At 39.8% G+C, this 104681-nt stretch overlaps 2 protein-coding genes across 3 annotated transcripts; one reads left to right on the plus strand and one right to left on the minus strand.

Moving 5' to 3' along the window:
• Positions 1 to 25248: 25248 nt before the first annotated feature.
• On the plus strand, positions 25249 to 80222 carry RECK (reversion inducing cysteine rich protein with kazal motifs). Its single transcript, XM_084282468.1, has 21 exons — positions 25249 to 25376; positions 28150 to 28208; positions 34113 to 34187; positions 37082 to 37118; positions 42729 to 42814; positions 47447 to 47494; positions 55780 to 55813; positions 56727 to 56924; positions 59178 to 59445; positions 59993 to 60172; positions 61165 to 61377; positions 62454 to 62590; positions 64208 to 64348; positions 65224 to 65412; positions 66972 to 67094; positions 67605 to 67776; positions 69820 to 70012; positions 72130 to 72340; positions 73712 to 73785; positions 76672 to 76827; positions 79071 to 80222. The coding sequence occupies exons 1-21, from the start codon at positions 25289 to 25291 to the stop codon at positions 79284 to 79286; spliced, it is 2898 nt and encodes a 965-aa protein (XP_084138594.1). The 5' UTR covers positions 25249 to 25288; the 3' UTR covers positions 79287 to 80222.
• Positions 80223 to 86760: 6538 nt separating this feature from the next.
• Positions 86761 to 102056, minus strand: ADNP2 (ADNP homeobox 2). Of its 2 annotated transcripts, none has more exons than XM_084282466.1 (5): positions 101778 to 102056; positions 96668 to 96819; positions 95514 to 95633; positions 91650 to 91739; positions 86761 to 90185 (listed from the first exon to the last, which is right to left on the minus strand). In XM_084282466.1, exons 3-5 carry the CDS (start codon positions 95619 to 95621, stop codon positions 87183 to 87185), a joined length of 3201 nt encoding a protein of 1066 aa, XP_084138592.1. In that variant the 5' UTR covers positions 95622 to 95633; positions 96668 to 96819; positions 101778 to 102056; the 3' UTR covers positions 86761 to 87182. The 2 variants fall into 2 exon arrangements, with proteins under 2 accessions (XP_084138592.1, XP_084138593.1); XM_084282467.1 differs by lacking the exon at positions 101778 to 102056 and adding an exon at positions 96991 to 97240.
• Positions 102057 to 104681: the final 2625 nt, after the last annotated feature.

The raw sequence follows: 104681 nt of genomic DNA on the forward strand, positions 1-104681 counted from the left end.
GGGGCGGCGGCAGCAGCAGCAGCGGGGGCAGGGGCAGAGGAGCCCCTCCATCTACCGCTCCCGCAGCGTCTCGCCCCGGCGCAGGGCGCGCAGCCCCTCCACGGAGCGCAGACTTGAAAGAAGCTTCTCCTGGCACGCGGGGCAGGTCGGGCGCAGACTGCCACGCTCCCCGCAGGACGCCGACGTCGGGGACACATCCTGGCTGCACAGGGTGCGGCAGGAGGAGCCGGGACACGGGGACCATGCGGGCCGGCAGGCCGGGCCCCCCGCCTGAGCAGGCGGCCGGGCCTCACCTGGGGACGGGCTGGGGGTGGCAGCCACGATTCCCCCAGGAAGAATAAATTACCACTCTTCCACCCTGCAAAGCCTCTGCCTGCACTTCTTCCCGCATCGCTCAGCAGGAGGGGGGTTGGGGGGGGGAAGGGGGCTGGACACAGCCCTCCCCTGCTGTCCCCGCCATGAATTGGTTTGGGGATGTCTGCTCCTGATGGGGAATGGCTGTGGGTGGCGGGTCTGCGAGTGAGACTTGGGGGTGAGAAGTCATTTGGGGGATGGGAAGTCAACATGGGAATGGGAAGGTGTCGGGGACAGGAGCAGCCCAAAAGTTTAAATTGCTCGGTTGTTGTGTCGGCCTCACGTGATAAGAAGATTCAGCTCTATGCACAAAATCCAGGCTGAAGAAGGAACATGGTGCCCAGAGTAGAACTTACTTAAGTTAGCTGAGTTTTTCAAAGACTGAAAGTGCTGTAGCAGTTAAACAATGACTGAGTATGCGCAAAACAGAAAGGAGAGAAGTATGAGATGAAGAAGACGATGAGCCTTCATCAGAAAGCCCCAAAGTGCAACCACCAGAGGTTACCTGACCTGCAAGAGCAGGAGGGACGACATGATAATTAGTTCTGAGAAACCATTAGCATAAATCCTGCCTTTTCTTGTGAACTGCATAAATATGGATATCCCCGTACCATAAATAAGTACTCCTTGTCTTGCTTAGCTGTACGTGTTGGGTGGAATTATCCCCCACATACCCAGTGTTGTTCATAAAGAATACCTACTTCCTAATTCTCCAGAAGGAGTCTTGGAAAGTGACACCGCTTTTTGCGTTCCACCATTGATGAGGACACATCAAGAAACTGAGGAACAACTTTCCACCTGGGAAGGTGGAAATTGGCCAGGGACAGTGGGAATAGGCATGAGAAACCTAGGATTGTTTAGAGAAAATCAGGAGCACCGCAACCTCTTGGCTGTCTCAGGTGGAAGATAGAATTGAGCAGTACCTCACTTGTTACGTGGTGGCATCCTACGCCATCTTCTGTGTCAGTGGTGTTATAAGTTGCCCCCTTAATTAATTTTCAGAGAGCATTGCATTAATAATAGAAAGGAATTTATTGAGTAAGCAACAGCAAGCAAAACAGCACTGGGCGGCCGGGGAGTCTCGGCTCCGCCAGCGGCGCGCACCTCACCCCCGCCAGGCTCCCTTTTTATATCTTGGTAATTCCGGGATTACGCAGCACATCCTGGTATATTCTGCGACTGCGCGCACTGTTGCTAGGGGGTCGTCTCTGTCCCTCTGGTGGTCGTGAAGATGAAGGCCGTAGTCTTCCTCGGCGTTGTGGTTCAACTTCTTTTTTTATTTCGTCATGTTGGCCCAGCGTGAGACAGGAAGGCAGGATGTTGATACACTAGTTGAGCAACTTATCAGGAGATGGTTCCACGAGCTTTGCAGCAGGGTCTTTGAAGAAAAGAGGCAACTGAGATGCAGAAGGAGAGAAGGGGAGGGGGTTCTCTTTTTTGTTACATTAAGCAAAAGAATTTTCATAGTGTCTAGCCAAGTATGATACAGCTCCTTACTTCAGCAGGGAGCTTTTGCAACTCCCGCTCCTCAAACGGAACTCCTTGTTTTTATAATACAAAAGGCAATGAACAAGCATTTATTGTGTATTACAAGTGGTATAAAAGGGCCCTGATTTTTACCCAGAAGGAAGCTCCCAGAAGGGCTGGGGATGGAAGGGACCTCTGGAGGTCATCTGCTCCAACCCCCTGCTGAAGCAGGGCCACCTAGAGCTGTACGGCCGCTGGGCACTGCTGACAAGAGCCTGGCTCCGTCTTCTTTGCATTCTCCCTTTGGGGATGTCTAGACACTGCTACGATCCCGCCGAGCCTTCTCTCCTCCAGGATGAATGCACGGTGACGCACAATGCAATTGCTCGCTGCCCACTGAGTGATGATGCCCAGACAGACCCCACGCGGTGGCAGCCACACTCTGACCAACCTGCTCAGTCCCAGTCTTCAGCACGACCCCGTAGGGTATGGGACATGGCTCTGGCCAGTTTGGGCCAGCTGTCCTGGCTGCGTCCCCTCCCAGCTCCTGGTGCACCCGCAGCCTCCTGGCTGGCAGGGCGGTGTGGGCAGCTGGAACGGCTTTGGCGCTGCGACAACTAAAAGGTTGGTGTGTTGTCAGCATCACTCTCTTCTGAAATCCAGAACCCAGCTCCGTAGCAGCTACTGGGAAGACAACAAACTCTGTCCCAGCTGAAACCAGGACAGCCTCGTGCACCTCCCAGTGTTCTTCTACCATCTCCTCAAAAGCATCCCGGAGTGCACATTTTACAGAATCCCGCTTCTGACAACAACAAAGTTCATGCCGTGACCTTCCAAAGGGTTGAGCCCTTCAGGGATGCCCGCCTGCCTGCGGGTGTGGAGAGACGGCAAGTGGGAGTTGGTAGGGTGCTGCGATACACGGAGGCTTTCTTTGCTGAAAAGTTCTCGTTATCACACATGGCCACAAACCACCACTGGGCAATATTCTGTGATTCAAGGCAAGCTTGGAGGGAGGTGTCAGGCTAATTAAGAAAAGCCATCTTGGAAGAGACCAAACCCAGGAGTGGGCCCGAGGGTGGGCACCAAGGAGTCAAGAACAAAGCGTCACTGCAAAGACGTGAGGCTCCCATCAGAGTTCAGAGTCAGCCGGGAATCCCCAGCACAGGTTCACTGGATTTGGGATGTCATGTAGGCAAGAACAATTTGTGCAGCACAAGAAGTTCTGAGGGGGAGAGGCGCTCCATTTAGGGTCGACAAGGAGTCCTTTTTCTATTAAGAGAGACAGAAGAGAGCAGAGGACACCACCTCCTTAGAGCAGCCAAAAGCTGCTGCTAATTTCTGTGTTTCACCTGAGACGAGCGATAGACACCGATGCTTCCTAGTCTCTGGGAATGGCACCCTTCCCAGAGCCGTTCCTCCTTCTCAGACAGCCCATTGCTCTTGTAGTTCCCTGCTTTTGCCCTTGGTGGTGGCACCTGGAGACAGCCTCTGGTTCTTAGGCTGCACTTGCAGGAGGCCAGCAGCGCCTTCCAGGGATGCTGCAGGTTGCCAGGCCCGGTTCCGCAGCTGGCAGGCATTCTCTGCTGCCAGGCTTTTAGGAGACTTTTGCTGTCAGCCTTTTTTCCACTCGGGCTACGTCACCATGTGTCTGCTCCTGTTCCCAACACCTTCCCACTCCCATGTTGACTTCCCATCCCCCAAATGACTTCTCACCCCCAAGTCTCACTCGCGGACCCGCCACCCACAGCCATTCCCCATCAGGAGCAGACATCCCCAAACCAATTTGTATTGCGGGCAGCAGGAGAGGGCTGTGTTCAGCCCCCCCCTAACCCCCCCAGTAAAACCGATGCAGGAAGAAGTGCAGGCAGAGGCTTTGCAGGGTGGAAGAGTGGTAATTTATTCTTCCTGAGGGAATCGTGGCTGCCACCCCCAGCCCGTCCCCAGGTGAGGCCCGGCCGCCTGCTCAGGCGGGGGGCCCGGCCTGCCGGCCCGCATGGTCCCCGTGTCCCGGCTCCTCCTGCCGCACCCTGTGCAGCCAGGATGTGTCCCCGACGTCGGCGTCCTGCGGGGAGCGTGGCAGTCTGCGCCCGACCTGCCCCGCGTGCCAGGAGAAGCTTCTTTCAAGTCTGCGCTCCGTGGAGGGGCTGCGCGCCCTGCGCCGGGGCGAGACGCTGCGGGAGCGGTAGATGGAGGGGCTCCTCTGCCCCTGCCCCCGCTGCTGCTGCTGCCGCCGCCCCAGCCGCGCGTTCCGCTGGAATCTTCCGCGGGGTCTTCGGGCCAGGCGCACGACTGCTACGATGGGCCCGCGGCACATCGGGCAGGTGTTTCTTGCCTCCGCCCAGACGTGGATGCACTCCAGGCAAAAGGAGTGCCTGCAGGGGTCCACGCGAGCTGCGCTGGACAGCGGGCCCAGGCAGATGGGGCACATCTCGTCCCCGGGGGCCTCCTCGGGCTGCTCCTGCCGCCGGCTCATGGTTCCTGCAGCTTCCGCGACGTGGAACCGGTCGTCCTGTGGGGGAGGCTGCCCTGGTGCTGGGCGCTCAGCAGCAGCCCAGGGTCTTCAGCACCGCGATGTCTCCTGGGTCGCCGGCAGGACCTCAACACCTCGCGTGCCACCAGGAGGACTACTGCAGAGAGAAGCAGGAAGAAAACGTTGTATCAGCAAGCAGACGTTAGCTTTCTAGGTTCTACCAAGTTGTCTAGAGTGCTGTAGCTGTCAGCAGCCTGTGCATGGATTGCAAACACAGACTAGGCTTAGGCCAGATGAGGTACATGGATGTCTATAGGTGTGAGAGCATTACCGAAGGCCCTTGATGGCTCGCGTGCAACAACAATGGCTTCGCGTATGCCTATAGCACTAGCTCCGCCCGTCTCTCTCTCTTTCCAGCCGTGGAGACTCGAGCTCTCGCCTACCACCAGCCGGACTGGCCGCAGGCGCCCCGCGCAGGGCATTTATAGGCAGCCCCCTTCTGTGAGGCCAGAGGTGACATCAGCAGGGTCTGGGGTGCCCCTGAGGGCAGCACTGACAGAGGTCTCCTTAGAGTTGTGAGACTTGAGATGGCTGCTCCACACTGACAGGAGCCCAGCGGAGAGCGGTATCAGGCTAATTAAGAAAAGCCATCTTGGAAGAGGTAGAATCCAGGACTGGGCCAAGGAGTGGGCACTGAGGTATCAAGAATAAAGTGTCACTTGAAATACCTGAGACTCCCATCAAGTCAGTGCTGCCATCAGGGGTACCCTGAAACCTTTGTGATGTCACCTGTGGCCTCACAGAAGGGGGCTGCCTATAAATGCCCTGCACGGGGCGCCTGCGGCCAGTCCGGCTGGTGGTAGGCGAGAGCTCGAGTCTTCACGGCTGGAAGGAGAGAGAGAGGCGGAGCTAGTGCTATAGGCATACGCGAAGCCATTGTTGTTGCACGCAAGCCATCAAGGGCCTTCGGTAATGCTCTCACACCTATAGACATCCATGTACCTCATCTGGCCTAAGCCTAGTCTGTGTTTGCAATCCATGCACAGGCTGCTGACAGCTACAGCACTCTAGACAACTTGGTAGAACCTAGAAAGCTAACGTCTGCTTGCTGATACAACGTTTTCTTCCTGCTTCTCTCTGCAGTAGTCCTCCTGGTGGCACGCGAGGCGTTGAGGTCCTGCCGGCGACCCAGGAGACATCGCGGTGCTGAAGACCCTGGGCTGCTGCTGAGCGCCCAGCACCAGGGCAGCCTCCCCCACAGGACGACCGGTTCCACGTCGCGGAAGCTGCAGGAACCATGAGCCGGCGGCAGGAGCAGCCCGAGGAGGCCCCCGGGGACGAGATGTGCCCCATCTGCCTGGGCCCGCTGTCCAGCGCAGCTCGCGTGGACCCCTGCAGGCACTCCTTTTGCCTGGAGTGCATCCACGTCTGGGCGGAGGCAAGAAACACCTGCCCGATGTGCCGCGGGCCCATCGTAGCAGTCGTGCGCCTGGCCCGAAGACCCCGCGGAAGATTCCAGCGGAACGCGCGGCTGGGGCGGCGGCAGCAGCAGCAGCGGGGGCAGGGGCAGAGGAGCCCCTCCATCTACCGCTCCCGCAGCGTCTCGCCCCGGCGCAGGGCGCGCAGCCCCTCCACGGAGCGCAGACTTGAAAGAAGCTTCTCCTGGCACGCGGGGCAGGTCGGGCGCAGACTGCCACGCTCCCCGCAGGACGCCGACGTCGGGGACACATCCTGGCTGCACAGGGTGCGGCAGGAGGAGCCGGGACACGGGGACCATGCGGGCCGGCAGGCCGGGCCCCCCGCCTGAGCAGGCGGCCGGGCCTCACCTGGGGACGGGCTGGGGGTGGCAGCCACGATTCCCCCAGGAAGAATAAATTACCACTCTTCCACCCTGCAAAGCCTCTGCCTGCACTTCTTCCCGCATCGCTCAGCAGGAGGGGGGTTGGGGGGGGGGAAGGGGGCTGGACACAGCCCTCCCCTGCTGTCCCCGCCATGAATTGGTTTGGGGATGTCTGCTCCTGATGGGGAATGGCTGTGGGTGGCGGGTCTGCGAGTGAGACTTGGGGGTGAGAAGTCATTTGGGGGATGGGAAGTCAACATGGGAATGGGAAGGTGTCGGGGACAGGAGCAGCCCAAAAGTTTAAATTGCTCGGTTGTTGTGTCGGCCTCACGTGATAAGAAGATTCAGCTCTATGCACAAAATCCAGGCTGAAGAAGGAACATGGTGCCCAAAGTAGAACTTACTTAAGTTAGCTGAGTTTTTCAAAGACTGAAAGTGCTGTAGCAGTTAAACAATGACTGAGTATGCGCAAAACAGAAAGGAGAGAAGTATGAGATGAAGAAGACGATGAGCCTTCATCAGAAAGCCCCAAAGTGCAACCACCAGAGGTTACCTGACCTGCAAGAGCAGGAGGGACGACATGATAATTAGTTCTGAGAAACCATTAGCATAAATCCTGCCTTTTCTTGTGAACTGCATAAATATGGATATCCCCGTACCATAAATAAGTACTCCTTGTCTTGCTTAGCTGTACGTGTTGGGTGGAATTATCCCCCACATACCCAGTGTTGTTCATAAAGAATACCTACTTCCTAATTCTCCAGAAGGAGTCTTGGAAAGTGACACCGCTTTTTGCGTTCCACCATTGATGAGGACACATCAAGAAACTGAGGAACAACTTTCCACCTGGGAAGGTGGAAATTGGCCAGGGACAGTGGGAATAGGCATGAGAAACCTAGGATTGTTTAGAGAAAATCAGGAGCACCGCAACCTCTTGGCTGTCTCAGGTGGAAGATAGAATTGAGCAGTACCTCACTTGTTACGTGGTGGCATCCTACGCCATCTTCTGTGTCAGTGGTGTTATAAGTTGCCCCCTTAATTAATTTTCAGAGAGCATTGCATTAATAATAGAAAGGAATTTATTGAGTAAGCAACAGCAAGCAAAACAGCACTGGGCGGCCGGGGAGTCTCGGCTCCGCCAGCGGCGCGCACCTCACCCCCGCCAGGCTCCCTTTTTATATCTTGGTAATTCCGGGATTACGCAGCACATCCTGGTATATTCTGCGACTGCGCGCACTGTTGCTAGGGGGTCGTCTCTGTCCCTCTGGTGGTCGTGAAGATGAAGGCCGTAGTCTTCCTCGGCGTTGTGGTTCAACTTCTTTTTTTATTTCGTCATGTTGGCCCAGCGTGAGACAGGAAGGCAGGATGTTGATACACTAGTTGAGCAACTTATCAGGAGATGGTTCCACGAGCTTTGCAGCAGGGTCTTTGAAGAAAAGAGGCAACTGAGATGCAGAAGGAGAGAAGGGGAGGGGGTTCTCTTTTTTGTTACATTAAGCAAAAGAATTTTCATAGTGTCTAGCCAAGTATGATACAGCTCCTTACTTCAGCAGGGAGCTTTTGCAACTCCCGCTCCTCAAACGGAACTCCTTGTTTTTATAATACAAAAGGCAATGAACAAGCATTTATTGTGTATTACAAGTGGTATAAAAGGGCCCTGATTTTTACCCAGAAGGAAGCTCCCAGAAGGGCTGGGGATGGAAGGGACCTCTGGAGGTCATCTGCTCCAACCCCCTGCTGAAGCAGGGCCACCTAGAGCTGTACGGCCGCTGGGCACTGCTGACAAGAGCCTGGCTCCGTCTTCTTTGCATTCTCCCTTTGGGGATGTCTAGACACTGCTACGATCCCGCCGAGCCTTCTCTCCTCCAGGATGAATGCACGGTGACGCACAATGCAATTGCTCGCTGCCCACTGAGTGATGATGCCCAGACAGACCCCACGCGGTGGCAGCCACACTCTGACCAACCTGCTCAGTCCCAGTCTTCAGCACGACCCCGTAGGGTATGGGACATGGCTCTGGCCAGTTTGGGCCAGCTGTCCTGGCTGCGTCCCCTCCCAGCTCCTGGTGCACCCGCAGCCTCCTGGCTGGCAGGGCGGTGTGGGCAGCTGGAACGGCTTTGGCGCTGCGACAACTAAAAGGTTGGTGTGTTGTCAGCATCACTCTCTTCTGAAATCCAGAACCCAGCTCCGTAGCAGCTACTGGGAAGACAACAAACTCTGTCCCAGCTGAAACCAGGACAGCCTCGTGCACCTCCCAGTGTTCTTCTACCATCTCCTCAAAAGCATCCCGGAGTGCACATTTTACAGAATCCCGCTTCTGACAACAACAAAGTTCATGCCGTGACCTTCCAAAGGGTTGAGCCCTTCAGGGATGCCCGCCTGCCTGCGGGTGTGGAGAGACGGCAAGTGGGAGTTGGTAGGGTGCTGCGATACACGGAGGCTTTCTTTGCTGAAAAGTTCTCGTTATCACACATGGCCACAAACCACCACTGGGCAATATTCTGTGATTCAAGGCAAGCTTGGAGGGAGGTGTCAGGCTAATTAAGAAAAGCCATCTTGGAAGAGACCAAACCCAGGAGTGGGCCCGAGGGTGGGCACCAAGGAGTCAAGAACAAAGCGTCACTGCAAAGACGTGAGGCTCCCATCAGAGTTCAGAGTCAGCCGGGAATCCCCAGCACAGGTTCACTGGATTTGGGATGTCATGTAGGCAAGAACAATTTGTGCAGCACAAGAAGTTCTGAGGGGGAGAGGCGCTCCATTTAGGGTCGACAAGGAGTCCTTTTTCTATTAAGAGAGACAGAAGAGAGCAGAGGACACCACCTCCTTAGAGCAGCCAAAAGCTGCTGCTAATTTCTGTGTTTCACCTGAGACGAGCGATAGACACCGATGCTTCCTAGTCTCTGGGAATGGCACCCTTCCCAGAGCCGTTCCTCCTTCTCAGACAGCCCATTGCTCTTGTAGTTCCCTGCTTTTGCCCTTGGTGGTGGCACCTGGAGACAGCCTCTGGTTCTTAGGCTGCACTTGCAGGAGGCCAGCAGCGCCTTCCAGGGATGCTGCAGGTTGCCAGGCCCGGTTCCGCAGCTGGCAGGCATTCTCTGCTGCCAGGCTTTTAGGAGACTTTTGCTGTCAGCCTTTTTTCCACTCGGGCTACGTCACCATGTGTCTGCTCCTGTTCCCAACACCTTCCCACTCCCATGTTGACTTCCCATCCCCCAAATGACTTCTCACCCCCAAGTCTCACTCGCGGACCCGCCACCCACAGCCATTCCCCATCAGGAGCAGACATCCCCAAACCAATTTGTATTGCGGGCAGCAGGAGAGGGCTGTGTTCAGCCCCCCCCTAACCCCCCCAGTAAAACCGATGCAGGAAGAAGTGCAGGCAGAGGCTTTGCAGGGTGGAAGAGTGGTAATTTATTCTTCCTGAGGGAATCGTGGCTGCCACCCCCAGCCCGTCCCCAGGTGAGGCCCGGCCGCCTGCTCAGGCGGGGGGCCCGGCCTGCCGGCCCGCATGGTCCCCGTGTCCCGGCTCCTCCTGCCGCACCCTGTGCAGCCAGGATGTGTCCCCGACGTCGGCGTCCTGCGGGGAGCGTGGCAGTCTGCGCCCGACCTGCCCCGCGTGCCAGGAGAAGCTTCTTTCAAGTCTGCGCTCCGTGGAGGGGCTGCGCGCCCTGCGCCGGGGCGAGACGCTGCGGGAGCGGTAGATGGAGGGGCTCCTCTGCCCCTGCCCCCGCTGCTGCTGCTGCCGCCGCCCCAGCCGCGCGTTCCGCTGGAATCTTCCGCGGGGTCTTCGGGCCAGGCGCACGACTGCTACGATGGGCCCGCGGCACATCGGGCAGGTGTTTCTTGCCTCCGCCCAGACGTGGATGCACTCCAGGCAAAAGGAGTGCCTGCAGGGGTCCACGCGAGCTGCGCTGGACAGCGGGCCCAGGCAGATGGGGCACATCTCGTCCCCGGGGGCCTCCTCGGGCTGCTCCTGCCGCCGGCTCATGGTTCCTGCAGCTTCCGCGACGTGGAACCGGTCGTCCTGTGGGGGAGGCTGCCCTGGTGCTGGGCGCTCAGCAGCAGCCCAGGGTCTTCAGCACCGCGATGTCTCCTGGGTCGCCGGCAGGACCTCAACACCTCGCGTGCCACCAGGAGGACTACTGCAGAGAGAAGCAGGAAGAAAACGTTGTATCAGCAAGCAGACGTTAGCTTTCTAGGTTCTACCAAGTTGTCTAGAGTGCTGTAGCTGTCAGCAGCCTGTGCATGGATTGCAAACACAGACTAGGCTTAGGCCAGATGAGGTACATGGATGTCTATAGGTGTGAGAGCATTACCGAAGGCCCTTGATGGCTCGCATGCAACAACAATGGCTTCGCGTATGCCTATAGCACTAGCTCCGCCCGTCTCTCTCTCTTTCCAGCCGTGGAGACTCGAGCTCTCGCCTACCACCAGCCGGACTGGCCGCAGGCGCCCCGCGCAGGGCATTTATAGGCAGCCCCCTTCTGTGAGGCCAGAGGTGACATCAGCAGGGTCTGGGGTGCCCCTGAGGGCAGCACTGACAGAGGTCTCCTTAGAGTTGTGAGACTTGAGATGGCTGCTCCACACTGACAGGAGCCCAGCGGAGAGCGGTATCAGGCTAATTAAGAAAAGCCATCTTGGAAGAGGTAGAATCCAGGACTGGGCCAAGGAGTGGGCACTGAGGTATCAAGAATAAAGTGTCACTTGAAATACCTGAGACTCCCATCAAGTCAGTGCTGCCATCAGGGGTACCCTGAAACCTTTGTGATGTCACCTGTGGCCTCACAGAAGGGGGCTGCCTATAAATGCCCTGCACGGGGCGCCTGCGGCCAGTCCGGCTGGTGGTAGGCGAGAGCTCGAGTCTTCACGGCTGGAAGGAGAGAGAGAGGCGGAGCTAGTGCTATAGGCATACGCGAAGCCATTGTTGTTGCACGCAAGCCATCAAGGGCCTTCGGTAATGCTCTCACACCTATAGACATCCATGTACCTCATCTGGCCTAAGCCTAGTCTGTGTTTGCAATCCATGCACAGGCTGCTGACAGCTACAGCACTCTAGACAACTTGGTAGAACCTAGAAAGCTAACGTCTGCTTGCTGATACAACGTTTTCTTCCTGCTTCTCTCTGCAGTAGTCCTCCTGGTGGCACGCGAGGCGTTGAGGTCCTGCCGGCGACCCAGGAGACATCGCGGTGCTGAAGACCCTGGGCTGCTGCTGAGCGCCCAGCACCAGGGCAGCCTCCCCCACAGGACGACCGGTTCCACGTCGCGGAAGCTGCAGGAACCATGAGCCGGCGGCAGGAGCAGCCCGAGGAGGCCCCCGGGGACGAGATGTGCCCCATCTGCCTGGGCCCGCTGTCCAGCGCAGCTCGCGTGGACCCCTGCAGGCACTCCTTTTGCCTGGAGTGCATCCACGTCTGGGCGGAGGCAAGAAACACCTGCCCGATGTGCCGCGGGCCCATCGTAGCAGTCGTGCGCCTGGCCCGAAGACCCCGCGGAAGATTCCAGCGGAACGCGCGGCTGGGGCGGCGGCAGCAGCAGCAGCGGGGGCAGGGGCAGAGGAGCCCCTCCATCTACCGCTCCCGCAGCGTCTCGCCCCGGCGCAGGGCGCGCAGCCCCTCCACGGAGCGCAGACTTGAAAGAAGCTTCTCCTGGCACGCGGGGCAGGTCGGGCGCAGACTGCCACGCTCCCCGCAGGACGCCGACGTCGGGGACACATCCTGGCTGCACAGGGTGCGGCAGGAGGAGCCGGGACACGGGGACCATGCGGGCCGGCAGGCCGGGCCCCCCGCCTGAGCAGGCGGCCGGGCCTCACCTGGGGACGGGCTGGGGGTGGCAGCCACGATTCCCCCAGGAAGAATAAATTACCACTCTTCCACCCTGCAAAGCCTCTGCCTGCACTTCTTCCCGCATCGCTCAGCAGGAGGGGGGTTGGGGGGGGGGAAGGGGGCTGGACACAGCCCTCCCCTGCTGTCCCCGCCATGAATTGGTTTGGGGATGTCTGCTCCTGATGGGGAATGGCTGTGGGTGGCGGGTCTGCGAGTGAGACTTGGGGGTGAGAAGTCATTTGGGGGATGGGAAGTCAACATGGGAATGGGAAGGTGTCGGGGACAGGAGCAGCCCAAAAGTTTAAATTGCTCGGTTGTTGTGTCGGCCTCACGTGATAAGAAGATTCAGCTCTATGCACAAAATCCAGGCTGAAGAAGGAACATGGTGCCCAGAGTAGAACTTACTTAAGTTAGCTGAGTTTTTCAAAGACTGAAAGTGCTGTAGCAGTTAAACAATGACTGAGTATGCGCAAAACAGAAAGGAGAGAAGTATGAGATGAAGAAGACGATGAGCCTTCATCAGAAAGCCCCAAAGTGCAACCACCAGAGGTTACCTGACCTGCAAGAGCAGGAGGGACGACATGATAATTAGTTCTGAGAAACCATTAGCATAAATCCTGCCTTTTCTTGTGAACTGCATAAATATGGATATCCCCGTACCATAAATAAGTACTCCTTGTCTTGCTTAGCTGTACGTGTTGGGTGGAATTATCCCCCACATACCCAGTGTTGTTCATAAAGAATACCTACTTCCTAATTCTCCAGAAGGAGTCTTGGAAAGTGACACCGCTTTTTGCGTTCCACCATTGATGAGGACACATCAAGAAACTGAGGAACAACTTTCCACCTGGGAAGGTGGAAATTGGCCAGGGACAGTGGGAATAGGCATGAGAAACCTAGGATTGTTTAGAGAAAATCAGGAGCACCGCAACCTCTTGGCTGTCTCAGGTGGAAGATAGAATTGAGCAGTACCTCACTTGTTACGTGGTGGCATCCTACGCCATCTTCTGTGTCAGTGGTGTTATAAGTTGCCCCCTTAATTAATTTTCAGAGAGCATTGCATTAATAATAGAAAGGAATTTATTGAGTAAGCAACAGCAAGCAAAACAGCACTGGGCGGCCGGGGAGTCTCGGCTCCGCCAGCGGCGCGCACCTCACCCCCGCCAGGCTCCCTTTTTATATCTTGGTAATTCCGGGATTACGCAGCACATCCTGGTATATTCTGCGACTGCGCGCACTGTTGCTAGGGGGTCGTCTCTGTCCCTCTGGTGGTCGTGAAGATGAAGGCCGTAGTCTTCCTCGGCGTTGTGGTTCAACTTCTTTTTTTATTTCGTCATGTTGGCCCAGCGTGAGACAGGAAGGCAGGATGTTGATACACTAGTTGAGCAACTTATCAGGAGATGGTTCCACGAGCTTTGCAGCAGGGTCTTTGAAGAAAAGAGGCAACTGAGATGCAGAAGGAGAGAAGGGGAGGGGGTTCTCTTTTTTGTTACATTAAGCAAAAGAATTTTCATAGTGTCTAGCCAAGTATGATACAGCTCCTTACTTCAGCAGGGAGCTTTTGCAACTCCCGCTCCTCAAACGGAACTCCTTGTTTTTATAATACAAAAGGCAATGAACAAACATTTATTGTGTATTACAGTGCCCTACTCCTGAGATATAAAATAATGCTACTGAATGTCTTTAACTCAGCCAGGTATAAAAACCACAGTAGAGGCACCTGACAGGCACTATTTTTCAGCTCTTTTTACAATAGCAAGGGAACTTTTATTCAACAGTCTTATCCATCTACAGGCTTAATGATCTGCTTGTATAAATTCTCTCCCTATGTGATATTAAGGAACACCAGGAAGGGGGAGCATGTGCTGCGTCGCGCATCTCTGAAGGCCTGCATTCATTTATGCATTTTGACTGGCAAATGTTAAAATTAGAAATCTGGAAGATAAAACACACTAGGAATGCCTTTTTATCTATTTATGAGTGATTTCATATGAGATTCCAGATGGATAAATACTTTAAAAGTTACAAGTCAGCTTAAAAAGTGGCGAATTTTCAGGTTGGGTTTTGTTTTTGTGTTTTACATACATTCCTGCTTTTTTGTGGTTGTTTGTTTGTTTTTTTAACAGTATGGGGCAGTTGAAATAGCTTATTTCTAATAACCACTGCCTTGAAGTAATGAATATTTTACGTAGGTGCAGAGTAAATAAAGAGTTTATAAATGAACCATGTAGTTCCAAATACATATTGTGATTTTCTTTTTATGTAGTTTTGTTTAATAAGTAACTGATATACATTAATGTAACAGGAAATTATAATATAAAGTAGCTGTGGTCCTGGTAGAACATACAAATGGATACCAGGAAATGAAAAAATCAAAGGTTTTATTCAACATTCTTACTAGTTTTTTTTACCTATTGAGCTGTGATGTTTTAATTGGTATTAATGGTTTGAAATCTCACAGGTGTAAGCAGGTTTTGCAGGGGTACACTCTGCAGAATCCCTTTGCAGGGTCCTGGTGGAGCTCACTGGGAGCCTGTTGTGGCTGGGAGGGACCAACGCGGGGTGTAAGGGTGTGCTCATCCGTACGAATAAGCTTGAAAACAGCTGACCGAAGCTTTCTTAGAAAAAGTGTTTCACTCAGTTGTGAGAAAGGAGGGGGCTGGGTGTTGTTTAGGCACATCTTAGTATAGATTGCTGGCTTTTTACCCAGACAAGTATCTCCAGTACTGTATTCAAAACAGCACTGCAACAGTGACACACACTGAGAAATGAAGTCATCTTCCTTGAGCAAGGCTTCAGAGTCATCTGTCAAGCTAGAAATAATTATAAAAATTATAAAAAGCATTATTGCAAGGAACATAATGCAGCTATATTTTAAACTCTCAGTAAAGATTTGTCTGTGCAAGACTACAAAAATGATCTTATGCAATAAAAATTCAAAAGATTTGAAAATGATAAATTAAATCAAGGATAAGAAAGTGAAAAAGAAAGAAACCAAGCTGTTTTGCTAGCAGTTCTCGTGCCATCTGTGCATATGATGAGGCGCTAGACAGAATTTTGCTGATGCATCCTGTTTTGAAGGTGGTGGTGAAGATAATGCAAGATAATGCAAGCGTTGTCTGCACTGTTATTTTTGTTCTTTTATACAGTTCAATACAGGAATAGTTTGTTTTCAAATGGACTTTGGGGAAAAAAGAAAAAAAAGGTGACCCCAAGGCATAGACTGTGTAATCTAGGCAGCTAGAACACCAAGACAGTAAGAAAACACAGCTCCTCAGAACAGCGAAGAGGCATGAAATTATAACCACCTAAAGAAAACACACTTTCTAGGTAGGAGAAAAACCATGAGTCTTTTTATATATCAGCCATCTCCAGTATCGTAAAAGAACATAAAACAAACTGGAAAATACTGATGTAATAAATTATGTTTCTATTGTGAATGCAGGGGACAAGTTTTCCTGGATTATTTCATTCTGCAAAGGACATGTTGTTGATGGCTTAAGGAAGCCAGAAGAAGCAGTGAGCTTTGGCCTCCAAGGCTGTGATGATGGTGCTTCCTCACTTTCACAGAAAAGTAACTGATAGCTTTATCTTGTAGTAAGTACTACATGGCAGTCCTAACTTTTCTCTTGATGGTTGCAATCCATGTTTTAGTTTTCCACTGCATGCTCTGATTCACCATACAGTTACTCAGAGAAGGACCATTTTTAATACATATATTGCATAGCCATTGACAAGTAACACATCAGGAAATGTGAAGACCATATCTGAAAGCAGGACAGAGATTACAGTCAGGAAAATTCCAGCACTGATAATGTTTCCAGACTGCACCACAGTAACAGTGGCAAGCTTGTCACAAAGTCAGAGACAAGCTTGTCACCAAGTCTTCCTGTGGTCTATCAGCTTGCAAGTTTGGCTTAGAAGGTACAAAAAAAAAAAGGAATCTCAGTTTCATAATAGTCTAAACTAATCCTATGTTTGCAAAACAATGGAGTTATAGTCTTTATTGACTGAGAAGGTGTAGGTGTCTGATCAACAGCCTTATAATGTGTAATAACATTTCCTAATGCCATCTTTACCATGCTAGAGCCCACTGTTGACCGTCTTACCTCAAAGCAGTTTGCTTTTCGTAGATACTGTCTGGGGCGAGGAGCTTCTAATCTCCAGTGGCTGTACATTTCTCATTAGAAAATGTAGGTTTTCCAGTCATGCGTGTCTCTATGCATGTGCATTCATGTCACGCTGCAGCCATCCACAAAGCTACCCTTGGATCTCTTGGGAACAGGACCTTTTACCACCGAAAGTTCCATGGCTACTACTATTTGCGCTAGGTTTACAGCACAGTACTCTTGTATATTTCAAAGAGTCCAGGAATGATGACACATTGAGAAATGGAAGTTTGTTTATTTTTCAGAAACTGTTTTGTTCTACTCAGTCACCTAGGTTCAGCTGCAGGCATGCCTCATACTTCTTGCACATTTTTGCTCTTGCCTTCTTAATGTATTCAGGTTTGTGACTGAAGCTATCTTCAATACTTAACTATGGTGTTTCACTATAAGAGGAGAGTATCTGGATTCTTTCAATTTTCTACTGCTTCTAATTCCTGAATTTTGGGGAAATCCTGAATATACTTGCTTGATAATGCTTATTTCATTTATTCTTTTTTTTTCTTTTTTTTTTTTTTTTAACAAAACTAAACAATCTCTTGCATATTCAGGATTTTCCTGATTATTCTTGCATCTCAGGAAGTGACTCAACACTGCCATTTTTAGCACAGAATTCTAGTAAGTATGGGTCTTATATAACTGGTCAGTTTGTGACTGCTATCCTCTGTCCTGGCTGTGTCCCCTCAAAGCTTCTTGTGCACCCCCAGTCTCCGCACTGGCAGGGCAGCACGAGAAGTAGAAAAGTCCTTGACTCTTGTGTAAGCACTGGTCTGCAACAACTAAAAACACTGGAGTGTTATCACCACTATCTGCATTAAAAATCCAAAACACAGCCTCATATGAGCTCTACAAAGAAAATTAACTCTATTACAGCCGTGACAGCTTCATATGAGGATTGAGTGACTCCATGTCCTTTTAGTCTGAGTCTAGGTTTGACTATTGTATTGTGTGCTGCTTATTAAGAATTTGATCTGATTTGCAAGATTCCAGAAATCATCAAACCTCTCACACTCATCCAAAATAACATCAACCATGTTCTTGGCAAGTATTTGCCTAGAATACTTCTGAAAGTCTCCATTGGTGGGTATGCCACAACTTTCCTACGCAATACATTTAATTATTTCACCACCCTTATCTTTAGAAAGATTTTTTGATGTCCAAGCTGAATTTTCCTTGCTTCAGTTGTTGTGAAAGGTAAAAGATATGTTGCCAAAGCTTGTGAGAAAATGCATGTTGACTCTTGCCTGGTGCCTTGGTGGTACTCAAAAATAATATGTCAAATGACTCATTCTAGTTCTTTTTTAAAGAATCAAAACAAAGTTGACCAATACATAATTTCTTGTCTCTTTCCTTTGTCCTTAAAAATGAATCATTGAATTTTTCCTACCCCAACCTTTTGGTACATTCCCAAACCTTTACAACCTGTCAAAATAATAGCAACTCCTGACATTGCTTCAGCTATTAAAAATCCTGTAATGAGCAAATCACCTTGAACTAATTTGAAGGCAATCTAACACTAATCTGACCTGTTCTCACTTTCTATCACTAAAGGGTAGAATCAGCTAGCTTTAGATAATCTCAGTGTTTAATTAGCATAGATGAAATAATACGATGCTTCTTGTTAGAGCATTTCTGATTTACTGTAGCACTTCAGCCTTTCTACACAGTTGATTTGATATTAAAAAGATAATATTAATTAAATGTGATAATGTTAACTTCAAATCTGTATGAATTAAACTTCCATTTTGAAGTACATTTTATGTTAAATTTAGGCCTTGCAGTAACACATTCCCTGACAAACAACTCATCAGATGCTGGAAACAGTCCTGGAGTTGGCACAAAACAGTACCTGCCACTAGAACTTCTTGATGACTCAATTTTTGTTGTTGACTTTGTCTATAAGCATATCGGCATGTGGGCATTTGATCTTGTTTTATGAACAATAACAAAAAGAACATTCAAAATGTTAAATCCTAAAAGAAACAAAAGAAAAAGAAAACTTTTACATGGATTTTTTCTAGTTCTGTAAATAGAATTAGGTATCTTGTGTCAATTAATTTGTTTTTTGGTTTTTTTTTAGGGGCTAGTTAATATTAGAACTGTATTACTAGCATAAAATCTGTTCTGTAGCAACAATAAACATGCACACACACAAATTAACTTAGCCAGCTAGAAAATCAATATGCCAGAATGCTCTTTTCAGTTGCCTGCATTGCATTTGGAAACATGCCCTCAACGTTTTCTAGAGAGAAAAAAAAAAAAAAAAAAAAAGAGTTTGCTCTTAGCTGCATACCATCTTTTTAGGAGCAAGATGGAGCCATTAGGTATTTTGTAGAAAAGGTACTTTTAGAATTGCAAGTTGTTTAAAATGACATACTTTGCCAATGTGTAAGGTATTCAGAAGCTGCAGCATGACTTACTTGGATACATGACTGATGATAATATCATCCTCCAGGAAAAATTCAGGGAATGTAAGAGGAAGGGCAAGGAATGTAAAATTTCTGCAATACTGTAGTAGCTCTAAACACAGTCTCTTTTCAGCTGGTATTTTTTCCATTTGTTGTGTAGGTTTGTTTTTTTTCAGTTTAGACTTATTCCATCACCTTTCCTGGCACCGAGGTCAGGCTGACAGGCCTGTAGTTCCCCACATCCTCCTTATGACCCTTCTTAAAGATGGGCATCACATTAACAAGTCTCCAGTCATCTGGGACCTCTCCAATTGACCATGACTGCTGATAGATGATGGAAAGTGGCCCATCAATCACATCCACTAACTCTCTCAGCACCCTTGGGTGCTGAGGACAGTGAAGCCTAGGACAGTGAAAGATATAAGAAACTTTGAGAAGAATGACTCAAAATAGGACTCCCTTTCCCCTTGGAAAGGGACTAAAGCCCTATACTTCAGCACTGGTTTTCCATCTTCCCTCTGTCCATTCCTGTCATCCACAGAATGCATTAACTCGGTTTCGCAGCATGGGTGGAAAAGTACCCCATGGCTTTGTGCCTCTTCGGTAGCCTACAACATGTTGGTTAATTCACTTATACCCTGAAAGCTTGGGAGCTGCAGGGCTGAGGAAGTACTTGAACCCAGATACGTATTTTCTGCATCACTGCTTTATAATTACTATGCTACCGTGCAAAGTAAGAGTACACTAAGAGTACAGCTGTGAAATGGGAATATTGATAACTTAATACATGTTGGTGTCGTCATATCTGAACTCATTCCCATGGCGGATGTGATCTGAGACTCCCTCTCCATTTCTCAGATGAATATTTTCCTTTCCTAGTATAGAAATCAGAGTTCTCTAGTAATCTCATTCACTCCTAAGCTTAATATGTAAACTATGCATCTGTAATTTTATTACAGAAGTTACAGAATTAGAATAAAACTTTGTTTTGTTTTGCTATTTTATAAAGGTATTTTGAGAAATATTGGAGATTAATGCATACTAGAAAATTTCTACCCTAGCTTACTCAAGTGTTGTTACAAATGGGAATAGGCATTGGTCTGTAATTCTTACAATTATGCCATCTTGACAGAGTTTGCTAGCTAATGTATGGAACAGAAAGAATAAAATAATCTTCTTGTAACTAAATATTTTAACTAGTTCAACTAAAACTGATTTAAAATAGCATTACACAAACAGGCTGAAAATTTTTGTAATTTTATGCCTTCCCCTTTATTTTATTTTAATCTGCCACTCCGCGCTGAATTTTTCTGCTTGCAACTGGAAGCAACTGGATAATTGTCAATTAGCAGCATAAGTGATTTCATACCACCCATACCCATTTTTACAGGCTTACAGACTGTGTTAATACAGAAATGTATGTATAGCACTGAATTGTATAGCAGTGAATGGATTACATATGGTTCTTCAGAGATGACTAAATGAGAGTACTGCAGTTGCTAAAATATGGAGGAAATTGTATAATGCCCTATGGGTGCGTTAAAATATCACACTGTAGATGCAGGTTATGATGTGATTATACCACAGTTGCATAGTACAACAAAACATAAAAATAGCTCTTGGAAAATATTCCAGCAACAATTTGGTCCTCAAACACCATATGGAGAAGTAACTAATCCTGTATATGACTAGATGACTCAGTAGTATAAGCCACAGAAGAATTTCCATATGGCATCCAAAATGTTCTTCAACATCCTTTTCTGTCTCCAACCCATGATTATAATATGCTGGCATATGCACTGCTGATCCTGAAGACTGAGTCCAAAAGAAAAATGAATATTCATTTTATTTATATTCAAGGACATATCATTTAGCAAGTGGTAACACATCGGTCATTTGTCCTCTTGCACAGCAAGTCACGACCATAAAGATAGATTTCTGTTGACATGAGTATGGGCCTCACTACTGTACCAGATTTTATATTTAGAGACTTGAGTTTAGAGTCAGATTTAGACAATTAGAATGGTTGAAGGATTAGGTTGGACTGAACAGAATTCCATTTAAAAAATTTTTTTGACATTTTGAAGGGGTCAATTTTCTACTCCCTAAACTTTAGTTGTCCAGTATAGTTTCCCTAATTTCCAGTCTCTCAATTTTACTTTTTTTTATCAATGCCACAATGTTATTTGAAAAATCAAATTAAAATTCCATCCTATTAGAGAAGTCATTTATGTGTAGGTAGCTACATATAAACCATTGCTAGCAACCCTGACCTACATGCAGTAGTCCTGAAGGTACCAAATTGATATAGTTACATTAATACATTACTCCATTATACTCTTTATGGAGTGTACAAAGTGGTACAGAGAATAAAAAACATCTGACCACATAACATGAATGTAAATGTATCTTGGTGACATTTTTTAGGTATTATTTTTTGTATCACCTTCTTTAACATGGTAATCAGGCTTTAATGATGCAGTTTTTCTACATCAAAGAGGATGAATACTGTTGATGTCTTCATCAGTCCACAATCTGTTTTTTAAATTATCCATTTCATAAACTCTGTTATCAAGAAGTGCATTTTTCTTCCCCCAGCATTCTTATTTGTAGAAAAACAGGTATGTCTCTAACTCCATAACTGATTTCAAGGTTTTAAAATATAAACTGTCAGAAGACTTTAGTTTCAGATCACTTTCTCTGTTGAGAAGACTTCACGATATAAAGCAGACAGATTTTTGATGGTACCTTCTATGAACATCAAAACCGCCTTCTTTAATAAACATGAGATCTATTTCAAATTCCTTTTCAAAACTTTAGAGTAGTTTATTTCCTTATACGCATGGATTGAGATAATCTTATTTACGTCTTTATTACCATCAGAGTAAATTGTAATTAATTACATACTCCACACTTATTTTATAACTTTAAATTGTCTGTCCTTTCAAGAATATGCTTGATGTATTCAACATTATTTGTCTATAGCAAGACTTTGTGAACTCTGACATGCACCACATGCTTAACTTGCTTGAGATTAATTGCAGACATTTTATTTAGCATTAATGTACATCTTTTGGGGGTTTAATTTCAAATACGCAACTTTCTCAGTGTAACAGCACTTCATGTGCTGATAACAGTCACCAAACTTTGATTTGTATTTGTGTTTTACATTTTAATATAATTACTATGAAAGGGAATTAAAAAAAAAAAAAAAAAAGTAACTTGAAAATAAATTGAACATTCTTATCCATTATTTGGAAAGCCAACTATTAAATGCTGACTGAGAATTGGAAAAAAAAAAAAAAAGTAGCTAAGGTTTGCCTGAACAAAAAAGTTTAGGAGAACAAAATCTCTCTGGAAGAGTCTTTGTTATTGCAGTTTGTCCCTAGCCTGAAAAAAAAAAGAACAGACAACATCCTCATTTACCAGCTAGTGCATTGTTATGGATTGTTTTGGTTATGCTGGTCCCACAACTGGTAACAATGGCAGTTTGTGCATGGATACATCTGAGGTAGCTCTAAAGTCCTACCTAGTTCCAACAGAGAGATGGTACAGAACAAGTTTTAGTATAGGAAAGGCATTTAACAAGTGCTAAAACTCTGGCTCTGCACTATTGTGCAGGTATCTAGTTGTGGATACAGAGATTAGGCAAATTAATGCTAATTAGGATAAGTCTACAAAAATAAGCACCAATTCCAATTTTAAGGTTCAGATATCCTAAGAGTTACAGCAAAGCTTTTTTTTAAAAAAAAAAAATATTCATAGCTAAAATACAATGGTTTTAAAAATTATCAAGAGTAAAAATGCTACTGTCTTCTAGTAATGAGATTAAAAAGAGAAACAGAAGGAATCCAAGGTGAAAACGACCCTTCATCTGGTAAAGTACTGTCTTGAGAGGGGTGGCTCTGAAGTTCTTAAAAGATTGGGAAGCCAGTTTATGTATCTTCCCAAAGTAGATACGTTACATTAAAATATAGAACAGCATATTTCCAGTACAGAGAGTGCTTTGCTGTATTGATATATTATATGCCTTATTAACAATATGATCTCTCTCGGGATATAAGAAAAATGTGGCATCGTTTTACTTTTTGAGGTGATCTTGATCAGGTCAAATATTTTACAATAAAAATGTATGTTTTCGCCAGTAATTAAGATCATGACCGCATCAGAATCTTCACTTAATGCTGATGGAGGCTTCAACATAAAATTTGACATTCAAAGTTTTAATTTTTTCAGCAATTTTTTAGGATAACAAAACATGATTAAACACTGCACAGAGCAAAATAAAATGATCTAACCAAGATACTACAGAAAAAATAGCTGAATGAGTAGGGTTTGTCTTATCACTAGACTTAGAAAGTATGCAAGTATGCTGTCAGTATAATTCTAACAATCTGTTTTACACCAAGGCATTTATTTCAAGCCCCAAGATTCCACTTCTCACTGTTAGACATTGGGTAGGAATTATTTTGAAACGTGTTCTGTTTTAATAAGGTCCATATGCATCTTTTAACTGAAAAACAGTATTCTGCAGATTAATATCCAAGCTCCAAGGAACAAAAGTCCTTGCCTCCTGGAATAACTGGGTTAAACAATAGCCCGTTTTACGAAGTTGTGCTGCCATAACTGTAATCCTAATTTTTTAATCTTGTATTATTTCAAAGTTCAGTATGCTTCTTTAAAGTGAAGTAATACTTTCAGTGGTCTCAGTTACTCAGTCTTCTGGACCTGCAGATGTGTCTTGGTGTGAAAATCCAGAGCCTTTAAATTACCAGACATAGCAGCATGTCTTTCCTCGACCTGCTTGATTGTGGAATAGTTAATTATTATTGTTGAATGATAATTTTGCACTTAAATAGCATTGAGAGGAAACAGAATGCACAGCAATCCATGTTCAGCCACATCTGAAACTGACCCCAATAAAACTATTTAGCATAACTGGGGAAAAATCATCTAACTCGTTCAGACACCTTTGTAATTCAGTGAAACTAAACCAGCGTGCAATGGCCAGATTTTTTGGTTGGTTTGGTTGTTTGGTGTTGTTTTGTTTTGTTTTTCTTTTTTGTTTTTCTGTTTTTTTTCTGTTTTTGGATCTGCTGCCATCTAGTGGCCCCATCGTGAATTATAAATGCTGAAATACGCAGCTAAAAACTAGCAGAATATGCCTTAGGTTTGGCATACGGATTTACGGGGAAAAACCTACCTGTTTAACATACATGTAGGCCCACTTACACATAAACGTTAGAAAAAGAGTATTATTTTTTATAGTCAGATTATATTGGCCGCTTTTCAGTTTCTTGAATTAACATCTACAGCAACAACTTTAATTTAACTTCAAATTAAAATACAATTAAGTGTGGTTTTATTTCTTATGGCTTTGTTCCATCATGTAGTATGATTTAATTATTCTATACTAGTGTATAAGCAGATGGATAAGATACAAAACTTTTTCACTTCATTGTAGCGTTCTCCCCTATTACCTTTTTTCTTTTTTTTTTTTTTTTTTTTCCCTGGACCTTTTATGAATTTGATACTGGAACTAAAGAGCACTGAGTTACTACAGATTCTCCAGGCTGTAAAAAACACAGAGCCATTAATAGGTTGGTGACTGTTCAGACTGTCTTCAGAGGAAGGAGTTAATTGGGATGATAGGCTAGAAAAAGGATAAAAGCAGTTTGTGAGATGCTGTATTTTTCGGTGTTTTTAATTTTTTCCTGTACTGGCAGAGAATCTGATAACGGGATAGATAAGGTACTTAGCCAAAAAGTCTGAACTGTCAGAAGTCGGCCCATTTGCTTTGAAATGGTCAGTTTTCTCTGAGGCAAAAATAGTTTCCAGCTATGAAATGAGCAGTAGTTTAAATCTGCTTTCAATTCGTTGCATAAGAGATTTCTCTTGAATTCTAAAAAAAATTAAAAAAAATAATTAAAAAAAAAAATGGGGGGATGTGATCTCTGTAGAAAAGTAAATACAGTTGTAAAGTTAAGCCTCCAACTTGTCTCCATTTCGGACTGAATCTCAATGGGTTATGCTGCCTTCCTGCTGCCAGGAATGGGAGCTTCTCACAGCTGAGGTACACCGGACTTCAGGCTGCAGCACTTATTGATTAACAACACAGTCTGAAGGAAAGGATAAAAAGAAGAGGAGGGAAAAAATGCAGTCCAACCGAGCGTTTCAGGTTGTTTTGTGAAACCTATAGCTGTGCAAACACCGGCCTGAGTGCTTTTGGGTCAACTAGTTCAAGCAACGGCGCCCTAGGCTGCCAGTTTGTGGTGGGCTGTGAGCAGGATGTCCTCTCAGGTTTGTTTCTTCCCGTGTTGGGTGCCCTCTGTTTTGCGCTGTTCATTTCACTTCTCCCACCAGGTCACTGGATACCTGTGGTAACTTCAAGTCCATGTGGCTACACGGCATAGGCGTGCGGCGCTACACGGCAGGCTTACAACCACCGATTTTAAAATAACGGCTAGAAACGCAATCAATAACTCGAATATTAATAAACGCATTGATAACTCGGATATTAATAAACGCACTGATGACTCCACGGGGCACCAGGGAGCCGTGGCGTGAGGCGCCCTCAGCCGCCGCCCGCCGGAATGTCCGCGGCGGCCGGGCGGAGCGGGGCGGGGTGGGCCGGGCCGGGGGAGCCGCAGCCAATGGAGGCCGGCAGCGGCTGCGGGGGGAAGGGGGAGCCGGCGGCGTCAGAGCCGGGCGGGGGCTCGGTGGGGCTGCGGCGCTGCGGGGCGCGTTGGCGGCCGGGCCATGGAGGCGGCGGCCGCTGCTGCTGCCCCGTGGCCCTGGGCCCTGCTGTGCCTGGCGGCGGCACCGCTGCTCGCCCCCGGGGCGGCCGGTGAGTGGCGAGGCGCGGGGGGCGGGCGGGGAGGCGGCGCCGCGGGGACCCCGCTCGACAACATGGCGCAGGGGCGAGGCTGGCGGCGGGGCGGGCGCCGCGGGGTCGCCCCCGGGGTTGGGAGCACACGCATGTATAGTGGTGTATAAATCTATTTTAGTACATAGGTCGCGCTGGCCGTGCTGTCACGCGAGTGGAAAGTGTGAAAAATGTAATAGCGGAATGCTGAAAACCGCAATTGTGGAGGTGTTTGTGGGTGTACCCTATCGCTGCGCCATAGGTTTGATCTCTGCTTGTAGGGAAAAGGAAAGCTCTCCCTTGGTGGACCTGCTCGCATGGCTGAGGTAGCAGAGCTTATCAGAGAAGGAAGGGTATTCACGTGCACGGTAGTTGTACATTAATAAAATTTTGAATTTAAACCTGGAGATTTTTTAGTAAAACTGGGGAAACTTGGGATGAGACAGAAAACGGCTGACTGAGAGAGAGAAGTTTTAAGATACTTCAGAAGAGATTAACTAGAGGCAGAAGGGCAGAGCTCAGGAATTGTGTTTGGAATGAATATGGCTCGTACCTTGAATTTCTGGCTTAAGGACATCGCTTTTAGCCAGTTAAATTTGCTACTTATTTAAGATATCGTTGCTTGATTAGACAGCCAGCATGGCTTCACCGAGGGCGAATCATGCCGGGCCACTCTGGTGGCCTTCTGTGATGGAGTGACTGCATCAGTTGACAAGGGAACACCAACCAATGTCACCTGTCTGGACTTCTGTAAGGCCTTTGACACAGTCCAACACGACATCCTGGTCTCCAGATTGGAGGGATATGGATTTGATGGGTAGACCGTTCAGTGGATAAGAAATGGGCTTGAAAGTTGCAGAGAGTGGTGCTCAATGGCTCTACGTCCAGATGGAGGCTGTCCTGGGACCTGTACAGCTTAGTATCTTTATCAACAACATAGACAGTGAGATGGAGGGCACTCCCTTCAGATTTGCAGATGACACCAAGCTGAGTGGTGCGGTTGATACAACAGAAGGAAGAGATGGCATCCAAAGGGACCTGGACAAGCTAGAAAAGTGGGCCCTCGTGAACCTAATGAGGTTGATCAGGTCTAAGCGCAAGGTGCTGCATCTGGGTTGGGGCAATGCCGAACAAGAGTACAGACTGGGTGAAGAGCTCACTGAGAGCAGCCCTGCAGAGAAGGACTTGGGGGTTCTGGAGGATCAAAAGCTCGACACGAGCCAGCAGTGCTCGCTTGCAGCCCTGAAGGCCAACTGCATCCTGGGCTGCATCAACGCAGGGGTGGCCAGCAGGGGAGGGAGGTGATTGTCACCCTCTGCTCTGCCCTTGTGAGGCCCCACCTGGAGCGCTGCATCCAGGTCTGGGGGCCCCAGCACAAGAAGGATGTGGATCTGTTAGAGAGGGTCCAGGGGAGGGCCACAAAGATGATAAGAGGGCTGATGTACCTCCTCCATGAAGAAAGGCTGAGAAAGCTGGGGATGTTCAGCCTGAGGAAGACAAGACTGTGGACATTGCAGCTTTTCAATACTTAAAGGGGGATTATAAAAGAGGTGGAGAACATCTTTTTGCTCAGTCAGATAATGACAGGAAAAGGGGGAATGGCTTTAAACTAAGGGGGGAGATTTAGGTTAGAGGTTAGGAGGAAGTTCTTCACTCAGAGGGTAGTGAGGCACTGGCACAGGTTGCCTAGAGAAATTGTGGGTGCCCCATCCCTGGAAGTGTTCAAGACTGGGTTGGATGAGGCCCCAGGCAGCCTGGTCTGGTGGGAGGTGTCCCTGCCCATGGCAGGGGGGTTGGAACTGGATGATCTTTAAGGTCCCTTCCAACCCGTTCTATGTATACATGATTAGGGTTTGTATAAAAGGAATTAAATGATCATAAGGTTTAGTATACTAATATTTCATTGTGATGCTCTGTGGTGTAATTGATAAGACTTGAAACTCAGCAGTGGAAATGATCCAGAAGGACTAGCCTTAATGTCTGTTAATTCATAATGGGAGGGTTACCAGCCACTACAAGCTAATGGACAAAAGGTCAGAAAATACTAAATAATTGAATGTTGTCCAGGATACTCATGAACTCAAATTATAGTGGCACGTACAGTTGAATATATTCATTGGCACCTAAGCCAATGTGAATTCTCTTCATAGATTGGAAACTGAATTCTTAGTTCTTTAATGTAGCATTTACTCTCAAGATGAATTTACGTGATGAAAATTTTTTGAGATGTGTAGTGAAACAAGTCAACACGAACTGGATTGAGCAACCATTATTTCAGTTTTTAAGTACAGCTTTCATTAAAGTACATCTGGTTAGGTGTTCTGTGTTTTTTTTTTTTAAATCAATTTGCTGGATTTTTTTTTAATTATGAGCCTAACATATTTTCTCCATCACTTTCTTAATGTGCTTGCAATCCAGTTGTTGTATGTTTCTAACACCGAGACTTTGTAACAGGAACATGAAAGTGTAAATCAAAGCTTTTCACTTCAGTGAAACAGTAAGTGAAGTTTAAACATGGTGGAACCTGCTCATAAATGTCAACTTGGTAACAAAAATTTCTCATGGTTGTTTTTTTGTTTGTTTGCTTGGTTTGTTTTTGTTGGTTTGTTTGTTTTTTGAAAGAGAATTCCTCATATTATCTGTGGATCAGATACAGTGACCCGATAGGCCATCAGCTGGGTAATTCTGTTCAGAAGTGATTGTTAAGTGTTTCAAATCTTTTAAACGTCTTATTCCCTTCCCTACTTTTCCATAGGCTTGTCTTGCTGTTACCATGCAAAGGATAACCTAATGTGCCGTGATGTTTGTGAACAGGTAAGCTCATTTTAAAATTTATCTGAGATAAAATCATGCCTTTAGACAATTATGTAGCAAGATTAGTATTTTAAGTAAATGATCATCTATGTGTGAATCATGAAATGTAACATTATTGTTATTTAAATGAGAACATTAATGTTTAATACTGTAGTCCTCTTCCTTTTTGTCATGTGTTCTTCAGCAGGTTCTGTTGAAGTTGAGGAGACAGATACAAATTTGAGGTCAGGTTTTTGTCAAGAATGGATAAGCATGTTATGAAATGAGGGGGGTGTAGGTACTAAATTTCTGGATCATGTGGGTTTCCAAGTTTTGGAGAACTGAAAATGAAGAACAAAATGTTGATACTGTTCTTTCTTTTTCCTTGTTTTTCAGCTAACTATCTAAGATATTCATTATGATATATGGCTTTGTGAATCCACAAAAATCTATTCATACTCAGTTCGTATGGTAATAACAAAGAGCCATTTATGTTAAATCCAAGCTTGGGAAATATTTTTCCTCAACTTAATATCCAAAAGTATAAATATATGTTGTACAGCTTTGTGTGCATATGTGTATATATTTACATACACAGACATTTTATATAAATAAAGCATACATATACATAGGTTTTATATTAAAATTGTGCCCTTGCATTATAGCTGCCCCTCTTTCTCGATTGCATGTTTTGAGGCTATTCAAGCCCTGAACCTAATTATGGTTAAGATGCTATTTATTTGTGATTGTGTTAACAAAACTTCTAGGTTACATTGCTCTTCTTCCTTCCTGATATATTTATAGAGTAAAACCATCTAGGCCAAACAAGGGGGTCTTGTGTCTCTTTACATAAAATATACTCTCAAGTCCTGTAATTTTTCTTGCAGCCCTTCCGGAATAAATTTCTTTCCTTGAATACTGGTAAACAAAACTGTAGATGGTATCATAAGCAAAAGCCTATCACATGTTTAACACTCTTCTTACAGCTGTTTCCATTTGGCAGATTTAGCAGCTGCATTGAGAAAACATTTGGAATAATCTGTCCAATTCTTTCTTTTGTTCCACTGACTTGAAGTTCCCAGTTTATCACATGAATTCCTGTTAGCTCTTCAAAGAAAGGCCTTGAGCTTTTCACTGTCAAATTTCATCCTAATTATGCTATAACACTTCTAATTAGTATGTAGGGTTTTCTTTGTGGTTGTTAGTTTGTTTGTTTTATTGTTTTCTGAGTTATTCTGATCTTGGCTTATCCGGATGATATCTGTCTATGCAGATGATCACCATGTTCAGAGTCTTTGTAGTGAGACGCTTATAACAAGTCTAAGGCAGGGTCATCCCCTCGTTCCATAAAGAGGTGTCTTAGATCAGGTTGGTGGTATACTTACTGTGAACGACCTTTTGATATAGGCTAACAAACTAGCTGAAGGGGCGGTCTGCTATTTTCCTAATGTTTTTTGTGTTCTTTTAACTATTTTGTCTTTGTTGAATCCATCTTGGAATGTGTTATTTGGAACAGGTTGCCCAGAGAAGTTGCGGATGCCCCATCCCTGGAAGTGTTTAGGGACAGGTTGGATGGGACTTTGAGCAACCTGTTCTAGTGGGACGTGTCCCTGCCCACGTCTGGGACGTTGGAACTAGATGATCTTTAAGGTCCCTTCCAACCCAAACCATTCTGTGGTTTGATACTTACTTCCTTGTCTTAAACATAAAATTTGTGGGATGAAGGTTTATGTACATGGGGTGGTAACTCTGAAGGTAAAGAGTCGGCTGAGTGATTTGCCTTACTTCCATCTATCCAAAGCCCTTTTCTAAAATATTTTTATGGAGTTGTTGCATTTTGTGTGCCACTGCATGTACCGCCATGACATGATAATGTATTAAAAAAAAAAAAAAAAGCTTTCCTCTTGGACATGCTAGTTTGAGCCATAAAATACTGAAGTTGCTTGCCAGACAGGGTAGGGCAGGCCTGTATTCAGTATTTTTATTTTTAACTAATGCTTAGGAAATGCCAACAACTATAGGTGCAGTGACAGGAGTCTGGGAGTTAATACATTTCTTGCAGAGAGGTCCAGCTGGAGGTTTGGTTGTAATGCTTGAGACTGCGTATTGGTTACGTCCAGCAGTGCAATCTCTGGTACTGCGTGGACCAAATACTCAGGACATGTTGGAGGCCTTGACACAGGTGGAACTCTTGAGGAGGAATGTGGCCATGCAAGCCTTGGACTACAGGGAAAGTCTGGTGGCTTGCTTTGAGTCTACAGCACATAAAACTGTCGAAGTCATGCTCTGGTCCGCTTCCTGAACTGTCAGGTGAAGGAGCTGAGGATAAAAGCATTGCCTCAAAGTGGACAAATGTGAGTGCAACAAGCTCTTCATAGAGACCCTGCAAGAGCAATAGCCTGAATCATGCATTGCATGGAAAGAAAGATGGCCAGAAAGTATGCTTATTGGATACTGAAAGTTCATGACTACTGACAGGAAGAAGTCGCAGGAGGTTTGTTTTAAGGAAAAAAACTTCCAGATTTGTTTGGTCATTGGATGTTTGTTTGCATGGACACCAGTGATATTATTGAGAGAGGCCTCACATGGATAAAGGGCAACTACAGACACTTTCCTGCCTGCTAAGAAAAAAAGACTTGGGTAGGACTAAGGAATCCTGCTAAGTACTACTAGTTCAACTGCTCTGAGTGTCACAGCCTGAAAGGTTACCTTGCCTGTGGATGTGTAAGAGGTAATAGTGGGTTCACGGGATTCCGTAATACACAAGGACATGGAGACTACTTTATTTCCTAAATTTCATTACTTCATTACAGATTACTACAAATCACCAGTAGCAAGTATCCTTATGATTAATAAAGCAAGTATATATTAAGTTATTACAAACTTGTTGCCAGAAAGCATGTGTTTTATATTCAGTAGTAGCAGTAATTGTTAGTAGTAGCAAATACATCTTAATATTACAAGCTACTACAAACTTATCACTAGTAAAGTAGCAAATACGCATATAAGTATGTATATATATGGTATACTCTGTTATGTACACTGTTTTGTATTTTGTTACATGTACCGAGCATTTGTCAGATAAATCCCAAAAGTGGAGTCAATTGAAAATGGACACGTTTTGGTTCGGAAATGATCTGTGTCACTGAGTTTGGAGTCAGCCAGGTGTCTGCAGCAAATTTTTTTTATTAAAAATTCTTTAAAAATATAATTAAAAACTTAGTTTTAATATCCCTTTGTTTGGTGATTATTTGATTCAGTCTGTTGGATGCTGTGTCAAGGAATGAGTGGGCCTGTCTTTATTTAATTAACTTTTTTTTTCCTAAGCTTATTTCTGGGAAGTTTCGTGATGATACAGTCCCTGGCAGCATTCATCTATGTACCAGTCCAGAGGTTTTATCTTCTTTCAGGCGTAAAAGCAGTCCATCTCAGTCCTCAGGAAAACAAATAAATGTTTCAGGAGGCTGGCTTGGCTAAACAGTGAAGTCAAGACAGAGGTGCAATACAGAAAGGTAGCATACAAAATGTAGAAGTAGTGTGGAAGCAGGGAAAGGTTATAAAGGAAGAACTGAGAAACTTTGCCCAGGCACGTAAGGGCTATATTAGGAAAGATAAAGCTCAGTTGGAATTGAGATTTGCAAAAGATACCAAGTGATAGAAAAAGTCCTATCTCCTATGGCAGTAGTTAAAGGCTGAACAAAGTAAAATGTGACTTACTGAATGCAGTTTATTTAGGGCAATTTAGTGTCAGCAAACACAGGTAAGGCAGAAGTACTGAATGTCGTCTTTTCTGAGTTTGTCAATAAGATCTCAGAGGCCGCTATGCATACAGAGGGGATTCAAGGTGGAGAACTGCCAGGATTGAGTAAGGGTTGAATCAGGAATTGCTTGAGGGAAAATTTGGCCCATACAAGTCCGTGGGACAATCTGGATTACATCTGAGAGTGTCATGAGAGTTGGCTGGTGTCACAGCAAGGTTGTATACGCTATATCATATTTGAAAGGTTGCAGAACAGGAGATGACCCTGGTGACTGGAGAAAGGCAAACAATGTGCCCATCTTCTCCACTGCCCTCACTCCAGAAGGAAAAAAAAAATATGGAAGGAAAAAAAGGAAAAAGAAAAAGCCAAAGGACTGTTTGCAATTCAGGAAACTAGTAATCATGAGATCATAATCATAAGATCATAGACAGAGTTCTCCTGAAACGCATTTTTGGGCATGTGAAGGGTAAGTCATGCCTGTAAAACTTGCTTGCTATTGATAATAGCTGGATTTCTGGATGAGAGGAAAGAAGTGGATGTCATTTACAATGACTCAGGCTTTCAACACTTCCTCCCTCAGTATATTTCCATCCATTTTAGGATATGATGGCTTTGATGGTGAAAAGATAGTTGAGTTAAAAAATTGTTTCGATGATTGGGCTTAGATGATAGAAGATAAAATGGGTCATATTTTACCTGCAGGCCAATAAGAAGGCCAGTAAGACCAAAGGGGGTCTATGCTAGGACTTGTCCTATTTAACATCTTTATTAATGACCTGGAGGAAGCAACAGATTCACTCTTGTTGAGTTTTCAGGTGATACCAAACTGGGAAGAAGAACTGATAATCTCAAAGGCAGTACTACCTAATATCCAGAGTGACTTGGACTGATGGAAGGAATTGATCAGCAGGAACTATATGAAACTCAGCAAGGAAAAATGCTTGTGTTTCTTATCAACCCATCTCAGTAGCAGCTCCACCCTCCAGTGGAGTAGACAGTTCCCAGTTTAGGACTATCTGTGTACTTGCTGAGGATTCTTTCTGACACCGGGAAAGCTATTAAACAGTATTGGTGTAAATCCTGTTTTATTACCACTTGAAAGTGGTATAAAGAGTTCACTTAGGTGTTGAACAGCAGACTGCCAATCTTTGAGACCTACTGAGCAGATAGTTTGCCACCCACCTTATAGTTCACCTGTCTCATCCATGTTTCACTCATTTGGCTCTAAAAATACTATGGGAGACCACGCAAAAGTCTTGTTAATGTCAGAATAAACAACATACATTGTTCTCCACTTTCCACTTTTTTTTTTTTTTTTCCCACTGAATCAATCTTTTTGTTATAGGAAGCTCTCAGGCTAAATTTGCACTTGGTGTGCCTGTGCTGACTATTCTCAGACACCTTCTTGTTCTTCAGGTGCTCCGACATGGCTTTCAGGAGAATTTGTTCCATAGTCGTCTTGAGAGGTGGGGATAGGCTGAGCAGTCTGTAATTCCCTGGATTGTCCTTGCTTTTCTAATGGATACACCGTTTGCCTTTTTTCAATAATTGTGAGCCTTGTCCAATCACCACGATTGTTCAAAAATGATAGCAGGCTGCTTTGCAACTATAGTGGCCAGCTTTTCAGTATCTTCAGTTGCACGCCATCCAGTTCCATGAACTTCTAGATGATCTATTTGCTTAAGTGATGCTTAACTTGATCTTGCTTAACTATTCATTCCTCCTGTTAATTTTACTTTTCATATTCTGTAACAATTTATTTTTTTTCCTGGAAGGAGTTTAATTGTCTGAGGTCATATAATATTTAGCAGAAGATTAAGTAAATATATCATGTTTTGATACATGGGACATAAATTCTGTTTTTCACACTGCCTATTCAATAGAAACTTCTGGATTGAAGAGTTTGAGGACAAAATTCTCATTCACTTCCAAAAAATAAGTGTCATTCTTAAAATAAAAAATTTAAAAAAAAGTTCATTCATAAAAAGTGCAACATTTTTATGTTTGCAACAAGACTACAAATATATAAAAAAATCTTAACTTCATTGTTAACTGTTAGCAGAAGTTGTCAACAAGTAGACAGTAGTGAAACTAAAAAGGAAGAAGTCAGTTGAATAAAGTGTTCAATATGTGGTTACATCTTTCTATGTCTTGTTTCTAACAGATATTATCTTCTAAGAGTGATTCCCGTTTGAAACATTTACTGCAGCGAGCACCTGAGTATTGTCCAGAATCAATGGTAAGGCTTGGTAGTTTTAAATTAAAAACTAACAAAAGATTAATTTTATATTAACAAATTTTTGATTACACAAGCTAAATTTCAAATTAACTTGTAGAGTTATTTTCATTACTTTCCGAGTTTTGAGCTGGTATAGCCTGTATGTGTGTCTTCAGATGTTTTCTTCCTTGTTTTAAGGGCTAGAAATTTTCTTAAACTGCGGTTAGATCCTCAAGGTAGGATTTCTTTATAAAGTTTTCATATATTACACTACTTGGTGGGCATGTAAGCTGTGAAATCCAGTGAAAATCTGTTTTATAGTGTGAAAATTTGAGCTGGGTGACTGTCACTTGGAAATTGATAGCAGTGGCTTAAATTGGATCATGTGTTCCAGCTTGTGTAGGAGACAAAGCTGGCAGGTGGACTAACTCATGGAATACCCTTATAGCTGCTCTGAATGGTTTATGGGTGTTTCTGACAAGCTGAAGTAATGCTTTTGTTGAATAAGGAAGATTACAGTTTCCTAGAAGTTCTCTAATATATTCCAAAAAAAGAAATAAAAAAGAAAGTAATTTGTTTCCTATATTGGTGATTTGAGGATTAGACGAATGCTGTCATTTATATTCTTAATACTGGAATTGTTTATTCTTAATTCTTCCCACTTAGTAATTTAAAATATTTCAAAATGTTTGTTTTTGTTTGGAAGTAACAAAAATTACAAGAAAGAAATCAGACCTTTCTAAAAAAGAATAGATGGATAGATTATTGACTCTGAGAAAAATCCATCTAGCATATACCCAACCCAAATGGGCAATGTGTAGTAGTAAATCTGCGCGTAGCATTTTGCAGGCTACTTTGCAAGAACGTTTGCTTATAGATCCTTTCCTCCCGTGTGTCAAAAGTATTTTTTTAAAGGCTTGTTTTCTGTGGATCATCAGCTGTAAGGTCTTGGTAAGTTATAGGCAGACGATGGTATGAGTAAAATCTGTGGCAGGAAGGCATATCAAAGTAGTATATCGAATTTGTTTTGGTACTGTTTCTCTTTGTAGTTTATCCCCTGATAGGAAGAGTAGGATTTATCTGTTCAACCGATTTTTTGGAGACAGCACTGGAGAGTATCTGAAAGGAGGAAAATAATTGATACAATTTTTTTGAGCTCACAATAATCATCTCTATAACTGGCAAGTTTGCTGTTAAGTGTGTTATCTTAATATTGCTGCACTGATATTTTTTAACACTTTAAAAAACATTCAGATGTAAAATAGTTAACTATTGCATGAAGTTAAGTTTGCTGTTTTCAGATTCCACCTCACTCTTTTGAAAGGGTGTTGTGGTGACAATCCACAGAAGAGTGGATAGGTTGTGAATTTAATCGGTCTATTTTATAGAGCACTGACGTTGTTCTTTCAGTTAATACGATAGAAGGGGTTTTGCCTGGTATGAAATAGCGCACTGATTGCCAGAACAAGAGAAGAGCATCTTCTCATGAAATAAAGGAAATCAATTGAATCAATAGAGTGTAACTAGTAGAAGTGGCAGATCTTTACCTTTTTCTTTTGAGGTGACTTTGACTCTACTCTTAGGTGGGAAGCTCTCACAAATACAGAGGAGGACAGTTCTAGATGATTAGATACAGATCAATTTTAACTTTGGAAAGTCAGTAATTCCTGTGGTGACAGAGTCATTGCATGACAACAGAGCTTGCTGTTTCTATGGTTGAATTGAATTTTTCCTTTTCTCTTGAGGGACATGTTTAACGTTATTTCATTTAAAGCCCCTTAAGACCTGTCACTTGCCTTCTTAGACTGAATAATTTTCCTTTAATTCCATCTAATTAAGGTTCTCCAAGTGCTTGCTCAAAAAAAGTTGAATTCAGTTAGATTGTACTGAAATACATGTAATCCTTGAAGATTTGTTTGTACTCATGTCTTTTTTAACTGCAATATTAATAGCCGTGTTGTAAGACTCCAGTTACAGGACACTGACCATCTAACATAGCTTTTAGTTCTTTCAGCTTTCTAACACAGCACACCCACTGTAACATGTAGTTGTTTCTGACATGGGAACTAAAATTCTTACCTTAGATTGAATCCTTCCTCTGCTGCCTAAACCTCCATCTTCCAGGACATTTGTAAATTTATTAGAGAGATAACAGAACTACCTGTGGCAGACCAGCATCTGACCTGAGAGTTCTTTATACTAACCCCACTGTAAAAAAATACAAAAAATAAAAATAATCCACCGTAGTCATTGTTATGGCTGAGTAGTCTTTTGGTAATACCAGTAATGAGGGAAATAGTGCAAGAACTCTTTGGTAAGCTCTTTACCATCTGTTTTTTTTTCTGCCCTTTCCCCACCCCACAAAAAAAAAAAAAAATATATATATATATATATATATATTTACATAATTCTTATGCTTGCTACCATCAGCCACTTAGGTCATTTAGCAGGACCAGAAATGTTTTGGAGTGAGGGGAAACCCAGCAGATCCAACTTTCCCTGAAGCTGCCTATCTCTGGGGAACCTTAGAACTTTTGTCTTATTTTGTGTACGGCTTGATTTTGTTGTTTAAAATAAATGGTGGAAAGGAGTGATAGGGTAACAAGCTTCTCAACATGTCTTGGTCCAAGATAAATCTTTCTCTTTGTCTAAACAGTTGCTTCTTGGTTCTATAAATACTGGAATACTGGTGGAAAAAGTTGACTACCTAGCATAGGTGAGGTAAGCACAGTATGGTCTACACCTACAAAAATGCTCCTATTGATTAGATGTTCTGAACATGGCGGTCTTCTTGTCAAAGTAAATGATATATAGGCTGGAAGAACTCTTGAAACTGAAAATACTATTTTTTTTGTCTGTTAGAAACTCTTCTATTTTGTAGACTTACTTTTGCTTATTTGCATTTTACTTTTCAGGGAGAAGTGTGGGGTTGTATAAATTCTTCATTGCCAGGTAAGAAATACAAGTTTACCACTGGATTGTGTTGTTTTTTAACCAAATGTGTGTTTCAGTGTCTACCACCTGCACCCATAGATGTTATGACAATTTAACTTTCATTATGTTTCCATTATAAACTGTATTTTGGTTCTAGTTTCTTTATTCTACGCTGGATTACCTCTGTATCTTTTTCTTCTAACACTTCTTTTCTTTTCCTAGTTAGAAAACATTGAATATGTTTTGTATGATTAAATGTGTGTGTTTCTGTGATGCATCCAAGAAATATCAGAATTCCTTTCCTTTAAAGGCTTTCTATTATTTTTAGTTTCAATATACCTTAACCTGACTTACAATATCATGGATTGTTACAACTTTTTTTCTACATGATACTGCAGCTAGAATGAGTAATAGGGAGAAAAATTGAGAACTAGATAAACATAATTTAAGAAATGTGGAGGCAAAGAACAAGAACCAGAATGCTTGGTGCAGACAGATTTATAAGGTTAAAGCATAAGTTTTGAGACAGGACTGTTATGTTAAAAGGAGAGACCAAAACCAGATGAACTTGGTCTTAACTAGTATTCTTGTATCATGTGTGATCTCTAGAAGACTGAGTGAGATCAGCATGCTATGGGTTGAAGTGGCAGTGAGTAAAGAGGAGAATGTAACAATTTTACATCTACTCAGTTTTCTGCCAGCTGGAAGTTGGGTCCCTTCCAGCTCAGGATATTCTCTGATTCTGTGCTTCTATAAAACCTATTCTTCCCTGAAGCTTAATAGCCACATACAAATGAGTAGTAATGGATTTACTGTAACTGAGCAATGCACATTTCGATTTGAAATTTATGTTTGTGTAAGCAAGCAAAAAATCATTGGGAGTCTTTGTTAATGATCCACTCCCAAATTGACTTTCTGGGCTTTCTGAGTTAGTGTGAGACCTCTCAGTGTCTTTGTGGTGGGATTTTATTATCTTCTGATTTATGAAAGAAAGCTACTTCAATGGTGATGTAAATCTTTTTATAACATCTTCATAGGCAAACTGTTGAGGCATGTACTAGGTAAGTAGACAGTGGAGGTAGATTGAAAACTGGCTGAACTGCTGGGCTCAAAGATTTGTGATCAGTGGCACAAAGTCCAGTTGGAGGCCAGTACCCTTGGGGTCAGTGTTGGTTCTAGTCCTGTTATTAACATTACCGCTAATGGTGGGACAGAATGCACCCTCCATGTGTTTACAGATGATACAAAACTGGGAGGAGTGGTTGATAAGCCAGATATTTGTGCTGCCATTCAGGGCGATGTTGACAAACCAGAGAAAGCTGGCAAACAGGAACATCATGGGGAAAAAAAATGTGAAGTCCTGCAGCTGGGGAAGACCCCCATGCTCCACAGCATGCTGGGAGCTGAGCAGCTAGAAAGCAGCTTTGTAGAAAAGTGCCTGGGGATCGTGGTGGACAACAAGTAGAACATGCACCAGTGATCTGCTCTTGTAGCAAAGAAGACCAACAGCACCTGGGTTGCATTAGGAAGAGTGTTGCAAGCAGATCAAAGAAGGTGATTTCTTGTCCCCTTTTCAGTATTGATGAGACCACACTGGGAGCTCTGTGTCCACTTCTGGGCATCTTCATACAAGAAAGACAGGAATATACTGGAATAAGTCAATTAAAAAGCTCCTTCAAGGTGTCTGTATAAGATGATTAAAGGACTGGAACATTACTGGGATTGGAACATGGTATGAGGACAGGCTGAGAGCTGGGATTGTTTATCCTTGTTGAGAAGAGTAAGTTGAGGGCAGATCTTATCAATATGTAAAATTACTTGATCTAGGGTGTAAAGAAGATGGAAATCTACTCATCTTGCTGTTATCAGGATTCTCAGTGACAGGACAAGAGTCAGCGAGTATAGATTGAACAATGGTAACTTCTATCTAAACATAAGAAAAAACTTTGTAAGGAAGATGGAACAGTGGAAGAGGATGCCCAGAGAGATTGTGGAGTCTGCAGCTGTGGAGGTATCCAAAACCTTATTGGACATGGTCATGGCCAGTCTGCTCTTACTGAGCTTGCTATTAGCAGGGTAGTTGGACTAAGCAATCTTCAGAGATCCCTTCCAACCTCAATAATTCTGTGGCTTTCTCTCTGCTTTTTCTCCTGTTTGACTACTCTCAATACAGAAAATATGTCATGATAGAGCTTCCAGCACAGCCACAAACTGAGTTTTGACTGGATCATCATCTCTGATTATTTCATAATACAGCATCCACAATATGTTTTTACATACAGATGCATGCACATGCACGCTGATGATACAGCTATTTCAATGTTTCTGTTATCACACACGGTTGTGAAAAATTGACCAGATAAACAGATGACTTCAATAATTATTTTCTTTCTGTATGAAGTGCTTAGCTGTTTAGCTAGCAATGTAGATGATAACCTGTTTTACATGTGGGTTTAAATGGCATCTTGTCATACCATGGTATATAGAGAGTTTGGGATTCTGCCTTATAATATGCTGCTTGAGATACCCGTAGTGTATTCTTGTAGATTGTCTTTTCTCCTCTTCCCTTTCTTCCCTGCTTGATATTACTGATTTCTGTTAACACTTTGAAATAGTTTTATTTACCAGAAACTTCATCATGATAGTTACCTTAAAATGTTAATATTCTTACAGCTACCGCTTGAGCTACCATTCCTTTTCACAATTTTTTTCTGCATCCGTAAACTGATTGTGATAGTGGTTTATAAACTTTCTTGCATGGCTCATCCTCGCAAAACAGTACTGTTTAATTGTCCTCACCAATACTGTGCAATGAGCTTCAAAATACTTAAGATTAGATGTTAAGGAATTTAAATATTCTGTGAAACAACAAGAAGGTGAATACTAATCAGTGATTTAATGGAGAGTTTCTTTTTAAAAACCACAAGTCTGTCAATGTTTTCTTATTAAAACTAGTAGGCCTACAATATGTGAATTATTTTGGGGAACTTGTCTAGGTAATGAAAGGTTCTTTGCCACCATGCACACATTATATTACTGAAGAAGCTACTTACAAAGGGTGATTGAGAGGCTCCAGTTGAGAAGCTGGGGGGAGACCAGCCACCTATAATTCTAGATGGTAATAATATTCTGGTTTTAAGTTTTATCACTTTCTTTAAGCAGACTGTAGAAGACTTCATCAGAGAAATCAAAATTCTGACTTGGGCTTTCTTGTACACCTCTTGACACATGCAAATAAGCATACTTGTTCCTCAGTTTCTTCTTTTTCCATCTCTTTTGTTCTTCTTTTCTGTTTCTTGGGCACCACTGTGATCCTGTTTCTCATATTTTTGGAGTGTAGCTTGATTATTTCATCACAAAATGTGTATCAGAGATTGCATTCCAATTTGTCACTTTTGTGCAGCTTTCTTCCACTGTTTCTGACTTCAATACCCTTGTGGAGGCTACAATAAAACTGTACAGATGGATTTATCGTGTTTCACCTGGATATAGCTGGTTATTGGAACAGGTTTCTGGAAATCTTGTTCTCATTTTGATTGCACATATTTAACGTTTCTTAGTTTTCTTTTACCTTAAAAGAAACTTCAAAAAATAAACTTAAAAAGTCAATATTACTAATAAATATGCTATTGACTATTACAGTTTTCACCAAAAGGAGTTTATGTGTAGCTCCACTTACAAAAGTTGTGCAAAAACAAGTGCAACTTTTAGGCCTAAGATAGAACATAGTTAAGTACCTGTTTTGGCAATTACCTGTAGATGTGTAGTTAAATATATTTGTGTGACTTGGAATTAGTTTAAAACAGTTCATCAACTCAGAATTTTTTAGCTTTGTTTACAAGCTGTTGATGTATCTACAACAACAGTTTTTAAACACTTTCAGAATGATGCTCGATCTCTGAAAAACAAATTCCTTACCCTGCTTGTGGAAGTGGAAGGTGAGCTGAATTTGCGATTGTTGATGGCCTTCGCTGCTGCTTTCAACTAGGTTGAATTGGAAAGGTGAGCCAAGACTCTGAGCAGAGGTAAAGAGGATTTGGACAATCTTCAAAAAGATCATTGTGTTATTGGTCTACAGTGCTTCCAGAAGGTCTGGCCTATTCAGATGATACAGCACTACTTCAGGCTGACTGCAGGCACGCTGCACTTCAAACAGGCTTCATCCAAAAGTTGTTCTTCACCTCTGCCTCTCTGCACCTTCCACCTACTATATCAAGCATTAATGTTTTAATTTGCATTTTTAAAAAGTGATTGATATTTCAATTTGTTGGAAAATATGTTCATTTAGCTAAAGATTTTGCTGCTTCTTTATAAATTTTAATATTAATGTCTTTTCTTGATTTATTGGAATGTTATGAGACTGATACTGGTAAGGCAAAAGACAAATCCATTTCTATGCCAGCTGTGTTTGCAGAGCCAGCCAAGTGTTTTTTGTTCAAACCAATTTTGTTCACAATACTTTCCTACTGGTGATTGTTTTCCATTGCTTGCAATGATTTTTGATGACTTTTTCCCAATACTTTCTTAGCATTTAAATTTAAGCTCAATGGTTTATTATCTTTCTTTTCTTTTAAAGCTGGGCATCCCATTTTACTTTTCTAAGAAGGCATTTCTACTGGGCTTAAAAACTTTTTTTTTTTTTTTTTTAATTAAGCAACTGATTCTTTTACCTCCTACTTCTTACCTCCTACTTCCTATTTCTATCTAAAGGATACAATGTGTGTCATGTTATGTTTATTAATAAAATGATGAGTGATTTGTTTGAGCTAAATTATTTTTTAGTTGTTAAAGAAGTGTGACATTTGCCACAGGTTCCAGGTTGTTGCATAGCTTAAACCTTCAGTGTGATTATTTCTGTCATAAATGTTATGTGAGGAAATCAGTACAGAAATATGCTCTTTTTTATTATTATTATTTTATTTTTTAATATATTTATTATTATTATTATTTACGATATCTTTAACACATTTGTGAATATAGATTAGGGGGATGAAACAACTTACTGCAGAAGATCACTTTCCCATGTAACTTTGAGATAAGAAATGGGGAAAATGGAAGTAGCAAAATAGAAAAAGAGAGAAAGGAAGATGAGAAACATTTATTTAAGATAATTCTGGATATGGAAGTGTGTTATTGGGGTAGAGAAACTACAGAGGAAGCTGGAAGAAAAATCAAGAAAGATATTCTATGTTACGGAGCTTGATAGGAAACTATAGTGCTATTGAAGCCAGTAAAAGAATGTGTCTGAGACAATGTTGTTTTTAACATTTTTTTCCTATTGGTTTCTGTTGGCTTATACTTCATATTACATAAGTAAAATTACCGAACTGTGATATTTTCAGTGAGCATATAAAATGATTTGGACAAAACACCTTTAAATTCAGAGTATAGAAGGTACTTAATTGTCAAGTTCTACATTTATTAAGGCATGGATTTATTTTTCTTTTCTTGCTTGAAGTTGGTTTGTAATGACAATAAATTCGAATAAAATGTAATATGTAACTTGGCTTTTTAAACAAGAACATGAGTATCATATTTGAAAAATAACATACTCATGGGTAGGGAAGGGAAAATGATGGCACAGGATCTTTTACTACTGTAATATGTACTGTAATTTTATTTTTAAAGGAGTTCTGAAGAAGTCTGATGGTTGGGTTGGTTTAGGTTGCTGTGAGCTAGCTATTGCTGTGGAATGTCGGCAAGCATGTAAACAGGTAAGGCTTTCTAATTGTTTTTTCCATGGTTAATGTCAAATAACTCTGAATTCATCCTGATTGTGATCTTCAGGCATTTTTAATACCAAAATTAGATTATCACACAAACTTTTTTTAAAACTGCAAAACACAAGAAACTTCCCAGGAAGTACTACTGATGATAAATGTCAGCCACAGAGTTTCAAGAACCAAAAGAGAATTTACATGGTTAGAATCAGTTTGCAATAAAAAAGTAAAAACTGAAGTCTACTGTAGCTTCACAAAGGAGGCTTTGGCCATCCTGAAAATACTGAAAAACTTTTACTGGATGGGCAAACCAGGGTACAAAGAAAAGCCCGAACAAAGCAATAAATGTAGGGCGAAAATCTTAATGTAATTAAATGTGATTCCTGTTCCATAAGAGAACTGAAGTCAAATAGAGTCTGCCTGGTTTTTACAGATACGTGAGAAGCACGTGAGATTCTTGGGTGTCTTTGTACTCCAGTGGGATTTCATCAGGATTAGCAGATCTGACTGGCTCTCTATTAGTATAAAATACTAAACATTAGAACCTTGTAAACGTTACCAACTGTGATGCTGCTGTGTGGTGGTAAAATTAACATCTAAGATATGGGAGGTATGGCTGGGAAGTTTATCCTAACTAAAGGAACATTCCTTTTGACTAAAAGCACAGTCTGTGATTGTTTTGAACCACCGCCTCTGAGCTTAAATAATACTGTATGTGCTGTTCCTAGACCCCACCACTAGCCATCTCTCTAGTGCCAAACGTGTCAGTTAACAAGCTAATGAAGGAGTCGGTCTGTCTCTTGCCAGCATGGGTACTTGATTTTGTTGACATTCAGATGGTTGTCTGGAGTCCAACCATCCAAGGGTACTTGATCTTATAAACATAAGATTCAGGCTGGGTATCAGGAAAAAGTTCTTCACTCAAAAGGTGGTCAGGCACAGGGGCAGGCACCCCAGGGCAGGGGTCTCAGCACCGAGCTTGCCTGACTTCAAGATGCATTTGGATGATGCTCTCAGACACCTGATCTGGCAGATTTTTTTTTTATTTTTTTTTTTGGTGGACCCAGGGGACTTGACAATCCTTGTGGGACCCTTCCAGCTCAGATATTCTATGAAAACATAAATGATTGTTTGGGTAGACACCTGACTTTGTTAACATTAGAGTGTTTTTTCCTTACCTCTTAGTCAGTGCTCTGCAATCGCTTGGCAGAGAGCAAGGGAACAGAGGGGTAGATGCTGCCCAAACACTCTCTCACTATTAGGATACTTAATGAAGCTTCTGTCTGACCTGTCTTGTGTTAGTATTTTACTGTAAAAGTCAGTCAAAGAAACTCTCTAAGACTCAATTTGGAGTTTTAGAAAGCAGGCGTTCTTTAATTGCAGCACCGGACACACAGGGGACCACTTCACCTAGTGTGTGCACTGAATTATTCAAGCTACAGGGGTTACATACAATCAAAACATACATATTTATTATACATATTTATTAGATACCTGCTAAATGATCAATATATTCATACTATTTCCTGGAACTCATTAAAGCATGTAAAGGTCCCTGATGTGTGTGTGTTTCTACTGGTCTTTCAGGGGTTTCTGGTGGTTGTTGGTAGCCTTCCTCGCTGTTTGCTGGTTGAACTCAGTTTCTGCACATGCTCAAGCCATCTGGTTCTTTCTTATCTTATTATTTCAACTTAGACATGGATACTAAGAAAAGCCATTTACATGTCCAAGGACATGGGCATACCATGAGTTCCTCACCTGCTCTTTTCAGAAACATCCTCCAAGCCTGGGTTATCTTGCCCCTCTTCCCTGTACAGGGATACAATTCTGGTCTTACAGAAAAGGCTAACTAATTAGTGAGTAAGGTAGCATCAGAGATACAAAGTTTCTAAACTTCCATCTGTGTAACTAAACATAATAAAGGCTTGGCCTATCTGTTCATAAAACATTTTGCATTTGGTTCTATTATTCTACCAGGGAGAGACCCCTATTTCCTTCTGACTCAGTGCCAATTATGTACTTGAGTCATAGAATCATAGAATATCCCAAGTTGGAAGGGACCCATAAGGATCATCAAGTCCAACTCCTGCCACCACACAGGTCTACCCATAATTTTAGACCATGTGACTAAGTGCACAGTCCAAACACTTCTTAAATTCTGACAGGCTTGGTGCCATGAGTACTTCCCTGGGGAGCCTGTTCCAGTATGCGACAACCCTCTCAGTGAAGAACCTCTGCCTGATGCCTAGCCTAAATCTCCCCTGCTGCAGCTTGACTCCATTCCCTCAGGTCCTATCACTGGTCACTAAAGGGAATAGATCGGTGCCTGCCCCTCTGTTCCTTCTCGTGAGGAAGTTGTAGGACGCGATGAGGTCCCCCCTCGGCCTCCTCTTCTCCAGGCTGAACAGGCCCAGTGCCCTCAGCCACTCCTCGTACGTCTTCCCCTTTAGGCCCTTCACCATCTTCGTAGCCCTTCTCTGGACACTCTCCAACAGTTTCACATCCTCGTTGTACTGTGGTGCCCAGAACTGCACACAGTACTCGAGGTGAGCCCGGACCAGCGCAGAGTAGAGTGGGACAATCACCTCCCTCAACTGACTAGCAATGCTGTGCTTGATGCGCCTCAGGGTACAGTTGGCCCTCCTGGCTGCCTGGGCCCTCCATGGAGGCCGCCATTTCTTCAAATGTGTTCTGAACTTTGGGTGTAACACTGTTCTCGCCACGTCCTGACATGTCACTTGGCAAATGGAGCCAATCCACTCTAATTCTGGTTTGTAAACATCTGGTGTGTGATTGCTGTTGCTATGCTCTATTTTGTTGCTTTGTAGTAGTAATTTATTAACTACATCTACAGAGGTTCCAAAGCTACCTTTGCTTTGGTTATGATAAATGTAATTTCTTGATATATATATATACACATATATTTACAATCTGCATGAAAGTTCTTATTCTAAAATGATGCTAGTGGAAGGCAACATGCGACTTTTTCTAAGTTCTCTTTTTTTTATTGCAGTACTATATTTAGTGATGCAACATTGGAGTCACAGCCCCAAATAGATTTTTGTGCTTCTTTAAAGAGATTTTCATTTATCAAATGGAATAAAGTATGTTTAGTCAGTCTTTGGTGTTATCATATCGCTGTTTTGGTCGGGTGACGCTTTTAAGCATAACACATAAATTAGCAATTACCTTTTAAACAAAAATCTGGGAAGCATTTTCTGATTTTATATTTTTCAGCATATGCTTATGACTATATATGACTATAAATACATTTCAGAAACAAAAAGTGTGCAGCTATTTGTTGTCATTCTTATAACTCAGTTCTGCAGCGCAGATGTACTAAGATGCATTCACTATAGTATCTTGCACATTACCCATGTAATCTTAGTCTTGAACCAGCAGCCTACTGCAAGTTGTTGTCAAAATACAAAAAAGGCTACCTCCACCAAAGAGCGTCTAGTTAGTTTAACCTATTTGACAAGAGATGAGCAGTGAGTACACAAACAGTAGTGTGAAAAGAAGGCGAGGAGTAAATAAATGGAAAAATAGGGACAGAAATATAAATGTAGTTCAAAAAATATTTTCTTTCTTCTGGAAAGAATATGCGTATATCACTTCAAATGTGTTTGTTAGTAAAATTTTTAAATTTATTCTAACATTTTAGTCTTTTCCAGATCTGATTTAAAAAAAAAAAAAAAAACAACTTCCATTGTCCTTCCATTTCATGTCCTATGAAATTCTATTAATTTAATCTTATAATAATAATATATAATCTTATAATAAATTCTATTAATTTAATCTTATGATTGGTGTATCATTTCTCTTTATTCTCAAAAACAAATGCTGTATTGTTGATTGTAGACTATGCTGTCTCAGAATCTTGGCTGTATTTTGTACTTGAGTGGACTCTGGTTGATACGTTTCACATGGTTTTGATTAAAACTAAAAAAAAAAAAAATACTTTGGCAAAACAGTAAAGATAATAGAGAAATGCTTGAATGCTAATTTTGATTCTTGAAACTTGAGGGAGTTTTACAGGCATTTTGAAGAAGGTGCTATTATAAGTCCGAGGTCAGATTTTACCCTGGTATTTTGGAGGGGGAAATACCTCCAAAAAAAAAAAAAAAAAAAAGGAGCAGGAGTTACTCTACAGAAGAAACTGATGTGCACTTTGAAAGGAGAATTTCTGGAAATTGGTTTTACAACAAGAACTATAGGACTGCATGTTCTAGAGGGAGAAGGGAACAAGACAGATAAATGTTATTGAGCATGGAAAATGCTCACTTTTGTGAGCATTTGTGCTCAAGCTCTTCCATTTCCTAAATGTTTCAAATATTCCACCTTATCCTGTAAACATTTGATGAAAACTGACTTACTTTGTGTGTGCATCCAGTACCAACAAACTTGGTGCAGAAATAAGAAATTTGGGTCTTTAATTATATGTAGTATTGACAAAGTTGTGGTTTCTTAAAACTTTAAATGGATTCTTTAGGTTCTTAGAAAGGAACATTTAAATAGATCATGGATCCATGATTACCATAGTTAACATAAGGATAGAACAATAATTATTTTGCAACATGTTTTTATTATTTTCTGCCTGAAATGGGGAAATTTTCTGTTTTTCAGGCTTCTTCAAAGAATGATGTTTTAAAAGTCTGCAGAAAGGAATATGAGGTATGTATGTGTGTGTGCGTGCATATATCTTAATAAGTCATCTGTTTTATAAATTTCTGTGACAAGTATCCTGAGAAGAGGGAATTTCTAGTCTTCTCATGCAGTAACATATCTGTATATACTCACTTTCATTCAAATGTAAATTGCCTCTCTGCATTTTTTGTAAAAGTACAATCACTTTCTGTGAAAAGGGGCTTGCCTTTTTTTTAGACTTTCATATATCTTAATTTGATTGATAAAGATGCAGCTTTCAAAAGGGAGACCTAGATTCTAAAATAGTTTGTTAAAGAAGAGTTCTGATGAAAGTAGGCATTCATTGTCAGGGACATTTTGAGTTCTATAATGGGAGATTTGGCTTTAAAATGACCTTAAAGAAATAAACTCAGGATCCTTTAAGTAGTCTATCCCAATATATATAATTCAAAATGAATAATTTTTGTTAACATCAGTGAAACTACGAATACTAGCAGTTATTTCTAACAATTAATTTTAAGAGTAAAACAATAGGATATTTTCCGAATTCTGCCTTCATCTGTATTCTTTTTAACACATTTTGTAGAAAAGTTATTTTGCTAGGACGTTTTCACTTCCAATTGTTTCTTAATTAAAAGCCAGATTCCTCCTCCTCCTGCACATTCATCCATCTCCTTTCCTCCTGCCTACTGCCCTGAATTAGTTAGTCCTATGTAAATTCAGCTCTTAATAAACAGTCCAGGTTATCAAACAATTCTCTGTTTTCTTGATTTGGGCAGAAATATAGCAGGTTTCCTGTTTTCCAAGAAACAATAGATTCCCTGTTGTTTTTTTTCCCTCTCATATTTCATCTAAATCTACAGAGTATTTTCCTAGATTCTTCACTGTTGAAGTTAGCATAGTTTGTTCTCTTTAAAATGGATTTAAAGTAGTTCTGTCTTCTCTCATGCTGTGATATGCTATACTGTCAACATCTGTAAACTTCTCCTCTATTATGCTGGTCTGTTTCCTTCTTTTTTTTCTGGATTTCTGCATTGCTGTAGGAGGTTGGCCAATATGTGTTGAAGGAGAACGGGAAAGGAAAGGTAAGAGATTAAAGAACACCTACAAAATGGTGATAGTCATCTTATTTACTTTCCTAAGCCTTTTTCCAGTTTTTTATCTGGAATTTTGGAAAGTGGCATCTTGCTGTTATTGCACGGAAGACCTTAGCTCTTTCTACCTGTGCAACACTAAAAGAAGGAAAGGCAGAAAAAATTATGGAAGTACATATCAGTTTTGTGATTGGTGAAGAAGTGAAGAGAACTTTTTAAATGAGCACTAGGAGCAGTAGGTACCAATACTGTGTTACAGAGAGAAATGAAGTATGTGCAGTGGTAGATCTTCAGTTATTACATATTTTGTACAAAAATAGAACTTCCTATGTATCTAGGCTTATAGGTACACATGAAAAATAGTACTTGCTATGCTCTGAAGATACCTATTGCAAGTATAAAATTCAGGGAAGTTTCGCCGAAGGTATGAGATCTGAAAAGCTGCTTCTGGAAGGAACCTGCACTTTTTTTTTTTTTTTTTTGCATCCTAGCCATTTTTCATTTTTCCTCCTTTTTTTCTTTTTTTTTTTTTTTTTTTAGTTGATGTCTTGGTGAGTGTGGCCTGCTCCTTGTGTAGTCTTACGAGTAGCTTCTATATCTGTGACTAGTACCATACTTTGTATTCAGTTGGGTTGGTTGGGGAAAAAAATTAAGAACTGGGAAGGGATTGCCGAGTTAAAACACTACATGACAAATAAGATCAGAAACAGCTTGTGAATCATATAAATGCAATGTTATACATGTTACGTTGCCTTTTGCTTAAGAATCCATGTTTGAGTCACTTAACATGAGCATCCAGTTTGAGAATTAGTTTATTAATAATTAATTATTGAGTTATTGAATATAATACAGATATAACTTGTAAGTAAAAGCTAGCTGAATTAAGAAATATAAAGGTGTAAATCTCTTTTTGCAAACACTGTCATAGCTTGCTAACTTATACACTCACTTAAGCATTTCACAGAGAATTTACAAAATCTTCCTGCAGTAATTGACTGAACTGTCCATAGTACTTCTCCGTGGTCTTTAGAGATTAGGGAAGCAACTTTATGAGTTATACTTCAGCTTCCCACTAAGTTAGTGAGAACAAAGAATGTGGTAAGTCTTCAAGGGTAAGGCACAGTGTTCAGAGTAGTGGAGGGAAAAAAACACAAACCTCCAGATAGTTGTTGTTACAAAGTTAGAAGTTGCTAAACAGTGTCTCAGACTGTGCAATAACAGAATCACTTGAACGCCGATGTGCCAGCTTTTCACAAGATTAATTAAATACACTTTTTCTGCTAATCGTATTTTTCCGGATTAATTTTACTGTAAATGTTAATGTAGCTTGTGATTCTTGTTATTTGGAGATCTTACACATTTTAGAAATGGATCATGGTGTAATAATATGTTCATTTTCATCAGTGCATTGAGAATTTTAAGCAAGCCCTATTAAATGTCTTTTAATTTCAAGTAGCACTGCATACAGAATTTTTTTAAAAATAACACAATGTCCTTGAATATTTTTTGGATGTTATTAGACGTTATTTAGCTTCCTTTGAAAGATGTTATCCTGTTATTCTTTTTCCCATCTTCTGCTTCTTGGATACTCATTTTTGTCATGTTCCTTTTCTCTCTAGTTCTGTGCATCTCATCACCTTTATCTTTCACTACTTCTTCCAGCTTTCTACTATCTTGCTCTAAAAAGAAGGTAGGTAATAGTCAAAGAGAGAAGAAGAAAGAAGTGGAGGCTGTATGGATTGTATGTAGGATTTTCTGATTTTTCACCTTTTAAAAATTTTGTGTAAAGTTAAGGTTCATTTTTGAATACAACAAACAGTACACACTTGGAGGAGTAACAAAATAATTCATAATGCTTGAAATAAACTGTGATAAGTTTATTACTGAATTTAAAATCACATTTATTTCTATTGTGCATCGGAACAGGAGAGCTAAAATTTTTATTAGATTACAACTATGGGGTCTTTACACTGCATACTGAGTTCCCCGCTCTGCTTTAAGCACTTCAGTTCTTACTTTTCGTCTTAAATAAGGCATTACTCAAATGTTCTATGTTATTTCACTTATGTTCTTCAAGCCTTTTTTTTTTTTTTTTTTTTTTTTTTGGACACAGTGGTGAACACTTTTGATGTCCCTGGACTGTAAAAAGGTATTTTTGCTCTCACAGATTTGAGCAGTGTTTAGTTTAATTTGGCTTGTGGTTGTTCCAACAATTTCTAAATACAGAAACTTCAAGTGCACAGCCTGCAGCTTCAGTTGCTGCAGTAAGTATTCAGAAATTTATTAATTGTGCTACACTACTGGCAGGTTTAATCCTTCAGGATCATATGATCCTGCTTTATGCTGAAGTTTTAGTGAATTTTGGCTACTGATTAGCCCTTTTTAAAATATGCTGCGAGGTTTTTAACCCTTATATAATTGTAGGAATTACTCACAGACAATAGATTATAACTCAAGGTTCTGTTTAGAACATAGTTTGGTGAAAGGTTCCAAAATTGTTTTAATGAACCCCTAAAGCACACAGCTTGTTTGTGGCTTCTGGAAGTACTGCTTAGGAATTCTGGGCAGACTTTGACTCTGTATATCACACATTATATATAATAATATTGTGATCTTCTATTGCATTTTGTTTCTGTTCTGTACAGTTCAAAGGAAGTTGATTTTAAAAAAAATGATCTTGCCAAAAATGAAGTTCCAGTGATTAAGTTCTACCTTACTGTGCTAGTGTTTTCATTTTTTTTACTGTTTAACATAACTGAGGAAAATCTTAGCCTTAATTGTTAATTTTTTCAGGTTTAAAAAAAAAATCTAAACAGATGTCCAACATCATCTGAAACTTCAGCTGCGTCCACTAAACCTTAGTATGTTAGCTTCTGACTTTAACTTGTATTGATAACTTCTAAGTTTCAATGAAGTTGAGAAAAGACTAACAGAATTTAAAGTGCTTTGCTCTGTGAGAGTAGCAATGAGTTTCCTGCTATATTTGTAACTGAAAGTAATATTTATAAATTAAGATGTCCTTATTTGAATACAATCTGTATTCAGATACTTAATGTGGTTAGTTTGCCCAAAACAACAGTACTAAATGTATATTTCCACTGGAGTTAATAGAATACAGATTCCATTATAATTTTCAGGAAGAAAAATGATATTTGTTGGGGGGCGGACTGTCGCGGGAATTCTCTATATTTTCTTGTGCAAAAGAACAGCTTCGCTGTTATTTTTCATTCGAGAGGCAGCCATTTGGAAAAAATGTACATGTGATATGAAAGCATGCCTTATGATGCAAAAGACTTCTCTCTTTTTAGCAAAATGTTTTGCTCTATTTGTATTTGTGTGTTTTGGTTTTTGAGCCGTTACCTGCAGCTGATGAGCTCCAAAAAGAGCGAAACCAGTTAGGTCCTGCAGTACTGGCTATGGTGAGGAAGACTGGAAAGAGTTCTCTGCTAGATAAACTAAAATTGCCTTTTTCAATTTCCATAATGTGACTGTTTTCTTAAGGCATACACACTTGTGTTGGCTGAGTCTGCCTGTTAACTTTCCATTCCTTCTGCTTGTAGTCTCATTTGTTTTGATGACCGATTTCAGCAGTTGTGTGGTGTGTTTTTTTTTGTTTTTTTTAACAACCAACTGAAGTATCTTTAAGACTTCTCAGATGAAATCATTTTAAAAGTAGAATAAATAATTCTGCATTCGTTCTTTAAATTTCAATATTACCATCTTTGTTTGCTTGATATTTTATTCATGAATTGAAAATGGAGTTTTGGGTGTAGGGGGACTATACTGTTGGCTTTTTATCCTCATTTTCACAGATCTTGGTGACGTAGTTTTCCCTTTAAGACAAATATCCTTTTCTGCTCTTTTTGTTTCTTTCTTGTTTGTTTGTTTGACTTTACATATGTATTTGTTTTATCTTTTGCTCTTGATTTTCTGTGTCTGTCTTTTCTCACAGTTCACTGTTTCAAGAGATTTTGGTAGGCAATTCAAAAGGAAGCTTGAATGGGATGCTGATATCTTAAGTATGATTGCTATTCTATAAAAGAGATGGGGACTAACCCTGTATTCTGTAATGAAGTTACGGTTAGTAACTCAAGACAGACTGTGATGGTCTAAAGCTGTTATTAGCTTTATTTACAAACAGAGGACTATACATTAATTTTTCTAAGATTTTCTCATGTCTGTATATCTATGCTTCTTGCACATGTACCTGTATTTTTTGGGAAACTGAACAGTTGTCCAGAGCTACAAGAAGAGCAAATTCAGCATCTTAATTATCACTGTAACCTGTGGTGGCTACAGGTTACAGTTTCGTGATACAGTGAGTTGCTTCAACAAGCTGAAGTTCTTCTAGTCACACAAATACAGTTTTGTGTACCTTATTCTGGATCTGGCATCTTGCAGGTCCTTCTAAAAGATTATTTAAATTGCTAGCACAAGAGAAAAATGCTTTCTGCAGGGTTACTGAGAAAAATGAGGCCATGAAACGAAGAGTATAGTCAGAGCTGGTGTGAAGGCTTACACAAATTATACAACCAGAAGCATGGAGAGAGGAGTTGAAAACAAAACGGAAAAGGGAAGTAAGACAACCTCCTTCTAATTGCAGTATTAGTATTATTACAGTGATTCAGCAGTCAGTGGAATGGCAGTTTCCAAGTACAGAAGGAGGATTGATTACCTGGTATGGGGATCGTGTCTGTCTTACAGAAACAGAAAGGTTTTTAAAATAGGTAGAAGAGGATAATTTTGTCTCAACTTGAGCCCTTTTTCATAAGAGAAATGTTGGTACTCCATAATCTCAACATTTTTCTCTATTTTTGTCTGTGGTTATAAGCTGAGCAAAAAAGGGTCAGTGATCCTGTTATTCCAAACAGCTTTTTAATGACTTATTTAATAACATTCTACTTTTAATAATGTGACAAATCCTACCTGAGTTTATAGCAACTTTACATCATCATCCTACAGATTGTTAGTGCTAAATGACAGTATGTTCAGTACTTAGGCTGAAGTCCATCTGTCATGGTTATACCTTTCAGCAGCCTCTACCGTCCCTGTGCATTAATTCATACACAATTAGTGTTGCTTTCTGCCAGGCTGTTTTGTTCACCATGTTCCAGTGCTTGGTACAGGATGGGTGCAGAATCTAATTTCAGAAGCTTCTGAGGACAGTCAGTCGTGGATCAGACTGATGTGGTGTGTGGCAGCAGTTCCTATCTTGACAGTTTTTTTCTTCTTTAATACACCAAAGGTCCCAAAGAAGAAAGTACGGTGCTATAAAAATGACATGACCCTGCAGGCAGTATTATAAATCAGTTCTTTACAGAAGTAGGGTGATGATTTTGTGTACAAATAACCATAGAATGGTTTGAATTGGAATGCAACCATAAAGATAACCTAGTTCTAACCCCCCTGTGAAAGGAAACATGTTGTGTTTACGTGAGTTCCCAGCTCAGTGTAACCAAATACGAGCAAGCTGCTTCAAAGGAAGAACTCAGCATTCAGATGTTGCAGTTACTGGTTATGGTTAACTCATAAAAATGAGTTAGCCATGGGGAGATTTAGTTACTTTGATATTGACTTTGCTTTGCTCTGTTATCCTGCCTAGTAATCCTGCCTAGATTAAACTTCAGGGGAGAAAATAAGGATGCTGCCAAATCAGATTGACCCAAATGATCTGCAAAAACAATGCAAATAAAGAATTTGAACTGGGGGGGGGGGAGGGGAAAAAAAAAAAAAAAAGAGTCCTGCACTCTAAACTATCTCCAAGACAAAAAGAAAAATAGAAAATATGATTCTCAGTACATCTTCACTTTAAAAAATTTAATGTTTCCATCTGTTTGGAGCAATACAGATTTTCACAAAAATATCACAAAGATTATTGGGGATAACCCACTTCACAGCAATGTACTAAATATTAGTAACTAACAGAGATGAAAATTCTTGAGAATTTTCATGCCAGTTTCTCATAATAAAAATACTGTTCACTTTTCCTTTCTCATTTTAGACCTAGACTTTTTTCAGTATTAATCTGATGAACTCTTTGAATATTATGTTATACTTAAGTGTCTAACTTGTTTCAAAGTGAAGCAAAATATTTGCTACTTCTATAAGATGAAGTTCTACAATCTGTTCAGTTTGAGGCAACCATTTTGTTTTCAGACTTGAGCAAAGTTGTGTGTTTTTGCTAGCTGATGAGCTACCAAGCTGATGTTAGGTCTGCATTTTAGGTCTTTTCTTTAAAGGTTGTAGCACATCTTGGTTTAGTACAGCAAAACATCAGATTTTAATCCCACACTGTGTGAGGATCAATATTACAGTGTTTGTTTTATTGTCTAGATGATGTGTAAAATGCAAATGTATATAATATTGGTGATAGGGGAAACGAAGGTGATTGGGAACTTTATGAAGATACGGATTGCTTTTTGCCACTGTGTTAATGGGTTTGATCACTTGATAATCTTATTTCATGTTTGTACAAGTGTGGAGAGTGTTTCAAATTTCTTTTTATAATCATGTTATTTTAAAATATTTCATAACTGGTAGTTGAAATTTTAGAATTTCAGCCTCATGGCTTCATCTTTCCACTGAGTTCCAGAAAGTGTATAAGTGCTACCTGTTTTCTCGGGAAGAGTTCTGTTTTCAATGTGGGGAAGATGATGGTTGTTCTGGGCAGGAGTTCGATATGTAGTTTTTCAGTTTATTGTCCTGTGCATTATAGTCCTCTGAAACCAAGCGATTGGGTATATGTCTTCCCCTTTCTGTATTTTAACATTTTGTATAACTCCCAAGTGTACCATTTGGGTGCTGTAGTTTGTGTTTGGGTGTAGTTTGCGTGTTGATAGCATGCATTAGATTTTAATTGCTGTGTAGTTTTTTGAGATTTTCTGTTTGCATGTGTGCATGTGCAGAGCTCTTTTTTTCCACATAGATCCTTTAAAATTATCATACAAAAACATTTTGGTACATCTAGCATGTTTTCTCTAAGGTAATCTAGCAGAATCTTCCTATTGCTTGAATATATTTCAGTAAGAGTGTACACAGAACTTAGGTGACACCTGATCTTTTCATTCATTTAGTGTTTCTGTATAGTGTTATTTGTTTCAATTAAATTCTATTAGATGAACAAAAAATAAATGTTAGTTTTTGATAAGAAATGACTGGGCACCTAAATGTTTATTTGAAGTTTTCAGGCTTGTAATGCTATTTTTGTTTTGATTTCAGAATGCTCTCTTTAGTTGTATTAACAGAAATGAAAGTAAGTATGTAATGAATAGTTTCTTTTTTCTTTAAAATATTTAAAACTTCTGGAGGTGTACATATAACAATCACGTGGATTCAGTTCCATAGAACGGCTAGCCACATACATAATTATTTTTGCTCAAGTGATAAGAGGATTGGACTGTTTATATAATTGCTGTAAATTTTTGATTTATGTATCTGTATTTGTTTTTTCTGTTGTATTTTGAAGATTGCTTAGAAGATCGTTTCTCCTTCTGCTTTGTTCACTTGATGACTGTTTTATTCTGCTTTATTCACTTGATGATTGTTAAGTAACAAAATCAAGTTAGATATAGGTGAAATCTTGCACCATACAAGTGTCCTGTTGCCTGTCTATAGAAAATGAAATATCAGGGCATAAAGAATTCAGTGTCTCAGAATTAATTGCAGTAGTAGTATTTCTCAAGAACACTGTATTTAATAACACGGCAAAAATGTATGAATCACAGTGATTTAATCTTTTTTTTTTTTTTCTTGAAATGGATTTTGGGATACTGCTTTCATATTTATTTGTTTACCATTGGTATTTGTCTACTAATTCAATTATAAGACAAAACTAGTTACTTTAAATAAGAAGAAAACATCTGAAGATAAAATTCAGCTGGCTTGTTTGTGACTTGAACTTGAATCTGAGATGTATTTAGGGGCTTTTTTCTCTAGCTAAACCAGAAAAAGATGCTTTGGCTAGTTACAGATATTTCCACTCATTCTGTAAACAGATTATTTTAATGGAGTTTAGGAGAAATTGGTCTTTTATGTTTTTGTTTTGTTTTGTTGTTTTCTCCTCCAGTAATATCTTGAGCATCATTGTGTGGGTTACAGACATGCTCACTAATTTATTCATCTGTGTAGGAAACCATAGATTTTTGTTTGTTTGTTTGTTTCCCCAGTGGGGTCAGTCTGTTGCAGTTATGCAGGTCATCATACAAACTGTCGGGAGTATTGTCAAGCAATTTTTCGGACAGACTCATCTCCTGGTCCTTCACAAATAAAAGCAGTTGAAAATTATTGTGCAACTATTAGCCCTCAGCTAATACACTGTGTGAACAACTATACCCAGTCATATCCAATGAGAAATCCTACAGATAGTAAGTATAAAAATGTTTTCTTTTCTGAAAATTTTCTTTAAAAGTTTGAGGATTGTATATTTTTAATATAAATTGTTATATATTATATATTTATTATATAAACTGTATTGATACATTTCTGTGTAATGTAAATATATGAATTTATGCAATAACTTTTGTTTGTAGGTACATTACTAATTTTTCAATTTCTTTTTTTTTTTTTTTTTAATTCTACGTGTCGGTTCCATTCAGAGTTGATTCTGTTTGCATTTCAAAGAAGTGATGTTATTTGAAATAGAATAGAATATAAAATAGTTTCAGTTCAAAGGCACCTACAGAGATCATCAGACTACTGTGGGGCTGACCCAAAATTGAAGACCATCATTATTAGCATTCTCTAAATGCCTCTTCAACACAGACAGGCACAGGTCATCAAACATTTCTGTAGGAATCCTGTTCCAGTGTCAGTGTCTGGCTACTGTAAATAAGTTTTTCCTATTGTGTAGTCTGAACCTCTCAAGCTGCAGATTTGAGCCATTACCACAGATTTTGTCACTTGATACCAGGGAGAAAACATGAACACTTCCCTTTCTATTTCCCCTCCTCAGGAAGGTGTAGAGGGCAATCAGGTCATCCTTCAACCTACTTTTCTCCAAGCTTAAACCCAGTGTCCTCAGACGCTCTTCGTAGGACGTCTTTCAGCTCTTTTACCAGCTTTTTGCCCTTCTCTGGCCACTTTAATGTATCTTGATATCCTTTTATATTGTGGAGCTCAGAACTGCACACAGTATACAGGGTGAAGCTACACCAATGCTAAATACAGATCACCTGTTTTGACCAGCTGGCTGTTGGCAAGTTTTCAACAGCACCTCCCATTTTAGCATCACCAGCAAAAATTCAACTCCTGCGTCTATATGACTGATAGAAAGCGCTGAATAAAACTGGACCCAAGACTGAGCCTTGGGGAACACCAGTAGTGACTGGCTGCCAACCAGATATAGCCCCATTCAATCTGAGCTCTACCAGTTCATCACCCCATGTAGCATGAGCCTGTTGATTTTACAGTTGGACAACTCCTCCAGAAGGATACTGTGAGGGACAGTACCAAAAGCCCTACTAAAACTATTATCTACCATCTTACTTTTGTCTACTGTGTGAATGATCTTATCCTGGAAGAATATCAAGTTAGTGAGGCAGAACTTTCTGTTTGTGAACCCATGTTGACTGGGCCTGCTGATTCCATTATCCTTTAAGTACTTTTCAGTGACACACAGCATAATCTTCTCCATAACTTTTCCAGGTACTGAAGTTAAACAGGTCTATAATTTCCAGGATCTTTTCTCAAGCCCTTCTTGTAAACTGGGGTGATGTTGGCTAGTTTCCAGACAGCGGAGACTTCCTCAGAATCCCAAGATCTTTGGTAAATTGTTGACAGGGATCCAGCCATAACATTGGCTAACTTCCTTAGTACTACAGGATGAAACCCATTAGGCCCAGTGGACCTAAAAATATTCAACTGGTACAACTGGTTCCTTACAGTTTTGGTGTCCACAAATGGAAAGTTTATGCTCCTTCAGTTACAGTCCTCCAACTCAGAGGACTGGGCAACCCAAGGGCCTATCATTGATATTAAAGACTGAAGCAAAGAAGGCATTAAATGCCTTTGCTTTTTCATCATCCATATTTGTCAAGTGAGTATCTTCATCGAGTAATGGTTCAATGTTTTCCATAAACCTCCTCTTGCTATTAGCATACTTAAACAACCTTTTTTGTTATCTGAAATAACACTGGCCAATTTTAACTCTAGTTGAGCTTTGGTTGTTCGTGTTTTCTTCCTGCAAGTGTGAACTGCAGCTTTGTAACCTTCCTGTGTTGTCTGGCCTTGCTTAGAAAGATCATATTCTTTTTCTGCTCAAGTTCTGTGAGTTCCCTGTTCAGCTTGTCTAATGCCCCCCTTGCTTCACTTGCAATGCACTGGCATTGCCTTTTTAGATGGTGGTTCTTAAAAAGCGACCAGCTCTCATGGACCCCTAAGCCTTCAAAAGCAGGTTCCCAGGGGACCCTGCTAACTGACTCTGTGAGTGGCTTGAAGTTTGCTCTCTTAAAATCCAGGCTAACAACTCTGCTGACCGTTTTTTCTCATTTCACCAAAAACTTTATTATTAAAAAAAAAAAAATTCTCTGTAAATGTAACATTTTTTCTCTGAAGTTTATTATGTAGTGTATCCTGGTGGTTATATGCTTGAGAAATAACAGTTTTTAATTCTTCAACAGGTTTGTATTGCTGTGATAGAGCAGAAGACTATGCTTGTCAGACTGCTTGTAAAAGAATTCTAATGTCAATGAAAACAGAGCTTGAAATTGTTGATGGACTTATAGAAGGCTGCAAAACAATGCCTCTTCCTCAGGATCCACTTTGGCAATGTTTTCTTGAGAGTTCAAGATCTGTTCACCCAGGAGTCACTGTGCACCCTCCACCTTCAACAGGTCTTGATGGAGCTAAGCTCCATTGTTGTTCTAAAGCAAACTCTTCCACATGTAGGTCAGTATCTTTCTACCTTTCTTTCCAATTGTGAAAATGCTTCTGAAGTTGTTTCATGTCAGTCCCTTGCCCAAATCCTACTGTGTGAGTATGTGTGAAATGCGTTCTGTGAGTTCTGAGAAAGGAAACAGATTTAGGTAATTCGGTGGGTGTATCTGTAGTGGGAGTAGGTGTGATCTAAGTTGAAGGGTGAGATTAGTTGTTCATTGTTGTGTCAACATGATTTATTACATGTCATTAGTTCAGGATTTCTTTAAATTCTGGCAGCATATTTATGTTGGATATTACAGTTTTATATTCAGAAGTTTTTCAGTCTTACTAGTTTAAAGATTTGCTAGCATTCTTAAGCAAAACTGGAAAATTTAGAAAACAGTGGAAAGTAGCTGTTTACTTTGAGCACAGCATTTGGAAACTCCTGCAGACTTTGTGGGCACTAATACATTTCCACAGTGAGTGTAGACTGTTGAGATCTGAAAGAGACTCTGCTATAGCTGAGCAACAGCTACTTTTTTCATTTGATTTTTTTTTTCTTACATATTTTTTTCAGAGAGCTCTGCACTAAACTTTATAGCACAAGCTGGGGCAATTCACAGAGTTGGCAAGAATTTGATCGCTTTTGTGAGTATAATGCAGTTGAAGTTTCCATGCTCACCTGTTTAGCAGATGTACGTGAACCTTGCCAGCTGGGATGTAGAAATCTTACCTACTGCACCAATTTTAATAACAGGTAAGAGAGAGACACTGAGTGTTTTATAAAAGGAATTTCTGTGCTTTGATTAAAAATTTTTTTTTCAGTCTTGTTTTGAAATTGTATATAGCTGTCTTTCTGATATTTTTTCAGATAATTTAAAAAAGAAATCATTTTCCTATAGAATAAACTTTTGGAATTATAGTTAACAACCAACATTACAGAACTTATTAAAATAAAAGCTAACTCATGAACGTGTAAAATGTCATCATATGTTGCTAGTATATTCCTCTGTCTTCACATATTAATAAGTCATAATTGCTGCAATGTTATATATTATAAATAAGGTAAAAATACTTGTTGAATTTACATGTTACTTGCTAACATTTTCCTGAGAGGGTTCATATGTCTTCCTTTTTTTTTTTTTTTTGTTTTAGAGATGTTTCTGTTTTTCTTATACTCTGTGGAGGAAAATGCGTAATTTAGAAGTGTTGTCTGAATTTGTAATTGCAAGGTTACGAGCTATACAGTGTTTGAGTTTCAAAAGTACATTTAATATTTTATCAGCTAGCTTTTAGGGATCTCTGGATTTCTTTGACATACCTAACAGACATGCCACTGTATTCTCAATAGTAAAGTATATATGTGATAGATGCTGCCTGGGCAAAAATAAATGATAAATCAACTTGCATTCGTGATTCACCAAGAAACATTCATACAGATTTTCAGAATGTTCAAAATATTTGCTTTTAAGTCAACTTTCTTCAGGTATGAAAAGCTTAAATGATATTTGATCTAAGAGAGAGTTGAAAATGGTATTTCAGCCTTGAGCCTTAAAGAACTTACTTTCCTTAAAGATAAAATTGAAACTGATTTTGGTCATGCTTAACTGTGTTAGGGATTCATGTCTTTTTTGACAGAAAAGGGAAGCGATATCAAGGTTGTAGAATTCATATGGTGAAAGCTAAAATATGTGGAGTTTGTTTGTTTTCCTCTTAAATACATGCTATATTTTAACTTCTTCTTTTAAGACCAACAGAACTTTTTAGGAGCTGCAATACACAGTCAGACCAGGGAGCCATGAATGACATGAAGCTTTGGGAAAAAGGGAGTATTAAGATGCCATTTATAAATATTCCTGTTCTTGATATTAAAAAATGCCAACCAGAAATGTGGAAGGCGATTGCCTGCTCACTTCAAATTAAACCTTGCCACAGCAAATCTAGAGGAAGTATTATCTGCAAGTAAGTACCATGGAAAAAAGCAGTCGAGAGGTTCTGCTAAGGATTTTAATGAGAACTGAAAAGCTGCTGTTGGACTGTGTATGACTTATATTAGGCAGACATGGCAAAGCAAGCTGGGAAAGAACGTGAGCTTGCATAGTTGCTGTTGCTTGAATTTCCATCACTGTAAAGGGAAGATGCTTGCCTGCTAATGACATGGATATATGCGCTTCCATTGTGAAGTTGATTTTTTTTTTTTTTTGACTCTGTGTTGGCTATAAAACTCTCTCTTCTTTTTCGGCTTTTGGACCCATTGTTGCTTTTAACTGACAGAAGGCTCTGAAAATCATAAAGTTTGCTTTAAAGAAAAAATAAATTTTGAAATAAATGATCGGGTAGAAAACAGACCAATTAATTAGGTATGGGTAGAGAGATACACGTTTAATCTGTATTAAATGTTAAATCAAGGAAATGCTTGAAAGATACATGCATAAGAAGCCATAGAAACAAAAATCACCAAACCCAAAGTAAGTAAAGTTTAGTGTAAAAAATAGTTCCTGTCTTTGTATTGCAATTTTGTTCCTACCTCTGCTACTCTTTACATGCAGGGATATGTGTGTGATTTTTAAATACATACATATACGTGCATATATATATATATGCACGTATATGTATGTATTTATATATATATATAAATACATATATATATTTTTAAATATATATATATATTTAATTTATTTATTATAAATAAATAAATTAAATAAATAAATATTTATTTATTTTTATATAAATACATATATATATTTTTAAATACATACATATACGTGCATATATATATATATATGCACGTATATGTATGTATTTAAAAATCACACACATATCCAACCAGATATGTGTGTGATATATATATATATGTATATATATATTTATATATTTATATATATATATATATATATATATATATATATATATAATATCCATCTCTTTTGAGGCAGTAGAGGAAAGGTGTGGATTTGAGAAAGGGAAGAATATTAATATAAGACCTTTTTTTTTTTCAAGTGATGTTCATGAAGTTCTGTTTGTTTATTTATCTGAAGATCAGATTGCGTGGAAATACTGAAGAAATGTGGAGATCATAATAAGTTCCCTGAAGGCCACTCAGCTGAAAGTATTTGTGAGCTCTTATCTCCAACAGATGACTTGGAGAACTGTATCCCTTTGGATACATACCTGAGTAAGTATCAACATATGTAGGCGACAAAACTAGACCAAGATACATTGAACACTTACTGTTAGTTTTAATATTTTTGTTACTATTTTCAAATAAAACTGTATTAAATATGAAACATTATTTATTTAGTATATTAGAGAAAATTGTGTTGTTCAAATTGCCGTAGTTCATTGCATTTATTACTTCTTGTACTTCATACTTCATGTGGCAAGGTTTTTAGTAGCAGTGGAGGCTGCAGGGGCTACATGGGAGGAACTTACCGACTGCTCTGTGCCAGCCACAGCTGGCACAAAACAAAGTTTAAACTAAAAGAGGGGAGATTTAGGTTAGATGTTAGGAGGAAATTTTTCACTCAGAGGTTTTCTCTGGGCACAGGTTGCCCAGAGAAGCTGTGGTTGCTCCTTCCCTGGAGGTGTTCAAGACCAGGTTGGATGGGGCCATGGGCAACCCGGTCTAGTGGGTGGCAACTTTGCCTATGGCGAGGGAGTTGGAACTGGATGATCTTTAAGGTCCTGTCCAACCCAAGCCATTCTATGATCTCACCTGACAAAAAGGTACTGAGCAATAATAAAACCACCAGCACCATTTATTTACAGAAGAAAAAGTGGACAATGCTTGGGAGGACTGATATCAAATAAATATCACTTAAACCACAGCATAATTTTGAACATAAATTGTAGATGTACAATGTTATGCTTTTTTTTTCTGATATATAAACTGTGTTAATGTTCTTTAACTGTGCAATTAGAATAACCAAAAAATACATTAGCTACTGGGGTAATAGAACATGAGCTTAGTAGGCATGTTAGCCCTCAACATGGCATACAAATGTATTAGTAAAATTTTTTCTTAGTTCTAGATTTTATTAAATGCATCTTTTACATTCTTTTCCGAATCTGCTCTTCCCTTTTACTGATTCATATTACGTACTTATATCTGTAGGACTTAAACTTTTTTATTGTTACAGGGTCTATAAGTTTTAGACCTTCCAAATTGAATTTTGTTATTTCCTACTTAGAATCCCATGAACTTTGAAAATAATAAAATTTTGTTTAAAGCTTCAACTGAAAGTGTGCCTCAGCATATGTGTATTGTTCCCAGCGAGACAACTTATTAAAGCTTTGGGTGGTTCTTTCCATCTAGCTGCTTCATTTCCATGTTGTCTTTCTTTAATCTTGTAACAGGAGAATATTGCTACTGAGTTAAAGGGAAAACAGAACAAAACTCCATCAATGATACCAAAGTTGGTTAAACGTCAAGTCTACTCCAGACCTACAGTTTCTTGATTATTGACTGTAACACTTCTCTTGATTTGACTACTGGTCACTGTCAGATTGTATTTTTGTCGTGTATAAGAAACTCGTGGGAAAACAAGATGGGGAAATAAATTTTGTTTATGAAAAAACTCTTCGGTCAGTGTTTGCAGGACTGAGTACTAAACTTTTTAAGTAAGTTTACAAACTAACTTGTCGTGTCAAGTTTTTAAAAGTATAATTAAAAATAAAAAATATTTCACTGAGTTTTCAAAAATAGGATTTTACAGAACATAAGAAATGCCTTGCTTTCCTGAGAAATAAACCTCACTTAAATCATTATATATATTGTATATTCTGTTTTCAGGCCCAAGTTCCTTAGGAAACGTTGTAGAAGATGTTACGCATCCATGTAATCCAAATCCATGTGCAGCTAATCAGTTATGTGAAGTAAATAGAAAAGGATGTCAGTCTGGAGAATTGTGTCTTCCGTATCTGTGTGTACCAGGTAAGGGATTTGAATTTCTGTTTGCCTGAATATTGGTAATAAAAATGTTACTGAAATTTTGATGAAAGCTTTAGAATAAATTGCTGATATTCCCCAAAAACTATTATCAACATTATCTTGTCTTTTCAAAACCTGTAGCCTGCCTTGTAGCTCTTTTCGTTTATTCATATGTTCTTATTTTTATTGTTGACTGAAACGTGCTGTATTATTAGAAGGTATATTACGTATTTTACTTCAGAAGAAATAAATGTCCAGACGTAGTCTCTAAGCATCCTGCCTGCTATTTAAAATAACAACCATGAAGTACTGAAAACACAGTGCAGCTTGCTGCACCTGAGGGCACAATGGCATGTACTGAACTGTATTTCCACATCTTATTAGCCATATCTGCATAATTTTCCTTATTGGTGAAACAAATGGACACAATGTTCTTGAATTGCCTGCCTTGAAATTAATGAAAATTAGGATGTCAGTCTTGGGAGGACATTCTGAGAGCTCTGAGAGTGTGATCAAATGCAAGGAGATCAAGGATGCACATTTGCATTGGCAGCACTTCTGGTATTATATTAATGTTCAAGATACAGTTTCTTAGGTGTAGTTGTTCCAAATCCCTCTTCATAGGCCAGAACAACTTCTCAAACTCTGGTAGCTCACAAGTAACCAGTTCAGTAACTAAGTAAATTAACACCCAAACTTTCTATTATGAGCTCTTCACTGTTACTACAACCTCTTACTTCACTGGATTTGGAATGCCGAGGCTCAGGGCTTGAGAAGCAAGTGACATGGCATATAATTTTTATCTGCCTCTCCTTTTTTCAAGTGGCACTTGACGAAGTATTTACTAAATATGAACTTAAAGTTCTCTTTGTACCTAGGCTGCAAACTGGGAGAAGCCTCAGATTTTATTGTCCGTCAAGGTACGCTTATTCAGGTTCCATCGTCAGCTGGTGATGCTGGTTGTTACAAGATTTGTACCTGTGGACACAGTGGATTGCTAGAAAACTGCATGGAAATGCATTGTGTTGACCTCCAAAAATCATGCATTGTTGGAGGACAAAGAAAAAGTAAGTTTCAGAACAATTATTATATCTTTATACAGCTCCTGTTCTTTAAGCAATGAAATCTGGGGTGCATATGATGATCCAGAGAACATGAATGCAGAGTTTGTCAGAAAATACAAAAGTTAATGTCTGTATCCCTATAATACTTGCTTAATTCTTTTATATGCTGGACGGATGGATTATTTAAATCAATACCTAACAACATCTGTCTAAACTAATGAAAGTCCTGTGTAAAGCTTGTTCTTAGTATGCCATTTTTCAGCAAAAAGGTCGCTGACTTGGCTCACATGCTCTGTGTTTTATGGTATTTGATAATACCTAGCTTCTTTTCTGAGAGCAGAAGTTAACTTTGGAGAGCTCTGGGGACTGAGGAAGACAGGGACTGAGGAAGGCTCGAGGCGAGGCAGTAGGCAGCAGGGATGAAGCAAGAACAGTGAAACAACAGTATTTGTTCTAAACATGCTGTATTTCTGAGATTTAAGCATAGTGTAAGTCACTCAGTTGCAAAATCAGTGATATTTTATGTGTAAATCAACTGAAAAATATCTTGGAAACTTTTTTTGCAAACTGCTGACAAATTCCTTCTTTCTTGGGTGTTTCTGTGGTTTAAACAGCTTTTTGTGCTACAGAGGCTTTCCTCTTCCATCCCCATTTGGTCAGCTGCCATTTGTCTAGGAGTACGTCTTCCAGATTGCTCAATGCTGAGGATTTTACTTGTGCCCCTCTAGTATTTTACAAAAATTCTAATAATTCAACTGAACCTTCAGAATAGAGATTATAACAAAATGTCTTATTTTGTAGGGCACAGTTACTCCTATGCTTTCCTGAAGAGCTATGTATTTGCTAGTAGTCTTTAATAAGTGACCTCGTTATGGATAAACTGGCAGTCATTAATATGAGTGATTTTGTATAAGACATACAAGGCAGTGAAGGGCAGTCATACGAACAGTTCACAAAACCAAACTGGAATTTCTAAATTCAAGAAAAAATCCCTAAGTTTAGTGTTTGTTTCTCAGATTAAGGTGTTAGAAAGTTAGTGATTTAAAAGCTGCAGAAATCAGGCAGAGTGCTCTATCCTTAAAAAGCAGCTCTGGTGGTGTTAGTAGTTGCATTGTTAAAGGCTCCTTTCTGAAAGCCAGTGGGTCAGCACACACCGCTGTATTTGTGTATTCCTGTACTTAATGCTTCTACTGGGTTTCTGTTTGGCTTTGCTAGAACCTTTTTTGTTCCCTGCTTTGGACAAAGCTTAAACTTAAACTGTTTGCTGAGTCTGAAATTAAGGCTGTAATGGATTTTTGCAAAACAACAAAGACATAATGAATGACAAAAACAATGAAGCATTAGCACTTTCAACTTCTTGACAGAAAGTACACACCAAGGATAGAGGTATACACAAAAGATAGAAGTTGCAGTTGTAAAAGAAACTGAATAAGGGAAATTAAGGGAAAAATAATGAAAATGGTAGTATTTGTATAATACATCTGAGTATGTATTATGCAGAAGACCACATAGTCTTCTGATATATTTGTATTAATTGTACACATTTACTTATTTATTTTAAGGTCATGGAACATCCTTTAATATAGATTGTAATGTCTGTTCATGTTTTGCTGGAAACTTGATATGTTCTACTCGTCAGTGCCTAACTGAACATAGTTCAGAAGACGAACGTAGGAAGTTTACAGGTAACTTTCCAAACTACAGAAACTGTAGGGTTATTATTCTTAGAATGAAGTTTAGCTTCTAAATTCTTTCTACAGTATTCATGGAGATAATTTGTTATGAATATGTTCTTTTCTAATGTTCATCCTGCACTTAAGAAAAAATGCATGCCTTTGAAAAAAAAAAATCAGTACTGGAAAATTAAACCTCAGGTAGTCTGTGGAAATAAGTAGAGACAAGGTAATGCCACTGGGAATGAGAGACAAGGAGTTTGGGGGGAAGGGGAGGAAACACAGAAAATTGAGTAGAATCAGCAAGGAGGCAGGGCACAGACTTCCCTTCCTACTACCTATAAATGTGTATGTGCTACAGTATCTACAGTATTGCTTATTTACAGGAGGGAGGTACCAGTTTCAAGATCTGTTATATCTTCACATTTGCTGCGTGACTAAGATGGCTTAGTGACCTCTTGTTTATCTTGTCAGAGAAAATAAGTGTGCACCAAACTCCTCTTTTATGTGTTACTTTTTCAGGTTTACCATGTAACTGTGTAGATCAGTTTGTACCGGTATGCGGTCAAAATGGGCGCACCTATCCAAGTGCATGTATAGCTCGATGCGTTGGTCTCCAAGACAATCAATTTGAATTTGGATCATGTATTTCCAAGGATCCTTGTAACCCTAATCCTTGTAATAAAAATCAAAGGTAAAAGCAGAATGTTTTTAAGCTTCTCTTTGATATCTACTCATAAAGCAAATATGCTTTTTTCCATGGTGAATGAATTGTATAGTCCATTGTACTTTAGAATACTCCAATAAGAAGAACTATTTGAAGTAGCTACTTTTTATTTATCATAGTAATGGACTGTAATAACTGCCAATTTTTGGTTCTGTTTATGTAGCACTGTATCATTTAAGTTAATTATGCAGATCTCAGTTCTAGCAAAAAAAACAGAACTGATGTATAGTTTCAAAAACGGGAGAATAAAATTTTGTTGAAAAAGCAATAAATAATTGGACATTTTACTACTTTGTTTCATGCTTTTCTTCCAGAATTTGCCAAAAAACAAAATCACTTGAATTGAATATTTGGTTCAGGTTTACTTATTCCGTCAGTAATCTGTGCTTTTTATTTCTGAACCGGGAAAATATTTAGCACTCTGGAAGACTTAAGTTATTCTTACGTAATCATATTGGCATCTTGTTAAAGCCATGTCTGTGCAGTGAAACATTAAAACAAAACTTTGGTCTATACTACTAACACAAGAAAGTCAGACCTTTCTTACGGAAATCAATGTCTGCGGCTTTTAATGTTGGTCTCTGTTTTCAGTTTTCTTAGTGTTGTGTAATACTTCAGTCTCTTTGAATTTGTACATGTTCTGTTTGGAAAGAAAGCCACCATAAGAAGTTGTGTAATACTGTGCTTTCATGAAAACTAATTACAGTTTTTTTTTCCTGCCCATTTAAATGCCTTGATGCAGAAAACTTCAGAGAAAACAAAATAGTTTTGCAGCTGTAATTGTAGCTGAAGCATTGAAAACTATCAATCTTTAAGCTGCATTGTTGGTATATATTCTTTGACTTCTATATTTTTAATTTTGCAGGTATTGAAAGACTTTCCAGATTTACAGAATAATCGTTATGCTTAGAACCTCAACTTGTTGTTTCATTAAAGACTGTACATGATAGATTATTCTGGGTCAGTTTGACATTGTAGCATAAACTAAATGTGTAAAAGCTCATTTTAAAACTGAAGTGCTTAGAATATGTTTAAAATCTTACATTCCACTTCTATTTTTAAAGCATTTAAATCTCAGAATTTGAGTCTTTCCTCATATACATGTAAAATGAAAATGTGTAATGCATAATACAGCAACACTCAGATTAAGGACATATTTTACATGATTATTGTAATTTGTAGGAAAAAGGAGATAGTCAGAAAGTCATTTGACCTTTCATCAGTCTATTCTTCAAATTCTGTTGGCTGTCATCTCTTTAGTAGAGGGATGTCTTGCAGGACGTACGGCAAATGCTTTGGAGATAAGACCGTGGGAGGTACACGTTTAATATAAAAAGAAAAGTACTTCTGATGGTTTTTGATCTTCAGTTCTATGAATGCTTGAGAAGGGTGACAGGCCAAAAAGGAAACTATATTAGTACTGGATTTTTCTGTTTCTTTTAAGTCATTCCCAAGATCAGATGTGATATAATGCACTGAACCTACAAAGCTAAAATACAATTAGATATTTGTAATTGAATCCTAATAATCTTTTAAGTTGTGTTTTCATTACTCTCTCAAGAGAGGGTTGGGCTATACCTCTATAATGTAATCATTTTCATTTGCAATTCATTGCAAGTTTTGGTGTTTTATCTAGTTTTCCTTAAATACATGTTTTAAAAGTGAAGCTTGAGAGTAGGTAAGAAGTTTATTCAAGACTTTTTCAGAAATCCATACTCAGTAAAATACTTGGTAAAAGATTAATTTTTATGGAACCTAAAGTTGTGTTCACATACATTGACTAAATGTGGTGTGAACAAGTTCCAGGTTTGTAATGAACTTGTAATTGTCTAAATTGTCTAATCAGAATGTTTTGTTACATGCATTTCCTTCAGTTCTGCTGAACCAGTGCTCTATAAAGCACTGGAAAAGATTTCACTGTTGTTTTTTTCTGACTATTTTGAGAGGTTTTTTTGGTTGGTTGGTTGTTTTTTTTTTACAATGACATGAAATTATTATGACTTTATGCAGGTGCATACCAAAGAAACAAGTTTGCTTGACAAGTTTTGGAAAGTTCAAATGTAGCCAGCATGAATGTGTGCCAAGGCAATTAAATTGTGACCAGACACGGGATCCTGTTTGCGACACAGACAATGTGGAATACAGTAACTTGTGTACTTTGTACCAAAAAGGAAAAACTTTAGCATATCGAGGACCATGCCAGGTAGGAAGTGGTTCTAGCAATATTAAATCTTCTTTGTTTTTTAATGTTCCACTTTGCAATATTCTGTTTTTGTAGTTTACCAAACATATTCGTAGACTGTATTCCTTTAGAACTGTAATTTCAACTAGAATAAAAAATACTCTGCACAAAATGGTATTCAGGATTTTGTCAACTGTTTCTTTGCTTTAGTTAACAAATGTCTCAAAACCAAACAAAACCTTTGCTTCTGCTTTCCTGGGGGAAATACTCTGATATTTGTATTAAGTCTTCCTATATTTTTCACTACTACTGCAAGCATACCTCAATGCAAGCTTTAATTAAAGCAGTTCCTTGGCTAGTAACACCAATTTTCACCAATTTGAACTTTCTGTAAATGAAAATTAATGCTTGTTTATTTCTCCATTACAGTAAATCGAATTTCTTCAGAAAATGTCAGGACAATTTGACTTGCATGTTAAATTCCCCTTTTATCTGCTTAAATAGTGGAGTTAGAGGCTCGGAGTTGCTGCTATCTTGTCAGCAGTAGGCTTTCTCTAGCAAGTCTTTAGCATTTTGTTTGATTGCATTCTTCCTTTAGCAATTTCATTGTTCACAATACTCTTAAAATTTTTTGAGACTAAGCAGACTATAGTATTTTCTTTAGATAGTCTGGATTGTATTGGCCTTCATATTAATCCCTCAGAAGGATTAGGATTAGGTTAGTTCTTCCATCCCACCATTCCCTACAGCATTGGTAGACAGGCTATTTCTATCACTCTACAGACAAGCTAGGAGCTACTGTTTTCAAAGTCACTGGCTTTACCATTGATGGGCTGGTCATTTCCGGATTTTTCTCAAATAATGAGGACGAATTTGAGACATTCTCTTGGTCTCAACTGATGAATGTTCGTAGAAGTACAGAACCCTTGTTCGGGGTTTTTCTGGGTAATAAATACACTTTTTATCCACTTCAAGTTTCTGCCTTTGTCTTTCTGTCATCTTTTTTTTTCCCTTTTTCAGCAGCCTCACTACGTACAGATAATTGTTCTCATAGCATATCAGATACCTCACGAGATACTGCTCTTGAACAGTAAGAATTGAAGGATATCACACAGCTGTTTTTTCCTACAGCATTTCTAGCTGCATCCATGTTCAGAAAGTCTTTAACAGTGGTAGCTTTAAGTTTTTGCTTTTACAATTTTTCTTTTATGGGGAAGAAGACTGCAAGACATGAAACTGCTTGTGGTGCTCACATTTACTTGTCTTCTATTATTCCTGTTATTAAATTCAGCATATAAAAGAAACTAATTGTCTTGGTACTTGAGAGGATGCACAGTGATGATAGAGGTATGGTGACTTGCTTGAAATATTAGTTTAATAAAATATTTAGAGATTAGCAAATTATGGAATGAACTGTGTAATTTCACAAGAATTGAACAAAAATATATTCATACCTTGTCTGTGAAGAATCATCAATTCCATTTGCTTCTTATGTTCAGAAGCATAAGTTTGTTGGCATTTGACTTCTTGAATGTGTTGGACAAATATATCTGCATAGGCAAGATAGGAAGAAAATTACATTTTTCTATGATTTTTATGTGTATTTGAATCAAATGACACATTAGATATGGTTTTGGGAAAGAAAGTGGATACAATAAATAAATGTATTTTTTATAGTTAGAAAGGTATCAACAATAAATACTTTTGCCAGAGGTATCTGGTAATAGATCCTGTTTTTCTCAAATAAATGTAGACATGTAGCTTCTCAAATAATGTGTAAGAAATGCACACGCACACACTAAATTCCAAAAACACATTGAGATGAATAAATAATTTAATAAGTTAAATGAAATTAGTTGTATTATTTAAGCATTAGAACAGACCCTACAATTTATCTTCCCCAAAACATGTCTTACTATACATTTCTCAGATACAGCTTAGATTATTCTTTAAGTATTTATTCTCTACATTTAATACCTGTACATAAACTGGCAGTTAATTTACTCTAGATTTACTAACAGTATTATCAGCAAGTGAACTTTGCCATGAACGTTGTTCTTCCTGATGTTATAAAATGCTCTTTATTTTTGTTTGTAGCACAAACAAACTGATCTTTAAAACATTTCTATGTATTTCAGCCATTTTGCAAATCGGTAGAACCTGTATGTGGACATAATGGGGAAACCTACAGCAGTGTCTGCGCTGCCTATTCTGACCGTGTGGCTGTTGACTACCATGGACATTGTCAGGCTGTAGGTGTGCTCTCAGACTATAGCTTTCATACGGAGTGTGCCTTTGTTAAGTGTCCCCAGCTTTCCGCTACTGCCTGCAAACCAGTCATTGCACCAGGTATGTTGATTCATTGTTGAAGTTTACTGCAGATAGGAGAGAGTCTCCAGGCTACATGTATTAATACGTGTATATTTGGAACTAAACTTATGCTGTAAAATACTGTATTCCATTATGTCTCTGAGACCTCTAAGAGAAAGGATGAAGTGGAGGTCTTTAGTTAAGGCTAGAACAAGACAGTGTCAGGACTCAGCAGAGTAATTCCAAAGTGGAAAGGCTTTTGGTTTTATGAATCACTCTCCTTCAGTCCTTAGAAACGTGTGCAGCTTTCCTCATAGGACCTGTTTTGGAGAAATGAATGAGGTCTGCGGTGTCTAGGCTAGAGTGTCAGTGGGAATTGGATGAGTAATTTTTCGGAATTGGCAGTGCAAATACCACATTGGAATGCCAAATTGTCTTCAAAGTCAAGTTCCCAGAATAACAAAACTTTTATTTAATTAGAAGACAGAGTAAGATATATTTACAGTAATGTGAAAAAGGAAGACAGTGGGAATAGTTTTTGCAGTTCTGCTATTTTGAAATGTTTTTTCATTGTCTTTATGAATACTTCTCAACAAAATGGTCAGTAACTAATCACACAGCAAGAAAAGGTCAGTTTTCAAAAAGTTTCATGTGTTTTTTTCTCAATCACTTGTTTGAAAAAGGGCCCATGTGCTTTTAGTATTATGTCTAATATTGTGAAAGTCATTCTAGGAATGTGAATTATGTAGCCGAGGGTATGAATTAAACATAAAACTATCGGTAGGCAGAAAGCTGAAGTATTAGCCCTTTTGTTTCCAAGATTGTGAGGGAAGGTAGTAAGGGAAATATGACATGCTTGCATGTTAAACACAGATCTGATAGAAAAGCTGGGTTTTCTTCCGCCCTTCTTATATAAAGATTCCAAGTTCTAATATAGTACAGCCACATAAATTGATGTTTGCAATGTGCAGTTTTGCTTCTGTTATATCCTAGCTATTTCAGCTTTTGAAATTCATCACTACTATGGTCGCATATGCATGCATGTATCCATACAGAACCTTGGCTTGCAATATTTAATGTACCAGTGTTTTTAGCTTACAATAACATATCATATTTAAACAAATAAAAGTTAATCGTGCTGCTTCACTTTAGTAGTAGTAAGAGTCTGTGTTGAAAAGTGGCTGGTTTTGCATTTCAAATGTTTTCAACATTAAAAAAAAAAAAAGTGTGCAATTTTGCTATCAAGCTGAAAGACTTGCTTTGCTTTGGTAGTTTTGATATTTTTGTCAGTATTCAATTTTTGAGCTCTACCCACTGTAAAGTGAAAAGACAGTTTGCTTTTATTTCTGGAATTTTATGGTGTGGGGGGTTTGTTTTGTTTTGTGGTTTATTTGTTTTTTTATCACACAGGAGCCTGCTGTCCACTGTGTGCTGGAATGCTGAGGATATTATATGACAAAGACAAGCTGGACAATTTTGCAAGGGTAAAGTTCAATCATTCCTTACATTAAATGGTACATGGAAAAGTAAAGTTACTTTATACTTTTCTGTATAAAGCATTATACAAGCAATTACCTTTCAGTAGATAGTATATGATTTGTTGTTTCCTTTACACTGTTTATACTTCTTTTTATTTCTTAACATTCAGATATAGAAATTGAATGACAATGCAAAGCGAAATAAAATCGGTGTAGACACAAACAAGCCTTTTAACCTTGCAGTATAAGTGACTTGTTACAGTAAAGACATGCTAAGGGAGCTGCATTTATTTCATGGTAGCAATACAGTGTATATTTGTTATTTATGGCCTTTTCGTTAAGATTATTCTGCTGGCTCACTATTTACTAATATTAGTAAATATTAGTAAATATTTAGTTCTGACATTGTCTGATGTTTATATTGGATTGTTTTTACACTTTTCAGGATCATCTGGATAGTTATCACTGATTTTGCTGTTCTTCAGCTACAGTGTTGGTTTTTAATTTAACATTTCTGCAAGTTAGATACTCACATTCTTCATTGTTGCTATTTGAAAACCTCCAGTTTAGTCTGAATCTTACGATGTTGATTGTCCATCACTAAACAAAACATTCTAGGACCAACCCCACTTTTGGGTGTATAAAAGCATTACAATTCTCTGTTGGTCCTTGCTTTCATGCTTCGGTAAATGGAACAGAGCACAACACTTGATTCTCAGCACTACATTGCAACAAAATAGAGTTTATGACAACTGTGCATCTTGAAGGTATATATTAGTTGCTTTTTTCTTTTTTAGGAGTTTCCTAAAGCACCTCGATGATAAGTTCGTGGTGGAGGTGCTAAGGGAGCCAACAAGGAAAGATGCCCTCCTAGATCTGTTGCTAGAGAAAAGAGAGGGTCTTGTGGGCGACGTGGCAATTGGTGGCTGTCTCAGTCATAGTGACCATGAAGCGGTTGAGTATAAAATTTTTGGTGAGAGGAGGAAAACTGCCACCAAAACTTCAGCCCTGGATATGGGGAGAGCAGACTTCAGGCTGCTCAGGGAAGTAGTTAGCAAGGTCCCCTGTGAAGCTGCTTTTGAAGGAATTTGTATCCATCAGTGCTGGTCAGTCTTTAAGCACTGCCTCTTAAAAGCACAGGCAATTCCAAAATACCGGAAGTCAGGCAGACGGAGCAGGGCTGACCAGGGGTCTTCTTGTGGAGCTTAGGCATAAAAACGAAGTGTATGGCTGCTGGAAGCAGAGTCAGGCAATATGGAAGGACTACAGGTATGCCATTCACTTTTTGTAGGGTGAAAATTTGTGCGGCCAAAGCCCAATTAGAAGGGTTGTGGTAAATGCAGTTACATCAGGCTGATGGTCAATCACCAGTGGGTTCCCCCAAGGTTCCATTTTAGGGCCAGTTCTCTTCAATGTTTTAATAAATGATGTGGATGTAGGACTGGAAGGTGTTTTGAGCAAATTTGCTGATGACACCAAACTGGGAGGAGTTGTTGACTCTGTTGAGGGTGGAAAGGCCTTGTAGAGAGATCTGGACAGACTGGAGAGCTGGGTGATAACCAACTGCGTGAAGTTTAACAAAGGCAAGTGCCAGGTCCTGCACCTGGGACAGGGCAACCCTGTCTTTACGTACAGACTGGGCAATAAGATGCTGGAGAGCAGCCCTGCAAAGAGGGATCTGGGGGTTGTGGTTGACAGCAAGCTGAATGTGAGCCAGCAGTGTGCCCTGGCAGCCAGGAGGGCCAACTGTACCCTGGGGTGCATCAAGCACAGCATCGCTAGTCGGTCGAGGGAAGGGATTGTCGTGCTCTGCTCTGTCTGCGCTGGTGCGGCCTCACCTCAAGTACTGTGTGCAGTTCTGGGCATCACAGTACAAGGACATGAAACTGTTGAAGAGTGTCCAGAGGAGGGCGACAAAGATGGTGAAGGGCCTAGAGGGGAAGACGTATGAGGAGTGGCTGAGGGCACTGGGCCTGTTCAGCCTGGAGAAGAGGAGGCTGAGGGGAGACCTCATCATGGCCTACAGCTTCCTCACCAGGGGGCAGGCGCCGATCTGTTCTCTTTAGTGACCAGAGATAGGAGCCACAGGAATGGAGTCAAGCTGCGACAGGAGAGGTTCAGGCTGGATATCAAGAAGAGGTTCTTCACCGAGAGGGTGGTCGCACACTGGAACAGGCTCCCCAGGATGTAGTCACTGCACCAAGCCTGTCAGAGTTTAAGAAGCAATTGGACTGTGCACTTATTCACATGGTCTAAACTTTTGGGTATACCTATGTAGTGCCAGGAGTTGGACTCGATGATCCTTATGGGTCCCTTCCAACTCGGGATATTCTGATTCTATTCATCCTTGCCAGTCCCACTCAACCTTTCTGAAGCAAAGTCAGTTTTTATTTCCAGATGATTGCAAATACAGCTTGGACAAACAGATCACATCCCTCTTGCGATACCTTGGTATTGGTCTGTTTAGATCTCCCAAAGCAATCTATTCCATCTTGCAGAAAAATTCCCATCATCATTCTCCTCATTCCTGGTGGCTCTTGGAACACCTAGATTCTGTGATGGGTAAAGGAGTGCCAGTTGGTTGGTCTCCTCCGCCTGTTGTTTTGAGTACAAGCAACTGTGACAGATGACTGTTTATGTTATTTCGAGGGATGTGATACACAGACATACCAGCTATGAAGGTAGAGGACAACATATATCAAAAACATGGTTAATTTAAGAAGTCATTTATTCCTAACCCCCTATCTTACCCGTTTCTTTTTGTTATAGATTAGTTGAGCAGTTTAATGGCTAAAAGATTTTCTAGCATGATACTATGTTTTTTTAAACTGGAGTAGAAATGTAATTTTGCATAATATCACGTAATCCAGAAAGTTCTTTATTTTCTTCCAGGTAACAAATAAAAAGCCTATAACTGTACTTGACATACTTGAAAAAATCCGCCTGCATGTCTCTGTGCCACAGTGTGATGTGTTTGGATACTTAAGCATAGAATCTGAAATTGTGATTCTCATCATTCCTGTGGATCAGAACCCCAAACCATTGCAGGTAGGCTATATTCTTATTTTGTTTACCCAGTATGGATTTTTTTTTTTTTTTTTTAATGTATACACTTTATTACTTTCAATATAGCGGTTTTAAAGTTGTTCATTTTCTTGTGTGCTGAATGCATGGGGATTTTTCTAATTACTTGAATCCGAATAGTATTATTAATGGTAAAATGTGTCTTGAGAATCCTGCTGTCTTGGTAAGAGGTTTTTGAGTATGGGTAGTCGAAGGGGCAAGGTGAATGATGGAGTTACATATTTTTTTTGTTTTAAAATGAATATGTGCAGAACCTCCAATATTTTATGGCTAAAATAACGGAAAATATAAACTGATGAAAATATATTTATTACTGAATACCTTAAATTATATTAATTGTAAAATAAATGGATACTTGTGTATGAAATGGTGCTCTTCTGTCTCTAGTATTAGGCTTAAAAGTAGGTTGAAGTACATGGGATATTAGACTGAAGCACATACATATTGCTGCATTGTGCTTGTCTTGATGTTAAGCAGCAGTTCATGCCAAAGGGAATCTGCTGATACTATATTCTAAGACAAACCTGGTTTTGATGATCCTTTCCAACTCAAGGTAAAAAGCGTAGGGAGATCCCAAAATCCTGTTATGATCTTAAAAGGGAAATGCAAGTCCAGTAAGTTCTCCCGCATGCCATGTCATAGCTAATTCCTGCTAGCAAATAAGCACCAAAAGCTCACAGTACTAAACTATAAATGTAAACCAACAAATGCAGGCCAATGTTCTTACGGTATTTTCTTAGGAACGCTTTAGAACAGTAGAAGTAGGACTTTGGCTGTGTATTGCATTTGTATTATCTTGGAGCTCTCACTTCATTTTTACTTTCTGATCATTAAACTGTGCAAGACCAGCGAGGATATCTTCTTCCTATTAAAAACAACATTTTAATGCCAATTTTAATGCCTTGCCATTTTACAGTTGTTTCCCATAGTCTTGCTTGGCCCTGTTGACAGCACGTTATAATGAAGTCCTTTTGGGGTGCTCTGACTGGTTCATTCATCTTACATATTGATGTGCACTACTTTAAAATGGAAGATTTAGTTTTGAGAACAAAAAAAAGAGGAGAAAACAATCTTATCTTTTACAGTTTAGGCGGGTTCACTTCTTTGTTGTTTGTTTTCTATCAATGACTGCTTCCATTTCCTTTTTATTTCTACAGTCTAATTTTGCATTTTCAGTATTGCTTCTGGCATGGGCTAAAGTTCAGGTATAGTGTGAGTGGGCAGATTTGCTGCCAAAAATTCTGCAAGCTGCAGTATCAAATAGGGCAGTTTTGACTTTGCTACTGGAGAAAACCTGTTATGTCCAAGTCTGCTCAACTTTTAAGAGAAATATTATTCCTTGAACAGGAATAGCTCAGAATTTTACCAGAACTTAGGAAACAAGGTCTTGAGCCTTAACCAATCTGATCAGCTCTCACCCAGTCTGCAGCAGATGCTGTCAGACCCTGGGGGAGAGGAGGATGGTCTGAAACCAGGGAATAGCTGCTCAGCTCACTGCTGACACCTATTACTGAGCTAGAAGATCCTCAACTTTCAAAGCTTTGGGACCTCAGATGTTTAGTTTGTCAAGTTAAAACTTTATCAGCAACAGCTTCCGAAGCTGCTAAAGAAGCTTAATACTAAATTTATTCCTGGGATATATTAGAAGCAAAGGTGGAAAAAATGGATTTTATAAATAAATTTATGTTTATCATTATGTCAGTGGGAGAATGAAAAGTGAACGATGTTATCTTGATTTTCTCAGGTTTTTCTATTATTTCCATTCTTCTATTCCTTTCCCATGAAAGTAATCAGATTTCCCTGATTGGGAAGAAAAAGCCCTGTAACTAGAAAATCCCAGTTTTCCACTGTTGCAGACTTCAAGGCACTGTATCTTGGTCAATCAGAAAGGAACTCCTCAATTTAGAGGTATTAACTAATAATTTATGGTGAGCTTTTTGGAGTCCACATTCAGAAACATCATCCATTCTATCAAGCTTCCTTTATTTCTCTGTTGCTGCTACTCAGGGCTTCTGCAGAAGTTTTCCTAGTGCCAAAGTCAATGAGCTCCAATATGTTGTTTAATGACTACTCCAAATCATCTATGTAAATTTTACATGTCGATTGGAATAATTCAGATTTTCCTTTCTAAATTTTGCAATCTAGAAATAGTTTTGCATTGGCATTTTACATGACAAGAAGAGAAATAATAATATTTTTCTTCCTAGATTGAAGCCTGCAATAAAGAAGCAGAAAAGATAGAGTCACTGATAAATTCAGACAGTCCAACATTAGCATCACATGTGCCACTGTCAGCTCTAATTGCATCCCAAGTACAAGTTTCGTTTAGCATTTCTTCTACTTCTGTTAAAGTGTTGTCTGTTCTGCACTCCCTGTTCGTAAGCCTTTTATTTACTTTGTTAACATTAATGTGTTATATATAGCTGCTTAGAAAATATGCATGAGTATTGAGGGTGTTTTGTATTGTGAAGGACATTGAGAATTGTTGATCACTGAACCAGAAAACAAAAATTCCAGAACACTTGGTGTACTAATATTTTTCACTGAAGAATGAAGAATATTTGGAATAATGTGAAACGTGATTCTTTTATTCATTACTAGTCAGATGTTTTTTTCAGCACAATTAGATCATTTTCCACTGATCTTGCAATCATAAAAGTGCTCTGGAAGGTTCTGACATTATAGATTTACGATTTTTGAAAGAAGGGATCTTACAGTTGTTGTTGTTTTTTTCAGAAATGAACAAATAGTGTTTTGAGTTTATTGAAAAATTTTAATTTTATATTATTGAGATGAATATCAGTGACAACAAAAAGTATGCACCTATTCTAAACATCATTTTTGGAAGAAAAAAAATGCTGCTACTTAATTACCTTACCAAAAATATGAGAGTTTATTCTCATGTAAATACACTTTCATATTTTATTATGAAGAAAACTAGCCCTGGGCCTATTTCAGCAGACATCTTTACTTGGACTAGTGAAGATTTGCAGGACATTGGGCTCAATGCTTGTGAAATGACAATCAAGCTCTATACTAGTACCTGACTTCAATGAAGAAATATGTTCTTTTTATAATTTTGTACATTTCAGAATCTCATATTGGATGCAAAATTATAAAGAATCTCAGTATCTATATTTAAGTGCCATTTAAAATATTGCAGTATTTGCATGTTATCTAATGAAATTTATACTTTAAATATGTTTAAATGATTATACAAACAGTATGTTTTATTACTTATTTTATTTTATGCACATGACCTTAGTCTACATGAAGTATTTTATATCAGTATTATGATAACCAATTTTTGAAGTATATACAGAAAAACTTATTTTTGCCAAAATGCTGAACGTTGAAAGAAAGCACTGAAAACTTTTCAAACATGTATGTTACTGTAGCATGTCTGTAGCAATTATTTTCTGCTAAATCTTTTAAACACAAAAGTATTAAAGCTTTTTTATTTTAATAAAACTGTTGTGTGTCCTTATATATGAACATATGTAATTTTATAGAAGTCTGCATTACAGTGCTTTTCTTCTTTCTCAAATCAACGCTTAGAACTGCAATTACATACCTATATAGTCTGTAGTTATGTACATACTTTTATAATATTATGTAGTCTTATATAGCTTAATCTTTCCAAAGAAAGTAAATTTCAAGTCTTCATTTCTTATCAAATTTCTTTGTAATGTCACACGCATGCAAATCAATGCACTGAGTGTCAGACTTGTTTGACAGATGTATCAATATGTTTATGAGATCTTCTTTGTACAGTTACTGTCATCCACAGTTTTGATTTGGAAGACACTTTCCTCACCCTGTGCAGCTGGAAATCTGCACAAATGTTAAGGACATAACTAATACCTTATTTGTACCTAAACTTTAAGGCTCAACCTCCTCCAAAGCAAACTAGTCTGGTGACTAGATGAAAATTCTTGCAAGTCCACAGAGAGAATTTATTTGAAACCTCCATCAGCTGCTTTTCTATGTATTATCTGTTGTTGTGGTGGTCTATGAGTAAGTGGAGAGTAGTTTTATATTTGTTGTGCTCTCTATATGGTTCCTGAATTCTTACAGTAGGTTAGTACAAATGCAGCTATTCTTGAGAACTGTTCTCACAAAGTATCTCCAGGAAGACCAATGCACATAATCACCAGTCTTGACAGAAAGAACTTGCTGAGTATGTTTACCGGGTTCTAAGATTCTTTTGTGTATGAAAAAATTGGACACAAGTGTAATGAACGCATTTGAACAGATTTATTTTTTTGCTAACTGGAGTGACTGAGATGATCTCACCAGAAACTGCAAGTATTTCAGATTTATTGAATTCCTTTTTTTTTCCAAATCATGAGTCAGTACCTCTTTAACATCTATCTTACAGCCTTGCTCAGTGCTTAGCTGAAGCAATCTGATGTCTACTGAAATTAAATATATGCCACACTGGAAGAAAGAAAGATCTTAAAAGCCTATCTTCAGTAGAACTGCGTAAGCATATATTGTGACTTTTTTTTGTACATCTGTAAAGATTTTAGTTAATGAAAGATAATATAAAAATAGTTGTCTCAATTTGTACAATGAATTAAGAATCTGGAAAAAGAGGAATTTAAATCCAGGGATTTTTGCAGTCACATGTGAATGTCTAGTACTTTGTGGAAAACAGCGAAGCTCTTGAATGGTTATGTTAAATACAGGCAGAACTAATGAAATTTAGTGTAATCCTGAATATAAATCCAGCATCCAAGCCATACAAGGCTTAGGTTCTTTTTGCTGAATTAACAAAATTAGTTGAATATTTTCTAGGTATTCTCAGGATTTCTGGCTCCATCAAAGGAATGAAGAAACTGATTTACTTACAGGTTTTGAATTCAAAAGAAGCAGAAGAGACAGAGTAAACCAAGCACAATCTTACTTGAAAAAGTAAAAGTTATGAAACGTGTAAAATTTGAGCTTACTGGGGAGACATTTGATAGAGGTGTCAGATGATTTTTCATTTAACTTTAATGAAGTTCTGTCAATCTCTGAATGGAAATCTGGGTTTTCTTAAGAAGGGATGGAGAGAAATTCAAAGCACCATAAGACTGGTTGTTGTTTTTCTACAGGGTATGGCTGTAACATATACAAAACATTTTCTCATCTACTGAAAACCAGAGTTAACATCAATAACTGGTTCTAGAGAGATGCTTCATCCCTGTTTCTGTTTGTTTAGTTTGACTCTTTTCAACAGAGTGGTAGTACAGCTGATATGCCAGCAGTGCACGTTCATACACCAGGAACAGTTCATACACCATACACCTGGTCCCCAGGAGTGGACCAGCCAAAGGAACAAGTATCAGAGTAAGGGATTTCTGGGTTACAGTTTCTATTGAGTTTTGAGCCCAGCTGGAGCCAGGATCTCTGAATTTTCAGCAAGGTAATAGTTCAGTTCCATGAGAAGCAGTTCTCTGGGGAGCTGGAGATCATGAAATCTGCACTTAGAGCCACAGTGTCATTTCATAGCCCTGCTCTTCATTTGTGCTCTAGCACCAAAAAAATACTAGGAAAGGAGGAACCAAAGTTATAGCTGGAGATGCCAGTGGAGAAGACAAGAAAGAGTAAGAAAAGTTGAACCTTCTACAATGTATTTGGCAACACCTCAAGTTGCTGGACCATTTATCTATCATTCAAAAAGGATATCATGTGTTACTTTAAAATCTGAACCTGTTATTTTAAAATCTGAATAATAAACTCTCAGCACCAGCACCATTTTCTTCTTTGACGTTAATACTGGAAAGACTGGTATAGGGTCAAGAACGCAATTTGGTGCATGCAATCCAGTTCCAGTTCACAAAGCGAACATCCCATCCTTGCTGATGGTCATCAGGGCAGACTGCCTGTTGCCTAAATAATTCAGAATTATCTTTTTCACTTCCAAATGGGTTGTAAGCTAGAATAACACAGACTCTGATAATGCAATTAATCAGATCTTTCTCCAAAAACGTCCATGCCCGATGGCTTTCAGTCATTCACTTGTACTGTCAGTTGTTCAACATTCTGCTTTCCTGGTGAAGATCAATGCATAGAATACCTACCTGTATCATAGTCTTTAAGACTTTATGCTATTGATGGCAAGAACCGCTATTTCTTGACAAACAGCCAAAACAAAGTAAGAACAGTACTTTCAAAGACACCCAAAGCCTGAATTGATTTCATTATGAAGTGCATTTTAACGTACCACTAACAAGTAACACCTTATGCAGAGTGAGAAGACAGGCATCCAGTCCATAGTAATGTTTCAGGTATCTGCAGAACCACGTTCTTCTCAAATGCACAGGGCAGTACTGTAAGCACACGCTGCATATGCCCTGTATAACTCAGAATGTTAAACTAAAATTCAAAAGAAACAGATAGACTATGCCATAAATGTCTGGGGATGCTGTTCTTAAGTAAAAAAATAAATACGTATGGTCACAGTTGCAACTTGCCCCTCGTCAGAGCAGCAGAAACAGTGATGGCACTAAAGTATGCTGTTAGGTCAGACTTTAAATGCAGCACCACCAAGTTCTGCTTCATTCATTAACACCCTCGATTTGTCATTTTCAAATACATTGTGCAATGGAAGGAGTGAAAATTCATATGAACTTTAGGATAAACCATGCATATTTTTGGAACCTTTTTTTTTTATTTTTTTTATTTTCCCCCTTGTTATTTATTAGACTCCTTTTTTCTTTCCATGTATCTGTACTTTGCTACTTGACTTCAAGCATCTTTCCCCCCGCAAGTGCCCACAGTTAAGTTCGACAATTTTATGTTTGAAAACTGCATGGCCAGGTGCAGCAGGACTACATTTATAGAGGCATCTGTTAGGAATTACAGACCTGAAACTATAAAGGAGCTACTTCAATAAGCCCCTAACTTTTGCTGAACAATTTAAAGCAGTGAAGGACAAAAAGCATCTTATCCTGTGGCCAACTACTGTAATTTGAAAACTAATCATACTGGTGCTTTGGTTTTTGTCCATCGAGAAAAAGTCAGTTTAGCAAACACTAAGAACTGAACCCCTAGAATGCATGCAGAACCGGTCCAACCAAGTCCCATTAGAGTAACAATCCTCCCTATTACACATTCAAATAATAAGCCATCGCAGTATTTCACAAACATGATTTTTCCTGCTCAAAAACTTGAGACCACAACAAAGCACGTCTCAAACACAAATGCTACTATGAAACCAATAGATTCCAGAAAAATAAACACAGTTTTATTTCCATGAAGAACAAATGCTTGCCACAATCTGCCTGTGAACCAAGTAGGCATTCCTTCCAAACAAATTTCTTTTACAGCGGATCAGAGCTTTACCTGCATGCTTTAAGGATTTACATTTGGATAGCCTACTGTAGACAGAGCAGCTCATTCGGTTAGCTCTGTCTTTCCCAACAGCAGACACCAGGAGCGTGAAGCTCTTTCCTTACAAAGAGAGACGCGCGCACTTACCAGACTACCCACCATGTACTCCTAGACAGGTGCAGCAGCATCTTCCCAGAGAAACAATTTCTCACCAAGTGACTTCACACTTGAGAAGCCTATAGCAAGGCTTAATTTAGGTTTAACTTTTTTTTTTTTTTTTTTAAACCAGGGTCCTCAGCTTTTCTGATCACCACAACTATATTGTAACCTGTGCTTTGACATTTCAGATACCCGTTTCACATTTCAAGATGTTGTTCATTTCTGGAGTACTAATTTAATGAAGGAAGGATAATTTAGCAATAGTAAGTATTAAGACTTCAGTTTCCTGGAAAATAAGCAGCTGTCAGAGTATCTAATGCACTGTATTACTACAAGGCACTATTTCATTTTATTATCTACCTAAAGCATATGGAACTAGGTCCTACTTTACTGTTGTGTCTTTCTCAACACCAAGTTCCCTGAATATTTTATTTCATAAATAAATAAATGGGGGGGCACCACCCACAATTATTTGCACACACATCTAAGAGAAGGTTAGAAAGCTGGTTTATTTAAAACTATGAAATCCAAATATATAAAATGCTTAACATCACCACTAGATGCTGTGTAGGAAAACTCTGGTAAGACTGGACTGTTTCCTTGATGCCCCAAGCATAGATGAACTCTGATTTGACTTCCCAGCTACCCACTCCAAGCAGCACTCTCATCTCAAAGGTGAATCTTCAACCATTTATCACAAGCCTTCCCCAGATGCACACTGGCAAATTCCTTACTGCTGGAGTCTCACCGGTATCAGCAGAACTATCCCACAGATGACACAGCTCAAAGTATCAACATTTGAGACTGAAAATGAGTGCCTAAGATTTCAGGACTTTTGCAACATTCCTCTTTCTCACTTAGAGTCTTTCAAACTGCTTTACAAACCGTGCAAGGCCTAAATCTCAATTTTGACCATTTATTCACTGACTTTTTAATGAGCTAATATTAAGCTCTAAGAATGTGCTACTACTTGTTGTAGCAGGGTGGTAGGTGTGGGCAAACCCACAGAAGGTGATTAAGTTTGTTCAACTAAGTCTTTTTAGTATTACACAAATAGATTTTTGTAATTATCCGTTTAGGCAACTGCATCTTACATATACATTAAAATTCTTTGAAGGGGTCAATATGAAAATATCAAGATTGTATCAAAAATAGAATTTTTAATTGCTTATAGAACCTCAGGCAGGCTGCTACAAAACTAATGTCACATCCTTTCAGAAACAGCACAAAAACAATCCTGCATATGCTTTTAAAAATATTGCATAGGATAAACATATGCTTACTAATTAAAAAATAGAAAATAGCTCGGGGACATTACCTTTTCCTTATAACACTGGCACAAATTAACCAATAGAACAGTTTCCTTTTTTTTTTTTTTTCTCTAGGAAAGACGAGGGGGAGGAAGGGAAGTAATAATTATAGGTTATTACATGACTGACTGTTAATGAATTTTGGAAGCAGTGTCCTACAAGCCAGCTGAAACCAAGCATATCCAGAAAAAAAGGAACAAAACTAAAGACCTCAATGTAACCACCAATAATTCAATATACAATTTGTTATAACTAACTTTTCTGTAGTAGGGATACTAAATCATACTGAACAAGATAATCTATTAGTTTTATACCATTCTTATGCTCTCTGTAATAAAAATAATCACCATATATAGATAGCTCTTTTTCAGGAAATGAGCAATTTAGAGTCTTAATGCCACCTATTCAACCAGTTTGTGTTTGTATTATTTCTCACTTCAAGCACTTAAAGATGTACCTAATTTGTTGGGGAAGAAGCACTGCTCGGTCACTACCTCATGCAACACCCATTTAAAATGAAAGTAAAAAAAATCTGATTTTTCACCAAACTCCAGTGATACTTGGATAGGGCTTCTAGAGATCAGTTATGTGCATGGAAGTCATATATCCCACACTATCAGAGCAATGTGACACAATCCAAAGCAGTTTTTGTGGTTTTTTTTTGAAAAAGAAAAGAAACTAAATGCTGGTACCAAGCTTTGAACAGCATTTAAACAACCAGGTTTCAACACCAACAGGAAAAGAGTAAACACTTCTGGTTAGCAAGTTCTATTTAACAGATAATAAACACAACCATTTCAAGTCAGTTAACTCTAACTCTTCAGCAGGCACCCCCAGCCCCTCAAATCCCCACCACGTTAATACTAGTTAGGTATGATGAGTCACCAGACTTCACTGGCACTGGTATTATTAAGGAAAGAGAATGCCAGGAACTTTATTGCTACCAGCACATTCAGAACTTGAAGGGACCAGTGGATGTAAAGGCTACAAGCAGATCTCCAGCAGATTTAAAAAAAGAAAAAAAAAAAAAAAAAAAAAAGGTTAAAAAATTACAAGGACTGAAAAATACAAATAATCAAATAGCTGTATTTCATCTAGTTTACCTCAGTATTTTAAACATTATACATTTTATTGTTTAGAAAAGATGATGACATTGCAGAAAAATAAAATAAAATTTGTATTTAACAGCACAAAAGTTTTACATGGTGGTATAAAAAGTCTAATGGGAGCCTGGAGGAGGAAAAAGGGAAACAGAACAATAAACAACAACAACAACAAAAAAACATATTCCAAAAAAAGTAAAAAGCTAAAACAAATTCCAGAAGTGTAAATCTGAAGGTTTTAGCTGTTTCAAATACACAACTATGTGTGCCTTTCACAATAACAGTCACAACTGAATGAGACTTTCTGTACTACTGCAACCCTTCAACAGGCCAGTCTGCAAGTTAAAACAAACATTTCAATATAATAAATTGCAAAATTGGTAAGTATGCAATTATGGATTGCTTTTAGTTGTTATAAAAAGCTTGTTTACATATCTAACGCTTCATCTTTTATATTCAAACTGTGCTTAATGTTTTTTAGTTCAGACATACTGAAACCCAGCAGCACAGATGGTTTGTGATTATTTATTGCCTTTAAGCACGTACTCCTCCTTTTCCCAAAGAATGATGCAACATCAATTTTCCAAGCATACAGCAGCGAGGATAGCAATTCCAATTCTTTTTTTGAAGGATAGGGCCTCTCGTGAAAGTAGTCTGTCAAAAACTGTTTCTGAGCATCATACGAATTGTGATCATATTGTTTAGGATCTACTGCTAGAATATGCAGATCCTCACTGGAAGGAATTTTCTTTATCTCAGTCCTATTAACCTTCTGTCGTTTGAAAGGCACTAGCCCTGAATACAATTCTTCTTCTGGAGATAGAGCTATGCCAGTACATAAGCTCAGAGGCTGCTGTTCCTTATTCCTTTGGTCTTCTGCAACGAAACAGGAATCAGATAGCTTCCTTTTCAGTATCACGGAATCATGCTTTTCACCATTCACAAACAGTAACTCTTTCTTCTCAGTACGTTCAAGCTGCATCTTCATGCTTGAGTTGCTGTCTTTGGGAGCACTTCTACAACGGAGCAAATGCACAGCAATAGCTGTTAGAGTCATATTTCCAGTGTACACGCCACAACAGTGGATGCACTTGAAAGCAGGAGACTTTAAAATTGTATGTACAGTTGGCATAATATGATGCCTTTCTTTCAAATGCATTTCATAGGTTCTTTGACTAATAAATGTTCCAAAACAAAAGGGACAGGTTAACACTTTCTTGCTGTACCTGTTGTTCACTTCTGCTGCTGCCTGAGGTTTCACTTTGATGTAAACGGGGACTAGCGTCCTCGAATTTACTCCAGCAAGCACTGCCAAATGTACTTCTTTTTCACCAATGTCTTCTTTTGGTAACACTGTACTGAAATCGAAGTGAGGAAATACAAGGTCACCCTGAGCCTCATTCCCTAACTGAAATCCTCTGTTGCTATAGTCTGCATGTAACTGCTTTTTCCCATTATGAGTAGTTTTATTGTGCTCCACGAGGCTTTTTAAGTCATGGAAAGTAACTGTGCAAAACAAGCAAGCTAAGCCGTGCATCAAGAGATGTTTCATGAGCTCTTCCTCACAGAGAAAACACTTACAAGAAAAACACCGGACAGTCTTCTCTGTCATCCACCTTAGAAAGGGTGCACAAGCTGCAAGTTTGTCAGGTTGCTGTGTATCCTTCATTTTTACTTCACCGTGTTTGTGGGCCACTTCCATGTGTACCTCATACACGTTTGACGGGAAGAGCTCATTGCAAACAGGGCAAGTCTTCCATTGCTTAGCCTGTCTGACAGCCTGACTTGTTTCAGGACGAGGTGGGGGAGCTTGTAATGATAGATTCTGAGACGTCAAAAGCACAGGCGGAGAGGGTGCACTAGCTGGTGACTGAGATAACTGAGTTACTGCTCCGGACTGCATTAGTTGGATAGGCATTTGTGGTGGAGTAACTGTTGCTACTCCACCACCAGGAGGTACAGGCAAAGTAACTGAAACTGGGGCAAGCGTGTACGTAGGTATCCCATTAACCTGCTTCCCAGTCGGGATCAACTGCCGAAGTATAGAACCTGCAGTCAAAAAGGCTGCATTTTGGGAAACTGCGGGTCTAACTGGCTGATTTACAGGGATAACTGCTGGGGCGACAGGTTGATTAAGCTGAAGAAACCCAGGTCCGACAGGAACAACTCCAGGTGCAACAGGCTGATTAAGCTGGAGAACCCCTGGGGCAACTGTCTGAGCCACGGGAAGGACTCCGGGACCAGTGGGCCTGTTCACACTCCCAACCGAGTGGTTGACAGAGAGAACTCCCGGTGCGACTGGCTGATTCACAGGGAGCACTCCTGGTGCCACCAGCTGATTCACAGGGCTGACAGGCTGAGTTACAGGTAATGTCGCAGCTGCAACTGGACTATTTATAGTACCAAGAGGCTGATTAATAGGAAAGAGTCCGGGCCCAACAGGTTGATTAAGAGGAATAACTGCAGGGGCCACGGGTCTGCTTAGGGTCCCAACAGAATGATGAAGAGGAACAGCCGTCGTCCTGACAGGCTGATTAAGAGGAAGCCTGTGAGAAACAATTATAGGCTGAGAAGGTGATGGCTGAATATTAACACTATTCTGACCTACAGGAAGATGACTGGATACAAGAGTAACGTGTGATGGGGTAACAATGGGAGCAGAAGTTGTTTGTGGAACACTACCAGAGGCACTTGGAACAGTCAGAGATCTGACTGTGTTCTGAACTGGTTTTGACTGCACCACAGTCTGGTTTTGATTGTTCTGTGGAAGTGCAAGTTGGATGCAAGCTGGAGCTGTGATGGAACCTGCTGGGGCTGCAGGAGGCCCTGAAGATGGAGCAGGCGCAGCCGCACTTTGGGGAGGCTTTGGAGCAATATGCATTTGTTTCACAAGTCCAGGTTTCTTAATGTGTTCTGAAATCACAGACCGAAGCTTGTTCTCCAGGTCTCTGTGTGTTTCAGCTGTCAAGACATGATACATTAAAGAATCCTGGCTGTTTGCAGAAGCATTACATTTTTTACAGTAGTGCTCAACAGAATTCTCTTCACTTTCATCAGGTCTCTGGCCAAAATATATACTTATTAAGTTTTCAAAGTGGTTCACCAGAACATGTTTCTTCATATTATAGTACAATGTGTCTGTAAAGTTACATTTTAGACACGTGAAGTTTATGATATCACTCCTGAATTGTTTCATGCCATCCAAAATGCTGACTGTATAGTTCTGTATTCTCTTATTAGATGAATGAAACATCCGGATATGTTTTCCCACTATTTTTGGCTCAGAAGCAAATGCACATTTTGGGCAAGGAACCACAAGCTCTTGGTCCATTTCATCTTCATGGCAACGGTGCAAGTGATTCTTGAATGAAGTAAGCAATTTTGATGAGAACTTGCATAAACTACAGCAGTACGGCTTGGTTCTGTACCTCTGCAAACAAACAAAAAAAAACAAACAAAAAATCCGCTTAGAAACCGCCATTTCCTAAATCCCTGTTATCTGTTTTAAAGTAAGTCTGCTCTATCACCTGTCAAAAATGCCTTCACTGTATGCATAGTGTGTATCTACTTGGTTTCATAGAGGTCTGTTTTTGTTGAAAAGCAGACTTAAAAGATGACATACTTGAAGGGAGAAACATTTGTGCCCACCTTCTTCCCCTGTCATTTATTACGCCTTAAGAGGGTTCATTTCTACTTCAAGTCATACAAACTAATTATGAAGCCATTTTTAAGCACACAGATTTGACAGCCTTTTCTCCCTTGCTGCAGCAACTTTGGAATAGGACACCTTGAAGGACCATCTTCTTTTTTCCCAAATCTAGGCAGCATGAAACCAAGTAAGTGAATGACATAGATCAAAGAACCAAGGTTGTCTGAAGAAAAAGACACGCTTAGCATTCAAAAGACATAGCTTGGCAAATCGGATCAACATCTGGTCCTAAACCTGTGAATCCAAGTTCAGAAAAGGAGAACTAAGAAGAACTAGAAGACAAAGCAGACAAAGGTCATGGGAGAGGGGGAAATCACTTCCTACTAAATGACCTTGGCAAAGTCTGATGGATTTGGTCAACCTGGATGTTAAAGGCTTTAATAATAAAGGCAACTACTGTATTTGATAGCCTTAGTTCTCATTTTAAACACAGTAAGTACAAATAACAAACCCTGGCAAACCACCACCATACAATTCTAAACCATTACCTTTTTAGTAGGATGAAAAGAGGAGACCTACTGCTGTTTACAAGTTGTAAAGGCCTTCCTCGTGGAAAAGGGTCTCAAGACTCTTCAGCACGACTCAGACTACCTTTTCTCTGGATATACTCCTATGCTTTATACAGGATTTCTATACTTTTGTACTCCGATGGGTTTCTAAGATACTTCGTTTTGTCCATCTCAACCCTGCCTTTCTTGGAGATTCTAGCTTCACACAAGGTTCTATATAAATAAAGTAAAAGCTGTTTCACATACACAAATCTAACTGGAATGTGTTTTCCACTGTAACCCTACCTCAAGCTGCAAATGAGAATTTCAGCTTAATCCACTTCTACCTATGCAATCCCATTTTCATCCTTCCAATGAAAAAAGAAGCATATTGTGTATAAAACCATGTTAAGACTACATATCAGATGAGGCTAAAAAGGCAGAATGTTAGCATGATACGTGAAATATTAATGTTCAGGGTTGTGTCCTTCAAGACTCCAAACAGAATAGTCTTTACAATCTGATGAATTACAAAAAAAGAACATAGACAATGAAAGACTATTACCCAACAGTATTTAGAAAACAAAGCTATATTTACCCATAAAAATGGGTTTTAGCTTTAGCTTACTTCTGAAATTGGTAAGATACAGCAATTCCACATGTACATCTATTCAGAATTTCTAATACAAAAACTTACCTTCCTTTTGCCCACAGACTCCCAAGGAGAGACATCACTCCATGAAGTGTTGCAGAAGTATTTTTCACCTGGGTCAAAACTTTTAAGATTCTAAAGAAAAAAAAAATGAAATAATCTGCTTCTGTAGGTCTGTTCTCAACACAAAAACAGTCTCAACACAAAGCAAGTAAACAGGATGAATGCAAAGTTCATACAGTATTCAGGTTTCAAAACTCAGTTCAAAGTTACTTCTCTAACTCAACTTTGATTTATTTTACCTCAATTACTAGCTCAAATGACTGCCTCCTGTGATAGTGGGAATTCTGGGAACTTCATAGTTACTGAACATAATATAGCAAAAATATTTATACTTTAATTCCCTTGCTTCTAGCCAAGTTCACAGTGAACAATGAAAGACCTTTTCTCCCTCTACCTTCTCTTTCTAAAACTGTAGTATTTCAGCATTTACTTCCATTTATTAACTTATCATTATGGTTTACTTTGCAACAGGAGTCAGTATTAAGTTTCCATAGCATTACTATGCTTTTAACTTGGAAAGACAAAGGCATTCCCAGAACCTTTTCCCAAGGAGTAGCAGTATTTTTCCTAAATCTGTAGGAGTGGCATTATTATATCAGGAACAACCATATCAGAGTAAACAACTTTCCTTACAGCATTCTTCTAATCAATTATATTACAACAATTTAAGTTCCCCAACCTTAAGTCAGCCACTACTATAAAGTTCCTCTCCAATTTTCTGAGGCCCACCATACCTCCAAGTACAAACTTCAGGAAAAAAATAAAAATAAAAAACAGATTCCTGTTTACTAGGCATTTCTAAAGATCCTTGGCCAACTCCAACAATACCCTAGAGTGCCTTAGGTGAAACACAGGCTATAAAACCAGGCTTAACCCACAGAACATAATATAGTTTCTCCCCTCACATTCCCCTTCCCTTCCACAAACCATTTTTCACTTGAAATTTCTGCAAGATGCTTAAAGAGGGTACAATGTTTTCATTTGTGCACCAAAACCCACTGGAGCAGCAGAAGCAGGTAATTAAGACTAGCTAAGATTAGCTCACTGTCAAGAGAAGTAGAATTTATGTATCCTCATAGTTTGTGGTCAAAACCATGATGCAATACTTACAAGCAATGCAGGATATAAATAGCAACAAAAAAAAAGATTAAAAAAATCTTGTAGCAGTCAATGCTACTTAATGCAGACTTTGTTTGCACTAGCTTCCTGCCTGCACGGTGCTAACGTGAGCATCGCTATTCATGCAACAGAAAGGCATGCTAGTGATAATTTTATTTAAACGAACTTTTTTCCAGGATTTAGAGCAGTGTAATCAAGTCTGCAATAAGCTGCTTTCTAGCTTTTTCAACCTGCAAGTTGCCCCAGAGAGAATCCTGAAAATCTCAAAACAATGAACCAACTTTTTCCATTCTAATTAAGGTATTGGTACTACCTAAGTTTACTTCTTAAGCCAAACACTCCTGAAAGCTCATGAACTTATAGAGAACCCTTACCCTGAGAAAGACAAGTTAAGTTCCACACCCTTATAGCATACAGTGATTCTATTTTAAGTCTTGATAGAGAAAAAGACTCAAGATTTACAAGTGTTTAGTTGAACACACCAGAATAAGCTTCCTGAAGCTTACGGCCTACCTGAAACATTTTGCTTCTCGTTTGAGTACCCTCCACAAAGAGAGGCTCCTAGACTTGAAGACCAGACTCCTACAACCCAAACGTGTGCGCTATTAAGTCTAGAACATTTTGCAGAAATATCTATTTTGTACAGAGAAACATTCACTGATAAAGAATCCTTCTTATCACTGCAACTGGTAAGTGCTGAAAATGGCTTATTCTGAATTCTTGCTTGATGTCCAGAAACAACATGTTATGCTCTTTCCAGATCTTATTTCAAGAAGAGGAGGAAAACAGGAGGAAAACTACAGAAGTGAAAGGTAACAATGGGAGAATAAAACCCTCTGAGAAACTGAAAAACTCTGACATTACAGCATAATCATACTTACTAGTGTTACTTTCAGAAACAAACGTAATTTAGCACAAAAGATTTTCTTCCTAGCAGAGAAGAACTTTGAGCCCAACAACTGATCCTGCTGGTCTGAGCTACGAGGAGATACTGAGCTGTACATGAAGTTCCTTCACTTTCCTCAAGCTACTATGCACTGCCACGCGTTATTAGAATGGTTTTAAACCATTCTAATAAGAATCCAATCTTAAGTCCAGATAAGAAGTCAAGTCTGCATCAGATCACATCATACCGTTTCCTTAATTGTCCTGCCTCCTCAAAAGCACGATGTCCAGAAATCCACCTTAATATTTGAAGACAAAAACAAAAAACCTTAAGCTACTTCTCACCTACTAAAATATCAGGCATCCTCTTCTACTAAAAAGACAGTCTGTCACAATACAAGGCAAGTACAAATCAATTCTAAAAACAGTTCTCGTTGCTGGTTAAGTCATAAACAGCCCCAGATTGTCTAGGAAATAAAAGTTATATTTTGTAAATAATTCTCTCTCAGCCAAGCTTATACTAAAATGCTATTTTAGAGGCCTGCATTTCACATCAGTTCCAGAATCAAAATGCTCACTGGGTTCCCTGCCACCTTTTTTTTTTTTTTTAAGATAAAACAGAAAAACATATTCCTTAATCACCATTAAACCTCAAAGAACCTTCAAAAACTTAAGATTGTAATCAATTCCATCACAAAAAAGTAACATAATCAAAATATTTACTTCAAAGGGTCAAAATAGAACAGCTTCTGAATGTTAATTTCGAAACAATACATAACACAATGAAAACATTGCACAATTACTAGACAAATACACTTTCTGAGCTTTTACATTTATTTAGAGCTAACGCTGTTCAACCACGATAACCAAGAATGTTCCAGAATTAGATATGCATGTAGATCTTATGTAAGTGATTTGAAAAAATGCTTATGCATTTTCAAAAAAAAAAAAAAAAACCACACACCACAAAAGACACAACAGCACCCCTACACAGAGTTAAATTGTTTTAGTCCCATCACAGAGAATTAATCCAAACTCTCGCCTACAGTCAATGTGAAGTTATGAACATATCAAACAGCCAAAAAAAAGCCCACTTAACAGCTGTTCGAAATACAGTACTGTTTAGTAACCTAGTTGCATTACCAATACTTGTACTTTTTCTGGTAGTAGGTTTGCCAATCTGATGGCATAAATTCCTCGTGCTTGTTGCACAGTACCTTCCCCTGTAAGCGGTGACAATGGCACTAAATTCACTTTGATCACCTCAGTACACTTACATATGCTTTTGGAGATACAGAACTGAACTACAAATCAATAAGCCAAGTTTGGTATTTCTCCCTGGAAAGAAGTCTTAGAGTTAGAGACCTGCAGCAAGATTACTTGGATCCAACTACTTGTTGGTTTTAAAAATTCCTGTAATTTGTATATCCTTCAGAGGTTTGACTTAAGTCTTCATGTGCTTGTGATTTTAGAAGAACCGTAAAAAAATTCTGTGTAATACACAAGTGACATTTCATTACTCTGTCGTGTTTTTCTTCAAGTTGTAGTTTCCTTTTGTTCAACTATTACTAGCAGAGAATACGCAGCACCATGTATAACTTATCTTGTTGAGAAGTGGAGCTTCTTTCAACCTGATGTACTACAAAATTAAGTTCCACACCTAGCAAGTAAGTACTCATACTTAAGTAATCCTTTAATCCTTCAAGTCAATACACAATTTTCTTTTCTTCACCCCATCATAAAGACCTAAGGCAGAGGAACATGATATATACACTAAACACTGAAATATTTTTCAAGTTTGTTTTTTTCCAAGATTGTTTTACATTATTTCAAATGCTTTACCTTCAACAACTCCCTGCAGCTGTCAAGTCCAAGATCCACAAGAATGCCCTTCACCTTTTTTCGAGCCTTCCTGATGTTATCAAGATTTTGAACAGGAATTTGAAACATTTTGCACTTTTCCTGAAAAAGAAATATATAAAAAGTGATGTCATATTTGAACACAGGCACTTGCATTTAACAATATTACGTTTTAACAATAAAAGTATTAACATTTAACAATTAAAACATTAAAATCTCTAATATATTCCTCAAAATGTAAGAGCAAAAGCTTTAAAACAAAGAAATAGCCTCATTAATACTAGCCAGTAGATCAATTTCTTCTCCAGGGTAGGAAGTGAGGGGGTAGGAGGAAGGAATCCCTTGGTTTCTTCACTGCTATCTAAACAAAATTTCAAGTTTCTTCTTTCTAGATCTCTTCACATCTACATGCAAGCTACAATGCATTTTGTCTTTTTTTGTTGGTGGTGGTTTTTTTGCTGGAGAACGTGAACATAAGAATTTTACTAAGGTGTCTTCAAAAAAAAATTGCCATCAGTCCTTTTAGGAAAGAATATCAACGCTTTCACCTTGAATGTTACAGTGCCTAGATGAGACACTTTGATAATCTGTTATGTTGACATGTCTTAAATACGACTGCTAGCAGAACCTCGAACTTCCTTTTTTCTCCTCTCCCTAAAGAAATCTGCTGCTGTATGGGTTCTGACATAAAACAGGCTACTGCAAGATTAATGTAGCAGAAAAAAAAAAAGTCATTACAAGCTACAGCTGTATGGCATTGATAGCAAATATGCTAAAGCAGGGCAAATTTTTTTAAATGCATGCATGCTTTCAGTGTCCTCCTTTGAAGTGTACACAGCTCTATTGCCTTGCCCTTCTCCAGAATTTGGATTTACACCCTATCCCAATCCCTCCAGAAAGGTGGGATAACTGGAGGTCAACATATAGAGGAGGAAGATAATTTAATCTCCTGCTGGTCACCTATTTGAAGGGTTGTTGCCAAATGTGTTTGCCCATCTGTCTAAAACATACCACCAGCAATGGTCTAGTACTTCCCCAACAGCTGGGTAGGGGGACATCATTTGTACGAAAATCGTAATTTGTGGACAAGATGTACAATTTTTCATCTGGAAAAAAAAAAAAGTTAAAGAACTCACATGCTATTCTCCTCTTCTTCTCCCCCCAAAGGAAAGGTGTGTAGAGAGAAATGGAGAGGGAGCCCCATTTGACAGATGCTATTCTTGTTTTCTAATCTTCATTGGCAAGAAGTCTGGAAGACATTTTGATACCACCATGGGTGTGGGTGAACCTATATGGAATGGAATAAATCACAGTGACTAGTCTGACATTCTATCAAAATCCAAGCAGTAAAATGAAGATTTGACTTCAGTTTAAAAAGAGAATTTCAACTGGGTATTTGTATTCTCTGGTTGAAGCCTTATTATCAGTCACTCTATGACAGCAGGTTATGTGCACCAACCCCATGGTCCGCTGCAGATAATGATAGAGCTGACAGGATGGCACCACGCTCAGATCAGCAAGAGGGAGATGTGGTTCAATACATTAGACTCCACTGGAAACAGTTCCTTCATCTCAGTCCTTGAACTTATACACTGATGCTACTGAAGAAGCAGACATCTCTTGAGCCAGGTCTACCTCACAAAACAGAAATATTAGTATATAAAGGTTATATAGTACATCACATCCACGCTTCTCAGTTTTCTTAACCAGCAGACTTTCTGAAAAGTGACTTCCAGTCATTAATCCAGGAGAAAGACAAGTAAAAACAACAGCAAAAGAGAATCCTGAATACAGGGGAATTATTTTCCAGTTTTCAAGTAGCTGGTCTTCAATCCAAACAGATGTGTTTCTGTACCACGTACAAGGTTACTCAGCTGGTCCTTGAACAAACTGCTTTGGATTAAGATTTTAAATTATTCACCTAGCGTACTCATATCCACCAGATACAGCACTGTCCTACCATAAAGGTCACAAAATTTCAACTTGAAGTTATCCCTTCAAGCTCTCAGTTAATACCTAGATTACCATACAGTTTATTACCCATACTCATTTCCTATGGATTTATTTCTCTTATTTTGGACATTCTTCAAGCCTTAGCTTGTACACTGTTTCCACGAGTAACTTCACCTTTTGTCAGTATGTATCCCATCCTTAACCAGCAAATTGAACATAAAAGCACCACAGTAAAATCAAACCTGAGCTACTCTAGCGAAGGAGTCTTGATCTGTTTCCTATGTTGTTGAAGGTAAATTTACTTTAAATTGTACCCAACCGTTATTACCAAAAACTACTAATCCACTGAGTTTTCAGAGACAGCACATTTTACAAAGGAAACAAGAGCACAATTAAAGAATCATTATAGCAGCTTATGTCCCAATCCAAACACAGTTAATGTGAACAGTTCTGAACAGGTCATTCAACCATTTCCTGAGCATCTTACCATTGATCTATTCTGCATTTAGTGTTCGAGTAAATAATACAACCATAACGATAGACTTCACTAAAGGTTCCCTTCCCTTTCTATAACATCTACAACATTTTGGGCCCCTCACTACAAGAAGGACATTGAGGTGCTCAAGTGTGTCCAGAGAAGGTCAACGAAGCTGTTGAGGGGTCTGGAGAACAAGTCTTATGAGGAGCGGCTGAGGGAGCTGGGCTTGTTCAGCCTGGAGAAAAGGAGGCTCAGGGGTGACCTTACTGCTCTTTATAAGTACCTTAAAGGAGGCTGTAGCGAGGTGGGGGTTGGTCTGTTCTCCCACGTGCCTGGTGACAGGACGAGGGGGAATGGGCTAAAGTTGTGCCAAGGGTGTTTTAGGTTGGATATTAGGAAGAACTTCTTTACCGAAAGGGTTGTTAGGCACTGGAATGGGCTGCCCAGGGAAGTGGTGGAGTCACCATCCCTGGAGGTCTTTAAAAGACATTTAGATGTAGAGCTTAGGGATATGGTTTAGTGGAGGACTTGTTAGTGTTAGGTCAGAGGTTGGACTAGATGATCTTTGAGGTCTCTTCCAACCTAGATGATTCTGTGATCACATTTTATAACATACAATTACATTCAGCTTTTTGACAAAGACAACTACTGCAGCTCTACCCCTTTCAGTAATAACAAGTATTTTAACACAAAACAACGTAGCAGACAGGACAGTGTCATCCTAGCCAAAGGCAAATAATACTTGTTCAACAAGTAACTATGTTTGAGTACAACGTCTCTGCATTAAAAAAAAAAGAGTAAAAATATTAACATTTTATCTCTTGAAAATGAGAAGTCACAACATGAAAGTTCCTGTTTGCCTTCCTTTTAAACATATTTTTTAGAACAATTCTCATTCACCCAGGAGGTGACCCAGTCCGGCCTGCTACAGGCACAACAACAAATCGCAACCATGGTACTCAGCGTCTTGTCCATTCAGGTCCTGAAAACCTCCACTGAGGAATTTCACAGACGCTCTGTGAAACCTGTTCCACTGATGGACTGTCCTCACAATGAAATGTTTTTTTCCCTTATATCAATCAGCACCCTTTTCATTTGTGTCCCTACAGAAACCAGGCATCTGCAATCCAATTAAATATGAAGCTGGTATGGAGCTGGACCAAAGACATACAAGCAGGCCTTCCTCACGCATGCAAGAAGTTTCCAGAAAATTAATGCAAGTGGACAGCTAGATAGAAACCCTATTTAAAAAGGCCACAGTGTGGCCCTTTTTAGACATCAGATAATCCACACAGAAGTTGGATCTGCAGACATGTTCTTAGGAAGCCAACATTCACTAGCCCACTACTCATAGAACTGTTTATAATAGCAAAATTATGAAATGTTTACAGAATTTCATCCTTTTGTATTATCTGCTTTGGAAATCCAATCATTTTTAGTTTTTATACCTTCTCAACTAAGGAACTGCTTAATGAGTAACTCTGGATGGAGAGTTGTGAAGATTGGTTTTATGAAGACAGCTTTGAGGTATTTCAGTCAGAAACATTTTAAAAGGTTTCTTTGTCAGGTTACATTTCAGTGATACCCAGAGTTGACAAACACTACTAGAATGAGAATCAAGAATTCTTTAAACGCATTTGAAGTTGGTAAGTCAGTTTTAGTTGAGAAAACAATAAAACCAATTTCATTCCTGAAAATGGAAATGAGAGCAAGCAATCTACTAACTCTCAAAATCTAAACAAAAAAAACTCTGAATGACAAAGACAGCAGATAGGAGGGTATGCACACTGAGAAACTGCCTCATAGAATCCAAGGTCAGCTTGGTCATGCCAAATTGTACTTTCATCAATTTTGTTTCCATCAAGGACCATTCTGAAAGGCATACTAGCCCTCAAAGAAGCCATACCTAGATATCTGCTCAACCATGTGTTGCACGGATGGCTCCATTCCCTGAACTCTTATCTCTGCTTCTGAAATAGCCCTAACCAGATTTAACAGTACATTGGTACCAAAGCTTATCCAGCCTTTGGAGGGAGAGAATACATTTAGCTTTCTATCAACACCTGTAGGTGTCTCAACAGCTTTGAAAGACTTGATTCCTGAAAATAGAAAAACAGTCAACTGATTAGATTGGGTGTTTTTTTCTTTACTATTTCACTTGTTGCAGATTAATATTAAATTGACTACAGGGGGAAAAAAAAAAAAAAAAAAAACAGATTAATAAAACTTACTAAGAGTAATTCTCAAACAAGATGATGCACTTTATCTTCTCAAATTTCAATTTTTATCCAAGCACAACTTGATAAAAATCTCAGGTCAAACTTTTTTTTCCCCTGCAATTAAATCAGAAACTTCTAGGGGTCTGGAAGCACACACCTCTTTTAGTGACAGTAATGTTGCTCTTTTCTTGGCTGTAAGTCACATACCACTTAAAATAGTAATCTAATCCAACAAAAAGATGACCATCATTTACTTTGTTGGCAAATACTGAAAAAGCACTGAGATACGTGATTATATAGACAACAATATCAGCCTGCATCTTATCTGCAAAGTCAAGTCAAAACAAATTTGGATCACTAACTTTAGCTACTTCGGCTTAAATAAATGCTGCAATTACTATGAGAAAGGGACTAAGTCCCTCAAGAGCAAGAAGCCTTCCTAGAGCGCTGTAATATCACACAGAGCTTGACTCCCTTCAAAAGTCAGCAAGTCAGCATTAGCCAGAGACCAAAACCAGCAGGACACAAACTTCTTCTGGAGGCCTGGAGCATCTATTTCTAGATTACTCAACTCCAGCAGCGCTCATTAGCCCCATGCATGTGAGGCGAAGAGTCACACGCAAAGCCCAGCTACTCCAGGAAGAAGCACAACTGTGTTTGGACTTCATTCATGTATGTCATTGAACGTATGTCATACATTCATTGGTACGGCATGACTTAAAGACATTTCACACAGATGCATATACAGATTCCATGGCATCAATAACCCGCACCCTGAGTAATTCAGCAAGGGGACAGAACTGAAAATTATTTAAAACTGTGCTACAGGTTTCCTCTGAAGGATTAAATCACTCAAACACAAGCCAGTTCTACCGGTGTTCAGCAAGACTAACCCAAATCAAGGGGTTTCCAATGCTAAAACACAAAACATTAGAACTGTTTTTATATTCTTTTTCATTGTTTCTGAATATTTGCTACAGTCTTTATCCCATTAACATCCCTTAGCACTTCATTCATAATTTTGCATGGATGGTAGTGATGTGGACATCACCACTTTCTGGAAAGAAAACTATTTCAGATATCCATTTTGTCTAGAAGTAACCATCCACAGACTTTGAGACATGTACAAACAATTCCTTAGGCACTCCATCACTCAGTGTAGACAGAAACTGGGAAAAAACATGGTCCTAAGAAGCGGTTTAGGAAACACTAATCATAAGGCATTAAAACTCTATGATAAAGAGCCTCATTACACTGATTTCTAGTTCCTGATCACAGGCAAACACAGAAGTCCCTCCTTTGGTCATATGCCATGCAAACATGGGAAAGGGAGATTATTCTGATACAAGCCCCAGAAGGCCGCCTGCACGAAGAAACAGGTGGACATCACTAGTTCAGTAACCAAGGCTGCAGTCTCCTCCAGCAGCCTCAGCAGGAAGCCAAGCACCTTGGGCTCATCGCTTTGAAACCCTCCACCTGGAGGGAGGCCTGGGTGTGCTCCGGGGTGCTGGCAGCCCACCCCGGCACCCGGCCCGCCCCCACCGCACCGCCCCCAGCCCCCCGCGCCCCCCTCGGGGCACCTCCACCTGCACCTACCCGGCCGGCCTGCAGGGGGCGCCCGCCGCCGCTCCTCCTGCGCCGCCTCACCGCCGCCTGCCGGGCCGGGCCGGGCCGAGGCCCCGCTCCGCAGCCTCCGCCTCCCGCCCGGCGCAGCGCCGGCCCCGCCGCCCCGCCCCGCGGCTCCTCCTCCTGCTGCTGGTCCTGCTGCTGCTCCTGGTCCTGGTCCCGCTCCGCCGCGCTCGCCCCACGGGGCCGCCCCCGCTCGGCCCCCGCCCGGCCCCGCGCACAGCCCGGGCCCCGCGCACAGCCCCCGGCCTCCGCCCGCTCCTCCTCGGCCGCCAGAAAGAGAAAATGGCGCTCGATTTGCCGCAGGAAGTGACGTCGCGCCTCATTTGCATGCCAGGCAGGCGGCCAATGGGGAGAGGGCTCGGCCGAGGCTCCCATTGGCTCCCCCGAGGAGGTGGGCGGGGCTTGAGGTGGGAGGGTGGGCGCGCCGCGGGGGGGGTGGGGGGGGCGCCCACCTGAGCCCCTCGCACCTGCCCCTGCTGGCGGCTCTCGCGAGATCTGGCGCCGTGACGTCACCCGGGGGGCGGGGCCTGGCAGCATGGATGGAGCTGACCTCCATGGGTGGGCGGCCCAAGGGGCACCTCCATGGGGCGCCCTGGGGTCTGCCCATGGGGTCTGCCCATGGGGTGTGAAGGCCACAGCAGTAGACCGAGTGGGATCATCCCAAAAACCAACACTAATAAAATTTTCACCTTGACAGACAGTCATCCTGCCTATTGTCTTTTTGGTTTTTATTACACTAATGACCACAAAAAACATACATCTTTGTGTTCGACGTCCCAATAATTATATTGAAACGTTACTTGTCGAATGTTTTTGTACGATACCTTTCCGATATTAAAAATCGATAAAATATAATTTCATTAGTTAAATGTTTTCAGCACAATTGTATAGTCAATAATGGTGTAGGCAAGTCAAGACTCAGAAAATTTAATGCCAAGAAAAATGGCAGCCATTTATGAAAGATAAATTATTCATAGTAGATACACCGCCACAACATTACAAAAAGTTACTAGTGCCAAGAGTTACAATTTGACACGGTAAATTAAAGCATAGCATGTTTTAATAAACTTGTTGGCTTCTTTTTAATATGTTGTTATCTCATAATTCATAAATAACGAAATATGGCACTGTCAACATGGAAATACCCATTGGCTCCCATATAATCACTAACATTAAATTTCTCTTGCAACGAAGCATCACCAAACAATTACGGAGTGTTTTAAACAATGGATGCGTTTAAAAGATTAACTCAAATAGAGAACAAGGTTGTGAAAGGGGCCTTCCACCGCTGCATTGCAAAACTGGAACCTCTTAACTTTTGCAGAATCACTAAATGGTTGAGGTTGGAAGGGACCTCTGGAGGTTATCTGGTCCAACCCCACTGCTCAAGAAGCGCTGTCTAGATTTGGTTGCCAAGGACCATCTCCAGGCAACTTTGGAAATCAGCCCGTTTTCTAGCACTGTAGTAAAAAGGGGAGGTACTTTATAAAATGCATAAATTAATCTATCTATGTGGTAATTTCAGTTGTAAATCTGTTATGTACTTATCTCCAGCTGTCAAAATCCTGCAGTGTGCTCCATAAACTCAGCTCCTGTTTGAATTAATTTGAGTTATTGCTCATTTACTTGGAACAGGAGGTTACATTTTTCACATTGCAGGACCAGCACTTAATTATACACATTGAAAACAGGTCTAATAGCATATGCTTAAAACTTTCTAAAGCAAAACTGGTGGATAGACTTCAAATTCCTCCAGCTGCAGAAGACAAACAGGATAGCAACATGCAGAATTAAAATATGAGGATGACGTAGAAGAATACAAATGGATTGGGATAAAATGGAGACGCCATGTATTTTTCCTCTAAATCAACAACAGTGTCAAAATGTAAAAAATATTTATATAATTAATAAAAATAAGTGGTTCTGAGGACCACAGTAGAATTAAAAGAGAAGTCAAAACCACACAACGTAGAGTAGAAGAAAAAGTAAAAAAGATCAGTTATTGTCTCTTACATAAAAGTGATAGCTTTGAGCAACTAAATACAACGGGATTAGACACTGAAATGTATTTCAAGACAAGTAGTTCTCCAAGGCACTTTCTATGGACATAAGAAATTGGTGGATTGTATTTTATTTACAAGTAACTTTGCTCTCATAGCAGACGTAAGTATTTGTTCAGCTAATTGCACCTTTTTAGTAGGATTTTAATTAGCATTTAACATTTAACATGTCAAGTAACATTTTTGCTTATCCTATGTGCCAGTTCAGCTCTAGAGGAAGGGACAACAGCAAGCAAGGGCTTTGGCAGTTCTCAGTGACTTCTGAGCACTTTAGTCCTGTCTTCTTCTTGAAGGCAAGATTCACTTCAGCTCTTTCACATTAGTTCTACTCAAACGGAGCAATGGGAGCAAAGAGTACCTACCTGCAGGTGTACAGCTAACAGTGGTTTTGGCAGAAGGGAATCATCAGTACCTATAGTAAAGACAGAAGAATTAAGTTCTATAGCTGCCTTCTAAGTCTTGGAACATGGTCCCAAAATGGAACTGACCTAGATGCCTCATGAAGAGTTTCCAAAGGGTCCATGCACCGTTCTCCCACTGTCACCCCCGCATTGCTCCCTGCATTCTCTAGTCCATACTTCCTAAGCAACAATACCATACAGTCTTAACTCCTGGATTCTTCAATTCAAACGCAATATGTACATAATATGTCTTAACACTATGTATTAAGGTCTGAAGTGCAGTTTTTCACTTAAATCCAGTGAAAATAACAGAATATCTACTGTGCTCAGGGTCTGGTGATGCTGATAGAGCCTGTTCCCTTAAACTGACCCAAGATTCCACTGAGTTCTAGAAAGACTATTACTGAATG

This window comes from Netta rufina (genome assembly GCF_964035555.1).
Source record: "Netta rufina genome assembly, chromosome: 2".
In the NCBI taxonomy this organism is placed as follows: domain Eukaryota; kingdom Metazoa; phylum Chordata; class Aves; order Anseriformes; family Anatidae; genus Netta; species Netta rufina.

Bases quoted from the DNA above. Each gene is read 5' to 3' on its own strand.
- ADNP2 (XM_084282466.1), bottom strand. From the start codon at position 95,621: ATGTTTCAAATTCCTGTTCAAAATCTTGATAACATCAGGAAGGCTCGA. The intron at 91,740-95,513 runs GTAAAGCATTTG...TTTTTTCTTTAG, and splicing joins GCTGCAGGGAGTTGTTGAAG to AATCTTAAAAGTTTTGACCC. The intron at 90,186-91,649 runs GTAAGTTTTTGT...GTTTGTTTGCAG, and splicing joins AGTCTGTGGGCAAAAGGAAG to AGGTACAGAACCAAGCCGTA.
- RECK (XM_084282468.1), top strand. From the start codon at position 25,289: ATGGAGGCGGCGGCCGCTGCTGCTGCCCCGTGGCCCTGGGCCCTGCTG. The intron at 25,377-28,149 runs GTGAGTGGCGAG...ACTTTTCCATAG, and splicing joins GCTCGCCCCCGGGGCGGCCG to GCTTGTCTTGCTGTTACCAT. The intron at 67,095-67,604 runs GTAACTTTCCAA...TTACTTTTTCAG, and splicing joins CGAACGTAGGAAGTTTACAG to GTTTACCATGTAACTGTGTA.